The 144179-nt window shown below is 39.2% G+C and overlaps 3 protein-coding genes across 4 annotated transcripts; all 3 read left to right on the top strand.

The window, feature by feature from the left end:
* Positions 1-9315: 9315 nt before the first annotated feature.
* Positions 9316-10110, top strand: LOC127577963 (P2Y purinoceptor 1-like). The gene has a single exon (XM_052029670.1). It carries the CDS (start codon positions 9316-9318, stop codon positions 10108-10110), a length of 795 nt encoding a protein of 264 aa, XP_051885630.1.
* A 9430-nt stretch (positions 10111-19540) lies between these two features.
* LOC127577699 (transmembrane 7 superfamily member 3-like) lies at positions 19541-48981 on the top strand. 2 transcript variants are annotated; one of them, XM_052029150.1, is made up of 13 exons: positions 19557-19686; positions 24092-24246; positions 26263-26410; positions 29080-29200; positions 30099-30270; positions 35354-35531; positions 36509-36601; positions 37297-37377; positions 38419-38571; positions 40779-40876; positions 41921-42083; positions 42480-42664; positions 48858-48981. In XM_052029150.1, exons 1-12 carry the CDS (start codon positions 19566-19568, stop codon positions 42647-42649), a joined length of 1653 nt encoding a protein of 550 aa, XP_051885110.1. In that variant the 5' UTR covers positions 19557-19565; the 3' UTR covers positions 42650-42664; positions 48858-48981. The 2 variants fall into 2 exon arrangements, with proteins under 2 accessions (XP_051885109.1, XP_051885110.1); XM_052029149.1 differs by lacking the exon at positions 48858-48981 and having other exon boundaries at positions 19541-19686; positions 42480-45820.
* Positions 48982-53374: 4393 nt separating this feature from the next.
* On the top strand, positions 53375-94047 carry LOC127577736 (vesicular glutamate transporter 2). The gene is made up of 12 exons (XM_052029245.1): positions 53375-53460; positions 55142-55394; positions 55808-55926; positions 69134-69248; positions 69857-69944; positions 70052-70138; positions 73808-73950; positions 75807-75956; positions 77796-77928; positions 86836-86946; positions 89049-89176; positions 93161-94047. Exons 1-12 carry the CDS (start codon positions 53375-53377, stop codon positions 93488-93490), a joined length of 1743 nt encoding a protein of 580 aa, XP_051885205.1. The 3' UTR covers positions 93491-94047.
* The last annotated feature ends 50132 nt before the right edge of the window (positions 94048-144179 follow it).

A 144179-nucleotide genomic window follows, 5' to 3' on the forward strand; every position in this document is an offset into this window, starting at 1 on the left:
AAGAAAAAGACAATCAGAGACAAGTCCATGGTCGTGCAAGAAGTGCTCCATTGTGTTCCATTCCTGAGGTAGGATTCATTCAAGAACCTGATGATTGCAGGAATCTGGTGGTGTGGGACTTCTGGCTTCTGTACCTCCTGCCTGACAGTAGTGGCGAGAAGAGGACATGACAGGAATGGTTGGGATCTTTGATAGATGCCACCTTCTTGAGGCAGCACCTCGTGTAGATGCTGGTATTGCTGGTCGTAATCCTAATTCCTTTCCATAATTGCACCCGTCCTTTTCATCAGCACTAAGTGTCTGCCTTCCCTGTCGGTTCTTAATTGCCATATCTGGTAATCTGATGTTTACTCCCTCCTCAGACATCTAACTCTTATACTGACCCCTATCACAGCGATACATTTATAAATAGTACAATTACAACAACACAAGAGTTAATTTGGATCTGATCCGAACAAAATGCCCACACTGGGCTCTCTGCATTCCTGTTCTCCTGCCAATTTCACTGATTGGCCACTGGACCATCCGAAGTCCAAGCAGTAAAAGACATGCTCGCCATGTACTTTCTTTCTGGATTTTGTCCAATTCCTATAGGCGTAGTTTAATTAAAGCAGTTGAATATGTAATTATCATAAATAACCATTTTAATCATGGTATCATTCTGAAATCTACTTAAAAATAATAAAATTATTTACCAGTTATATTATGGGATATTAGCTAGCTTATTGGTAAATTAAAACAGAAATCACTTTTAATTGCTTTTAAAATGTATATTTTTGTATCCTGGAGCACAGAAAAAGAATTTGATTTTTATAAATCATTATCCTCACAATTATTAATATTAGCTTTAAAGATGAGCGCCAATAACACCATCATTATTTTGACTGCAAAATCTCTTTATCCCTAACCTAATTAATTTTACTAAATATTCATCAGAATTAATCTGATAAAGATTGGTTCATGGGCAGTAATTTATACCAAATTAGATAACTGTAAACCTTTGGCATTTGATGAAAGCAACAATTTACCACTAAAAGTGTCATGTTTTAAAATAAATAGCATAATATATTCATAATTGTTGATTCTACAACATAACTCAGAAGCAATGTGCCTCACTTTAACTTAATAAGGTACAGTAACAGAATGATTGTGTTTCTGGATAAGAAATCCTGAGACTTGAATTATGGTCCAGTGACATAATCAACCCCCATCATTGCAGCTGCAGTATTTATATTCTGTTGGTCAAATATATCTGGAATGAAAAGCAAGTTTTAGTAATAACAGCCATGAAACAATTACACTGAAGTTTCAAAAAATGGTTGATGTATTACTGCTCTTTAGAGAAGGAGATTTAGTGGCCTGGTCTCAGTTGGCTGGTATGTGACTCCAGGCTCTCACCGATTTGGTTAACATGAAACTGCAAAATGGTCAAGGATGTCTGGGGATGGACAACAAGTGCTAGTGATGCCCATACCCCATGAATGAATTAAAAAAATATTCATAGCAATACAGATAATGGTGTCTTGCATAATGCATTATATACTGGAAATATCAAGAAATATTTTACACTAATACTCCTGACTTTAGTACTTTCAATATTAGTAAGATAATGCAAGCAAATGAAAATTAAAAGGTTAACTAATTTTTTTCTTTTCATTTTGAACACAACTAGAATCTATACTTGGAAAACCTGTGACAAAATATCTAAGTTCTTTATTTTCCATCAGTGCAATACTTACCCTCTCTCATTAAAACTACCATTTTTTTTAGGTTATTTATCGACTGCATTACATTTTGTGCTGTCGGAGACTGTGCAGCTTTCCTCTTGATGTTGCTTGACAGATTACTATCCATTCCCTATTTAATTGCAGGGTAATGTTTTGGTGGAGAAAAGCATTTTTCAGTTGCAGCCAATTGTGATGGCATTGTTAGCTACAACACCAGCTAGCTCGAATGTTATCTTCGATAACTAACATTCTTATCGTAGAGTAAAATTTTGTCTGCTGGCTCCAAGAATGCAAGGTGAAATTAATTTTCTTTTCTGGGTCTAAACTCCTAACACTAGTTTCGTCTGGTCATTCTGCTGACTTTTGCCATTGTATAGCTATCCGGTTGGACCCAGGGGTGCTGATCCATCTCTTGAGTAAATGTTACATTGCTCTGCCCATTTTGTAATGATTTAACAGTCTAGTGGGCCTCATCATTACAGTGGAAGGCAGCCTTCCCACATGAGGCCTAAATTCAGTTGGAATCGTTAAGGGAGGAAATGTGTTGGGACTAGATTGCAAACATCTTAACACATACATCATGAGCCTGCATTTTAATCTCTGCCCTTCCCCCACCTTCATTTAATCTTCCCACTGCCAACCTTACCTATCTAACTACAACCTTCCAACCAGCTAAAGGAGTCATAATCAACCTCGGGATTCCACCGGTGTGGTGGCTTAATGTTCCATAATTAAGGCTTATCTTTGCTGTTACTTGATATGATTGTTGCATCAAGATATATTCATTGAATTTAAGCATTGAAAGCTGTTCCAAAGGAGGTATCAGGGTGCAAATATATTTCCAGGTCACAAAACCAACATCAAAAAATATCTAGCAATATGGGAGTTTAAGCATAGAAATACAGCAGTTAATTTATATTAAAGGTTCTTCAGAGTACATCTCTCTCTGAAGGTCACTAAATTATGAATTAATACTTGTATAAAAAAGGACATCAGTCGGTACTTGTCATAGACGGCAATGCATAAAAGGATTGAAATAACCTCATTGTCATTGAAGCAAAGCTACAGTGAATTAAAAACATAATTTCAACTCTAGGATGTATTAAATCTCTGAAGCATGTTATATTCTGCATTGTTGTTCAAGTGGACATGAAGGCAGAATCATTGTGAATCACTGTGCTCCATTTTAATACCAATGCTGAAGGTCATGAAAGGCTGCACTTCCATGTCACGTCATCGTGAAATTTAAAGACTTAAGGTTGATTCACTTGTAGTGTTCTTGCAATCCATTTCATATTCACAGCAGATGCAGGTTTCTGTAAGAAGACAAGTAGTCAATGAATGATATCTCCACTGGAAGCAGCTTGCTATCAAATTAACAATGGGATAGATCTTACTGGCAAGGGCCCGCTACCTGCAATCACCAGCGGTAGTCAATCCATGCCCAAAATTACCTGGTCAGGAAGCAGAGGACTTATCTTGCTGGTCTGAAGTGTCCTGAAACCAGCAGCAAGGACTTCATCAGTCCATTGGAGAAACTCTGTCCCTGAAATGCCTCTGAAATCTTTGATGTCTGGGAAAGATCTCCTCACAGCATTGCCACCTGTCAAAGATGTACAGAACTTTAAATATTTCTGAACATATCTTTTAAAGTTAAAAGAAATAATAAAAAAAACTTTTAAATTAAAATCTATGTACAGTATGAAGCTTGAATACTTAACACCAATAAATAATTTCAAAAGTTAAACCAAATTGTCATAATTGTTTTGAAAGTGAACTAATCTTCCCCTATTCCTGTGTTTCCTGCAACCCTACAGATACCAATTAAACTAATAGAGAGGCTAATGCAAGTTATAGAGTCATACAGCATGAAAACAGGCCCTTCAGCCCAAATCCTCCATGCCAACCAAGGCACCCATCTAAATGTCCCATTTGCCCATGTTTGGCCCATATCCCTCTAAATCTTTCCTATTCATATACCCCAAGTGTCTTTTAAATGTTGCTAATGTACCTGCCTCAACCACATCCTCTGGAAGCTCATTCCATATATAGACCACCCTCTAGGTGAAAAATTTGCCCCTCAGGTTCCCATTAAACCTATTCCCTCTAGTTCTTGTTTCCCTAACCCTGGAAAGAAGACTGTGTGCATTCACCCTATCTATGCCCATCGTAATTTTATACTCCTTATTCTCCTACGCTCCAATGAAAATGTCTCAACCTGCTCAACCTCTCTCCATAACTCAGTCCCTTGAGTCCTGGCAACACCCTGGTAAACCTCCTCGGCACTCTACCATGCCAGGTCTAATTTGGCACAAGAACCAAGCGTTGGGGAATCTCAGCAAAATTGAATTCCCAGAGGTGGAGTGTATTGAAACATATGGCACCTAATACCAGTCAGTAAGTTCAGGGTATCTGCTTTTGACTATTCAGGTATGGAACTCCTGAAATTGCTGCCATTTAAATGGCAAATGCTGGCAGTTGCAAAATCAAAGCCATTATGTCTTCTATTGCAATACCACTCACTGAAGAAAACTGGAAATGAACCTGTCAATCTTTTATTTGATAACTAAAGCATCTATAAAAGTAATTTATGGTTATCTAGTGTTTTCATGACCTTAAAGTGCTCTTCAGCCATGATATACTTATTAGCTGCAGTCATTGTTGTGATGCAGTAAGAATTATCATGCAGATAGGCAGAAAAATAAAACAAGAAAGTGGAATTGCAATTGCTTAGTAAAGAATAAAAATTGTTTAAGTTCACAAGAGTCAAATTGTCTGCACAAAATGTATTTCTTACACAGTCCCAGAAGCTGCAAGCCTTTGGAGAATACAGACATTGTTTGTTATATATTCATTGAAGGGATTTGGGCTTCGTGGTCTTTGCCAGCATTTAATTGCCCATCCCTTGTTGCCCTTGAGAAGGTACTGATGAACTTAATACAATGTTTCTACAAATTGAGTCAATATCCTTTCAATCTAACTTTTAAGTGTCTCTGAACTTGAATGTTGAAATGGTGATTACTGGTACTAATAAGGTGTTTATGTCAAAAGAGAATTTCATGTCATACGCATTAAACGATAATTTTCTCCATTTTAACATAACCTCTGGCGGGTCAGATTAGTAATAATGGGTGGGCGGCGAGGATTTCCTTGCTGTAAATTGTTAAATTTCTCAGTGATCAACAGAGTAATTTAAATGAGGGTTTCCTTGGTCTGTTTGTTTGCATGTGTGATGGAGCAGATATTGGTATAAATCCGTGTTAAACGTGATGAAGTTGCTGGAATACTGAAAAACATAGTGCTGGCTATAAAACAGCTGGTTGACTTCTATTCTTCAAAGGCAGCCTGAGAAAAAAACAAGTAAAGAAGTTTGGATTATTCTGTTGAGACACATGTAACTTCAATGATCATCTCATTAATTGTTTTATTATAATTTTTAAGAAAATGTTATGATAGGATTACTTGCACTAAGCTGGTTAATACCATACGCTGACACATATGGTATTAACCCAGAGATGTAGAAACTAGACCTTGTTTGTCTTTGGCTTCTAAGCCATTCTTAAAGGATCAAAAGTGAGTGTCAACAGATTTTTGTATATTCTGGAAGGAGATGGCGACAGCAGTAGCAGTAATCCCATTCCTATGAATTCAGAGCAGTGACAAAATATGTTAAGTGACCCTACCTGAGGTGACACACCATACACCCTTCCTTTCTTGGAGGATCACTTGAACAACCTCAGTAAATGACACACCATACACCCTTCCTTTCTTGGAGGATCACTTGAACAACCTCAGTAAATCATGATTTAATATGAGATTATGTGCAATGGTTACCCAGTTCTCCAAAAGTTTTCTCCTCCAAATTAATAGGCTGATATACTCATCTTATATACTTTCAGGTGTGCCTTGACACAGCCAATAGCTATCCCAAGATTTACTTCACCTCCTTGGCTGAATTAATGCACAATGATAAATCGAGATAGTTTGTCAGAATCAATGGAACGTCATAACCTTTAAACTTTTAATATCCCTTGAGAATATGGTCACAGTAGTTATGTAGAGTCACTTTGCCTTTATTTTAGCACATAGTGAGTTTATGGAGTTAATACCTGCTTCTGTTTAGTGACAGCGCAGCCAGACTATCACCCAGGCAACCCTATGAACTATTTCAGAGACAATATTTTCCACCCCCATCCAAAGTGGGCAATGTCCATGCATTTTTACTTTTACTTCTTTATCCACAGACTCACAATACTAAATGGAGACACAGACAAAAACTAATTTTCCAGTCAGTTTTGATTGTTTGATAACATATTTGTGTTTTCTATCTCATATATTGAAAATTGGAAGTAATCAAGAATCTGAAATTAAATTTTGGATGTAATTGTATCAGGAAATTTTTTCCCAGTTTTAAGATTTTGGAATTGTTAATTTAAGTGGAGATTTCCTCACAGTGACAAGGAAAATTATAAATTAAGAAGTTAATATCTTTAGGGTTTCTAACAAAGCCACAATAGATTCTTATAAACTGGTGATCTAGACCACATGAAATTGATGGAATAGCATCCAATCCATTATTTTTTAAGAATTTAAGAACTTATCTGCAGACATCAGTTGACAAAGCATCACGATGATTTGAACCTGGCCTTGCTTTTCAACAGCTTGGTTTAATCAATTGTGAGTTGTTGGTTATCTTCTGATTGCTTAAGAAGGGGAAATATGAAGGCTATCTCCAAAGTAATTGCAAGAGCTTCTTACTCAGAGATAAAACCAACAAGCCTTGGAATCAATTCTATCTGAAACTGGAATTGATGAAGATAAATGTTTTGTGAATTCAGGAAGGTTTAAGGGGATAATCAAATCTTCAACAAGAGAGAGAAAAGTACATTTTAGTAGTTTGTTGTGTTGTAAGGAAAGAAGTTTTTAGTTAGGGGAAACAATATCTGTCAATTCAGCTATCAAGAATTGGGGCAATTTAAAAATGATAAGTTTCACTTGGGCACAATTTATTGGGTTATTTCTGCAGAAAAAGAATTCCTCTAAAACAAAGAAATAAAATGTGTTTGTAACTTAGAATGTGCAAATATTTGATTTCTGTGCTAATATTATGATGGGTAAAGTTCTTCCAAGGCCTCTGAGAATTCAGAAGAATTAGGAATCACAGTGTAATTGAAGATGTATGATATAACCAAAAAATGGCACTACCTAAAGTGAAGATTTTAAAATTATTTTCATGGTTAGATTGTAATAAATTACCTAGAAACTAATCACCAAAAATGTATTATTCTGCCATTAATGCACAGTGCAGTTAAAACAAGAGAATTGTGGTTAATACTTAGGTTTTTCTTGGAGATATTTGTTTCTCTACCGGTGGACTTTTTAATAAAATGCATTTATTAACCTGTTCACCATCTGAAACAAATTGTTTGAGTCAAAGGAAAGATGAAAGTTCCTCTGTTGCTCTTTCAGCAACTGTGGGACCTAATGGCCACCAATCCTGTCCCTCCCACCTTCTTATCTCAGACCACCAGATCAGTGGAGAGCAGAAAGATGCACCAGGCTGCCATGCACAACCTCCTGCCAAGCATCCTGGGGAGTCTAACTGGCAGGAGCAAGCTTACAGAAGTGGAAGCTTGCTCCTGCAAACTGACATTTCAGTCCCAGGGGATTATCACCTCGCCCCATACCTGTCCCGAGGTTACACCATGGAGCTTGTGGATGCAAATGCAACAGCTCTGCTTTAGAAATTGTTAGCCAGAATTTCACATTTGCATTTGGAATCAAGATGCCTATCAATAGCATTTTCTTGATCCAGTTAGGATTGGATTTGAACCTGGTCATCCTTGGTGAATGCACCAATTAATCTGGCCTACTTCACACTAATTTCTGTTGACGAAGTTTATTTCCTTTGTTTATGTTCTTACGAGCAGTATCAATGTTTGCCAAGGGAGATGTCATGAAAGTCGACGAGGTAGCTATTTAGATAAAGAAAGAATTATTGCCGCGGATCACATAGCTAGGTTACCTGGTGAAAAAGCATTAAACAGCTAAAAGCCTCCTGACTGTTTCCAGAGTAATTGAGAGCGCCTGGGATTCGAAGCTCCTCACTTGGAATAAGAGCAACATTGGATTATGACTGTCGCAAATGTGGAGGTGAGCGTAGTGCACTTTTCAAATGTGAGTTTGAGTGAGATTGATATATGTTCCACTTTTTTGGTCAAATGAGATGAGAAGTGTTGTGTTAGCGATGGTCTTAATTCCCAAGAGTCAAATGCCATTCTTCACAATCACTCCGCAGCTTTCTAGAGAACCAACAATTCTTTAATTGGAGGTGCAACAACTGGTAACTTGTAATGACATTTTACTGAGGCATTAACTTCTCAAAAGTTTATTTGTAAAGGTCAAATAATATAAACACAGAGATACTTAATCCTGACAAAAATGTGATTTTATTTTTCATATTCAAGTGCGAGAAATTGATAATAGATGTAAGTTATCGAGTGCAATGAAGCTGAAATTAGGGTTCTGGATACCGCTAAAAGCAGGGTCGCCTTATAGAATGCCTCTCGTTCACCAATTAGTGGGTACAACTCGATTAGGGCATTGGAATATCGGGAAAGTTTTATCCTCCTTTGGCCAATGAATGGGTGGGCTATAAAAATGAGTCTGTGATATTAAAGTATTGCCAGTTTATAGGAATAAATCCAAAACACGAAAGGACTAGTCTGCCAATCCATCACCTTCCACTCGCAAATTATTGACCTTTATTTTTTACGCTTCTTAAGTTATCTGTTTCCTGCACCCTATCTCGAAAATCCCAAGAAATTGAAAGACGAGTGTTCCCTGAATCTTTGCAGAGTGCATCATTAATCTTCAAATTTGAGTAAATACCGAACGGAAAATATCAAGGGTTTGTTTTATAGTATCTTTTTTTCTGCATGTATGTACACATGTTTCAGACTGTAAATTTTGAAACCAACTAATGCCAGCGCCACTGATCAAGTGTAACGGCATTCCACAGATTCGGGCACACAAGGAGATGTTGGGCTGCATGTTAGCTTTACAAGAAAGCACAGTGAGTTATTATTGATATTGCTGTTGTATTATATTTTGCAACATAGAATTTTAGCCATCTTCCACCCCAAACTGAAGGTTCCAAGGTGATTGTTTAATGGATTGTGTATCCTTTAGCATTTGTCCATCATTGTAAACGTTGCATGTATGCTTATTATCACACTGCTGATTCTAGGATTCCACATGTTCTTATAGTGAATACAGCTCTACAAATACTCCATTAACTGTGAAGTCTCTGCGATATAGTGAGGTGGTGAAAAGCTATAGATAAATGCAAGGCCTTTTTGGGGAGTCGTGATTTCAATCTACCAATCCTCTCTTCCAGGGGTTGAAATCTGTTTTCTGCTCTTTGGATCAGGACCCAGCACTGTTCTTCATTCAGATTTACGTGGTCCCAGTGACGTTTCTGCTGGTTTTAGTCATTGGTCTGACATTGAACTGCCTGGTCCTGTTGGTTATGATCCGCCAGACCAGACCTTGGAACCGCAGCACCTTGTTTCTCTGCAACCTGACGATGGCCGACACCACGTGGATGCTGACCCTCCCCTTCCTCATTCACTACCACTTTGCCAGGCTACAATGGGTTTTCGGCAGTGTCATTTGCAAGATCGTGAGGTGCATGTACCATGCTTGCTTCTACTCCAGCATCTACTTTGTGACTTGCATCAGCCTGGACCGCTACCTAGCCATAGTCCATCCTTTGCAATCATTCTTCTTGCTGAACATGCGGCAGTCCTTGTACGTGTGTGTGGGGATCTGGGTGCTGGCCATGGTAGTCAGTGTCCCCTCCGCCCTCATGACTTTAATCATCCCTTGCTCAGGCAACCAATCTGTTTGCACCCTCTACATCTTCTCCTACGACCCTGGCAAGTCATTGCCCTACTCAGCAATTAGCACAGTGACTGGCTTCCTCCTGCCCTTCATGGCCATCTGCTACTGCTACTGGAACTGCACCAAAGAGCTCAAAAAGCATAACTTGCAATGTACCCAAAAAAAGAAGAAGCTCTTCCGGCTGATGTATTCCGTCCTGATCATTTTTAGTCTCATGTACCTGCCCTACCACCTCATGAGGAATATCTGCATCACCATGAGAGCCATCCGGAGTAATCAGACCTGGCTGATTTACAGCTCAGATGCAGGCTTCTCAGTCGAGATGGCCATCTGCAGCTTAAACACCTGCGTCAATCCTTTCTTTTATTTTGTAACAAATGGCAACGCCAAGAATTCTCTAAGAAAAACTCTTTCCATTTGTTGCGGGGAAACCAAACGACAGGTTAGGCTCAAAGTGGCTCCAATCCACCCAGTCTAGAGGATTTGGTATCCAAGGTGTTTTTACACACCTTATATCACACATTAATCATTTGTCACCATGGAGTCCAAGCCCTTCACAAAATTTGTGGTACAATGTGATCATAAAGATGTTTGCATACTTTCCAAATGGCACTGTTGACTTACCTTGAGTACTTTCCATTGCAAATAAATATTTAACAGCTCTCAAGCAGCTTAAAATATCATTGCTCTTAATTAAACTTTTCCTTCTAAATAACCAGGTTTTCTTTTTATATAATTGATCCTCCAGTGATTTTATTCTAGTTGAAATAATTGCACAAGAAGATACATTTTTTTTGGATTAGAATGTTGCTTTCAGTCACTAGGATGTCTGCAAAAAGACAGTTTGGAACAACCCTTTGAGATCTATCTATTAGAATCTCTCTATAATTTACTAAAATCTATGCAGCCACACACATCTTTTCTACAAAGTTTTGTTTTTTGTCATAATCTCATGATCTCCACATATCCTGTCTGATTCTGTTCTCCTATCTCCTCTGAAGATGAAAGCCAGACGTCAACTATCCAGCCAGCTCTGACATTCATGCTCTGATTTGCATGTCAGCTTCAATTACTAGGTTTGATTCCATATTATTTAAATACTACTACCAAACACCATTGAACTTTTCATTTGACTTTGGCATGGTGGGATTAGGGGTAAAGGGCTCTGACCCATGTAGGAAATCCTGAAAACAAATTCCACTTGAGAAAGTTCTTCTATACTCAAGCAATACATGTAATCCTTTCTCATAATTTCAAAATGTTACAGCCCTCATATTATTTTGGTGAACACAATAACTGTGGATGGGGTCTAACCAGAGCTTCATGCAATAGCTGCAAGACTTCTACCTCTTTGTGATCCGGTTCCTTCATATAAAAAATAATCTTCTATTGGTCTTTTTAGTTTTTTTTAATCTCTAGTGTCTAGTGATTATCCTGATCGTTTCTGCACCACATCTAAGGTCCTATAGGTTCTACCTGTGGAGCTTGCCCATCCAAGCATTTACAGTGGTATTGGGCTGTTGGAAAAAGGGAGTTTGTAGGAGGCTTTTCCCACCTTTGTGGATAATTCTATTACCTAACTTAGTGTTATCATCAAACCCAGATATAAGGTTCTCCCTTTCTTAATCAAAGTATTGATAAACACAGTGGAAAAACTGAGGCAAATAATTTTAACATGGATAATGTCATATTTTATATATATTAGTACTGAATCCAACCACAATGATAACACCACAATCTATCAATAAATGAAGTAAAACAGAAGAAGATTTGTCTGTAGTGCTTCATAAATCATTGAAATTATCACTTAATTTATTTGTAATAATTGGAAAATTATATAAAATAAGTAAATCCATTGTGAAGTTTGAGATTTTACAGATAATCCTAAAAGTTGGGGTGAGACCAGTTTTGTTCACAATACTTGTGAAAAGACAAAGAAACGTGTGAGAAGGTTTGAGGAAAGACAGCAGAAACATAAGCAGAATTTAAATTGATGGAATATGAAGAGAGCTCAAACAAGCAAAGTCAGTTATCTGTGCTAAAAAGGGCGGTACATAAGAGATACATAATTCAAGTGTTTAAAATTAGGTGGTTGAAGAGGCACTTCACAAAGAAAGAAATTGGAAATATAGTGAGTTAGCTCTTATTGGATTGCGGTACAATTCTGTCAAAATGCAAAAACACAGAAATAGTAATGCTGAGGAAAATGCATCCCTTGAAAAGTAATTGTTCTTCATGTCCAAATACTCATTCAGAATACTGAGTGGGCACCTCTCATAGCAAAATGCCAACCGTATAATATTCCCAACCGTATAATATTCGCATATTAATTCTTAACTAATCAACATAAGTTAACTGATTAATGAGAAAGTGAAGAATGCATTTCTAACGCAAAATAATTATTTAGTCCTCAGGGATGTGAAATTAATCTTTGCTAGTAGTTCAAGATGTATTCATTACAAATTGGTAACTGATCTTGTACTGTACCAGATTATCATTTGCATTGAAATTAATAGTGCAAACAAAAATGGTGTAAAATAGGGTGACAATTTGCAATGAGCATATTTAGTGCAATGGATGGAAACCAAATTCAATCCCCAACCCCACCCCACTGCATCCAAGACTTTGCTTGGTATTTAATAGTTTAGGTGAAAGAACAAATTTCAGGAATTAATCAAAAAGCAAAGTGATGATAATACATTGTTAAGTCATATCGGGAAAGAATATTTTTATGTGACGTGTAAGTGGCCACATTGTTGGTGTTCCAACCCATGAATGCCATCAATGCTTCAAAATGCCTTTTGGCATTCCACAAGGTACTGCTAGATTGGATTATGTCACCAATAACTCTGTACAGAAAAATGACATATAATGTAATTGATATGGTTGTCTCTGATACATAACTACAATATTTCATTTGAAAATTAACATTGTCACTTGCTTTCACTGAAACAAGAAATATTGAATTTCTACAAGAATTAATACACAAATATACAGAATTACAAACTAATGAGTCATAGACATACAGCATGGAAACAGAAACTTCATCTCGCTGCACCCATGCCATCAAGTACTATCTAGTCTAATCCCTTGTCTTTTCTCACACTCTGATCTTTATACCCTGACCCTGATTCTCCTACACTCATCGACATTATGGGCAATTTACAGCAATCGACCTATCAAATATTTAACAGATGGAAAGAAACTGCTATATTCACAGTCATTGCAGGAGAAAATAAAATGTCCAATTACAGCTAAAAATTTGAGAACTTCATCTAGAAGACTGGAGGACTGTGAATGTTGTCACCGGGATACTGCCTGGTGCTGTAGTTAAAAAGAGAGATTGGATAGGCTAGGTTTATTCTCAATGGAATATAGGAAGCTGGAGAGTGACCGTATAGAGGTTTATAAAAGTATAAGGAGCAAAGGTGGGACAGATAGTCAAGTTTTTTTCATCAGGGAAGGGAGTCTAGAACTAGATGGCACAGATTTAAGGGCACAGAAATTACAGGCCAGTGAGCCTTACATCAGTGGTAGTGAAGTTGTTGGAGAAGATTCTGAGGGACAGGATTTATGTTCACCTGGAAAGGCAGGGGCAGATTAGGAGGAGTTTGCACAGTTTTGTGCATGGAAATGGTGCCTCACATATCTGGCTAAGTTTTTTCAGGACGTAACCAAGAAAATTAATGAAGGCAGTGCTAGGGACATGGTTTACGTGGACTTCAGTAAAGCTTTTGACAAGGCAGGCTGGTCCAGAAGGTTAAGGCAGAAGGCATCCAAAACGTGTTTGAAAACCGGATCCAAAATTGGCTAGTGATGGGAGACAGACGGTAGTGGTGGATGGGTGTTTTTCTGACTGGAAGTCGGTAACAAGTGGTGTACCACAGGGATTAGTGGTGGGGCCTTTGTTTGTAAGATATATATATATATGTATATAAATGATTTGGAAGAGAATGCAGGTGGTCTGATTCGTAAGTTTGCAGATGACACAACAATTTTTGGAGTCTTCGATAGCAAAGACAGTTGTCTAAGGATACAGCAGGACATTGATCAGAGGGTGGTGATTATCTGGAACAAGCTGGCAAAAGAGGTGGTAGAGGCAGATACAATTACAACATTTAAAAAGGCATTTAGACTGGTACTCAGACGGGAAAGGTACAGAGGGATACAGGCATAATACAGGCAAGTGGGATTAGCTCAAATAGGCATCATGGTTGGCATTGACAAAGGCGAAAGGGCCCATTTCTGTGCTGCATGATTCTCTGACGCTATGAAGATCTAATGAAGAATGCTTTATTATTTACAAAAGCTTTTGGTGTCGTAAACACTGTGGCTAACTCTCACTATACACACTTAAAGATCATCATCCAGTTTAACACCAGATGGCACTGTGTTACTGACCAATATTGCCAATTATTCTAGTCTAGCCACATTACTGAAATAGAACATTTGGCCCTTATCACACTGTTGGCCATGAGAGATACTGTATTGCCAACTGACTGCAATGTTTTCCAAATTACAACAGTTGCTATGCTTCAAAATTCCTTCATTAAATACTTGTAATATCAGTAATGGTTACCAAGTTATGACAGTTTTCTGAAGAATGACTGAACAATTTAGGCAAACTCAACTGGGTTCATACTGGCCTATGACTAAATTTCAGTTAGTTACTGCCTCCTTGTTGCTATTTTGCCTGTGCCATTCCCTAAAGTTTGAAATAAAGTAAGAAGCTTTCAACTTAGATTTTGACGAAATTCTGTTGGGACAATAATTCATGAATCACGTGAGTATTTTAATTTTATGATAAAAATAATCAACTGAGATCACGAAAATCACCGTGGGACAGATTAAAAACATATACTAATGATGCCATGTTAAATGTTCAATGTAATATGGTACAAAATGGCAGAAGTGTGCAACAGCAAAAAAATGGAAGTAACAGCTGCAATTTCTTTTGGGAAATGTTGGCTAGGCTAAGGTTGAGGATAAAAAATATTTTCATTGTTCAAGAGTTTGTAATGCAAATAATGGTCAAGTTAAATATCGCAATCACAGTGATTACCTACTTGTCCACAAGGCATACAAACATGCCTTCTGCAATAAATTTCAGATATCAGTGAGATTAGAAATAAAATTACTCACAAACTACTTTCACAGTTAAAAGCCCCAGAAAATTTATGCATGGTATTTGAACATGTGCTTATGGTTTTAATGACCAACTAACCCATAAGTACTGCTTAATTTCTAGGATGTAAAAAAAAAGGGTTTAGGTTATCAGTTTTTGAGAATTCTTCAGCGTGATTAAATGCTAAACCTGCTTCATGAAATCAATGTTGTTGGATACCAAACACTTACATCAACCCTGGTTCGATCCTAACGCAGGTGGTGTCTGTGTAGAGTTTGCAATATTCTACCTGTATCCGTGTGGGTTTCCTCCCCAATATGCTCTAGTTCCATCCTACAACTCAAACATAGCTGGTAGTTTAAATGGCAACTGTAAATTATTTCTGGCAAAAAGAATCAAAGGGGAGTGGTTGAGAATAAGAAAGAGAATAGGTTACAGGGAAATAAGAAATGGAATGGGAAGAAGTGGCTTGCTCTGCTGGGAGCTGGCATGGACTCACAAGGCTGAATAGCCTCTATCTGTCCTGTAATAAGAAAGTAATCGCTGCTGTCTGACTGATGTCAGAAAATGAGAAGCTTGCACCAAAATAGCCACTAAGTTTTTGTTGCTTCCTTTGAGGTCAGCAATGAGTGCTGGCAACCTTTAGTTACTAACTCAATGTTCCAAATAATGATGAGTTGGTTGAAATGTGGAGCGGGGCAAATCAAAGGAGCACAAAAAAGACCTCCCCTTAAAGGATCAATGGTGCTTGCATTTTTTTTTCTCAGAGTGGGAGTTACTTATTTTTTCAAAAGAAATTGAATTTTAATATTAGACAATCAAAACAGGAAAAATAAAATTTTGTCATGAAAATTATGCTCAGGTAGTTCCATGCCACGAATTACATTTAAAAAATGGTACCCCTTACTTTAACAATTATCAAAGAGGTCAGACTATAAATAGTTGTTTGTTCATCAGAGTTGACAGAGTTTAATTAAAAAGTAAATATTTAATAGGTGGCATTCATTGATGAAATATACACTTTTCAAAGACAGTTTGGTTACCTCATCGTAAGTCAGCATTAACTGTTTGCTGATCGTAAACTTGCAGATAAAGATGCAGTCTGTTGAATAGATTAAATGCTTTACCCTTGTTTCTGAAATTTACACAACCTTGGCTCCGTGGGAGGTATGGATAAACTGGTTACTGTGCCTTGCTCTGGGAGTCATTGTTAGCCTTCAGCTATAACAAAATGACAAACATCTCCTTCAGAATCTTCCATTTTACAAAAACCTTCTATGCCTACTGGAGATAAAAACATTCACCCCTTCATAACTTATATGAACTTAAATCAAACCAACAACTTAAGTCTGAGGATTTGAATGTGAAAACATCATTTTATATACTGTTAATGCACAAATGTCGACTTGATTATACCAACCAATCTGAGTGAAAGCCATGCAAGGTGAGTCTGGATCTTTATGTGCCAGTCATCTCTCACATCCATGATGGTAGCTCTGATGTCCGTCAACTCAATTAAGCATCGGTACCCAGATAAGTTTTATCACTTGTTTATTCCCTAGGAAATCCATCTTATTTGACAGGGGTGGGGTGATAAGGTAGGCTCATGAAAAAACATCCCTGAAGCTGTGTGATTGAAGGGCCTGGCTTGTTTTCTATTCCTGAAAAAGATATGCTATGTCTCTATAAGCCTTCATCAGTTAATTAGACATACATCTCTTTCCTTGAATTCAAGCTGACCACTGACTCTAATCATATCAAATTTAATTAACTATTAGTAATTAAGTTATGATGGAAATTGGATTAAAGTTGTGTTTGAATAGTTGGCCTCTAACCTACTTCTAGTTTGCCAGTGGACTTCAGCTCATTCATTTGGAGCCTGTCATTTCTAATAATACCAGACTCTACTAGAGCTCTTGGCAGGGTTTCAGCTGATTAATAGGATCCCACATGAGCCATTTATTTCTCTGTCATAGGTAATTTAATATTTAATAAACTACTGGTGACAATATACAGCTAACTCATTACAATCCTTTCCAGGTTAGTGGAAACTTCTTGTGTTCTATGATTTGCAAGGCTTTGTCAAAATAAATTGGCATTTTGTTCTCTGAATAATCTGCTTAGCCTGCTTATTAATCCAAATGGACCTTTTGACAGGTATTCTTGCATTAACTCCCTTGCAATGTTCTAGGTATCAAGGCTCCTGTGACAAAAGCCTTGATTTTGGTTTCTATTAGCAAATGTACCGTTATCCTGTAACCAAGGTTCTGAAGGAATCACACCTTTGGATTTACTGAACGTAGATTTAAGAGCCTTAAAATGCAAAGGCAACACAACATACCAGTCCTTTCCACAAGAAAATATATAATCATCAAAGAATAAAAGACTCAGCAAATCCAATATCATCAGTGGATAAGGAATCTATATTCAAATTGATGAATTTTATCAAGAATTTAAAAGGAGACTCATCATTGTGTAATTAGCAGGTCCCATCTGTCTTTAGAATGATGTTTGGAAAGCAATCAAATGTACTCATAGAGTATCTAAAGCTTCACCACTCCTGATGGAAACCGGGTGAAATCTCCATTTGATGAATACAACAGAGCAGCAGAAGGAAAGGTAACCTCCACAGTATTGTTAGGTAGTAGTGAAAAAACAATCGGTTGTACAAGTGCACTAGTAGTCTTTCCTAAACCTATTCAGAGGGTCCACCCAGTCTACTTGTATTCTTGACAACAACAAACTGTTGCTTTTATATGGTTTCATTGGTTTTATGAAGCATCCAAAAGTTAGCTGTCAACCAAAGGTTAACTCAAATTCACAAAAGTAAATTTTAGGACTAGTTATAGAACCATGGAGTAATACAGCATAGAAGCAGGCCTTTCGGCCTAACGTCCACGCCGACCAAGGTGCCCAATTGAGCTAGTCCCATTTGCCCACATTTAGTCCATATCCTTGTAAACCTTTCCTATCCATATACTTATTGAAATATCTCTGAAATGTCATTATTGTACCTGCCTCAACTACTTTCTCTGGCAGCTTGTTCCATATACGCACCACCCCTGCGTGATGAAGTTGTCCCTCAGGTCCCTTTTAAATCTTTACCCTCTCACCTTAAACCTGTGCCCTCTAGTTTCTGGTTCCCTTTCTCTGGGAATAAAACTGTGTGCATTCACCCTATCTATGCTCGTCGTGATTTTATACACTTCTATAAGGTCACCCCTCAGTCTCCTATGTTCCAAGGAATCAAGTCTTACCCTGCCCAACCTCTCCCGATAACTCGGGCCCTCAAGTGCTGGCAACATTCTCGTAAACCTAGTGGTCCAAAGCTTGATTAAAGAGGAAGATATTAAAGAACATCCTGAAGTTGAGAGAAAGAGAAGTGAAGCTGAGGTGATCTTTCTTCCCATAAGCAACCATTCTGTGGCTGCATGCCTAACAACTTTTGAACTTGGGTCTTCACATTGTGAAGCACCCCGTGCTTAAGTGTCAAGATGACACTAGGAGGCTGCATGCCAAGTGCTGGAAGATGGGATTAATACAGGTGGGTGCCCACTGGTCAGTGTGGATGTGGTGGGCTGAATGGCCTGCTTCCATACTGTATGACTCTATGACTCTAAACGCAGTCTGCCCTTTCAACCCTTTCTTTCCCACAAAAAGGCACCCAAACAACCCTTCCAGCTGAAGCAGTAAGTCACTTGCACTTCCTCCGATTTAGTGTATTGCATTGTGTTCAAGATGTAGTCTCCTGTACATTGGAGAAACTAAAGCAGAACGGCTGATTGCTTTGCAAAACATTTCCATTCAGACTGCAAAAAGAACAGCTCTTAGCCACCTGGCCTCTGCATTCCATAATTTCCTTTCTTTATCTACTTCCATCTCCTTTAAGAACCTCCTTAAATGTCACCTATCTTCCAGTAAACTTTAATAGTTATCTTATTCTTTTGTCCAGTACTTTGGGTACATCTCTACTATCAGCATTCTATTTTTCCATACAGTATATGAAGACAAGTTCTTATCGTTGTTATCACTGTTTGCCTTAATTCAGTGGTCACACTTTGAGTCAGAAGATCTTGAGTTAAACCAGTATTCTCCCAAGAAAATATGGGGGGAAAATAGTCTGGAAATTTTCTCTCCAAACTCCGCAGCTGATCACCAGCATCAAGTTCTCTTCCCTCAGAGAGAAAACGAACTGCACCTCAAACTTACTTCATTGGGTGTAAAAGTTATTGGGAGATCCCAAGTTTGTGGAAAGCGGTAAACAAACGCAACCCCTTTGTTTTGTATTTTTGCCGAGTAGTTTAGAAGACAGCGTTCTGTTCAACTTCCAGTTTTGATATTAAATGAGCGTCTTGCGCTCGTACCGCGGCCCGATTCTCCTCTATTCTCCCCTGTTTGTCTTGTTAGCTGCAACCACAGACATTTATTTCCCGATGTTCCAAATGAACAAATAGGTGGCGAGGTTAACACAGACTAACAGAACCAGGAATCTGGACTGTAATGAATGCAACGAGGAAGGAAATAATTATGCACGTTCAGACGAGCGTTAAGATTGATTTCATTTGATACCTGTCATTGCAATAAATTGGAAATAATTTCCTTTGGCAGCAATAATAAAGTCACCAGTAGGAAAGATGCAAAAAGATACATCTGCAAAAATATTTATATGCAAATTACAGAAGTAACCTCCCGTGAAAATCGATCAGACATGCAGATTTCAGGATGTGACGTTTGTTAGGGTGTAGGCATTAGCCAATGGGAACTGTAGGGACTGTTTGATTGACAGGAGGGCGGCTGGGAAGTGGACGATGTGGAAGCCTTGTGTGGTTGTGTGGCTGTTTGTTCTGAGTGTTGCCCTGTTCCCCCGGAGTCGCTGCTCTGGACTTCTGGCGGCGGATGCCCGGAGTCTGGATCGGGCTGCGGTTATAGGTGAGCTTATTGCAGGCTACACCTGGGAGGATTGCAGTCATTTCTGGGCAGCTCTTCCGCTTTGGCTGATACTGAGCCTTCTCCTGACCTCCAATCGGAACAGCTGCGAGAATGTGTGATGCAGTTTCAATTCAAGCCAAAAGTTAATGCATGCCTTCTAAACTTTATCTTTAACTCGAGTAACGTAGACAGGTTGCAAACTTTATTAACCTGATGGATTTTGAACTTCTGGCATTTCTTCTGCTTATTTGCACTTGACTTTTATTTAACACTTTTGGAATAAAAAGGTGTTACTGATTCGGAACGAAACATCGTGCCCAAGTGCATGCGAGGCGAGCAAGTATCTAAGTGCGTGTTTCTGTTGGAATACAAGAAATTCTGTCAAATTGCGCCAGGCTGTTTCCGCTGTTTGTGTCGTCACTGGTGATAAACATTAGTCAAGCTGTGCGAGGGCCGAGGAATTTTAAACGTAATTTGTCAAATGCAAATTTCAGATTTTGCAGTTTTAACGCTCATTTGTGAACCATTGCGACTGAAACTGTACTTGCCTATGAAAACTAGCCATGTAGCCCCCTTACTCTCTCCACACCCCAAATGTTCTCACTCTCTCACACAGTTCCAATTGATTACTGATTGTTGGGTTTTGCATAAGTGCATGGGCATAACGAACTAGTTTTTGTATATTAAACACTTAGTTGACTGAGAAAATATTTAGTTGACTGAAAATCATAACTGAAATGCCAACAATGATGCACTTGGTAGTGCTTTTGAATCTGAGTCAATGTGATGGGTTCAAGTCCCACTCTCAGCTTGAGTTCAGAATTCTGGGTTGATGCTCCCAGTGTCTCAGTTCAATACTTGGGGAATTCTGCATTATTGATGTTCCATTTTTTGTTTGGGGTGTAAATAATTGTAGTGTATTGTTCTCACCCCACCCCAGCCCCTTTCTTTTTACTGGTGCTAGAATGGATGTGACAAAGTTCTATTGTGAAGCTGCATGATTGAGAGAGTTTGACCGAGTTGGGATTTACAGTCAACTCTTAGCCACATAAATGATAGAAAAACAGAGGGCTATATGGGAAAGAAGGGTTCGATAGATATTAGAGCAGGATAAAATGTCAGCACAACATCGTGGGCTGAATGGCCTGTACTGTGCTGTAATGTTCTAATGTGCATTCTGTACTTCCTATGCTGGTTCTGGATGGTGGCCATAGTTATTCTCTTGTGACTCTGCTGCTTCTGAACCTATCATCTTACACTGTTATTTTCTAGTGCCTTCAGGAGGGTCTCATTTAACCAGGCTCTAATCCAACTAAAGTCCTGGAGAATCCTCACAAACAGACTAATGCACCTCATCAGAGGAATACAGGGGTCTGCAGATGCCAGAATATGGAGTAACAAGCAGTCCGCTGGAGGAACTCAGCGGGTTGAGCAGCATCTGTGGGAGGAAAGTTCTGATGCAGGGTTTCTACCAGAAGCATCGACAATTCCCTCCCTCCCTCCCTCCCTCCCTCCCTCCCTCCAGCTCTGCCCCCCCCCCCCAGCTCTGCCCCCCCCCCATGCTGCTCATCACATGGCCATCTCTTTAATTTGATCAATCGCGGGTGGGTTTACATGGCCTGCACTTGCTCTAGTGTGGGTACGGTCTCTTGCCCTGTTTCTGTGTTCACTATCACTTCATCATTCTGGTATCAATTATGTGCTTGTTTATTTCCAATGGCTCTCAGAACAAGTGTTTCCAGTTTACCCAAGCAATTTAAGGTTTTCCTGCAAGGGCTAGTATTTCAGCCAATGTAAGTAGCTTTATAAGCTTAACATTAGTTGCCTTCATTTCTGTATTTATGAAATCTAATTCAATATTCTAAATGCTTTCTTGGAGATGACTCAAGTATTGCAGAAGAGCAGGACAATTGTCCCGTGTTCTGGCTTGCCCTTTGTTCATTGCATCTGTTAATAATGCTCTGGGACTTTGTGAACAGGTTTGTATAAATACACTTCTATTAAATGGTTTAGTGTAATTCTTTTTTGTTGACTAGCCACTTTTAAATTTTAAGTTACCAGGCACTCGTATTTTAAAAGAAAATAACTTTTTTATTTAGGTAAACCCAACTTGCTCCTTTGCATCGTGCATATGGGAGAGGAGAAACTGTTTTAAGTTTGCCTGAAGAAGAGCACAACAGTCAGTGTTGGACCGACTGCTTGCTCAAATTTTGTGCTGCTTGAGCCTGTGACCTCTTGATTCTTGTATAAGTGCTATCAATGAGCCTGTTGGCATTGTAACATTGGCTTCAGATAGTCAGCCCGTCTGTTGCATCCAGTTTTATGAATGTAATGCCCTTAAACATTGCATTCAACAATAACAACTCCCATCTCGGCAGCCTCTTTGAATGTAGCAGCATCACAGAGTGCTTTGCACAAACAAAAATTGCCAAGCACAGTAAGGAAATGGTGCATGTGCCCAGAAGCTTGGCCAGAGAGAAGTTTCAAAGGAGGACGTGGGTGGAAAGTTTAATAGAGGGAGTTCCAGAGCTTTGGATCTTGGGTGTTGAAAGAACCTCGATGAAGCAATTGAAATTTGAGAATGAGCATGATGGGTGGCTTGTAGAGCTACTGGGCTGGAGGAGCAAAGCCAGTCATGGATTTGAAAATAATGATAGGAATTTTGAAATTAAAGTACATCTTATTCAGGAGCCTGTGTAGAATAGCCAGTAAGGAAAGCATGTTAGTGAAAATTGAAGGGAGTCAAGTATCAGTCCTTGGGAGGCACTAGGGATGAAGTGCAATCTCAAAAATGAGTCATGGGCAATCCTCTGGTTCAATGCCTTGGATCTGTGTTAACTTGCCTCAAATATTAAAATAATATTTGAGTTTAATTTTTCGTGTGTGTATTTCAGTAGAAATGTTTAAAAGATTAAGTATATTCTCAGTGTGTTTCTTGGAGTATAGTTTTCTGTTTTGATTTTATTAAGACTGAGGAGTTGAGTAATTGCCATATTTTACAAATTCAAAATGCCAGATGTTTCTGAATTAATTTGCTGCGTAGAAGTTAGGATTCAATGTTATTCATTCCCTACTCTTCTAACTGACATTGGTTTGGTTTCTTTTGTGCAATATTTATTTAATTCTCAAAGCTATCTCATGCCCAAACTTTGATAATCAGCTCATAACTAATGTTTTGATGAATTTGGTTTCTTGAAAGACTTGCACGGAATTTCCTGCTGTTGGTAATGTGCAAGATTTAGTTGTTACTTGTTTTAATATACGAGTAAATAATGTATTAGTGATACCTACACAATTAACCACTTTTGTCTCTAGTCCTTTTATGATCCTATCCATCTGTTTTCTGAGAGTGAAATTAAAACTTTATTAAATTCAAGGTATTTATGTTAATCGCTCATCACACAATGTACATTTTTATTAATAGTAATCCCTACCCACATAGGCTACAACAATAGAAAATCAACAAAAAAAAATCTCCAGGTGCCCGAAAGCTGAAATAAAATCAGAAAATGATAGAAAAACTCAGCAGCTCAGGCAGCAACAAAATGAGAAATAGAGATAATATTTATCAGAATTCTGATAAATGGTTCTTCAACCTGGAAATGTTGATCTGCTTCTCTTGCCTTAGACTACAACAACCTTTTATTTGACACTGCTAGAATTAAAATCTATTTGGCTGACTATTGCATTGCCAGTCTGTGTTGTGCTGTAAGGTCTCATTAATTCAAATCTTCCTTTCCTCCCCACTAACTATGCAATTATTTTGAGATCAGGGTATGTTTACCATATGACACATTCTTTGTGGTTCTGCTGCAATTTAATGTCAAGCTTTAACAAGAAGTGAAATGACAGCCTGTGCTTGTTGAGACATTTCTGCTGATAAGGAAGTTTTATTTTAAACGAGTAAGTTAAATAATTTTCTCCCATATTTCAGGCAACTTGTGCCAAAAGTTTGAAGAAAGCACAGGTGGTTGTATTCACAGATCCCTTTTAAGACATAATTGAAAGCAAGGAATAAAGGATAACATCTGCTGCATTCTGTTATTGTAGAAATTACCTTCAGCATATCAAATATGCAAGTGTAACTAAATTGTGTATGTGTTTTAACAACATAATTGCTCCATCACAGTTTCAGGTAGTAAAATATTTTACTTGCTGGCTTTCAGATTGGAACTGGATCAACTCTTGAAACAAATTGTATTTCAGGCTGTGGGAAAGAAATCAGAGAATGGAACTGACTCGTTTCCAAAATGTTGCCACAGGCTCAGTGGGTCAAATGGTGGCCTCCTGTTCAATAATAACTGAGCTTTAGATTTGTACTTGTTTGTGGCTGGTGTATATCTTGAGAAAATGTTGCACTTAAGTAGCATTGATTATGCTTTTGCTTCTAATTCTCTCACTGTAGGTAACATTAAAATCCCTCTTTTGGTGCCCGTTTCTGTTCTTTTGGAGCCTAATGAAAGTAAACGAGTTGTCATTACAAACATTAGTCACCAAGCTTCCTCTGTGGTTACCCAAGTATACTCGCACATGCAAAACGTGACAGTCTCGCTCTCTAGGGTAAGTGAAAGGCTGAGTTAAGTATTTTTAAATTGGCTTCCTCATCTGTACTTGTCTTTTTGATCTCAAACCTATGCGAATAATCAGAGATGGCACAAAGAACCACACTTCTTTTTGATTTTTGTTATCTTTTAGTTGCTATTAATGAAATAAAAACATGTATTCTGCTGTTTAACACTTAAAGGATATCTGTGAGGCACTTAACACCTTATTTAAAAAAAAGATACCTGATACTGTTTATTGAAATTTTTGATTTCACAATTGGATCTTGTTTTTTCTTGTGTCCAATATTCACTTGACTGTTGAAGAAAAGTAATCAGAGCTTATTTTTGTAATAAGTATTTAAAAAATGTGAATTCCACATTGTGACTTAATGCAAAATAGCCAACTGATAAAGCAGAACACTACTACAATGATGAGTGGTATTTTGTAAGACAGTTTGGAAATGTGCCCACAATGCATCAATGTAATTAAAAAAAATATATTTTTGATATCTTCGTATATTGCAAGTAAGGAGACTTTGCCAACTTTATAAAGAAACTAAACTTCAAGTAGAAGTTTGAACCATTGTTATAGGCCTGAGTTCAGGTATACTTTGAAACAGAATGGAATTCGAAACAAATGCTCAACTAGTGCATTGCTTAGCTGCAGGTTTTTGAGATTGTTATCCGGGTTCACTGGCGAGAGAGAGTTTGAATTTCAGGGTTTTTAAATTAAACAACTAACTGTGGTAGGAAGATATTTTGGTTGCTGGAAGTGCTGATCAGGGTGGGCAGAATTGTGGAGAGAGAATGTTAACATTTCATGCCAGTGACTAGTGGAGTGGGTCAGTGTTGGGACCACAGCTTTTCACTTTATACATTAATGATCTGGATGAAGGAATGAATGGCATTGTGGCTGAGTTTGCAGACGATACAAAGATGGGTGGAGGGACAGTGTTAGAGGGAGGAAGTCTGCAGAAGGACTTGGACGGGTTGGGAGAGTGGACAAAGAAGTGGCAGATAGAATACAGCATAGGGAAGTGTGGGGTTATGCTCTTTGGTAGGAAGAATAAAGGTGTTGACTATTTTCTAAATGGAGAGACAATTGTGAAATCTGAGGTGCAAAGGGACTTAAGGAGTCCTAATTCAGGATTCCCTCAAGGTTAACTTACAGGTTGAGTCGGTAGTAAGGGGAAAAAAAAATGCAATGTTAACATTCGTTTCAAGAGGACTAGAATATAAAAGTAAGGATACTGATGAGGCTTCACAAGGTGTTGGTCAGACCACATTTGGAATATTGAGAGCAACTTTGGGCCCTGTATCTAAGGAAAGATGTCTTCCTATATCACAAGGAAATCTTCAGAAGGCCTTTGACAAGGTGCCACACACAGCCCTGGAGAGGATCCAGAAGGGGTTCACAAGAATGATTCTGTGCATAAAAGGCTTAATATGAGGAGCGTTTGATGGCTCTGGGCCTGTACATGATGGAGTTCAGAAGGATGATGGGGGTGGAATATCTATTTGAAACCTACCAAATAATGTCAGACCTGGACAGAGTGGATGTGGAGAAGAAGTTCACATCAGTAGGAGTCTAGAACCTAAGGGCACAGCCTCAGAATAAAGGGATGTCCCCTTAAAACTGAGATGAGGAGGAATTTCTTCAGCCAGAGGGTGGTGAATCTGTGGAATTCATTCCCACAGAGGACTGTGAAGGCCAAGTCATTGGGTGTATTTAAGGCAAAGATAAGATCTTGCTTTAAGGGGTTAAAGTTTATGGGGGGGGGTGGTGGGGAAGGCAGGAGAATGGGTTTGGGAAAAAAAACATCAGCCATGATTGAATGGTGAAGCACACTTGAGTGGGCCAAATGGCTTAATTCTGCTCCTGCTTATGGTCTTATGGAAATATGAATGTGATTAGATCAAAGTGGTAGTTAGCCATTATGTAGTTCCAATCCCACTTTAACCTTTGGGCACTTGTGGGCAGACTTGCAATTTCAGTGATGTAGAAATTGACTTATTTCCTGGTGTGCCTCAGTTCTTTTCTGTAGACTCGTCTTATACCAGCTCAAGTGCTGGTGTGGTTCTAATATTGCAGCCGGCTGCTGAAAAGGCAAAATTCTACATCAAAGCTGGGGCGGAGGAGGTGTCGGTAACTCTGTTTGCTCTGCCCTACACTTCCCAAGGTAAATAAACTCTGGTAATGCTTCAATGCATATTGGTAAGTAATGCAAGGAGTTTGCATATTACGCAGAAAATAAGAATCTAAGCATGAGCAGATTTGTTAAACTTTCCATTTGAACAGGGAACATGACAGGTGACTTAATAGTCATCTTCAAACTGTGATACATTTTGACAGAATGTACACCAGAAAGTGTAGGGGTGGGGGACAAAATCAAAGGTCATCAATATTGGATAGTCGCTGAGAGACCAAATGGGAAAAGCAGAAGCAGTTTCATGACCCAGTGTGAGAATGCGGAATTCCATGGCACTGATGTGGTTGAGGAAAATATTGTAGTTGCAGAAGCTAGATCACTAAAAGAGAATGGAGACGAATTTGATGATAGACAGGCTGAGACACTACAGGAGCACAAAGGTTGATAAAGTAGTCAATCCATATGTTCTCTTTAAAAAATATAGTTCAAAGCCCTTCAGGCTTTCACCTAAGGTTTTGGACTCTCATTAAGTTTAATCTACATTTCTGTTGTATTGAGTTGTTTTTGAGCAAATCTTGGCTAGTTTAGAATGTAGATACTATATTAGAACTGTGCTAAAATAGCCTTCAACAAATTTACTAACTTGTTTTTACTAGCTCTAAATTTGATTTGCAAGAAATAATATATGGAGAAATTCAACCACTATTTCAACATAAAAGATAGGACCTATAATTGAAATTTGGAAGATTACCTATAGCCTCCCTAGAGTAATCTAGACTTCGCATCTCCTGCTCTTGAGGATATTGAGTCATGCCTTAGACCTTGTGGGCTGTAAATCCTTCTGTGAACAGACTCCCATGTCCAATACTTCCACACTTGAATGTTTCTATTTTTCTTCATTCTTACCTTTCCCACTCTGAGCTTGAGCTCATCCAAGATGCTTCTGCTTGTACCCCATTTTGCCCTGTGTACTCTTTACCTCTCCGCTCACCAGTTGACTTGTGGTCTGACAAAGCTTTGCGTTAGAACATCATTAGTGTTCAAATCTTTCCACACTTGGTCTTCCACACCCACACTGTAATCTCCTCCATTAAAATCTAATTCTTTTGCATCTCTGATTTTCATTATCCTGTTTTTTGGCTGTCATGCCTTTAGCTACCTAGGCTCTGTGCCCTCAAAACCTCACTAAATCCTTCTGCAACACTTGTCTCTTGACACTTCTTTGAAGATGCACCTTTAGAATTCCCCGTTTGAACAATGTTTAGTTTGCCTCTCTTAACCCCTCTGTGGCTGGTGTCAGTTTTGTCTGCTGGTGTCCTCTGTTTTGGAGCGGTATACTAAATCAAGGCATTGTGTAGGTTGCTGGTGTTGAGGCAGTTCCTTTTTATATTGATCCATAGGAATGAAGCCAATAAATCAGGCATAATGAGCAGCAAATTCTTAATCAGTGTAAGCAAGGAAAATCAAAGCACCAAATGTGCTTACAATTAGTTTTGCAGCCCATGCTATACAGTGTGAAAGTCTTGGCAATCCTTGTTTTTCCTCTTTCAATCCTTTCATCTTCCTCCACCTTCTCTCCATCCTTTTCCGACATTACACCTCATTTACCTGTAATTAGTGGTGGAATGCTCAGTTTTCCCACTCACACTCTTAACCTTTTTGCTCCGTGACTTCCCATTCCACATCCTAAAATCTTTAAAATTTCCCTCCTTAAACATGCATTCAGTCACCTTTAACTCCCCTAATGCCTTGGAAATTTACTTCATTTCAAGTTAGGAAAAATAAATAAGGTTTATTTTGGCATAAACTTAGTGAATCTAATTACTCAAATCTAGTGATATGAAACTTGTTTTATGACATCAAATGGAGATGCTTAGGGAGACCTTTGCATTGTACTCTGCAATGAAATTGGCCATGGGTTTGCTCAAAGTTACTGGTTTTTGAAAGTAGGGGAACAAAAACGACAGATAAAATTAAGCCTCAGAGCATCAAACTGGCAGTAGTGAACGCAGGCCCGTCTATCCTGAAAACAGCATCCCCTCCGTTAACTCTGTTTACACTTCCCACTGCCTCGGGAAAGCAGCCAATCTAATTGAGGACCCCTCCCAACCTGGTCATTTTCTCTCCTTCCCTCTCCCTTCGGGCAGAAGATACAAAGGCTTGAAAACATGCACCACCAGGCTCAAGGACAGCTTCTGTCCCACAGTTATAAGACTCATGAAGGGACCTCTTGTACGATAAGGATGAACTCTTGATCTCTCAGTCTACCTCATCATGGCCCTTGCACTTTGTCTACCTGCAGTGCACTTTCTCTGCAACCCTAACATTATATTCTGCATTTTGTTTTTTTTTTCCTTTTGTATCAGTTCATTATACTTATGGAATGATCTGACTGGGTGGCATACAAATTAAAGCTTTTCACTATCTCGGTACATGTGATAACAATAAACAAATTGCCAATCAGCACTTCAGCTTTTTGTTCCATTCTCTTGACTGAAGCTGATCAAAAGGAGAATTGTTTGGGATATACAACAGGTGCATGCACAATACCTGCCTCATTGCTTATTTTTCATCTTTGTTGCAATTCACTTTCACCATGAACTTTTAGGAATCGACTTCCAACTATAATCATGTTTTATAAGGAGAATATCAGTTGAACATTTGAATCAATTGATCACATTTCCCTCCAATACTCTCAGATCCAGTACCCGGTGCCTGCAACCTAGAGTTTGTCTTGGAAAATGACCCAAACTTGCACTTGATGTTCAATGTGTATGAAACTACTGTATCGTTTGCGCCAGCTAACCTGGGCACAAGTAGGTAAGCCAGAGAGTTATTAACTAATGTAGATGTCTTTTTGATTGTCATCTTAGTTTAGTGACTTTCAGTTAATATTCTCTTCAGGGGATCTCTAGTTTCACTGAAATTTTGTTGTCTTGCATCTTATCAAGGATTGCTCTTATTCATAATTGTGGTATTGTGCTTTAAAACTATGCAAATGTGCTACTGAAAAATGTCTATTGACTTGCAAAACCTCAATTTTTAGTGCTCTGGGCTTTAAGAAAGAAACGTTGTCACATTGTATAACCTTCAGAGCTGCATTGGTTTGTTGTATTGGTAACTTTATCTTTTGGTAAATTGATTCCAGAGGATATGAGTGCCACTGACAAGGCCAGCTTTACTGTCCATCCTTGGCTGCTTTTGAGAAAAGGGTGAAGAGCTGCCTTGGGCTACTGCCAATTCACTCAAGATACCACCCGACCATGCCCCCCCCCCCCCCCCCCCCCCCCCGCCCCCAAAATGTTATCAGTAGAAGGTTCCAGGATTTGTTTGAGCATCAGTGGTGGAACAGTGGTAGGTATCCAGGTCGGGATAGTGTACGACTTGAGAGGAAGCCTTGAGCTTATGGGTGACCTGTAGCCCCACTGGTTGAGGCCTCCTGGCTGGTGGAGTTTGTGGTTTAATGCACTTATTGCCTGTTTTCCTTTCGATGTAGTGCATATTAAAGATATAATTGCTGAGATAAAGTGCTCTAGTTTACAACCTCCAAGAAAGAGAGAACAGTGGAAAATACGTTTGGTCTGTATGTTGACATTTTTAAAGCTTAAACTGTTTTGAATGGTTAAGTTTTTTCCTTCTGCATGAAAACATAGTTTTGAGAGAGAATCAGGTGATATGTTCAATGAAATGTACATACTGCTTGCTTTGTTTTGTTTAGAGGGTTGCTGCCCCCTGTTTGTGATGTTGGGACAGATGCTCACACTAGGTGGAGGTTGACCTACGATCTTTACCAATATTTTCTACCTGAGAATGACCTGACCGTGGCAAGTCTATTAACTGGAATGAGGAAAATGTCATCTGTACAAAGCATAGAAAATAATGGAATGAAGGTAACAAAGTGTATTGTTGACATGTGATGATGTAAGCCTTGGGTGAACCTCTTTGTAACATAATTACTGAAGGAGAATTTTTCCTCCTTTTTAGATGTAATAATTTCAATGAGATATTCAACCCATGTCACTTTGGATTCTTGACTAATTTTGAGCTGCAAGATATGGACTTCAGTTCTTCAATGAAACCAGAGAGCTTAGAGTATTACAGAGAAGTACAAAGTCAGTACTTAAATAAAGCTCGATTACTATATTTTCTGACATAAGAAGAAATAACTCAGTCCTTAATTGTCCAGGAAGTACTCGTGCCAGCAGATTCTGAGGATGTATTAGGTGCTGTTTGCTTTGAATTAAACTTCTCCTTGGGGCACTCAGTAAGTTAAATGGTTTTTCATGCATTTAATCATGATTAAATTTCCAAGGTAGTTATCCACTAAAGTTTAAAATATGATTGTACTGGTTTTTCTTAGTAATCTGGACTAAAGTTCAATGCAATATTCAATAACTTTTCTTTTATGGTAAGAGGCCAGTGTGACTCTTCCTAATTGGTTTGCCATTGTCTTCAATGGAGCCTCATCTAATGATTAATGAGCATTCCTATCCTTTGTACTACATTTGTGGATCCTCCTTCAAAAAAATACAAAGAGCCACAGAAAGGCTTATTTAGAATCTGGTGGCAAGGTAAGATACCAGCAGTCAGCACCAAGAATTTGATTAATTCAGATATTTTCTAAGCAATCAATGCACAAAGCTTTATAAAGGAATTGATTTCAATGGTTACACATTGGCCATGTTCTGATGATGTGTCAATGCCTCAGTAAAATTTCCAGATAATAAATCCTCATTTATAGTGAAATTATTTCAGGATGTTTGAGTTATACATTGGGATTCATTGATAAATGGTCATAAAAGCTTTGAGAGGACCTGAATGGTGCATTAATGTCTTTGAACAAAAGATTCAGGTTATAAAAATGTAAGTTTTCTGCCCTATGGTTACAAGCAGCAAGTCTATTTAGAAAACTGCATTCCATTTCTTGCCTCAGGCTATACTTTATGGCATAAGAAAAAGTGTGACAAAGATGTTCCAACAAAGTTTTAAATAAAATCAAAGTTAAGGCAAAGTCTTGCATTTTGTGACCAAGTACAGGTTGCAACTCTCTAGTCGGGTACCCTTTTGGACCTGACTGGTGCCGAACCACTTAAGTTGTCCCTAGTCATCTTCCTCTGAGCAGCAGAACTGTTCTATTTAAGTATGGACACTTCCCAGGTCACAAGGGCACCAAGAACTGTCTGTAACCCAGCGTTTCCAGGAATGTCAGCTGAGAAAGCAAAGGTTACACTAGTAGGTTAATTAGCCACAGATCTTAGTTAATTTTAGATCTCAGAATTAGTTAATTAGTATAAAGCTGTACAACACATTCAAAACATGCCAGACTACATGTGCTGCTGGACCAGAGAATGCTGGACTATAGTGTTTCAACCTGTGCTGGCTGCTCCAGAAACTACTAAATTTTCTTTGAGATATTATTGAGGGCATTACAAAGCCAGTATTACCAGTCAAATTATTTTTTAATATAATCTTTCACACATGGGTGATATTGACATATCTTGGCCTGTTCCACCTGATTGCTCAATGTCCACTTCTTGCAGGGTTTAATTGTTGGATCTATGATTGGGTTTTTTTTCATTTAGTTGTTTCACGCTAGCCTTACTCCCAAGAACTTGAAAGTCCAGGTCTGATGCATCAAATGGCCAGAGCAAGGTGTGAGATTTTAATCACTCTGTGGGGATGATGTCAAAGATGGGTTGGAGACTTGTATCCATTTATGTTCTGTGTACGTGGCTGCATTGTGCCAACTACATGGTGGCACAATATTTGAAAGAACTGTGAACCAAAATAGCAGTATGGTCTTGAGTGTTTCTTCAAGTTCCCTACATGTTTAATGTAAATTATGATCTTGCGATTATTATAATTATACTTGCAGTTGGTTTTGAGCTAACAGAACTTCAGTTGTATTTTGTTTCATACATAATTAATTAAAAACAATTGTAGCAGAATATACAAAAGCAATGATAAATGGTATTTTAGAATTTGAAGCTAACCTCACTTTTAAGCTACTCTTTAAAAGCTGGGTGGAGAATAGTCTATCTCGTTTTAAATCACTAATCTGGAATGTTTTGTAATATTTGCACATTGTTCTAATTTTGGCAACAACACAATTTTACTTAAAATCCTATTTTAAAGCTCAGATGCAAATTTGATGTGCAGTGAATAAACCTGGAATTAAGTGTGATTGTTTAAGACTAAAACTTAAAACATACAACGTTTTTATAAATGTGTAGATGGAAAGTTATTTGAAAGAATTAGTTATTGGGCCTGACCTTTTGACCTGAAGCCAACACTTTTATACCTGGTGCTGTCTGTTTGTGTGCAGAAGTCCCAGTTTCCAGCTTTGTCAGGAGTCTATGTAGATAGTGCCACATCCATACTGTTGTCTGGCTTTGATGCTGTGTCAATGCTATCCTTTTATTGGAATCATTGAATAATTGCGAATGCATTTTGATATGTGCAGTCTACTTGGACTGTGAAACCTGCTCCCAGTTAAATCTGTCACGAGTACAGCAATCCCCATTCAATAGGATGGGAGAAATTGACTGTTGGGAAGAAGCTAAGCAGTTGCTTTTTGCTAGTTTTGTTTCAAGGATTCTGTTTGTGCGAAATAATATTTTTTAATTTCAAATGTTAATGTAAGCGGTACTGAGAACCGGTGGGGGGGCGGGGGGGTGGAGGAGGTTGGTAGATATGGAGAAGTGTGTTGCAATTCCTACTGGTTCAAAATGCTGCTTTCTTGCTGCTTGGAAGCTTTTCTTGCCTTTTAGAATAGAATTCCTCTGTTCACTATTCATGATAATAGTTATCATGAATATCATGAATGATAGCTCTTAAACATTGCCATCATATCTGCTTCTACCACCTCCCTGAGCTAGTGTGTTCCAAGCACATACCACTGTGTTTAAAAACAAAAACTTGCCTCACAAATCTCCTTTTAAACTTTCCCCCTCTCACCTTAAATCTATACCCTCTAGTATTTGACATTTCCACCCTGGGAGAAAGACTTTGTCTATCTACCCTATCTATGCCTCTCATAATTCCATCAGGTTGCCCCTCAGCATCTGATACCCCAGAAAAACAATCCAAGTTTGTCTAACTTCTCCTTGTGCAGGTCCTCCACAGGTTACAAATGCCAGACTTGTGTATAGCCCGTATGTATGAACAAACATTTGGGAGACAAGTGAGATGGATTTGCTGGCTGCTACGGGCATCTTCTGCCAAATGGGAACTCTGTTTGTGGCAATATCTGAATGGTTGAGTTAAATGCCCTGGTTTAACTATGCATTACCTGTGGTTGACCCATGTTTTTATTTAAATATATTGCCGGGCAGCCACACTGCAAACTTGCAAATTGTTTGGGTTACGAACAGTTCTTGGGAATGGAACCCTGTCGTGACCTGTAGTTAATGTGCTCCAATCCAGGCAACGTCCTGCTGAACCTCTTCTGCATCATCTTCAAAGCTTCCATGTGCTTTCCCATAATGTGACAACCAGAACTGCACACAATGTTCCAAATGTGGCCAAACCAAGGTTTTGTAGAGCTGTGACTTAACTTGCCCACTTTTATACTCGACTGATGAAGGCAAGCATGCTATACGCCTTCTTTACCATCCTATCCACTTGTGTTGCCACTTTCAGGGAGCTATGGCCTTGCACCCCACGATCCTTCTGTACCTCGGTGCTTCTAAGAGTCCTGCCGTTTACTGTAAACTTTCCTCTGCATTTGACCTCCCAAAGTGCATCACCGCACATGTCCAGATTAACTCCTTCTGCCATTTCTCCACCCAAATTTCCAACTGAACTATATCCTGCTGTATCCTTTGACAACTTTCCTCACTATCCACAACTTCACCACTTTTCCTGTCATCTGCAAACTTATCAGACCACCTGCATTTTTTTAACCAAATCATTAATGTAATTTACAAATAAGAGGTCCCAGCAAAGATCATTGTGGAACACTACTAGTCACAGGCCTCCAGTTAGAAAAACACCCCTCTACCATTACCCTTTGTCTTCTATGACCAAGTCAATTTTGGATCCAATTTACTAACTCACCATGAATCCTGTGAGCCTTGACCTTCTAAATCTTATGTCTGCTGATTTGGGACTGTTGTATCTTCTAAATGCAGTTTGCTCTCATTCTGCTTGGTCTGCCTAATTTAAAAAGAAATTGAAAATTCCTTCCAGTTTTATCCAGGATGAGTAAGCACTCATTTCTATCTTTGACATGTTTCCTGTCAAACAAGTTTCTAATTGTGAGAGAGTACAAACATTGCATATCGCCAAAGGCAAGTCATACCCCTCGATAATTAATCAGGCCATTCCAGAAGTATTATAGGATATTTTAAAAATTCATAAACCCAACCTGCTTAATTTTTTGTTTTTAATAAAACAGTGCACAATAATAATGCAAATTCAAGAAAAAAATCTTTCTGTTGCATCTTTCCAAAAGGCATATGAAGTTAGTTCATGTGATTTAAAAAAGTTTTTTAGTTATTTCCATCAATATTTTCTATCTGACAGAGTAGGGATGAATTTCCCTCTTGTGCAATTTGCAATAAGAAAGATCTCACTTCCTGTCAGGAATGATCCAGAATGCCTGGATTTCCTTGTTTGGATATCTTTCGTGCCAGAATCTGACCTGGCCAGTGAGATGGAAATGGCTTCATTGATTGCTGCAGAGCTAGTGGCCTCCTTTGGGCTGTCACTGGCTGTTATTTTTTACCCTCCTGCTCTTCTGATCCAGAGCTGCTTTGTATTTGTATTGGTGTCTGGGGATATTACCCATGTTGGTAGTGTCACTGCTTACACATAACACCAGCTTCTGTTCACAGATCCTAGAACTGCAAATGGAGTAAAAGAATGAATGAGCCTTTCTCCGACCCCCAATATAAGGTCCATTGAGAATGTATTTTAGTCTTGTAGCTTGGCATACTTTTAGACTAAGTGTACATTCTCTTTCAATCATAGATCACTACAATAAGCTCATCTCAGCAGACCAGACTCTATGGAAATTCATATGTTGGCATTGGAGTGATATACAATGTTATTGTTAGAGACCCTCTTTTAAAGACCTCTGCGGCTTATGTCCCTGTGTCCACGTACACCTGTAACTTGTCCGCCAAAGGATCCAAATGTAAGGATTCAGGTAAGTAAAACATAACTTCTTCAACATTCAACTTCAAGTAATTTGAAATTTCCGAATTAAAATATTTCTATTTTGTGACCGACGCATATCTAAAAATGAGAGTTGGGGATGGATTGTCTGCTTATCCATCCACTCGACACAAAGGAATAAAAGAATGTGTGTAAGATTCAGGCAATGTATTTTTTTTTACCCCTTGGGTAACCTTGAAGGTAACTCGGAAGATATTCTAGTTGCTCCACATTGCTTGCAACCTTCATTATGTATATTTTTTTTTAAAGGCAGACTGATCACGGATGGAATTTTCTTTTCCATTCTTCCTTTCCTCCCTTTTTATTCATGCTGCCCTGGGGAAAGATATGTAATTTCAATCAGTGGAAATCATGAACATTCTGACCAATACACAGCCACCATTTATGGGCAATAGATTTAAGGTTTTAAAAATGGCAGGCAACAAAATTTCCTGACTTCTATCCCTTACATATTTAATAAGTAAAATTAGATGTTACAAGCAAATGGATTCTAATTGAAACAGGAAACCTGGCTAACTTGTAACAGGTTTTTAGATAATGGAGAAGGGGGTTGTTTGTAACTCAAGTACAAATTCTTTATCAGAATTTTTTTTCATTCTAGAAGTCAAATAAGAGTTCTTGTTTGGTGACATGTATGTGTGGAGTTTGCACATTCTCTAACTGCTTGTGTTTTCCCCCAGGTGCTCCGGTTAGTTGCAAATTTCAAAGACGTGCTTGTAGGGTAATTGGCCAGTGTGAATTGCCCCTGGTGCAGGGGGAGTTACAGGGCATGTGAGAGAAAATGGGTTACAAGGAAATTAATGGGGGAATGGGATTGATATGTAAGGACTTGAAGGAGACAGCCATTTGGCCCATGTTATGAGAAGTGATTCTGGTTATTCCTCACATTAAGATTTCATTAGACTTTAAAAATACTATCCAAAACAACATTAATTTTTTGTTTTGCAGATGAAACATTCATCTACATACAGGTACTGTGCACAGTACTTGGAATCTATGGTTTGTTGCTCTGCTTAGTTGGGCATAGAATCTTTGAAGCAGGTAAAGTCTTAAAATATTTGTAATGGGATTTCATTTTTGTAATGTGTGTAAACATCTTACTGTTCATTCTTTTCCCCTTCTGAAAATTTTATTGATGGTTAATTGTAGTAAGTTTTGGGACATTGTCCTCTTTTCAATACACTGAAAAGGATACTCTGTTTCTAGTGATAACTTGATACAGATGACCCCTATGTTATGGCTGTTTCAGTTACAGAAATTCATCCTTGCAGAATTAATAAATCACCACCCATAAATTTGAAATACAGATTAAAATTCACCCATGGAATTTATGTCGGGAGGGAGGAAATGTAAATAAATCAGCACATTTATTCTTTTAAATTCTTGTTTCTTGACGCATGGATGACGTGGGTTCACATTACGGACAACCGTGATATGGGCCATTTTCTTAGAACCCAGCCACACCTGTAACATGGGGGTCACCTGTATATCCAATCAGACTTAAAAATGAAATAAATGTAGACATAAGATGGACAAGTGTTAGTGATACACACTTCTATTAGCGTCAGAAGAGAATAAAATAACGGCTTGTACACTTAAGTCTTTGTCTGACGTGTCTGATGACTGACTGGATATATATTGCCAATGCTTGCAGATCACGTTATTACAATTGTCTTCAGTGGCTAAGGATGAATTTCTAAACCAGGCTAACTTGTATTTTCAATTTTTGTTTGTAGAATTTCTCTTCTTTGGATTCTTGATCTTTGCATTCATAAGCTTTGTTGTGGTAACACGATTCTCTTCACTTGACTTCATCAGTAAGTGTTGATTAAGAAACCATATACAGCAATGCCATTCGTTTCAATTTGTCCAACCAAACACTTGACAACAGTTGTGCTACTTCAGGATTTCATCAATTATTTCATTTCCACCTCCAATCTGAGCTCCTGTAATTGCAGTTGGTTTCTCCAGTAAGATTTAAATTGCATTGTATATCATGGGAGATGGTAAGAATTTTTTTCATCTGACCAAGGGGATGCTATATGTGTCTCAAAGTGTAACAAAAATACCAATGAACTGAACCTGCTGGCAGTAATGTTAATATTAAGCATGGAGATGGTTTATTCTGCGAATGGATATTTCCTTTTAGAATTTACTCTGCATTGATGTGATATAAATTTCTGTCACGCATTGAGGAGGTAATAAGCTTTCCAGAAAACATTTAACAAAAAATGGGCTCTGATTCTACCATATCTCCAACTCTCTCTTCATAACTTCATGTTCACGTTTTCACAACTCTACTGCAGAATCTCTGCATCAATCCAGCTTTTCATTATAATGAGCATGTCTGACCTGAAAACTAACACCGTCATTGATGCTCATTACGAAGCGCACATTTGTGAAGAGCATTATTTTCTTAAATATACATATTATTTCATCATGCCCCGTTTAACCATTTCGAACGCCAGAATTTGCAGGGGATTCAGTTTGGTGTTTTTTGATGTACGTACCAGTAGCCGTTTGGAGTTCAACATCTCTGCAAGCTGCTACAAAAGTGGCTAAAGTGCATGTGCATAATGAGCTATCATTCATCTAAGTTTACTTTAACTTTTGGCTGACTAGGCTCAAAGGTCTCTTTCATATCTAATGATTCTGATTCTAATCGGAAGCACAGTAATATTCAATTTATACCATCTTGAAAGAGCTTTTGCAGCTGAGTTTGTATAAAATACACCATTGGATATCAGTTGATACTGCAGTAAAGCTGTAAAAGATGTTCGTAAAAGCTCCTTGTGCACCTCAGATGTTTTTCATGAAAACATTAAGACCTCCTCAAAAGCCACTGTATTCTTTTGCAGGACGGTTTGCCATTTTGGTAGGCACAGGGCTGTTTGGCGGTTTGACAATGACTCTCATGAGGTGGAGGTTTGGTCGTCCTGTCATCTGTGTGGCATGTGCGGGATTGGTGCTGGGATTTTTGGTGGCAGCAATAATTTTCTTCACTCCACTTGGTAAGTCAAAGGAGAATAATCTATATAACATGTGCGCAGTTCTGGTTGCCCAACTATAGGAAGGAAGTCATTAGGCTGGAAAGGGTGCAGAAAAGATTCATGAGGATGTTTCTGGGACAGGTGGGCTTGAGTCATAAGGAGAGGCTGGATAAGCTAGGGCTATTTTCCATGAGGCTGAGGGGTGAACTTGTAGAGGTTTATAAAGTCATGAGGGGTATGGATAGGGTGAACAGTCAGTCTTTTTTTTTCACCAGGGTAAGGGGGTCTAAAGCTAGAGAGCATAGATTGAAGGTATGAGGGGAAAGATCTAAAAGGGATCTGAGGGTCCTCTTTTTTTCCACACAGAGGGTGTTGGGTATTGGAACGATCTTTCAGGGGAAGGGGTAGAAGTGGGTACAATTACAATGTTTAAAAGGCATTTTGAGAGGTACAAGGATAGGTAAGGTTGAGAGGGATGTGGGTCAAGTGGGGCTAGCTCAGGTAGACAACTTAGTCGGCATGGACGAGTTGGGCTGAAGAGCCTGTATCCTTGCTGTATAATTCTGACTCTACAATTAGTTTGGTTGAATTAATTGTATCCACTTTCATCCATGTCCTGGTAATGTTTTCACTTTAAAAGAACGAAGCACTCAAGGGGCAGTACTTTTCGATTCTCAAGTCGGAGTTCCTTTATTTCCATTTCTTCCATCTTTCCTGTCGACTTAGCTGGGGTTGGGTTGTTGGAACAAGTGTTTGACTGGGGGAATTTAAGACTAGGAGATGGGATTGTTTTCAATGGGCAGTCAGTAGGATTTGCTATATCTTGGTTATGTCAGCTTTTCTTTCTTACAACATATAAAGATGCCATTCAGCTTATTGAGTCTATGCTGGCTCTCAGAGGATTCCTATCTATCCCATTCTCCACTTTTTTTTTCCTCTGCAACCTATTTTCTCCCAATGCCCAAGAACTTCACCCTGGTTCTCCTACCACCCACCCTCACAAGGGGTAATTTGCAGTAATCGCTCTACCAATCGGCACATCTTTTGGGATGTGGGAGGAAACTGGAGCACCTGGTGAACCCAGGAGTTCATTGGGAGAATGTACAAACAACACACAGACAACGCCTGAGGTCAGGATTGTAGCTGCCCACGTGCTTATTCCTTGCTTTTGAATAGCTAGTCACAATATTTCAAGATTCTTTGCAGTACCTTTCCTCTCCATTTCTAGTATGATGTTTTGTTTGTGTGCAGGACAAGGAACAGTGTATCTCAATCAGCAGAGTGGAAGATTCCTCACTGAGACATGCTGAGTCTGATCCAGGCAGTAAAAATCAAATATTTAATTACATGCAATTTCATGTGCAGGAAGTGAAATAAAAAAGAAAAATTAAGATTGGGACAAATCAAAGACAGTAAAATTTCAAAGTCATTTTGATTCTTTAAAATCTTCAATAATTAATTTCTGAAGGAGTTCATAAAATTAAACTTTTAATGAGCCAACAATCTTTGAGCATGCAAGACCTATAATGAATATTTCTACTAGAAGAAAAATGGGGTTGGACCTGATTTGCATCAGCCCTCCCACTTTCCAGCATGCAAATCCAGCAGATTGGTACTGTACCTTCACACTTTTCATCGGTTTTACTGCTAAATCACTTGGTAGTGTTCCAGAGCTCATGAGAGAGCAGGGTAATTTGATGACGTCTAGATTTCATCATAAACTATGCACTAGAGGTTGCTGTAAATTTGGTGCATGGTAAGTCATCACTGGTGGCCTCTAATAATCCTCATGCAAGATTTGGCCCATAAGGCTTTGATCAGCTACCTGTGGCAAATGGAAAATCTGTCTTTGCAAGTCAATCAGCAATTTGTTTCTCCAGACTTCCTAAATTTTCTTGTGGGTATGTGGCCTTACAATAAAACTTCTCATTGAGTAGGATTTTAGCTTATTCATACACAGGATGTGGGCATCATGACTAAGGCCAATGTTCATCCTTGCCTACCTGTGAATTAAAACAGCTTACAAACCCATTTTCGAGCACATGTAAGAATCAATGATATTGCTATGAATCTGAAGTCATGTAAGAGGGAGCGAGTAACGATCGAATATGTCTTTGCTAAAGGATGTTAATGTGTATGTGACAAAACAGCGCAATTTGGTGCACCAAACAGTTGTGTTAAGGTGGCTTTGCTGTTGATGTCTAAATTTGTCTCTTTATCCCAAACAGCAAATTTCAGTTTATTCCATAATGACCTCAACTTCTGGATGGTATATGCCTTTATAACACTGGTCATCCCCACAGTTCTGCTTCCATTTGTGAAAACGGTAAGTAGCTGTGCTTTTTAAAAAAAAAAACATTTAATGGGCAGGTTATATATGCAGTGGTAATGAAAAATATACACTGTAAAGTAAGCAGCTTAACAACATTCAAATATTGTCGTTAAGTGTTTAGAAGTTTATAAAAAGTTTACAAACACTGAAAGCTTATAAAATTGTGAAGCATTGATCAGGTAGCCAGCCAAAATCTTTTTCCTGGGGTAGAAATGTCAAATAACTAGAGGGCATAGCTTTAAATTGAGAGGGGGAAAGTTTAAAGGGGATGTGTGGAGCAAGTTTTTTTTAAACGCAATGAGTGGTTAGTGTCTGGAACGTGTTGCCAGGGTTGATGGTGGAAGCGGATACAATAGTAATGTTCAGAAAGCTTTTTGATAGGCACATGAATATGGAGGGATATAGACCATGTGCAGGTAGAAGGGATCAGTGTAATTTGGCATTGTGCTTGGCACAGATAGCACCACAAAGTGCTCTATCAAAGATCTGTATGCATTCAAGTGCTTTTGTTGTTAAGGTACTTGTATTGATTAGTTTGAGTTTGTGCAGCTGGTGCATGCATTCGCAAAACAGCTCGTGCTCACTTAAAGCTATACAGCACAGAAACAAGCCCTTCGGCCTACAGAGTCGGTGGCCATCAGCACCCATTACACGAATCCTAATTTATTCTCCCACTCGCTCGTACACTGAGTAATTTGCAGTGCTCAGTTAACCTACCAACCCACAAGTCTTTGGGACTGGGAGGAAATCCTTGTGGTCATGGAGAATATTCACACTCCACATAGAGCAGTGAAGATCAGGATTTAACCCACGTAACTGGAACTGTGAGGCACTTACTCTACTAGCTGTGCCACTCTGCCACCCTAAACTTGTGTTGTCTGAAACCAGGGTGGTTTCTGCACGCCTGAACTTCGTGTATATGGTGGTGATGTCCCCAAGTAATCATTGAGTTCAACAATAGAGGGAACCAAGGCTGCATTTTGTAGAATATGTATTAAATATCTGGCTTTTAATTGTGCATGAATTTTGTTTTAATAGCTAAACATCATCACTTGTGCATTGGTTGGCTCGTATGCTGTGATTGTTGCAGTTGGTGTTTACATCTATAGCAGTCTAACTTACATAATTCTAAATGTCATCAAGAGAGCAATACATCCAGATTTTGCAAAGGTCGAGAGCTATGCTCCTTTTCAGAGTACAGGTAAGTGTATTAGTTCAGTGAAGTCTTTTAAGAGGTGAGGAACAAATTTGTGGTTCTGTTTGTGTATTTGTTATCACGGACACGTCAGCTCATAAGCTGGGAGTAGCAAATTAGATCACTCAGTTAGTGAAGCTGTTTTCTATTTGTCAAATTCTGCTTGTGGGCTAAATGAAGAAAAGATGGCAGTAATCTCCAGCAGTTTAGATTCTGGGAATGTTGGTAACCTCCACTGTAACTTGTAAAACTGGGCAGTTTGCTTCATTCTGTACTTGAATGGAAGTGGGATGCAATATTATGTTTTTAATGAGATGCATTATTTCTTCAGATCATTTCTGGGGCTAAAGCCCCTTGATTTTTGTTAAACGGATCATAATATTTTAATTCTTTCTCCTCCAGATTACATTTTGACATCTGTATGGGTGTTCTTGTTCATTAATGGCACAATACTGCAGTTTATTTTGGCAAGAAATAGATTAGCTTTCCCACCTTGTCCGTACCAAAAATGGAAGAGGAGAAATGCAGTAATCGGAGAACGAACGCCTCTGTTGCATCCTCCTGAAATATGACCACGTGAAGCTTTGGTGTGTATGTTTTTTGCTTCATTTCTACATTGTTAATCACACGGTGCGGAATTCTGTACAAACTACTCTTCAAAATGGAGAAGAATGTTGTGTTTAATCCTTCAGGATAGTTTATGGAATCTCTTTTGGAGGACTTTGTGAAAATAAGCAAATTTTAAAATTCCCATTTGGATTGAATATTCCTGTTATCCATATTTGCGAATATTGTTAGTGGTGAAAGTAAATGACTTGCATTCATGAAACAATTATTGTATATCTTTTTAATGAGACTGATAGCCTGTCTAGTCAGGCTGTATAAAATAGGTAGCTTGGTATCTTGCATGATATATAGTGGATCTAAATTGAATGTGACATGTTATAAGTGGGGGAGAAATTTTTAGCTTCTCATCTGTTCTCCCTGCTGTAAATGGAAATAATATTTATGATCTTTCCCACAATACTGAGACTAAGTTTGCTGAGTTTAGTTTTAAGAGGTTCTTCCTCACTTCCTCCTTGTATGTGGAGGATTAGAAAGGTTGGCGAATAACTGAAAAGCAGTGTATCTGAACAATGTTTATAAGTCTAGCATTTCACTTAAAATTAGCACTTTAAATATATTAAATACTTTCATGTCATGACTTTTTAAACAAAATTGTAACTTTAGAATAATTGTGTTGAATGTTGTTCAACTTCTTGTGTAGTTTGCACCTAAAATGTACAGCTGCTCACTACTTAGGATCTTTTACACATTATCACAATTATTATTTCACACTATAGTTTCAGTAGAAAGTTTCTGATTCAGTTTTGTGTAATTCAATGACATTTCAGTTTGGTGAGCAGTTCATTGTTCAGCCTCAAAGTTAATGGATCTGGTTTGGAAGCATAGTGCAGGTGTACTTGGTCATCGTCCAAGGACACAGAGCCAATTATTTCTCTTGTGCTTTCCATTGTGTTTGAGGGATCTAGAGATTACCCAGTCTAATTTTGCACATGGCTCTTAAAACAGGAAAGTGCTAATCCCTGTTTTTTGCCGCCCCCCCCCCCCCCCCCCCCCATTATTGTGGACTGGAATTTTGACCCAGAACTCAGCCCTAGCCCTAGTGTGAATCCCAATGTTGTAAACTGATTTCCCAGCATACTTTTTTTTAATATCTTGATGCATCAAGTTTTTTTTGTGTTTTTTAGTGTTTTGCCAAATTATTAGAGTTCAGTTTTTTTTTGTGTGGCTTAGAATGTGAAATACTATTTCTAGTTTGTGGGGGGAATCGACAAACTAACAAAGCAAGAAATCAGAATTCAGGTCCTGATCTTCATCAGATGACACATTCGGTTTGTCTCATATCCTCCCCTTTTTGATTTCACACCCCCAACCCTGCTATCCCAAGGATCACATGGGATTTGTTGTTAACATAATGCAAAGTACCTGAAGTCCAAGACTGGCACCTGTCATCTCTCTGGGACTTTGTTAATTTGCAGTTTCATTTATTTTGTCTGCATGGACCACTCAATACTATAATAAGCATGAATGAGTGATTTTTTTTTTCCCCTCTTCTCTCAAGAAGATTACGAAATGTGCAAATGAATTCCTTTACCTGTAAAGATAATTATTTTCAGAACTCTTGTTACTGGATGACATCATAAAAGACGAAGTCGCAAGTTCTGCTTGGAGGAACGTAAAATAGGGATAAGACATTCAGCCCTTTAAACTTGATTTGCCAGTTGCACAGATGATTCACGTCACAGTACTATGGTTATATACCTTAATGTTTATCAATACCTTCACCCAATGCTACATTTTTGCCGAAATTTTAATTGCTTCTGTAAGACATTGCATTCATTTTCGAACAGGAAAACAGTTCTTGTGAATCAAGGTCCAAACTTGCTCCTTGTAATATGATCCTCAGTGATCTATGGAAAAATGCACTATTTTATTCATATCTGATTAACTTTGTAAATCACGACAAATACTGTAGAAATGATGTAAACTCTTAGTCTATTTCTCACTTTATTTGATTCTTCGCAACAATAGCAGCACCGTAGTTTAGCCAGGAAGTTACTGGATAATGACAACATCACTGCTAAGGGTAATGACAAGTTGTTTTATAAGGAAATCAAAATTGAGATAACATGTGGAAGAATCATTGAATCAACTTGCACTAACATTGGCATTGCAGTCTCTCCCATGTGCCTATTTTTTTTTAAATAATCTGTTGTAAAATAATGGAGGTTATTTGCGAGTGTTTTGTTTTTTGCAGTGGAAGAATATTTCTGTACCAATGTTACTGAGCTTTGACTATTTGAAACATTATCATTGACAAAATTAATGTGCAATATATCAAGAAATACTAATCCAATGGATTCAGTTCAATAGATTAAAATTGAAATTTACATGGTTTGTCTCAAATCCATGTGGAGTTGCAGCCTCACCATGCGAGATGTCCCATGGTCATTGTTCCATGATAGCATTCTCTGTGAACTGGGTAATGTACACATGCCCATCCGTTTTCTCAGAGTTTGCACTTTAGGATTTAGAGCCTAATTCCATTGTAATTCTCTAAATGGTCATGGTTTGGAGGGGGTTGGGTGGGGGGAGGGGTGTGTGAAAGAACTGGAAATGTTAGAACTTTGGAAGTATGTGGATCAGTTAAGCATATGAGATGAGAAAACATTGCTGAGGTGATACATATAAATGAGGGTTCTTTTCACTTGTCTGTAATTTGCACCATTTTCTGATTAACACATTTCTGAAAAATTGTTTCCTATTAGCTATATCCATATTATGGTGCAATGTTTAGCAGTTGATAACACGCATAAATTGAAGCGTTAACATCTATGTAAAAGGGGCTCAAGCTGAGTTTTATTTAGTGTATATGGTATAGCACAGTTTGGATCTTTAACACTGTAACAGTTTTTGAACATTAAACTGATTTTTTTTCTAATGAACGTATTCTTAAACTTTTGCACTGTCCAGAAAGCTCAGTGTAGAACTTCATTTGGTAGCCAAACAGGTGTACATGTTTATGTCTGTTTGTATGCTATTAATTTTGCCAAATGACCAATAGACTTTATGTAAAGAGAAACTTGTGATCGTAAAACACCAGAAGGATTTTGCTAATCTTTAAATTGTATATACTGTAGTTTATTTTCAAATTAAAGCTTCAATCATTGCTGATTTCCTCTTAATTGATTCATTTGACTAACAGTTTATGCAGAAACTAATTAATCTTTTTGTGTAGGGCTAGACTTTGTAAGCAAAGAATATTATTATGTATGCTGCAAAATTAGGTGAAATGGCATGCTCTAATTTGTAGAACTCCTGAGCTTGTTGGTTGATTTGTGCATCTCTACCATTTACTTTGCAGAAGCTTTCAGTGCTATTAGATTTGCAAATTAACTGCCCTTTGATCTTGTCCCAAGAATTTGAGTCTCGTCATAGTGCAAGTACTGTTTAAACAATGTAATAATTGTTGACCACTAATAGACCTTTTGCCCAGCAAGTACAAATTAACTCTAGTTTCTTCTCCCTATGACTTACTAAAGTTTTAAGTGCCATTTTGTGTTTTAATGTGTGTGTATGTGAGAAATGCAAAAGTTGAAGAGTGTAGGAAGATGCCTACTAATGGCAACTGATGCCAGATCCCCTAGTTTGGCAACTATTGGTGTCTATGCATCAACACATGGTAAGTATAATATATGAATGGAATGGATTCTGTTAAGTATGGAAAAATAAGACCATCTGGTCCATTGTTTCCTCTCCACAAACCGTGGTGCCCTTTCTTTTGCCGCCTCCTCTCTTCCCCCTGCCCCCCCCCCCCCAACAATTGGTAGGGGGAAAAAATGTCCTTGGTCATTTTAGAAAACTCTCTGGCAAATTTCCTGTCTCCTGTTAGTTAACCATGATTTATCATTTGGATTTGGAGCAGGAGTAGGCCACTTGATCCCTTGAGCCTGTACAGTCATTCAACGTGATTGTAACCTCATCACAGGAGGCAAGAATAATCCCCTCAAATAACTCAATGCCCTTGGAGTAGATAGCAGCAAAGCAAAATACTTAATATAATTTAAATCTACTAATGTGGCATATTGTTGCAAAATTCTTCACTGCCTATTAAATAATCTCTCCAGGTGGATTGTATATTCATAATAAAAACATGAAAATAGTAATTACCTAAAAAACCTCTGACAATGACCATCCCTAACAAGAGAAAATTGAACCATCTTGCCTGGGTCAGTGCACCCTGCCTGCCACACAGTATTATCTTGGGCTGGGAGTTGCTTCTGTACCATTCCTACAGGAGCAGGTTAAAGGCTATGTATTCTGGGAAGTGCTTCCTGACTCACTAAAGGTGTGCTTTGTAGATGGTGAGAAATCAGGCATGTAAAGGAGTACTCTCCACTTCCTTGGGTAAGTGTAGATCCAAAAACACTCAAGAAGCTCTTCATCAAGGGGAAAAAACAGCCAACTTGATTGAATCCTCATCCATCCTATTAAATAATCACTCCATCACTACTAGCAAGCCATGGTTATGTGAATCAGCTACAAACCATGCACTAGAGCATCTTGTCAAAACCTTGTTAAAATGCCTCTTAAACTTGCTTTTTTTTAAACCATGGTGTAAAAACTATACCCTGCCAGTTCCCCTCTAATTCACAAGTCATCCATACTCTGAAATGTTTCATAGCTACACAGACGAAGTTTCATTTTCATAGAAGAAAGAAATAAATCTTTGTTCCCTGATTTGTGCTTTGGGGGGCGGGCGGTGGAGAGGAGAAAAACTATCTTGATTATCGTTGAGTGTAGATACACACTCATTCAGAACTGCTTTAGTTTTCTCGCATTCCCTATAATTGTGTGCTCCATATAAACATCAGAATTCCTTGTTTCAAAGGCAGAGACTAGTAAACATGCAACGTGGACAACAGCAAACAAAATAGATAGAATACCAAAGAATAGTTGCTAAGAAATTGGATTTGATTAGTGTTTTTTCCAGAAATCCAAACTGAATTTTATCAGGAGTAAATCACATTGGTGATCATTGTTGGGTGCAATCTCAACCATCGCAAAATCGGATTCCATGTGTTTAGGTTGTGATTTATTTTCGTTCACCTGCCATGTTCCTACCATCAAATGTACACCTAATCACACACATGGTCATGCATATTTCAAATCAAATTGGAGCTTGGTGATTCAGAAAATGATCGTCATTGAACACTGACGGAAACATAAGTTTACTGTTTATTTTCCAAACGTGACAACGTCATTTTGTCACAACTCAAAAGGGCTACTCTACTGACATCAGGACAGATCACAGGGCAACTCCAAAACTGACTGTGGGTTCCTGAAATACCTCTCAAAGACCAAAGAAGGTGCTAAAACACAGTGCTTGTTACAGCTAAGGCATTCATTCAACAAGAGCATCCATGGTGACTCTGGTGACATTGCTCCATTGATGGAGGCTTCCTGGTAGATGGCAACTCCAGGGAGGGGTGGGGCCAGTGAGCAGGAAGCACAAGAACTCCACCTGGGAAGACCCTATGGACAGTCTTCATGCATGATCTCCTGGGTGAGTAATATCCTAGCAGGCTCAGGTTTCTGAAAGCTGTAGCAACAGATATTAGAAATTTTATGGGATGATCCATACAGAGAACAGTTCAGATACATGATAATTCTCTTTCTGGCCTCGGGATTTTTCTGGGTGGCCATTACATACCTCAGTCATGTTTCTCACTTTGTGGCTGACTGACATTAGAGAGGCCAGCTGGGTTCTGTAGTCATGGAAGAACATGACTACATGATGGCTAGGACTTGCTTCCTTGGAGCACAGAAGAATGAAGGGAGATCTTGGAGGTTTACAAACTTGGGTATAGATAAGGGGGGAAAACCTGCATGTATTCACCCTAAGGTCGGGTGAGACTAGAACTAGAGGATATAGGTTTGGGATGAAAGGTGAAATATGAGGGGGAATTTCTTCAATGGAAGGGCGGTGCTAGTGTGGAACTAGCTGCCCGTGGAAGCAGTAGATGCCGGTTCAATTGTAACATTTGGGAAGTTTGGATAGGTACGTGGATGGGAGGGGCTTGAAGGGATGTGGTCCAGGTGCAGGTAGATGGGACTAGGCAGAAGATCAGGTCAGCATAGACTAGATGGCCGAAGGGTCTGTTTCTATGCTGGAGTACTCTATGACTATAACGAACTTATTTGCTTTGATTTCAGTGATGGGAAGCCAGCAATGCGAACAAGTTCCTGAAAGTGCAGAAAACCAGTGACTACAGTCGGGTTCCTGCAAGGACAGGCCTGAGTAACCCAGATCTTGTAATTAGTACAACACGTAGGCAGTCGTGAATCCTCAGAAGAATTACAGTGCCATGTGTCCTGGAAGCTCCCACGATTCTTTTTGTCTTTCACAAGTCTGGCATTTTCAGTGGTCAATGGTACCCTGAGAGATGAGTCTTGAGGACAAGAGCTACACTCTACCTTGGTGGCGTTAGACCTGAGCGCACTCCCACTACTTCAGATGGGCATTGATACAATGACTGGAATGTAGGTATGAAGATGGCCTGGGAAATGAGGCTCTGGTGTCTTCATCAGTCTTGTAATACGCAGCAGTATTTGCATTGCAGAGTGCGTTGAGGAGATTCGCCAGGATGTTGGCTGGATTGGAGGACTTCAGTCATTGGCGGTGGTGGGTGGGAGAGATTAGATAGATCGGGTTTATTTTACCTGGAGCGAAGGAGACAAAAAGGTGACCTGTTTTAAAATCTTTTTCCCATGGCATGGGTGTCAAAAGCAAGAGGCCATAGATTTAAGGTGAGTGGAAGAAGTAAGATAGGTAAGGATATGGGCCTAATGCAGGCAAATAGGATTAGTGTAGGTGGGCAAAACGGTTGACATGGCTGTGTTGGGCTGAACGGCCCACTTCTGCTCTGTACGACTCTATAACTTCATGCTAGTGGGTTGCATTATGTAACTTGGCAGCCTGATTGAGGAGGGGCAGCAAGGACACCTGGAGCCTGAATGTCACAAAGCACGCGGAACTGGCAGGGCAAGAAGTATGGAGGGTAACGAAGTCTCCGAGGTGTTGGTCCTTCTCACCGGGAAGAGCTTTATCTCCCAGCGGCGTAGAGCAGATAGAAAATGTCCAAAGAGGATTCACAAAATCCTATATATGGGTAACGAGGCATTTCTTATCAATTGTGTGCGCAATCATAGTGAACTGTGACACTCTCCACGCTCCGATCATTACCACCGCTACGTGCACCGATCACAGCGATTTCTACTCCAATTCCTTGTACTGTTTGACATAATATCTCCGTTGATGAATGGTATCTTGCAAAATGTTTGTGAAAGAATTCCATCAGTGCCACAGCTGCCATATTATTCTGGCAATGAATGAGTTGTACCCCAAATACCTTCGTGGTGAAGCCAAAACAGTTCACATAACAGTTCAAAACTTATCAACATAATTGCAGTAAAAGTGTTAAGGAGCACACCTGACAGATTTCATTTAGCTTCTGCCTGAGAGCTGGTTTGAACCTCTGTCTCTGTGCCGATAACGAGAAGGATCCTCATCTTCACGGGGTGGGGAAATTGCGTTTGAGAAAGTCGCCTCTCACTCAGGAGTTTCCCTCTTGTCCCTTGCTAACTTGCACCGTGTGGAGGAGATGATTCGCCTTTTCATTATGCGGCATTCGGCACCCTTAACCATGTGTGGTGGCCAATGGTAAGGTGAGGAGGTGGGAAAAATGTGAATTGAGTCACAGTATGTAAGTAAGGATTTGTGTGCGTATGTCCTCATGTTGAGTGCATCTCTGAGAGCAGGTGTTCTACTGGAGTGCAACTCACCTTCAGACACCTTGTGATGTCATGGAACATATTACAATATTACTCCATTGAGTATAGATTCTCACTCCTCGAAGAGACACTCCAGTCATCTTCTGTCAGACTCTTGTGATGCCCCAGACAGACATTCCATTCCCTCTCGCAGGGCATATCTCATCGATGAGCACTTCAGTGTCCTTCTCTGTAAATCAGACCTCCCTCTCCCTCTCTCCTTCCCTCTTCCCTCCCACCACCTCCTTAACCTTCCGTGGCAGCCATAATGTGTCTTGCTCCTGACTGGATGCAGTCGGGAGGGTTCCTGTGGGGGATACCGCCCTTCTCTCATTGGTGTATGGCACTCTAGCGGCAGGTATATTACAGGTTACATTTGTCCCACTGGGATCCACGCAGTTTTCGTTTTGGACTTCTCCTCAGTATAAAACACGCCAATGCATTTGTACACGAATCATTGACCACTTGCATGATTTTTTTCCGAGGGAGACCAGAATTGTTTCTGGAGTCATTTGCAACCGTGTTTTAGCACACCACAAAGGAGCAATTCAACTTTCAGGCAAGGGTTTTAGACTAGTTTGCCTATCTGACTTTTCAGGGCTGCACAGTGAGAGTTAATATGGTTAGATGACATAAATTGGCATGTGAGGGAATGGTAAAATATTGCATTTCGTGCACCAGTTTTCACATCAACTAATAACGATTTAAAATCCAATCCACACAGAACATGAATCATTTTACTATTTGTCAATGTTGTACGTTAAATATGTAACCAGTGTCAATCAACTTCTAAGTGACTCTGTCCTTGTAGACTATCATAAACATAATAATAACACGAGGAATAGGAGCAGGTGTGTGTCATTTGCTCCCAATCATGAAGATTGCCGTAGAACTTCTTCAGCAGTTTCATTTTTCTACTTTATCCTCGTCATCCTTGATTTCTTTAACGCCCCAAAATCCAGTGATTTTATTCTAAGTGACAGCGTGCCACCAAATTGGCAAAGCATCCGAAAACTCTCAAGAATTGCAGAGAACAGAAACAGCGCCATAGGAATGTTTCCCTGGGGTTGTAATTAACATATAGGACGATTCATAGGGCCTTGAATCCTCTGACCCGTGATGCATTTTAAGTACTTGTATGAGTTGTTCAAATATGCTTCTGTTCTGCAGCATAATCTTCACCTCCTCTTAGTTATTTCTCTTGTTCCAGACTACTATTGGAATGTTTTCGGGTTTTAAAACTTGAAACTATTGTTGCGCTTGAGGTTTGGTCAACACCTTGAGTTGCGTGTACTCCATTTTTAATAGGTTTAGGGATATTTTTCAAATATATTTTGCCTTCAGCCAATTGTGTAGAATATTCAATTTTCTTTGAGATATATGATGCAATACAGAAGATATTAGCTAAAACAATTGGCAAACTTGATTATAGATCGTACAATATCGTACATTAAGTAGGAATTAAATATAACGTGTATTTAGGAATCACAGCATTTCTGGTAAGAATTTATGAAATAAGGGATGACATGACAGTGATTGTAAAGCTATATCTTTGACGGATAAAGACTAAATATCCAAAATGCGCTTATGAAAAGCACCGTGTAATCCATTCTCACCTACCTAATGCCAAAAACGAAACAATATCGAAATGTGATGGGGTGTTCCCCTCAAACAAAACCTGCTAAAAACAAACCTGATGGTTTACACCTATGGTGAGTCTGAACAGTGTCAGGACAAACCACCAGGCGGAGACGTGGGCCACAAGAAATTAGCCCTAAATCAACCGCTGTTAATTTGGTGCAGCAACTTGTTCAGTCCCACGGTAGCTTTTAAAGAATTCTCATGTTTTACTTAAATAAGGAATATGATGCAAAATAACACTTCTGTAAAAGTAAAATTGAGGTGAAATCTTAAGTTATTTTTAATTTGATATGACAAGGCAAAGAACAATTTTGAAAATGTGCAAACTATTTCATTTAAAGAAAGCGAATTGTTAGATCCACTGTGAATATATATACTGCAATGCGTAAGGGTGATCTTTTTGCAAATGTAGGAACTTGCTTTTTTCCCCCAATTATATGTAAGGACAGAGAAGCCGCGAACGAGTGGTGTTGCTTAGATGTGCATTCAACAAATTAAAGGGGTGGGTGCCTACATCCATTCAAGGCTAAGTATGAATGTCGGGGATTAGAATGACGTCAGGGTGGGGAGAACATGCGGGAATTGAGAGAAAACTTGTCAATTTTTAATAAACTCCAATCTCCGCGAGGCAACGACACAGCCAGGGAACCTGCGGTGAGATGATCGAACCTTTGATGCCGTTTCCATAGCATCCACAGCCCAAGTAAGCGCTTGGTGACGGTGAGGGATTTGCTCTAATCCGGTCAAATCCCAGAGAAAGTTGGCGATAGAACCAACACCCCCCTGTTCTAACGCAATTCAGTTACGCGCTGCCACTGTCCAAGGTGCTGAATACGCCATCAGCCAGTTTCCCAATGCAAAGTACTCTAACGATCGATTGCGCCAGGTAGCTTTGTTTCGTCTCTGCATGCGACTGAAAAGTCGTGCATATTCATATACTTTATTAACCTTGATCTACAGGCTACATCCGTGGATTATTTCTTTTTAAGCATCAACAGTGCATTTCTGAAGCTGGATCCCCTAAACATCATGGCTGTTTCTGAATCTTCAGTGGCTGGACACGGGCAACCAAATAAGACTGCCTCATTTCCTCTTTGAACTTCGAATCACAGCAGCATATCGGTTCTTATGTGCCAGTCGTACGCTCCTCTGTAGCTTGAGAGCACTTGATCGTTTCACCACGTTAATTCTAATGAACTGTCATTATCTCTAGAATGACACTTTCATAAGAGTTTCTGCCTGATCACTTTCAGGAGGGTATGGATACTGTTAAGGAACGGGTCTTTGCTCCTGGCAAAGAGGGGCTGAAAAATTTTGCCGGGAAATCTCTTGGTCACCTGTACAGGTAAGACTTCTAAAATATTTGTCAGTCTGCGAATCAATATATGCATTAAAGAACATCCCTTAAATACCTCTGAATCGTAGTTGGGAAAAATATTAAAATAAAACATAGATTAAAACACGATTACTGCGGAATGATCACAATTCTTCTGTTGACTTAATGTATGCTACATAATGTTTGTGCATGATGTTCTATCACCCAACATTCTCTTGTTACCCCTTTCCCCAATACTTACCTGTATATCTGTCTTTGCTGATAACACTCAGAGCGGAGTATGTTAAACATGGCTGCTAACAATATCCCCTTAAGTGTCAGCTACAATAGTCCGAAATATTTTTAGAATAAAGGATTAAGAGACCTTTGAGTTTTGCCATGGTCTGCAAAATCTACTTATTGCACTATGGTGCTGTTCCACAGCTGTCTTGTGTAATCTCCACCTTTGGAATCAGCCATGAAACATGTAAATAATTAATATCAGAAGGGATGTCTGTTTCTACCTTTGGTGGCTCTGCATTATCCAAAGCGCTGCATACATATCGATCTGTTTAATAATATATACACCATCGTGCCTTTCAATCAAAACAACAATCACGCGAGGCCGCGCCCCCCCCCCCCCCCAACCTCCACCACCACCAACAACTATAATTTTGATGTGGACCTTTGCGGTGTAATTTGTCAAAGCTTTTTTCTTAAAATTTGATCAGTCTATTTACACAATTATTCGTAGAGACGCAAATATTTTGATGTTTAAAAATAGTGCTTAGATAGCATGCGTCTAAAATACATCTGTCCTAACCTAGAGCCTTCTTGGCCTACTCATCAATGTATTTGCTTCATATGCTTACATTTGAACAATAGCTACTTTCACTTGTTTTTACATAGAGGACGTAACAAAACATACACATTTGATTGCATTTTAGCTAATTAATGTTTTTTTTGACATATCCGTGCACTATTAGTTGCAACCACTCCTGCTTGTTGCAATTAAACAGAGCAACAGCATTGGTACCTAAGAAATCCAAGTTTTCAGTTGTTTCTCCTGCGTTTTGATATTTCCATATAAATTCAATCTCAGCAAATATTGCAAAATATTTCAGACTTCCACTATCTGCGTTTTTATTTATTTTCACTAAATATCATTTGTATACTAGTATTATTAAAATGAAGCAATACACATTTTTTCCCAGATTATATTTGTAGACAATGAATTTCGTTTCTATTTTAACGAAGATTTGTCATGCAAAAAACACTCATCCTAGACTGAAATCAGGCGTTTAATTAAAGAAAAAAAATGCCCGCAAATTCCATATGTTTAGGGTTAGACATCATTTTAGGTGAACATATGTACTTTTAAAAAAAACCTGATAATTACAGGAAGTACTTGTTCTTATTTATAAATAATTATGTTCTAGGTTCACATTCCTTTCAATATTAAACTGATACTCTGTGGTGGTCGGCAAGGGTTTTATTTATCAGATTCATGTAACATATGAAACGAATACTTAGCAAAGGTAAAGTAATTTATGTAGAACTGTCTTATACGATTGTATCCAGGCGACCAATTTCAAAACACAAAAAAAGACGTTTCTGACGTTACGAAAAGTCCATGCCGATGGATGGAAGCAATCCTAAAGAAATTAAAAGAATGTTTCTGTGGAATAAATGTGATTCTTGTCTGATGCAGAGTCTTAGAAAAGAGGCAGCAACATGGGGAAAATATCGAGCTGACCGAGGATGGAAAGGTGCAGAATGTCCGCCCCAAGAAACCGCCTCTCTGCGATTGCACCTGTTTCGGGTTACCTCGCAGGTACATCATCGCCATCATGAGTGGTCTGGGCTTCTGTATCTCCTTCGGGATCAGGTGTAACCTTGGTGTGGCCATCGTGGATATGGTCAACAACAGTACTATACACCACGGGAATACAATCATTAAGAAGGTGAGAAGTGCACGCCCACAGGCTGGATTCCAAGCATTCCGCTGATTTCTGCTTAATCCCAGAACATCGAAATACACATTTTATGTAAAATTCATTTGGATGATTGCCTCATTGTATATATAGAAGATGATATCATTCCTTTGTCCCGCTCCCCCTTTGTAAACCACATCAATCTACGTTAAATTTAGAATGGATCTCGGCTCAACTGAGAGATCCTCTCCCCGTTTCCCCCTTCGTTGCCCGTTTAATGTAAAAAGAACAATTCCTTTCAAATTGACCTCTAGTGTTAAAACACATATCCGATCATTTTGAATTGTACATGCCTGCCTTGACATATCTAAACAATTCATTCCCGTTTTGTTAACGTATAACCTGACTTGCATTTCCCTCCGTTCTTTCTCTTTTTCCACAAGAAAGCGACATTTAACTGGGATCCCGAGACTGTGGGAATGATCCACGGGTCCTTTTTCTGGGGGTATATCGTCACTCAGATTCCCGGAGGTTACATAGCATCTAGATTGGCAGCAAACAGGTAAAATAACTTGGGAAATAGATAAATTGACTGACAGCCTGATACGGAGACTGTAATACCAAAATCGGGAATTAGCAACTGCGGATGGTCGCATTATATATTCGGTTTTTACTTGAAAAATGCTTTTATTTTACCAATGATCCAGTATGTAAATTGATCATTTTGATTTCAAAGCAGGCAGTTGAACAAAAATAATTGAACGGCAATTGCATTAAGTTTAAAAGCTATTGAATGGAGGAAATGCTGGTATACTAAATGGGATTCCACAATTGCATCACACGCCCGGAGTTGCGCACTGTCCGGAATCCTGTCTTAATGAGTCCTATCTTTTCAATAAAGGTCGAATATGCCTTTTTCAATCGTTGAACTTGACTTATTGACTCTGCCCGTGGTCTTCGATGTTTAGACCATCAGGGCACCTAAAAATCTATTGAGATCTGACCACTTTAGTTCGCTTTTAATCTATCCACACTAATTTTAAAAAAGATGTTGCAATCAAATAGTTGAATAATATAACAAATCGTAAAGCACGGTTATATATGCTGCGAAAATCAGATTAATTTTAATTTCCCTTTCAAAATTATATTCTTCTTTTTGTTTGCTTTCATAACAGATGCAATGTTTTAAGCAGCACTTTTTTTCCCTTTGCAATTTTAAGTCCAGGGCCGATTTACGTTTCTTTATTGCAGTTTGGTTGAACAGATAATGCAGGGACGTGAAAGGCAACTCAGGATGTTGTTCGAGATATAGAAGCGAGTTGGGTAGCAGGTTGTGGACGACCCGTTTCCATGGAGTCTGTTAATATTTCGGTACTCAGGGGGTTTCATCCAACCTGTTAATTGGATCCCCTGAGCTTTAGACCTAGTTCATCTTAATCCGAGTCACGCACTCCCGTCTAATTCAGCCATGCAGTAGGACGCGATCCCACTTTCAAAACTAACAATATGTTCAATCCGGTTTCAAACGTCTCGGCCGTGTGTGCAATATTTTATACACCTCAGCTGCAGAGGAACGTGTTTGGTGTAGCTACTGCAGTGAGCGAGATGATTTGCGTAACACTGCGACAAGATCGACCCTTGTCAAGCGGATTGCTAAAAGTTGCAATGACCACAAGAGTCCCTCTTTCATTCAGGATCGGACAATGCTGAAGTGTTTACATGAGAGATGTATTTCATTCGAATAATTCGTATTAAATAATTTAATCCGCCACCGCAATAAAATGTAAAGTGTTAGGGAACAGAAGCAGGATTCCTAATCCGCATTGTCTGGCGTGCAGACTACTTAAACAGTGCAGTATACCGTGTTTACAGGTTTATGTGATAACAACACATTGCGTGCGAACTGCGAGGTTACAGCACAGAGACAAGAATATCAGAATTCTACGTGGAAAACTGTTGGGGAAAAATAGATCTAAAACGCGCGAATGTTCGTGTTAATTAACTACAGAACATATTTGGATATATCTGTTAAAGCACAGGCCTCGCGTAAACCCCAACCACCTTACAAGGCAAACGATACATCCCAGTATTATTTAAATATATTCCTAGTGGAATGTGGAGGTGGTCTTTTAGCATTGCAATCTACAACCAATTATCTAATTTTGCATTTCCACTAGATTGTCTCACACTGATGCAGCCGGTTTCACTTTCAGAATAAATCTCTTTATTTTTTCAACCAGTCAGCAAAAGGCCAGCATTTACTGTCCGTCCCAATAACGCTCGAGACACAAGCGTGTGTATGTCTATTTGACACGTCCTTTCAAACTTTACTGGTCGTTTCTAAATACTCCATGTGTCAGGAAAAGGGTTCTCCGGACAAGAGCTCATTGAGGTGTAGTAAGCATTTGAGATATCAACCGGGAAGTTTAAAAGATGTAGACTTGTGTGGTGGAATAATCCTATAAAAAAAAGCCAAATCTCGGGATTTTTTTTTCATTTCATGGAAAATAACACAAAACATTGCTCGATGTTGCATTGTCTGAAATTGTGAAAAAAAAGTAAATTCACGATTCCATTTTAACAGGGCTAAGGCTTGGAAGAATAATCACAGCCTAACATAATAGCTAAAATTGTTTATTTAAAGCGGTAAAGGTGCTGATTTATCGTTTCTCTCGATTTGAGTAGATCGGTTGCACGATATTTGACTATTTGTTCTGACCCCCAATGGAGTTCATTAAAATATGTCCGCTGAGATGCAAAAGTCGCCCTGAGTTATATCGATAAACAATAGCTTTTCAGTGACAGTTTCTTTTGGTGGTCATGGCGATTAAAACCGGCAACTTTTTATAAAAGCCACCTAAGGCTTTTTGTCTCGATTTCCAGTCTCTTGTTAGCTAAAACGTTTGTATGACAGTGTGGAGAACCATCCTCTTAGTTACTTAGATGAAAACTACACGTTAGGGCAGCAGCATCGTTAAAGATTCGCCCTACTCGCTCTCCCTGGGCACAATTCTGAGCTTGAGTTTACAGTTTATTATCCGCAATGGCCACTTGGCAATTGTAGATTAAATGCACCTTCTGCTTGCCCCAAGTAGCTTTGGTGCAGCGTTCCTACAATCATTGGAGACAGAAAATGTATCTTAATAAATGGTATCAAATCTATTGACATCACCATGAATATGCGCACAACCACCGTTTTTCGATGCTCCCACTGCCACCTATATTTTGTTTTCTGGCTACAGTTATAGTTAAGCCGAGGACTTTCATAAAAGACAAAATACGGGTATATGTTTCACCTTGTTCGGACACTTATTGAGAAATTCCATAAAAAGCAGAATGTTTAAATCATCGGCTGTAGCCTATGGCGGCATGCTTATCCGAACTTTTATTGGGACACTATAGTTTCATTAGTCTGTTCTTTTAAAAAAAACAGTAGTGGACTATTTCTACTAAATATTAGTTAACTTTATTTTTACTCGTTATTTCGGATCTAAACCACAACGGCAAAACACAAAAATATGATTGCATTAAAGATGCACATAAATTGAATCTTATGTAACAGCTGTTAGAAAAATATCCTTTAAATTTCCGAATATTAAGGTTACAGCTCCACATATTTAGATTTGCAGCAGTTTCCTTTCATCATTCGTGGCCTTGGCTCTGTGAATTGTGACCATCTGCCAACCCACACTGCCTTCCAGTACCGGTTGTGTGGTTATGCGACAACATGAATCAGAAAACGCAGACTAACTTAGCGTGAGTTTGTTTCCGAGAATATTATTGCAATGTAAGAAGGGGGTCCGTTTTGACAGGCAACGTTCATCTCATTTTATGCTCTTTCTTGGCTAATTAAAATACGGGAAATGAGCAATATTTCCCAAGGGATAAACCATTTAAGCGTCGAGATCATTCACTGAAATGTAAAGATTTCAAATTGTACCAAATGCAATACTCTTTAGAAATTCCTACAAATCAGTTACTTGTGTATATCAACAACATACCAAAATATCACTTGTACAAATACATTCGTTCATAAATCTTAACAAACCTGCTTCTCTATCTTCCCCTGTGAAGATTAAAATAACTTTGTGATTAACTTTAAAAGTCAACTTTCTCTCTTGTATTTCAATGCAATGCCCATATTTGAATACACAGTTTTTTCCCCTGACATTATCAATGACACATTGCCTCGTTATCCAATCAAAACCTTCCAATAAACCCTTTCAGTTTTACAAATGAGATCAAAGGTGAATCTCACTTCCGGTTCTGACATCGTAGAAGTGAGCATAGGCACATCAGCAATGGAGATGGTTGTTCTTGTTGGGCTCGAGGAAAATTCCAGTCAGATTTTCACCCTCTACAATACTCATAATGTCCTTGCATGAAATCTTTTGCGACCTAGAGAAGAGGAACTATCCGCTTTGCGTCCGAGGAAGCACCTAGGAGTCTCCGCAATGCATGCAAAACACCCGGCAAAAGTACCTTTAATCGGGTGGATAAATAGACTGAAAGAACTAATTAACGTGCCCCGAAGATCGATCTGAAGGGGCATTGAATTGGTTTAGTTTAAGATAAGGAACTAAAATAATTCCACCAGATTAAATTCAAAACTCAAAAAATCCTCCGTGAGAAATAGCTCAATGTGTGAAAGAATAATCTGAAAATATATATTTTTATAAAAAAAATAGATATTATAGGACAATTGTATTAATTACATGGAATATAATTACTAATTGATGGTCAGTAGCTGGCTGTAATCTAATTTTAATGTTTTAAGTGACAGCAAAAACCAAAAAGCACAATTGACTTAGTCATTAATGTCACCTGAATTCTGGAATAACATTTTTATTTGAAAATCAATCTTGTGTTTCCTTTTGTTTTTTCTCCTTAAAAACATAGTGGGCAGGTTTTGTTTTTGCTTCATTTGATTTTCAGGGTGGATATTCCAGTGTGCATACTCCACTAGTTGATGAATGATGAGATCCAAACTTTAGATATTGATAAAATGTGTATAATCTCTGAAAATAACAACCCTATAAATTGGCTACCATGCACAATGCATGAGAAAATTGAAGACAGTAGCAAAAATGTGTTGCCTGTTAATGAGTCATTTGAAAATGTAACTGAGTCTAATTTCTCCTTTAACAGTTTCATGAAATGAAACTTCAGTGGGATGTGTATTAAAAACACATCATTCTGTTCAAATAGTTAAAAAGCCAACATGCTGATATAAATGATTTTTTAAAAATCTTCAGTTCAACACTTTCAGAAGAAATGCATTTTAACTATAAAGGTTTGGTTAAAAAAAAATCCCATGTGCCGACCCACTTCCATCCCAGGTGGTTTAATTAGATGAAAACCAGGCCCCCTTAGTTACTGTAAAATGAGAGCATCACAATTACATTCATCTATTTGGTAAAACTAGAATATTTATGAAATAAAACTAACAAGCTCATACACCAACCATCCTTCTTCACCGTTCGTGGGGCAGTAAAATTAGTAAACAACTTAATGGTTTTGATTCAGAAGAAATAATTTTTGTAAACATAAACAAAATTTACTGGGAAAAACATTTTTAAAAATACATGTTAATGTAGATAACAATTGGCTAAGATTTTCCTACAATGAGCATGTAGAAAAGGTAGGGTAAATGACAAATATTTAATTGATTTTCCTTTATTATTAACTTCATGAAGTCACCTTTATAAGTAACTACTAATACTTATGGTGGACTGGAAGCATATTTTTACAAGTAGTCGTACTGTTGGTGCACAGTTGCTCTGAGGAAATAGGTAGTGCAATTATATCAATTAAGTATCATAGTGGTTAAGTTAATAGACTAATATACAGAGGCCTGAATTGTTCATCCAGAGACCAAGGTAGCTGGTGAATTTAAATTCAACTATACAAATAGATATGGAATCAAAAGCTAATATCAGTACAGGTAACCATCAAATTACAGTAATGTTTTGTTTGCCAGGTATATATGCATCTAGACTTCTCATGCATCTGGCAATATAAATAAGAATATCAAGCAATAAGATGTTTTGTTTTTTTTAATGAAAATAAGCTCAAACAGTGAATTTTATGCAAAATAAGTGTGAAAAGACATTTTTAGTTTATTTACATTTATACAGGAGGGCAGTGCAGTTGTAGGCTGATTAGCAGCAACATCCCCTTTGAAGCTTTGGCACTTCATGTGATGGTGAGTACAGTCATTCATTTGATTTGCTTTTGCTGTATTTTGCACTAACACGTTGAGCCTTAAAACATAGAAACTTTTTGCTTTATTTTACATTAATAGGTTCAGCCTTAAAGCCTAGAATTACTGTATAAAGAATTGTTAAAAGCTATGCAGATGACATACAGTTTGGCAATCTATTTATTTATGCCTGGAATGCTTGTATGTGTTGTACTGTATTTTTTTAAGCAATTCTCATGTAACTGGCACATTCATGCAACTGGCAACTGTCCCCCACCCCCACCCCATTCCCCATGGATGCCAGATGACTGAGAGTACACTGCACAATGTTGTTGAAAATTTAAGAAAAACACTGAAGATGTTGGAAATCTGCAATAAAAACAGAAAATGCTGGAAATCTTCTGGAGTAAATGTTTCAGGCCAAAGAATTGGTTTTGATGAATGTCTCTGACCTGAAACATTAACTCTGGTTCTCTTGCCAAGATGCTGTCTGACCTATGGAGTGTTTCTGGCATTTTCTGTTTTTCTTCAAACTACTATGAAACTCCAGACCTACCAATGTTGTTGACCCTTAAGTACCCTCTGAATGGCCAGGCAAACCATTCAGTTCATCAGTAACTAGAAATGAACAATAAATGCTGGTCTAGCCAATAACATCCATGTTCCGTAAAACAATAAATAAAAAATAAATAAATAGGTGATTTAAAAAAAAGCTTTAAAAAATGCTTTTACCAATTTCATTTTGGAAACTTCAAGTCTTGTGTTAAGAAACAACAAAGCACTGAAATTAGATCCATCAATAAATATGAATGTGTATTATACTTACGTTGATGCATTAAACCATTTAGGATATATTTGCCATCACCATTATAGCAGTAGGAAGAAATTTCAGATAACATTGAATAGTTATTATCCCACCATTTAATTTCAGGCATTGTGTACCTTTCCAAGTCTTCCCTGCCAAATACACCCAGTTACAAACACGTGAAGGAGACATTTATACTCTAATAAGTGTGTGTAGATGCACATACAAAGCAAATGCTTGCATTTATAAGTAGTTTTAAGTAATTAATGTAAAATTAATTTCTAAGTGGCTGAGCTACATTTTAAATATTAGAAACATATTTTAGTTTACTTCTTTATTTTGATCCTGCAGTTCTATCCAGAAGGCAGTCAAAAGCTCTTCATAAATGTTGTCAATTTCTATGTTATTTTCTTCCCAACTGAGAGGTTTTCTTTTCTTATCCATCTCTGTTTTGCTGACCATAAAATTAAGTTATTGATGTAAACATTAAGTTCGCATTCTCATATAATTATTTCTCCTAACATCTCTGGTAAATTTATTTTGATTATTGCTGAAGCCTGTCTTAGCCCAAGGATAACCAATCTAAGTATTTCCAGCCAACTTGATAAAATTAACTTTAGAAATCATTAACTTCAGAATATTTTTGTTGACAAATTATGAAACAATAGCTGAGACAATTTTGAGACAGGAAAGGAGACATGCATGTTGGATGGAAAATGTTGTTTTGAAGGAAATAATTCTTTTCTGTGTCGTTGATCACAATATTACCAAGGTGCCATAATAAATCAGCCATTGAAGCGAACATGGGAATTGGTCTATTAAAAAATGTGTATTATCAAACTGTAGAGAAAGTCATGTTTTAAAAGGAAAACCAAGGTTACATATCTACCCAGGGGAAATGTAGCCATATTGTGTGTCTCATTGTATGACTATTGCTTGGAGACATTTAGCACATCTGGGTTTAGTTTAATACTATAAAACATCTATGTCAAATGTAACTGTTTACAATTACTGCAGACGTTATTTAAGTTTTTTGGTGTATCATGGCCCAGAACCTGGTTTCTAACTCTGTGTTAACATTTATACTGTAAGGAAACAATAGTACATTAATATATTTTATTATATCCTTGCTTACTAAGGTCATTTAGTATTTAATACCTCAACTTTTGACATCCTGTTCACTTATACTATTAGCCTACAATTCTTGATATCTGTTCCATGTTTATCCTTTCTTCTTTCCTGTGCTTTTAGGTATTTATCACTAAGTAGGAATTTGTCTGACTATCTGCTTCACATCTTCTTTTAAACAGCTCCAGATTTAAATTAAATCTGCACCAACTTCCATCTTTGAATCATTCTCTCATAGACAACTATGAGAAATTCCTTAGATCATTTCTTCCAACTTAATATCATCAGAATCAGTACACATTTAATGTCATTCAGAAGGAGAATGAGGATAGGATGAAAACGAACTGAATTAGTTCAATCTATATTTATTTTATCAGAAACTTTAATAAAATGAACAGTTATGTATATGTACCAAAACATTAAATCATAGAGATGTTGACTTTTCCTCAGTTCTGAATTTGACTAATCCCTTTCCATTCTATAATGTGCAATCAATCTTCATCCACTTTTAACATGTACTGAACAACCCTCAAACAGGGAAAAACTCTTTCTGTTAATACTCTTTATTTTGGATGAAGATGATTGGAACAAATGTAGAGTATTACTGTTTTCTATTGCATTGTTCAATTGCTTAATCCTTTTTGGATAATATAATGACGAAAGAAATCTTTTCGGACCAAAGAAGTGTTTTGTAATTGTGAGAACAAATCTTGTGTAGTCCGGCAACATCATATCAATTCCTGGGGTATTATAATTTTCAAACATCATTTATCAGTTTCACTGTTTTATGTAGCGATATAGTATGGAATGGTCCTAAGATTGGATTCCTGTTATGCCATGTATTTTCTTACATGTGGGCAGTATTGCAATGAAAAGTGAGAGGTCTAAGGTACTATCATTAAAGAGATACATTGGAAAAGCAATGATTTATGGCTTTCTTACACAGGGTACAGAGAATCTGTTGATTGATTCCCTTTATAAAATGTAATGAAATTACGTGCCAGATCCAAAAATTACATTAGTGCCTGTTTCTATATTATGTTGTTTTATATTTATCTGTGTTTTATACAGATTTCTTAATGCTTGCCCTACTTAAAGGTTTAAAAGTGCTCAGTATAATTAAAGTACTATGAACTGTGAAATATGAACTTTCCGAATTGTATAATTAAGAACATTATGGTACATTGTTCTAGATTATTGTACATTGAACATTGTACAATTAAGAACAAATTCACATGCAATTTCAATTTAGTAAAATATCGACATGTATTCAAATTATTTTATCAAATAATTTCTGTGTACTTTACTCAGAAGTGAGTATCATTTGAACAAATTGGGTGTTAAATGAATATGCTGAATAGATGTATTATACAAAGTACTGGTTATGGAAAACCAAGCAATTCAAATGAGTTTTACCAAAGCATCCTTCCCTCTCCTCATACCTTTACTTTGTTATCACCCCCAGAATCGATGTCCATCTTTCTTGAACTCTAGATTTGAGTCTCTTAAGTGGGTTCCTGCTTCAGAATAAATAGTTCTAATCAAAGTCACAAATCAAAGTGGCTGTGACGAAAGTAAACTATTCCTTGTTTTCTCTCCTCAACCAGTCTGTAACCTTCAATTTAGACACCTTACCAATGCCTCTTCACCTTCATTAAGTTGGGCAAACTTGTATAGTTCTATTCTTGTTGAACAAGTCAACAGAATTACCAGCAATGGCTTTTCTTCCTGGTCCTCTTTGGTCCCCTTGGTGTCACTTTTTCTCCCAATCCAAGTGGATATCCTTTTTCTCATCTGCATACTTCCCATTGGCAATATCATCTGAAAATGCAGTATCTGTCTTTGTCTGTCTGCTGATAACACCCAACTCAAAATCATCACTATTTCTCTCAATCCCTCCATTCTTCCTGACTTTCCATGTGTCAAACATCCAGTGCTGGATGAGCAAAAATTCCCATCAATATTGGGAAGATCAAGCTGAAGTTTTGTCCTGTAGCCATCAACTTTTGGAGACTGAAACAGACATCACAGCCTCAGTATCATGTTAGATCTTGAAATTCTTCACATATTCATACCATTGCCAGGACTAGTGATTTCTACCATGACATAACTCGACATAACTCATCTACTGTCAAACCCACAACTTTGTCTTTGTTATCTCTAGATCCGACGACTCCAATTTACACCTGGCTGGACTCCCAAGTTCTCTTCTCTGTAAAACAAGGTCATCCAAAACCCTGCTAACCATGTTTTAACTTGCACCCTCCAGTTCATTCTTTTGCTTGCTGAATCCATTTACAGTCCAGACATCTGCAGTAACCTTCACCGCTGTTGAGACTCTGCTTCTATTTTCGAGGAAGAGAGTTCCAAAGACTCATGATTCTCTGAGAGAGAGAGAGAGAGAAGATAAAATCTCTTATTTCTGGTTCAATCTCAAAAAAATGTTCATCTTGGAACGTTTTACTCTGTTAGAGGAACAATATAAATTCAAGTTTTTGTTATGTGTCAGAATGATCTTTGCAATCTAGTGAGTGAGTAAGCATTTCCAGAGCTGACTAGAAGGACAGTATAACTCTGCTCCATCTCTTGGATTCGCTTTCAAACAAGAGCCGATCTCAAACCACAGTTGTTCTACAATGAGTTATAGATATAGCAATGAAGCTATAATTCAATTGTGATTGGTTTAAAAGCTCCTCAATTTGAAGAAATATGGGACATTAGGTATAAACTGTCATTCATAGTAAGGTTGGTGACCTTGGGGCCGTGGGTTACAATTGCAGAGACAATAATATCCTGGCATGTAGTTGCAAATAATACAATGCGACGAAAGTGTGTAACAATCTGCCCAGATTGAACTGTCTTTCCTGTATAGTGGTGTTGAATTACCAGTGCACCTTGACACGGCCCTAGGTGATGTCAACCATTCAACAATGCGTCCAGGAGATCTCCGTGTTAACGTACCTTTACTTTTATTTAGTGCACAATTCATGTTTGTATATAATGTGATTTATCGTTTTAAAATAATATTTACACATTGTTATTTTAAGTTAAGTCTTCCGTGATAAATGATCTTACCATTCTGGTATCTCAGTGATATTACATAGGATCAGTTTGGACGGTTCTGTTTTCTAGCATGCAATTTTACTAAGTCCCGTTGGGGTTGAAATGTATTTGCAAACCATCGAGATGCCGCCACAATGGTCTTGTTCCTTTTCTTGTTCCTTGCCGCAGAGTCGAGGCTCGGGGTAACGCACAGTCCCATATCATCAATGAATCTAAGCCGTATTTGTATTCATTAAATATTTAGGCACTGGTGTGAAGATTTACAATGCATTGACTACTGCAAAGTATTTGCATATTTATTGGAAATTTCAAAACATCATCAGTCACTGAGATTGGACTGTGTATTTATGAAATACAATGCAACATATGCTTACAGGATATATATTGATGCGTTGTAAAAGAGGTTGAATTAAAGATATTCATACTGAGTATTAGGATCTATACTGCAGTTTTGGTTTCTCTAGTATTCTCGTTTGACGTGGCTGTCTGGACTTAAGAGAGAAGAAAGAAATGGTTATCATTTCCCGTGGATACAATGGTCTGCGTTCCGTTGCGTTATTTATCCTTTACTCGGAAGTCGGTTGTTGTAATTTAGCGAAGGAGACTATCTTGGGAGCCGTTTATCCAACTTAAAGCACAAAGGAACCGAAGCTCTTTCTGTGCTCATTCGTTCATCTTATCCGCTTTCTTTCTCTCTGCCTTCATGTTCACAGTGCGGCTGGTCTCAAGGGTACCAATAGTAGGAGCGTAATACTTGCGGGGGCAGTCTTGGCAGGTTAACACGCTTGTAATTTATCCCGAAGGACTTGTCCTCTCTGCGGTATTCGTTGGCTTGATGTGGGCAGCAGCAGTACCGGGCAGTGATCGAACTTGAATTGCTTAAACTCCTATTTTAATTAAAAATGCCTGCTTAGTATCCAGATAATACGGCCATATTAAATGCATAACCGTTAACATTGAAATAAAACATGCGCCTCTTGACTAAATTTCATAGCATTTAGTCCAAACCTTAAATAAGAAATGCAGCGTGAGATTTGCCACAAGGCATTCAGCAACCTGTCTGTTCAATCTCTCTCGCCACATCAAATTTGGCTTTTTCTTCCTCAGACAAGAAGGGCTGACCTAACGATTCAACGCAATTTTGGCCGCAAATAGTTCCCATGGTTATACATATTCCTTCCAGAAAAAAATGAATATTGTAATTCATGTAGTTTATCCAGAAGCAATGCGGAATATACTTTGATACTGGAATTGTATCTTGGTGTTGAGGATCTTCTGGTCTGGCATGTTTTAGAATTCACTGTTGAGTCGCAGTGCTAATTGTACAAATAAAGCCTTCATCAAGTGTAATTTTCGTTTTGCACATTAACTGCCGATTAGCAGGAATTAGAGTCGCTTGCTAAACGAGTTACGATAGGCCAGTAACTAGAGACCCTGTAAAGTTCGCCTTTTATTGATTCCATACATAAGGTCCGTAAGCTTTTGGTTTCGTCCGGATTCTGCATTTTCAGTTGTGAGGAAAAAAATCCTGTTGCACAGATTAAACACAAGTTTTTGTAGCCTGCACTTGGGGGTTTTAATATGGTCATACCATATGTTGCAAAGTCAGTCAATTTATATGCATGTTGATGAAATTATTTTTACAATTCAAATAGTGCATTCCGAGATTTTATTTCTGTCGGGGTGGAATAAAGCAGTCGCCGACAAGCTCAGCTGATCCGAATGGTTGGGTTAAACCAGGATGAGCTAGGCGCAGAACTGGGAGGGTTTGATGTTTTCAGAGACACTGCTTTAATTGATTGTAGGCTCACCGTAGTGATCCGACCATTGAGTACAATTGTAACCTAAATCGTCCACCAGTCCTAACAAAACACTCAAACGGAATTAATAAAACCAAGCCAATCAAATGCAATGCGTATTTGCTGTTACTGTAGTGTTCATTATTATGATGGTATTATTCATTGTTATGACCGATATTGTGATAGATACTGGTTACTGTGATATGTATTAATGGAACAGTAATCCAGGTATTGATGTGAGTATCAGTGTAAGGATTATTTACTCGATTTTCGCCATTAATGTCGTAGTGTTAAAATTGCGGTGAAAGAAAGGGATAATACACTGATAAGAGGATTTGATAATCGAGGTTAAATTCCTTGGCATAATTACGTTACTTTTCTAAGAGTATGTCAATCGCGTGGGTGGTTGAAACAGTCTAAGACGTTACGTTGTAAAATAAATTGTAAAAACTGGAACAAAAGAATCATCTCTTTCACGGAAAGAGTTTTGAGGCAAGGTTTAAAGGGTTTGTTCGTATCACACCGATTGCTGAGGAAATTTGGTACCAGGATTTTAAGGTTTTCCCCAAATTAATATTTGGAAATCACAGTCAAATTTTGAATATTAACCGAGAAAAAGACCCAATGCATCTATTAAAATCCAAATAATTACTGGGAATATTTATTGTGAAAGAAATTAGACTCAACCGAGGGACATAACCCGAGACACCAACATTAAAAAAGAGACCTAATGAGAATATGTATGATGAGATTTCTTCGGCTCTTTTTCCAGAGTATTTGGCGCTGCCATCTTCCTCACCTCCTCCCTAAATATGCTCATCCCATCTGCAGCTAAAGTCCACTATGGTTTCGTGATATTCGTCAGGATTCTGCAGGGCTTGGTGGAGGTATGTTCGACCCTCTTGGGATGACAAAGAAACGGCGATTCATTCACAAAAGCCCACAAGGACCTTGTAACCCGCTGTAGATAGCTCCAAAATACCTCTTTTGTCATAAAGCTTACACTTCATCCATTACCGTTTTAAAACGGATGTAAGTTTCGCTCCCCAAATGGTTTTCCATTTTTGCAATGTGGTGACTGACCACATTTCAATTCAAGTTAATCTTTGTTAATTTTATTAAACATGTACAGCAATTCCACCCTATTAAGTTTAACTTTGAATTGGAATCATTGCATATTACAATTGTTATGTTTCTTAATTGATCATCTGTAGTCTTAATTTCATATATTTGAATTCCTACCAAGATTCAATTGGTTGTTATGGTCTTTATGTAGGAATCTGTGTATTCACATGCTTATTTTTTACATCGAAAAGGAAATATAAATATTATATCCAGACTGCAAGAAATGTTCTCAGCTCTGGAAATAATCCAGTACTAATTTCGCCATTGTGTCTGCATCAATAGTAAAATATAGTGTCTGTATTGATTTTTTTAAAAACGTAGATGCTAATTAACACTTTCCTGAACAGCTTGGTATGATATGTGTTTGCAGGGAGTCACATACCCAGCCTGTCATGGCATATGGAGTAAATGGGCACCACCACTGGAGAGAAGCAGACTTGCAACCACCTCATTTTGTGGTAATTAGCATTTTGTTTGCCCTGTAAATTTTTTTTTAATGTTGTTGAATTTCATCCTTTCAATGAGATCTTAATTTTGGATTGATTTCATACTGATCTTGTTGCAGGTTCTTATGCTGGAGCTGTTATTGCTATGCCTTTAGCTGGGATTCTTGTGCAATACATTGGATGGCCTTCTGTGTTTTATGTGTATGGTAAGTTCTTTATTGTAGTCCTGCACTATTCCTTGAATGCATATTGTCCAATAAGTACAAGTTTAAAGCACGTTTGTTTTATTTTTATTAAAAGAGCAGATTGATTTACTTTTGTATATTTATTAATGTCTGGATTTGTAATATCAATACACACATTTCTGGGGTAAAAAGTGCTGATAACTTACAAAATAATGTAAGTCATTACAAAGTTCCCATGCCATTTAAAAATCTAGGAAGCTATTTAAAAAAATAATGGTTCTATTTTAATTCTTGTCAGTGAGATAAAAATGTTAAAGGCGTAATAGATCTTTTTCTTTCTAACTGGAAGCATAGAGAGTGAAAGGAAGGATATTATGTCAAATGTTTATAAACCTCTGGTCAGATTTTAGCTTGAGGACTTTGACAGAAATTCATCTTGCATAAATCATTCTGGCTTTCTATTATACGCTTCATCTAATGTTCAGTTCTATTGAAATTAAAAACTGAGTATTAAATGAGGAATAGGGCAGACAACCAAAATGATACTGTTTATATTGTGCTGCTGTTTAAGTCAATTTTCCACCCTAAGTTTGCAGTCCTAGTCACCATACAAACAAAAAATGAACTGTTGCAGGAACTCAGAGGCTCAGATAGTGTCTGCGGAGGGAAACGGGCAGTCAAGACCCTTCATCTGAGTTCTTCCAGCATCTCCTTTCTCTGCTCCAGGTTCCAGCATCTGCAGTCTCTTGTGTCTCCACTGTACTTTATGAATTATGTCGAAACCTTAGAGATGGGGCAAAAAGTCTTTCCAGATCAATGGAGATCTGTACTTACTTGGAGAAGCTTGAACAAGAGGAGATTTAATAAAGGTGCTAAAATTATAAGGGGATTTTTTGAATGACACATGGGAAAATTATTTCTGCTATTGGGCAGTGACCAGAGAGCACAGATTTAGGATCATTATGGAAAGAATCAGAGAGGTGGTGAAGTGAGGTGATGTTTTTTAATACAACAGGTTCTTGTGACTAAGAATGCACTGCCTGAAATGGTGAGGATGGCCACAGATTCAAAAGATAACTTTCATAATGGAAGTAGCAGCACTGTTGTGCAGCTAGTAGAATTGCTACCTCACAGTGTCAATGAATCAAGTTCAGTCCTGACTTCTTGTGCTGACTGTGTGCAGTTTGTACGCTCTCCCTCTGACTATGTGGGTTTCCTCTGAGTGCTCTGGTTTCCTCCCACATCCCAAAGACATGCGGGTCTCTGTGTAAATGGGCCAATGTAAATTGCCCTAGTCTGTAGGTAAGTGGGAGAATCTGGGGAGAGTTGATGGGAATGTGCAGAGAATAAAATGGTTTTAATGTAATTGTGTGCTTAATGATTTGCGTGAACTCTGTGCTATATGGCTCTATGACTATTTTTTTCTCAATATGTATAACTAGAGTTTCACAGGGTAAGAGTTGGGGAGAGGGACTGGTTGGAAAGCTGTTTCAAAGAAGTGGCACAGACATACAGTAATGGGCCAAATGATTTTTTCTGCACTGTAAAGTTCTGAGGCATTTTTTGGTAAATATAGTATTAAATTTATTTTTTTAAACTCGACGGGAAGTTCAATCTTTCTTCATAAAATTGCTGATAAGAAAAACTATTAAAGTATTATTGTCATGGAATGTTGCAGATTTAAAATAAAATTAAATGATATTGCATTACTTTTAATATATGTTGGCAGTTGGTGAAGTTCCTTCCAAGAATGTGTATCTGGAATGCTTCTCTGAGATGTTGCAAATGTTGGTTAGGCATTCCCTAATGCACTTCATTTGTTAAAAAACAGTTCTGATGACTGCTTATGGATTCAAGAGCAACATCTGAATGGTACAGAACAACAAAATTAGACTTGGATCATGCTTGATCCAGTCCTTACCTCGAGTACACCACTCTACAACATTCCCAAGATTGCACATACCTTTTGCACAGTGCTGCTCTTTTGCCTTCAAGGTCTTGCTATCACGGCCATCCTGCAAACTGCAACCAGGCCTCAGTTGGTGACTCTGAGGGCCAACCCCCAACCACCCTGATGGTTTTTGACAAGGCCTGTTCAGTTGTTTCTAAAATGACTCTGGCAATGAGATTCATAGAAACACTGTTATATTTAAGTATTTTAAAGACACAAAATAGAAAAAAATAAACATAATTAATATAAATTAAAAACAATAACATCAAATTCAAAATCTTAGCTGGTGTGAAGCTGAGAGTCTGACCACTCAGCTCAGGATGATCTGGAACTGTCTCTGGTTCATTGATGGCAGGAACTTCACCAACCACCAATATATATTAAAGATAATGCAATAATATTTAATCTTAAAGGAAAATCTACAACATTTCATGACAATAATACCCTATTTTTTTAACCAATGATATTATGAAGAAAGATTGAACTTCCCATCAAGTTTAAAAATAAATGTAATGCTCTGTTTACCAAACAGTGCCTCAGAACCTTACAGCACAGAGGAAATCATTAGGCCCATTATGCCTATGTTAGTTCTTTGAAAGAGCTTTCCAAGCAGTCCCTCTCCCCAACCCTTTCCCTGTGAAATTTTATTTTTATTCTTTTCAATATGTGTAACTAGAGTCATACAGCACAGAGACAGCCTCTAGTATATTCCGTAATTTCACTCTGCACTGCGCAGGCACGGAGATATGGAACACACCAACCTACAGGGAATATCTGTTCTCTTCCAAGCTACTGGCAAAAGGAGAGTACCTCATAGAATTACGTTGTTATTAAACATAACTTTAAAAAGGGGTATTTAATTCCAAATAAGGATAATTTTAGATGGAATAAGTGATAGTTCAGTGACAGCTATATGATACGCTAATAGGTTCAACTTCATAAAAAGACAAGAAACTGTAAATTGGAAAGTAAGAATATACAACTGTAGCTAAGCACATAAAGCTGAGGTACTAAAGTCTTCCAAAGTATTGGTTAACAATAATTGACCAATTGCATATTATAGCCCATTTGAAAAGTTACAGACTAATTATAAGGGAAAATGAAATTTATTCCTTTGAAATATATAATCTTAGATAGGAAACCCAGTAATGAGATTGGTGAAAAATTTTAGCTATCTCTTGGTCAAATCATAATTTCTCACACTGGTATCTACTAAAAATATTTAATACAAAAATAATATCCTAAATAAGCTAATGACAGAAAAATTCTGAGGAACAGGTGAAAGTGCATGGCAGTTCTGTCACCCATGTCAGTTTTTCAGGCAAGAAACTTCATCAGGATCTTGGCTCTGTTCTCACAAATGTTTTCACTTGACATTGTCAGTATTCTGAATATTTGCCCTCCTACTAATTCGACATGAATGAAGATTAAATCTACCCTCAAAATGTTAAACTCGTGTACCCCATACATAAATCATTTGCCTGGCAATGGAGATCTAACGTGTTCTTTTTTTTCAAACTTCTAGCATTCTTATGCATTTGTTTTCTTTTTTAAAATATGCTGATTAATAATTGAATATGTTTTAATAATTGTTTTTATAATATGTTTTTAAAATTAATAACATGTTAAATAATTAGTAATTGCTCTGTTGTAGAACAATAGAATTTTGTATTACAGAAACCAGCAACTGATCCTGCTTTTTTTTTCATATGCTGCTTCCTTCAATGTTCTTGGACAAGGGTCTTTTGGAATCTTCTGGTATATGTTTTGGATCCTGGTATCCTATGAAAGTCCTGCAGCACATCCAACTATCACGGATGAGGAGCGCACCTACATTGAAGAGAGCATTGGTGAAAGTGCCAACCTAATTGGAGGAATAGATGTACGGTCATTTCCATCTGTACTTTATTTTAGATGTGTTTCAGTTAACTAAAGGCAAATATAGCTCTATGTGATATTATTTAAGCACATTCCTGGAGCTCTTTTCATACATAACAGCATTTATTGAGCTTTGTATATGGGTATTTTATGTCTATTTTGCATTTTTTAGATTAAACATATGGAGAAATTTATCTCTACTGTTTAATTGTGGGCACAGGGCTCTGGATTTGCATACTAAAATATACATGCAGGGGTCTGTTCTAATATATGTGCACCGTGTTTCTTTGCATAACTGCCTATTCATGCTCTTAACATGCACAAAAATTCTGTGTACGCTTTCTTTGCTCACACGGTTTAACATGCATACTGATGTGAAGACATACCTTAAGATGTGCTTGAGTTCTGTCCATACATATGATAACACAAACATTGAGCTTTATATTTGCATATATAAAAATCCACAGAATTTTATTATTCCATTGGTAAATATATGTCCTGAGTTCTGCTCATAATTCAACAAATATTCCACCTGTTGGCAATGCACTTATCATTTGTCGTTCAATTTTTTAAGAAGAATAAAATCTTGCTTTTCTGGCTGCCCTTTTCAAAGTTTAGAAACATAAAACTGGTGCAATAGATTTCTTGGACATTTTTTATTAACATATACATAATATAGATTGATAGATGTTCCTTTTTAAGAAAATGATGCCTGTTGATTTGCTCAAAGTGTATTCACGTTCAGGATAAGATGTGAGACATATTATTGGTATTCATTTGCAATCATTATAAACCTGAAACTGCCATATCGTAACACAAGATATGCAAAAATTTCATGTCTATTAGCCTAAATATGGAAAGTAAAACTTTAAACGTTATTCGAGCAAAATGAAATGTACTCGAAGATACAGTTATGAGCTTACTTGAAGCCAGCAATTACAAAGTTAAAACTTCATGACTGTTGCTATAGTTACTTGTATTAAAATGCATTGTTGCAGGACATAGAATCTATGGAAAGACATTTTATATCCCAATATAAATTTTATTTATCAATGTTGGTTACTTATTATCATACAGTAATGTTTCTGTACAGCAAAGAAAAAGTAGCCAGGATATAATTGATGCAATACTATTACTGTGCATTACGATCTGAGAGTCCGAGGGGGTTATATTATCAATTGTTATTCAATGAGCATATGATCAAAATCAAACTTTAGTTACATCTTCAGGCATATGAAAATAACTCCTCTAAATAGTAAAATATTCCATTTATTGTTTAATTGGGTAATAGTGTATCATTATAAAAATGAAAAATTGTAGCCTTGGACTGAAATATGACAATGGAGTGCTTTTCCTTAAGTTCTGATTCTTTGTGTAGGGGACTTGACGAAAAGCATATGATTAGGCACCAAAGAGGGATGAGATCCTTCCCAAAGTAACTTGAAAATATTAGTTAATCTACAACTGAGCTACTACCATTTTCATCAGTTTTTCAGTTGATAAATCTATGCTGTAGAGCAAGGTAGCTGGTTAATAAATAATTATGTTCTAAGTCTTTTTAAAAAATACTAAATCATTGGGTAAATTGGTAGCTGATCATTTGACAGCTTCATTGGCCAAAGTATATTCATTATTTTCCTTTACCAAAAAAAAATCATTTGCTTAATCTGTAGACTATTTGCACATAATAGTTCATTAGTTTTTGAATGTGGGCTGATTTTTCTCCTGGACCATAGTCTGATTTAATTTTCTGATTTTAATGCTTTCAGCTTACAAATGTGCTTGATGCAACAAATTAACCAGCGCACACTGTCATTTAACAACAACTACATCATAATTGGTTCTGCCCTTTAATTTTAGAAATTCAAGACACCATGGCGAAAGTTCTTTACCTCTCTGCCAGTCTATGCAATAATTGTGGCAAACTTCTGTAGAAGCTGGACTTTCTACTTGCTGCTGATTAGCCAACCTGCCTACTTTGAAGAAGTATTTGGATTTGAAATCAGCAAGGTAATTTTCATTGCAAATAACATAGCTTATAACAGGACAGGCAATTTGCCCAGTTGACATTTCCAATGTGGAAAATGCCACATGGTAGATTTCTCCTCAGGAACACTAAAAATTGGTGATATCTTGGCATCCAAAAATTCTATATCTTTTGGGGGAAAGTAACTTAAGGGCTGTTTCTCAACACATGGTATTCTCCTCTTAGGCTTAGATAGAATTGTCTTCATGAAACAATTCCAACCCTATAGATTCTCAGCCAAGGTATTCTATGGTAGGTGCTCGTATCTTGGTGCTAAAATATATCCCATCTTCCTAAATCCATGCAGGCCATTGACAAAGGAAGGATTTCACCATGAGTCCACCCCAAAAACATGTCAACTTGGGTCAGTAGTCCGAATCAGAAAGGGAGGGGTGTGGGCTTCAGATTTCACTCCGGGGATTTGATAATTCCGTACTGAGGAACACTTTGCAGTACTGTGGGGGTGTTGTACTGTATTCTCTTGAAGCTACAGATTCATTTGAGTTTTATTAGCCCAAGTATGTTTATTATTTTGTTTTACTAAAAAAGAAAATCCTTTGCTTAATTTTTAAGACTATTTGTACATGTGGGTTACTCTGTGGATTTAAATCTTTACATGCTATTGTCTAAAGAGTGTTTATTTCCTTGTGTTCTGACCAACAATTGCCCTTTAAAGTCATTAAAATAAGACTTGTTAGGATGGAGATTTTGAAATCTTCTGTTGCAACTACATTGATATTGGAAGAATTGCTCTGGAGATACAAAGTAACTGAGCAGATATTCCAGATTATTATCTGACCATCATCTTGTTGCTATTTTGGAATTTTGCTGTTTGTAATTTGGCTGCTCTGTGATCCCACAACATCAGTGGCTGCACTTCAAATGTACCTAATTTACTATGAAATGGCCTGGGATTTACAGAGGCTATAAAAGACAGACTGCATATCAATGCAACCTTTTTGTTTATCTACAATACTTTAATTACCCTGCCTCTTAAAAACAAAATAGACAGGGTTGGGTGGGGAGGGGATGTGGAGTGATTACTGAGGCAGACAGAACCAAATTACCATGTTGAACTAGAATACTAAAACAGAAAATCCTGGCTAAAGTGAATGGCAGAGTTCCTCCTATTAATTTCATGTCTTTTTGGAATACCTCAAATCCATTTTAAAAGATCTCCATTCATTTTTGATCTGATGTCAAACTTGCATACTAAACACAATGGATCAGAAAATGCCGACAGCACTATAGAGAACCACTCGCTAGTGGCAGTGTGCATGTTAGCGGCACAGAGGTTCTTTCTTCTCAATTGTAACTTGTCCTGTTGGTCGTGCTCCACAGCCCTGCTATTAGCAACACCTAACCCAGACAAAGAAAGCATAATGTCTCTAGTCTCACCCTATCAACGATATACCCTCTGTCCTATCCATCCCCCCATCTTCTCTGCAACTGTAAACTAACTTGTTTTCTCTCTTTCCCAGTTCTTGATTAAATGTCTTAGACATGAAACATTTTTCAACAGATCACAGATACCACCAGATCTGCTAAGCGTTTACAGCATTTTAAGTTTTTATTTCAGATTTCCAGCATCTGCAGGTTTTTTGATTTCCAAGTGGTTTGAGGAAATTCTTTTAGGTCCATTCATCTGATAGAAGCTTGTTGTTATTTTTGGCTTTTTTTGGATTTCCCAGCTGATAGTGTTTCCACATTTACCTTTTTAAAGAGAATTTTGAGTAAATTAATTCTAGTAATGAATGTCTTTCACTGCCCAAGTACAAATCATTTCCCTTATTCTCTTTAACTATTCAATTTTATTATTTCAGGTTGGTATGCTATCGGCTTTGCCCCATCTTGTCATGACAATTATAGTTCCTATTGGTGGGCAGATTGCGGACTACCTCAGAAGTAAGAGGATACTTTCAACTACAATGGTCAGAAAGATAATGAATTGTGGAGGTACACTATTTTACTTTTCATAGCAATACTTAAATATTTCTACATATGTTCTCTTCAAGATAGACTTACAATACAATAATGTATTGATATAGTCATGAAAATATGAGTGATTTATAATTCTTGATACTCTTTAACAGGTTATTGTTTTGGAATCTATTGCATTCCTTATGAGTTTAAGAAAATGTAGTGAGAAGATACATTCCTATGGATTATTCAACCATTGGATAAATTATTTTTGATTGTGTGTTGTTTTGATACAGCTTGTGAGATGCTTCTATAATTACTTAAAGTAACAGTCATGATCATGTTGTCATCTTAAATGGTCTCAGCCCACTGTATTTGAGACAGTTTGATGGAAATGACATACAATTTATAACTTCATACCCTATGAAATAATAATTTTATAATGATCCAATAGAAGCCAAACATACTAAATGCTTTAAGGCCCAAAGTTATTGCACAATTATAAGTATGAGAACGGTGTTGAAGGTGGGTGGCACAGCTGGTAGAGTGACCGCCTCGCAGCACCAGAGATCCAGGTTCAATATCGACCTCGGGTGCTGCCTGTGTGGAGTTTGCGCATTCTTCCCGTTTCTTCCAGGTGCTCTGGTGTCCTCCTATATCCCAAAAACATCCAGATTGAAAGGTTAATTAGCCACTGTAAATCACCTCTGGTGTGTAAGTGGGTGGTAGAATCTGGGAGGCAGGATGAGAATGTAGGGAGCATTAAAAATGGGATAAATATTGGATAAGTGCAATTGGATGGTTGTTTCCATGACTAAAACATTGTGGTTTAATTGTTTTACTTCTCTTAAGAATAAGTTTCAGCATGGACACTCTAATTCCTGTTCAGCGATGATAAATATTGTCACCTCTGGCCAGGGGGTGGGAGGTGGTGGTAAGCTGTGCCTGCTAAATACAGTTAGTGCCTACTACAGTGAAAATCAAAAAAAGCTGCAGATATGGGAAATCTGAAATAAAAACAGAAAATGCTGGAAACACTCAGCAGGTCAGACAGTATCTATGGAAAGTGAAACAGGGTTAACATTTCTGCTCAAGACCCTTCATCAAATACTAGTGCTTATTTTTGCTGGTTATGCACTACCTGTTCTGTTATTTAATAAGCTGTATGGTGTAGGAGCCAGCCCAAGCTTTACATTTGCCTCACAAGGGATGGATGTGGTCATACTTACCTTTTGTGCTTTCCTGATCCTCATTGTTCTGCCAACTTATGGGAGGATACTTAGTTGCCTGTGAGTGGCAGCAAATATATTCCCTCTCAAAGATGCCCACAAACATTTAGAACAGCTGAAAAACATTAAATCATTAAAAATCATTTAGAAGCATACTTAACATGTAAATGAATTAAAATATTATTGATACTTAAAGGCAATTAAAAACACACTCTTACTTACTATTTTAGTGAATGGGATCACACTAGGTGCATCAGCTAGCTTAAAACAGAGGGGCCAGATACAAAGTGCATCCTGATGCACAACTCAGTACCTTACAGAATGCCCCTGGACTCCCTGCTGAATCCAGTAGAGGAACAGAAGCCTGATCTGTTGCCATCTGACCTTCAGCAATGTTCTGGGCATCTGTGCTGCACTGCACTATTGCTCTAGTCTAGAACTTGTACACAGTAGATTGCTAGCAGTTCTCTGCAAAACTCCTGGGAATCTACCAATGTGATCTAGTAATTACTCTTTAGATGATGTTCCTAGAATGGCTGAATTGTCGGTGTTGTGTGAAAGTGTGGTTGTATGATGAAGAGTGAGTTGTCAGTATGCGAGGATGCAGTGAAGCATATAACCGTTCTGTCCAGTTCCTAATCATTTGAGATTGTTGATAAATGGGTAAAGGAGATGTGGTGCATGGACCAGCGATTGAGGCTGGTGATGTTTGTATAAAGGTATGGCTTTTGAAGATGCCCTCACTGACCTTGACTCTGCATGGGAGGTCTTTACTCTTCTTCAGGCATAATCTCATCAAAGACAGTCCTGCAGGCTTGACTCCTGTTAATCAGCCCCAGACTACTCCATAAGACATAGGAGCAGAATTAGGCCATTTGGCCCATCGAGTCTGCTCCACCATTCAATCATGGCTGATTTATTTTTCCCTCTTAACCCCATTCTCCTGCCTTCTCCCCGTAACCTTTGACACCTTTATTAATCAAGAACCTATCAATCTCTAAGTATACCCAATGACTTGGCCTCCACAGCTGTATGTGGCAACGAAGTCCACAGATTCACCACCCTCTGGCTAAAGAAATTCATCTCTGCATCTAAAAGGACAAACTTCTATTCTGAGGCTGTGCCTTCTAGACCTAGTCTTTCCCTGCAACTGGAAACATCCTTTCCACGTCCACTCTATCCAGGCCTTTCAATATACGGTAGGTTTCAGTGAGATCCCCCCTTCATCCTTCTAAACTCCAGTGAGTACAGGCCCAGAGCCATCAAGTGCTCCTCATGTGTTAACCCTTTCATTCCCAGGATCATTTTTGTAAACCTCCTCTGGACCCTCTCCAATGCCAGCACATCCTTCTTCAGATATGGGGCTCAAAACTGCTTACAACACTCCAAATGTGGTCTGACCAATGCTTTATAGAGCCCCAGTAATTGCATCCTTGCTTTCATATTCTAGTCCAATCAGAAAAGGTCCCCTTTATTCCCACTCTTTGCCTTCTGCCAATCAGCCAATCTTCTATCCATGCTAGTACCTTTCCTGTAATACCATGGGTTCCTGTCTTGTTTAGCAGCCTCATGTGCGGCATCTTGTCAAAGGCCTTCTGAAAATCCTTTGTCTACCCTGCCTGTTACTTCCTCAAAGAATTCCAACATACTTGTCAGGCAAGATTTCCCCTTAAGGGAACCATGCTGACTTTGGTCTATCTTGTCATGTGCTTCCAAGTACCCCGAAACCTCATCCTTAATAATGGACTCTAGCATCTTACCAACCATTGAAGTCAGACCAATTTCTGTCTTATGCCTCCCTCCCTTCTTAAAGAGTGGAGTGACATTTGCAATTTTCCATTTCTCCAGAACCATTCCCTAATCTAGTGATTATTGAAGGATCACTACTAATGCCTCCGCAATTTCTTTAGTTAGCTCTTTCAGAACCCTGTGGGGCAGTCCATCTGGTCCAGGTGACTTATCTACCTTCCGACCTTTCAGCTGCCCAAGCACCTTCTCCTTAGTAATAGCGACTACACTCACTTCTGCCCCCTGACTCTCCTGAATTTCTGGCATGTTACTTCCACAGTGAAGACTGATGCAAAATACTTATTCAGTTCGTCCACCATTTCTTTGTTCCCCATTGCTACCTCTCCAGCATCATTTTCCAGGGGTCCAATGCCCATTCTTGCCTCTCTTTTACTCTTTATATATCTGAGAATGCTTTTGGTATCCTCTTTTATATTATTGGCTAGCTTATCTTTATATTTCATCTTTTCTCCCCTTACTGCTTTTTTTAGTTGCCTTCTGTTGGTTTTTAAAAGTTTCCCAATCCTCTAGCTTCCCACTAAATTTTTGCAATATCGTATGCCCTCTCTTTTGCTTTTATGCTGTCTTTGACTTCCCTTGTCAGCCACAGTTGCTTCATCCTCCCTTTAGAATGCTTCTTCTTTGGGATGAAGTGATCCTGCATCTTCCAAATTACTCCCAACTCCTGCCATTGCTGCTCTACCGTCATCCCTGCTAGGATTCCCTTTCAATCAACTTTTGCCAGCTCATCTCTCATGCCTCTGTAGTTACCTTTACTCAACAGTAATACTGATACTTCTGATTTTAGCTTCTCCCTCTCAAACTGCAGGGTGAATTCTGTCATATTATGATCACTGCCTCCTAAGGGTTCCTTTACCTTCAGCTCCCTAAATCAAAGCTGGTTCACAGCATAACACCAAATTCGGAATTGCCTTTTCCCTAGTGGGCTTGACCACAAACTGCTCTAAAAAGCCATCTCTTAGGCATTCTACAAATTCCTTCTCTTGGGATCCAGTACTAACCTGATTTTCCCAATCTACCTGCATATTGAAATACCCCATGACCACCGTAATTGCCCTTTTTAAATGCCTTTTCTATCGCCTGTTGTAATTTGTACCCCATGTCACGGCTACTCTTCGGAGGCCCGTATACAACTCCCATCGGGGTCTGTTTACCCTTGCGGTTTCTTAACTCTATCCACAAGGATTCTACGTCTTCTGATCCTATGTCATTTCTTGTGAGGGATTTGATTTCATTTTTTACCAACAGAGCCACCCCACCCCCTCTGCCCACCTGCCTGTCTTTTCGATAGGATGTGTATACTAGGATGTTTAGCTCCCAGCTGTGATCTTCTTTCAGCCACGACTCTGTGACGCCCACAACGTCATACCTGCCAATTTCTAACTGCGCTATCAGCTCATCTACCTTATTTCATATACATTGTGCATTCAAATATAACACCTTCAGTCCTGTATTCACCACCCTTCTTCTCAAATTTGTCTCCATGTTGCCTGAAGTTAAATTCTTATCCCTTTCTAAACTTTCTGTCTTATTCTTTATTCTGGAGACTTCAGAGTGGAGAGGCTTTTGGCATTCTCCTTCCCTTTTACTTTATCCATACTTTTCCAATCTGTTGAACCGACCCTCCCTGCTATTTAGTTTAAAGCCCTATCCATAGCCTTAGTTATGCAATTTACCAGGACCTTGGTCTCAGCATGTTTCCAATGGAGTCTGTTCCATTAGAAAAGTTCCCTCTTTCCCCAATACTGATGCCAATGTCCCACGAATTCAAACCCACTTCTCCCACACCAATCATTGATCCATGTATTTAACTCTCTGATCTTTTTGACCACGTGCCAATTTGCATGTGGCTCAGGTAGAAATCCAGAGATTATTACCTTTTTGGTTCAACTTTTTAATTTAGTCCCTAGCTGCTCAAATTCCTTCAGCAGAACCTCTTTTTCCCTGTTCTATCTATGTCATTGGTTTCTACATGGGCCGTGACAACTGGATTTTTCTCCTCCCATTCCAAATTCCTCTGCAGGTCAGATGAGATGTCCCGAACCTGGATACCAGATCTTTGCGACAGAGAATTATGTCTATTTCCCTGACTATACCATCCTTAATTACAACTACATTTCTCTTCTCTCCCTCCTCTTGAATGGCTCCTTGAACCACGGCTCCGTTGCTCATCCTTCCTACAGCCCCGACTCTCATCCGCACAGGGTGCAAGAATCTCAGACCTGTTGGGTAAGCTCAAGGGCTGAGGTCCTCCCGCACTACCTCTTTGATCCCCCTACCTGCCCCACTCACAGTCATACCCTTTTGTCCCTGACCACAGATCAAATTTGAAGCAGTTAATCTGATGGGTGTGACTGCCTCCTGAAACGCAGCGTTCAGGTAACTCTCCCCCTTCCTGATGTGTCGCAGTGTTTGAAGCTCAGGTTCCAGGTCATCAACTTTGAGCCTGAGTTCCCTGAGCAACTAACACTTGCTGTGGATGTGGTCACCAGGAACCACAAAGAGGTCCACCAGCTCCCACATCATGCAGCTACAACACATCACCTGATCCTGCATCCCTACTTTATTTAATTAGTTGTAATTTGGTGTCTTTTATTTAACTACTATAAAAAAAAACTTACCTGTTCTTACCTGCTACTCACCTGTGCCTCCTCACTGAAGCCTCTTGGGACAAAGCCTCAGATTCCCACTCCTACACTGGCTCACTCACACAATGGCCACTCCACTTTACCCTATCTTCCTTTTATTGGCTTCTCCTTACCCTACCTGTGATATATGTCTGGGGTGCTTCAAATGTGGAGATAGGTCACCCCATCCTTCTTCTAGTGAATGGCCTGAATATCATTGTGATCCATCTCTCCTGTGACTGGATACAAGCAGCATGAATTTGTACACTGTCAAATCAAAAAGACCTGAGTTAATCACACATTCCAATTTCCCCTCTGTGCATTTCCTGACACTATCCCACTGTTGTCATTAACATTTACTTGCGGAAGTCTGGGAGTCCAGATGGATACCCTCTGAAGTTTGTAGCCTCCTGCAATGGAGAGTTGACAGCCCATCAATGCCTCATTTGGAAGGGGGAATGGATACTGCAAAGCAGTGGGGAGGAAGGTGACTTCACCATTGGGTTGGAAGAGTGGTGCTCTGCATGACCATGTCCTGTACTTTATAATCTGTAAAAAACTTAGTGGGAAGCTGTCAGTAAGTTGAACTGCAAATGTAATTCCTTTGCCACTGGCTGCAATATGACCTCAAGGATTGTATTTTTAATCAATTAGTATTGTCCATGATACTATATCTACTTAATTTGCTGCTTGATAATGGAAAGTTGGTGATGCTTGAAGGAAATGTTGTGGCATTTAAATCCTTTCCCCTCATTCCAAAAGTCAATCATAGTACTTTCAGTTTAGTTGTTTTGCCATATATACCCATAAGGACTAAGCTTTTAATCTTTTAACTAGCGAGGCCTCATTTGGAATATTGTGCGCAGTTTTAGGCCCCACATCTTAGGAAGGATGTGCTGACGTTGGAGAGGGTTCAGAGGAGATTTACGAGGATGATTCCAGGAATGAAAGGGCTTACGTATGATGAGCATTTGTCGGCTCTTGGACTGTACTCACTGGAGTACAGAAGAATGAGAGGGGACCTCATAGCCACATTTAAAATGTTGATAGGAAAGGACAGAGTAGATGTGGCTAGGCTGTTTCCCTTGGTGGGTGAGTCCAGGACCAGAGGGCACAATCTTAGAATTAGAGAGCACAGTTTCAAAACAGAGATGACGAGAAATTTCTTTAGCCAGAGGGTGGTGAATTTGTGGAACTCCTTGCCACGTACAGCAGTGGAGGCCAGATCAGTGGGGGCGTTCAAGGAAGAGCTAGATAGATATCTAAATAGTCAGGGTATCAAGGGATATGGGGGATAAGGCCGGAAATTGGGATTAGAATAGGTTTTTTTTTGTTCTCCCCATTCCCCATTTCTTTTTCCCTTTTCCTTGGAGCAGACTCGATGGGCCAAATGGCCTGCTTCTGCTCCCTTGTCATCTTGTGAACTTCCAGAAATTTCCTTGCAATTTTTTGCAATATACAACATGCTGTAATTTTGCTTCTGAGATTCACAATTATTTTCATGTAGCTTACTTGAATCAGGTATTCTGTAGTTATTTCATTATAAAAATCATAAATGCTGTCAGGAATTATTCCCCTTGCCGTACCCTAAAACTGATGTTGCCAAACACCAGTTAACAGTGAGATTGCAACAAATTACATTTGAGCAAAAGAGTCGGCAATCAGTAACTCAGCTATCTTGTGCTTAATTGTAGTCAAACAAATTATAAGAAAATGGGCTATTTGGCCTTTCAAGCGTACTCTGCCATTACATCAGATCCTGGCTCATCATTTTCCTAGCTTTTGCTTTGTAAATTTTGTATCTAGAAATCTGTTGCTCTCTTTCTCATGACCATTCTCACTGATTGAGATATCGAATTCTGAAGGTTCACAATTCCCTGCCTGAAGAAACTTCCCCATCACTTTACCGACTCCCTATTCTGAGAAAGTTCCATACTCAACAGCCAGGAGAAGCAGCTTACCATCTACCTTGTCACAGTTTTAAAGTCTGTGGATTTTTCAAGAATTTATTTCTTAGTCTTCTAAAGACAATTATGCAACAATTTCCTCATTGCTAGGAATTCATCAAGTTACCCCTGGTTACCATCCTTCTTGGGCAAGTCTATCCATTTAGGTTATGAAACCTAAAAGATACTGTGTACTCTGGGTGAGTCTGCTCTGAAATAATAATGATAATTAATCTTATTTACAACATATTTCAAAGGCTGCTATCTATCTGCTTTTGTAATTATGTGCTGTACCATCATGTTAATTTTGTGTTTCACGTTCGAGGACACCCAAGGACAAAATTTCTCCATCTCTCACATTTAAAGCAAAATTCTGCTTTTCTCTTTTCCCAGACAAAGAATATCACTTCTCATTTCTTCATATTATAATCTACCTTATTTTTCAAGTTCTTGGCCATTCAACCACACTTGTCTATAACCCTTTGCAATTTCCTCACACACCCAGTTTCCTATCTAACTCAATATTTGTGGTTAATGACTTAATTTGAAAATCTGAAATTACCACTTTATTGCATTAGCGCTTTGTGGGATTATGCTGAGCAGAAATTGCTTGACTATTTCCAATATAACATATTAATTAGTATTTAATTTATTGGAAAGCTCATTGACATATTCTAAAGAACAAGGCACCAGATGCTTCCTTCTCAAATTATTCATCTTACATATTTTTTTTTCAGGAATGATAGGTAGACCACATTTATTTTCCATTAATAGTTGCCCTGAGAAGATGGTTATGGACATTCCTCTTGAAATGCTGCAGCAATGAAGCTTGCACATGAATGTTCAGAAGTGGATCATGATGCAGCTCTGATGAAAAGAATAATGGTTCGAATCAGGATGTTGCATGATCCGTGTTGGGGACTTGCAATTAAAAGTGTTTCCATTCATTATTGCACTCGTCTTTCTTGATGATAGAGGTCAGGTGGCTGGAAACTACTATTAAATTACATTTGTTGACTAGTTTCGGTCCACCATGTATTTAGACCATAGTGCTACTATAGTATGCTTGTGATGGAAGGGATGGATGTCGATTTCAGTAACAGGAGCTGACTATTTCTTTGAGTGATGTTGTGATTGTACATGGTAAGTGCTGATATCATATCTTGGGGTAAGCTAGGTAAATGCTAGGTGACATTGATGTCATAAAAAGTAGAGGCATTATGGTGTCATGAGGTGAATCATTTGGTGCAGGGTACAATTAAATACCATAACATCAGAATTATTAATGATTCTCTTCTGGATGATAATTGCTTATATTTTATTTCCCTGAAGGTTTTGGTTTGGAGGCGACATTTCTTCTTGTTGTAGGCTACTCACATAGCAAAGGGGTTGCGATTTCATTCCTTGTCATGGCTGTTGGCTTCAGTGGCTTTGCAATATCAGGTAAGGCATATTCATTATTACAGTATACGCTTAGCCATCCAGCATCCACGGGGAATGGGGTGTGCTGGTTGCATGAGAAGTGCTCAACAAAGGCATTACTGTGCATCACATACTAGTCAGTGTTCAATGTATAAACATTGAAATAAATTGCTGATCTACCTGTCATCTCCTTACCCTTTTAAATAAGTGTTCTATACTGCAAATCTATATATTTAATGCTAGATAGTATTAATGAAAAATACAGCAAAAATAAAGCAAATGAATGTCTGTACTCACCATCAAATGAAGTGCCAAATCTTCAAAGAGGATGTTGCTGCTAATCAGCCTCTAACTGCACTGTCCTCTTGTATAAATGTAAATAAATTAAAAATGTATTTTCACACTTAATTTGCATCACACGCTGAATAAAATTCTCTGAGTAATTTATGAAATTGCTGAATATTCTTAGAAACTTTGCCACGTATGAGAAATCTGGATGCATAGATACTGGAGAGTTTACTGTATTTTGCTGATTGTCAGTCAGACTATCTCTGTATTAAGCAGCACTGTTATATTCTGGTTTTACCACGTATAGTGCTTTTCTTGAATTATTTTATTTTTATCCTTTATAATTAACTCTGTACATTCTGAATACTTTGATCTGGATTACATTGGTAAACATGATGGGTTTTGTTCAGAATCATTGGCATATAGCAATCTTAAAGAAACTAGGTCCAGGATTTCCTTAGCAATGGTGGGAGGGTCAGTGGGTGGGCAAGTGTATCTGACAGCTCAATCACATTGTGATTCCCCAGTACTTGCATTAGGTAGCCCTGCCACAGGTTCCATGAACCCAATCATTCCAATGAGTGGTGGAGGAAAAAAACCCTTTGTCTTTGTTTATTTCAGTCTGCTTTAATGATTTAAGAATTACTTGAGAGCTTTTAAAAATATTATCAATTTAATAAAATAATCTAATTATTTTTAAATGCTTCCAAATGTCAAGGCATTTTAAAAACCTTCAACTTTTACAACTAGATAAAGTGGGTCTGGGGCTTTGATGACAGCTAAAGGCTTCCAGGAGATTTTCAGAGGTGGGACTTCTTTGCTGTGCTAGTCAAGGTCTTGCCACCACTGGAATCCAGGATGCTTCAGGCCAGCCAGGTGGACTCAGCAAGCTTGTCTGTGGGCTGACAATTGACTGATTCTGGGTAATGTGCCCATGCCTGGCCCATTGTAACAGACACTAATACTTAAGTATTTTACCTACTCACAGCTTTCCTAGACCTTTATCAAAATGCTTAATAGTGCTGTGAACAGCATTTTATTTCTACGAGGAGAATATTAGTCAGTTAATAGCACCATGTATTACACTATCCTTATATGATATGATTGAATTACTGTCACCTCGACAAGAAAATCATTTCCTCAGGCATATTACTGTGACCTGATCTTCATTCATTTTTAATGAGTTTTAATGATGAGATTAAGCCAAATTGATAATCAAAATGTGTTCAATTTGGACTCAAAGGGCAAATAACATATCACTCCTAAACAGATAGCACTTTCCAGATTTGACAGATACGAGATGAAGAATAAGAGCATAATGCTTTACCTTTAGAAAAGAAGTTCAGAAGGGCAATCCAGACTATGTCAATGAGAATTGCTCCATCTTCCACAATAACTACCCTCATAGCTTCCAGTTAATTACAGGAAGCAGGTCAAATTCATTTGGAATGACAGGTGACAATAAACGTGACAATATAATTTCATTATTTCATGCTGGATTTTACCTCAAATGTCAGGTAGTAGTTTACAGTATAGTTAAATTGTTATTTGTTTGTAATTTTATATGCTAAATGTGCATGCCCGTTTATCCCAAGCTATTTTCACATAAAAGGCATTGATTGTTCAGATATTAAATATAGTAGTTAAATTTTACTGTTGTTAGACCTGTGTGTTGGTTTAAGAACCACTTTAGATTACTAATTTGCATAAGAAATTAACTCAATAGTTTTTCCTTGGGTGGAAAAGGAATCCCTTGTCCAAACCCTCAATTATTTAGCTTGCATTCCAGAAGACGTGCATTTATATTCATAATTGATTTTTCACTTCCTATTCAGGTTTCAATGTTAACCATCTGGATATAGCACCTAGATATGCCAGTATTCTCATGGGGATTTCCAATGGTGTGGGAACATTATCTGGAATGGTGTGCCCTCTGATTGTTGGTGCAATGACCAAAAACAAGGTACAGAACTGTTAAATCAACAACTGTTGAACTCCAGACAGTAGATTTCAACCTGCTTAACACACGCAATTTCAGATCAACTCTAGAAACGTGACATTTCAGTATTTTTCATTCTAATAATTCCCAGTTTTCTTTACTAATGCAGTTGCATTGCAGAATGTTTTAGTGTTTACCCACAATGGCAAATACAGTTAAAAGCTGGCCAAGTGTATTCTTCAGTAACTGTGTTACTTTAAATATTAGGCAAGAATTTGTTGTAGCAATGATTGAATGGAATCTGCCTTCATCTAGATTTGTCCCTGTGATCTTTCCCTCAAAACATTTATGGCCACAAATATGATCTGCTCCTTAGACAGTTCCTCAGGATCAGGGATGAGTTGCTTTCACTCTGGTTCTGTGGCGACTGATGAGGTCAGTATGAGAACTGCAGATTCTTCCACAGTTGGGCAGGATGGGGTGTGTGAATGGGTAGTTTGTGAGGTGGTAGCTTCCTTTTGCTGCTTTCATTGTTGCTCCAGATTCATGGACTCCGTACCACCCTGAATGCTCCTCCTCCACATTGAGTGGTCTTAGGACTGAGATTCACAGGAATCAATAGGGATGTTGCATTTTTTTAAAAAAGGAGTCTTTAAGAGCATCCTTGATTTTTTTTTTCTCCTTTGCCAACCTCATCATCCCTTCCTGTGACAGAGCTTGGAATAGAGTGTCTGTTTCAGGAGTCTGGTGTTGGGCATGTAACTGAGTGTAGTAGTGCTCCACTGTTGGGAATGTTGGCCTGAGAAAGGGTAGTGACATTAGCTTGCTTGTCCTTCCAGTGAATTCTGTTGATCATGCAGAGAGAGCATTGTTGATATCTTTCCAGTGGCATGAGGTGCCTGCTGTAGGAAATCTAAGTCTCAGAAGGGCAGGAATCACTGCTGCCCAGTGCACTGAGTTTTGTGTCTTTTCAGGCCTTGATCTTCAAACACTATTTTTTTCAGTCGGCCAAAGGCTGTGCTAACGCATTGAAGGTGATCATGAATTTCAGCATTTATCTCTACCTTCACTGAGAGGTGGCTCTCAAGATCTGACAAGTGGTCCACGTTTTCAAGGGTCTCACTATGAACCTTTGATGTCAGACAGTGAGTTTATACAGTGGGAGGAGATTGGTAGAGGACCTTGGTCTGACGGATATCGAGTACAGGACCCATCCTCTCATACTGCTTCAGTGAACAAGTCAGCAATCATTCAGAGCACAGCTTTCAAACAAGTACAGATGCAAGCCTCACCTGCAGCCCAGCCACCGAGGTTGGGGTAATGTTGGCTCTGGAGTATAGGTGCCATAGGTTAAGTAGTTTCACAATAGTTTTGTAGATTTGCTCCATTCCAACAGAAATGACAATAAGTGGAGAAAGCAATATCATATCTCCTTAAAGAGTTAGGAAAGTAAAACAGGAGAGTGAAATAAGGGAGTGCATCCCTGGTCAAATTAGATGGAGAAATTTAGATCGGAACTTTTGACTATTGGCATTTAACCATTCATTCTCACTTGAATTTGCCATACATTATCTCCCCAAGTAATGCTAAACTCCATTAATCTTGCTACAGTAAAACCCCAATAATCCACTATGATTGTTTGGAAATCCGAATGCTTTTTCCTCTGGCTCACCAGATGCTGTTTCCTGCACGCCCTCTACACTCACTGGGGCCTTAGGTCCTACAGTACCTTTAAAGTCATTGACTTCTGTTTTTTGCACTCCCTTTAAACTTAATGAGTTCTTATTATAGTACTGGTAACACCTAGACAAAAATGAATTAATAGTGTGTTGGAATAGTAATTAGAATAACATCCAGTAGTATGGAAAATCTGACAGGCCGGCACCACCGAAGTCCTGATTGTGTCAGATTCATGGAGTTTTACTGTATTATCTTGATAATAATTTTGGCACACTCTGAAGTTTAGGTGGAAATGAATTAATTTCTGCTCCCGAAAATCAAGTAGTAGAAAGAGAACAACACAAACCTTCAATTACACTTACAGTGTGCAGATGAAAAGGCACTTTGCTCTCTTCAAACCCCAGTCTCAATCTAAGAGGCAAGAGTGGACAGATGGTGGAGACCTTTGCCAAATATCCCTGTGGGTGAATCCCATGTTGAAGTTTGGGGTGTGAGAGGAGAAGATTTTTACCAAGGAGGTTAAATTTATAAAATATAACCCCAAAGGGTGATATAAAAATAGAACTTGTACTGAAGAATGGGTAGAATGGAACATTGATACAAACACTCAACTCACTGTCGGAAGAGTGTTCATAAGTTGCTAATACAATTCTGTTAATTGGGTTCTCTGCCCACAAAACTGTCAATCCAGCCCCTCTCCCAAGTGCCTCATAACCTACTCACAATCAAACTTACTCTCTAGTCAGTGATTTATTGTTTGAATTGCAACCAGCAGACTTCCCATAGTTTCTTTGGCCAAGTATCAGACTTGGTAAATTAAATACCTTTCGGCATAAACTGCCAAGAGAAATTATATATTTATTTGGGATTGTAAAATGATGACATCCTAGGTTGAATAATCATTTTACACTGCTGACCATCATTACTGAACAAAGCAAATTCCTCTCACATAAGGGCATGACATTTGAGAAATGTCAATGCATTGTTGCTTACATTTTTTTTCCTTACAAAATACTATGAGCACAATTGATGTTAACTTTTCCAATCTGCCTTCAGGGAATACACAACATGTGTTGAAAAAAATCCAGCATAGGAAAATAATCTACTTTTCCACAATTACAATTATTGAATTTATTTGAGTCATGCATACTCTTAGGCTTCAGTGTCCTTACATGAAATATGTTTCTCAATTTTGACCAAGCACTACGCCACTGAGTGATTTAGGAATTTAAAGATTTTATGCTGCACTGCTCAACATTTTCTGGTGCATGGTCAGCTGGATGCATTACTCATTAATCCCATAATATTTGTCAGTGGAATGATGTCTCAGTTTTGATATCTATTTCCGGGAACAATGTTTCTTGCATTATGGAAGTGATTTCACTTCAAAAAATTGTTTTGAGAATCCTGAAGTAAAAGTCTCATGATGCAGATGCAATCTTATCTAAAAAAATCTTAAATTGTGGAAATTTGTTTTCATTCACATTTGTGACCATTTTGCATAACAAAGCTAAAAATGTGATTGTAGAGTTCCTGAACATACTGTCTATGAAGGGGTAAAGGGAGAAAAGTATGAAGGAAAATTGGATACGTGAGAGAGAACATCTAAACCAGAATGCTTTGGAATATATTTAAACTATTTAAAAGAATTGGTAAATTCTCTCTCTCTCTCACACACACACAGTTAAACTGAATACTGACACATTTAAAAAAAATTTTGCTATCGTCTTCAATGACCTCAGCAATTGTGGGCTACATGGCTATTCCAGTCATATCAATCTGTTTGTTATAACGTTCTTTTAAGTATGAGAATTTATGAACAATGTGTTAGTGTTACAAAAAAAGGAGCAGAGCCACTGCACGAAGTTAATTTGTAACAATGCTGCCCTACTTGTGTGAATTATGGGGTTATGAACAGGAGTCACTGTACTTTCATCTTCAAACTAGAATGCAAGGAATGGAGGGATATGGCTCATGTTAAGGCAGACGGGATTAGTTCAATTTGGCATCATGTTCAGCACAGACATTGTGGGCTGAAGGGCCTATTCCTGTGCTGTACTGTTCTATGTTCTGTGTAAGGATGTTAACCTAAGGGCTCATGTGCACTCGAAGAAGAGCAGGGAGGTATTCCAGATGTCTTGTCCGATATTTTTCTCTCGATCGATATAACTAAACAAAAGAGATAATCTGCTCCTTGGTGTTTATGGGAGCTTGGTGCAAGGGTAGCTACATTTCACAGATGATTCATTAGCTTAATGCACTTTGGGATGTACTGAAGGCTTAACTGATGTACAGCTTAAACACAAGTTTGTCTGCTTCCATTTACAGAGTCAGAAAGAATGGCAGTATGTCTTTCTAATTGCGGCACTAGTGCATTATGCAGGAGTCATATTTTACGCATTATTTGCATCGGGTGAAAAGCAGCCTTGGGCAGACCCTGAGCAAACAAGTGAAGAAAAATGTGGTTTTATACACGAAGATGAACTGGCAGAAGAAACTGGGGACATTACTCAGAATTATGGCACAACAAAGTCTTATGGGGCCACCACTTGTAGCAATGGTGGCTGGCCTAATGGATGGGAAAAGAAGGAAGAGTTTGTACAAGAGGAAGTGAAAGATTCTTACTACTGTAAAGACCAAGGAGGAGACTATTCATAACAGGGAAATAAACAAAAAAGGTCTATTCGATATTTTGTATTGTGTCTAAGATTCATTGTGATTGTTTGCACAGAATACTGTGGTGTGAATGTCCACACATAAGAATGACAATTGTTAACAGTGTACAATTTAACAAAGCAGCATTTGAGTGCAATTTGTATAAAATGGTGGTGTGCATCATCTCAATCCAGGCTTTGCCATTTTTAGAAGGACTTGGGGTTTTTCAGGATCTGCTGGTTGACCGGCAAACTGCCAGGAAATTTAGCTGGGATGTCCAAAATGATTTAGCCATTCAAAAGGAGAAATTACTTGCAGTTTAACTGGGTATCCATTCAAATGAAACATAAATTCTAACTTGAGTGCTTGGACGAATGTCTAGTTATGAATTGTATTGTTGAGTTTTAGATATTAAAGTAAATCGTACATAGTTTCAGTGGATCCGAGCCAAAGTTCAATGCATATTATATGAATATTCAGATATTTGGTACAAAGAAAATCTCAATTAAAAGATTAATTAAAATCCTATATTCAAAATATGCATTTTCCTTAAATGAATACTTTTATCTGTGAAATCCCACTGAATCAATGTTTTCATCCTGGTTAGACATTTTATAAACTTGATAGCCAAAATGCACGTGTCATTATGTCCATCTTGGATGTGTAGTAAATTTACATTCAGTTTTCCACCAAACCAAACAAACTGTTATACAAGTCTCGCCATTACTATGAACAAAGTATGCAAAGGAGAAATGCCGTAGAGCACACACATTAATTACTTAAATTTATCTATTGATATTCTAGATAAGTAAATAGCTTTTATAATGGAAAAAGTCACATATTTATGATTTATCTGTACTTGAATATAATTAGTACTTAAGAGGTTATTTGTCAGATATAAAGGAGTTAAAGCTTTGCAAAATTTTCATTTACTGTACAAAAAAATCTATCATAGCCCCAGATGTAGGATCTGCATCTGAGCATTTGACCGAAAAGCAGAAAAAAGGACAGAATCACAGTCCTCATTGAAAACAAAAGGTAGCATGCCTCATCAGATTTAGGATTAGTATCACGCAATGTCATTTTGGCTAAACCCATTTCCCCTCCACATTATTAGATTCAGCAAGGACTGCAGTATTTGTGTACAAAGCAATAAATCCACATAATCAACTGCATTGTCTTGTACTATGTGCTCCACTACTGTAGTTTGATATAGCTTTTGGTTGTAGGAAATAACTATGCTGGATTCATCAGCACCTCATGTTCACTTGAGTTAAACCACACTCTAGACTAAAACTTTGCTCCACAGATGATGACAGTCCTACTCATTAATGGTACAGTTCAAGATGTATCAACCATTTGCTGCTGTACTGTGTGTTCCAGGTGGTGCAGGGGATGGGGGTTATTTCTATTTGTTGGCTATACCGTACTAGTGGATGGAGGCTGTTTTAGTGTCTGTTGTCCCAGTATACAAGTCGGGAATGGCTTCTGTTACTAATGAGGGAAACCTACTTGATCCGAAGGTATTGCCCTTGCTTTGTGCCTCAAAGTGATGTGAAATGTGGTCATGCCATTGCTGTGTACTTTGGAAAGATGTGGACTGTGTCACTTTTGTTGCTGCAAGAAGTGTTAATAAAAAGCTCTATCTATACTTTTACATAAAAGTTATGTTCTTAAAGCTCATGGTATAACACAATAATTATACAGTGTAAACATATATATTTGTCCTTGCCTTCATAGTGTAAGTTTGTCAAGAGGATCTAAGCCATGGATCTGAAAGATATTGGGCCAGATCATACTGCTCTTCAGAGCATGGCTGTGTGGAAGTTAGAAATATGCTTGAGTTCAGATGCTGGTGCATCTGAACATCAGCACCCATGGTGGACTCTCAGAGTCTTGGGATGGAGCACAAGTATCTTCAGTTGAATAGCCAGATGAACATAACAGGCCTCTCAGATTTATGCAAGGGATGGCATGGGTATGTAGCATGACCCCTATCTCTTTAAAAGGAATTGCCAGACTTAATTGAAAAGGTAAGTGCAGGTAAGTGTTTTTTTTTTAATTATTATTTTACTTAGTTTTAAGGTTTTTAATTAATTTTTAAACACAAAGCTGTTCTTCAATAATTTTACATTTTAGTTAATTTTGTTTTTATTAGCTATTTAAATAAATTTGAACAGTTAGTCAAATGCCTCTGATAATCAGAGTTGCTTAAAATCAGTTCAAAGGCTGAACATGGTCCAAGGACCAGTCCTCTGGTTCTACCGTCTGAGGCCAAATCATCAGCACTTTTGTCAGCATGATTGGACCCACAGGGCCTCATTGTAAATGAGGGAAATGCAGGCAGTGGGTCTGATTGAACAGAATCTGGCACATTAATCACTTGTGTCTGTTGATAAGGAAACATCCTTAATAAAATGGGGTACAAAAATAGATAATATTGGCAGGGGAATGCATCACCGGCTACACCTTTAGTATTTATCCTGGCCATGAGCCTCACTTTGAAGAGTTGTAGGAGATACCATTGTTCTTCATTAGTTACAGAGTGATATAGAACAGAAGTTGGCCATTTTCCCCATCAAGTCTGCATTGACCATATAGCACACAGTGCATTCACGCATTCCACAAGACAACTTTGGCCACTCTCTCACCCCTGGACTGGTCTCTCTATGGAACACCACAACACATGAAAATAGGAGCAGGAGCAGGAGCAGGCCTCCTGACCCCTGAATCCTGCCCCACCAGTCAACAGGATTATGGCTGAATTGCCACCAGTCTCGCCTCCTCTTCTGTGCCAGTTCTTTATAGCCCTGAATTCCCTGATCCTTCAAAGATGTATCTACCTTCTCCCCAAATATCTCCAATGATCGAGCCTCCACGATAGACATTCACCAGAATGTAGCGGTCAAAGTGATGGTGACATCAGAGTCAAAAGTAATACAACTTTCTTAGTGGTAAATACAACCTATTTTATCCATTTGTACTAAATGCTTCAGTCATTTTCTGTCCCCCTCACTTTCAACTCTGGTTGACACTCAACTTCCTGGTCATTGGATCATTCCAGGCAGGCACAGTAGATGGAGTCATAGAGTACAAAAGCACAGAAACAGGCTGTTCAGCCCATCTAGTCCATCCTGACCTGATTTTCTGCCTAGTCCTAGCTTCTGTCTCGTCCCATCTGATCTCCTGAGATCTCAGAGTTCTGCTCACCACAGTTTCAGTGAGGTCACCCAGCTTGTCAACTCCTCGAGGAACGATTTCAGTGAGAACTGGTGGCATCTCAGGGAATGGGATTTGCCAGTGTCGTCAGCTTTCTACAGGCTCTTGCCACCAATGGCTGCACTCATGTGATCAATAAATAATCTGGAACCTTGCAACAACAGAAAGGAGACGAGCAGGAGGATGATGTGGGGAAAGTCCCATTTGAAGAGTAGCATCTCTCAGCTGAATGGAGGAGGAAGGCATTATCTGAATTGGCTATAAGTGGCTCCTTCAAAGATGATTTTCAGAAGGAGCCTTTTAAATGTTCCCAATGTGACTTCCCCCCCCCCCCCACACAATAAAACTTAACAGCAACATAGAACACCAGTAATCAAGATGACACCTAAAATTCCCTCCCATCCTGAGCTGATCTAATTCCATTGAATATAACACAACACTGAATTATCCCCTCAACCTACATTTTAAATAGCTTGCTATATCATCTCTGTATTTTCAGATGAACAGCCCTTTGTTTAAACAATCAGTGACCTCTGCACAAAATACACTGCTCAGATCAGCTCCACTCTGAGGTATAAATATTGTTTGACTGCTGCTTAGCATTTTGGTCACAGGAGCTGAGAATAAATCACATAACAATATGTTGATCGTTCAGGCAAACAATAGGTAGAGAAATGCATTAAGTGGTAATATTTTAAGCAATGAAGTCCACTGTTCCTTGAAATATCCTCCATTACATTTCAAATGAAGTTAACAACTAACTGACCATTTCAAGGTACACAATGGGGCAGAACTGATGAAATCTCAGTGGTTAGAAGCATCACTCAGCTTGCAACAATTGGATCTGTCCCACACAAACAATAACTCTTCACTAACAATTACTTTTCCAAGGAAGTTGGATGTGGTTGTTGGCAGGGGGTCAGTTATCCCATCCAGGACATCACTACAGGAGTACCTCAGGGTGGTGTCCTAGGCCCATCTATCTTCACCTATCTTATCAATTATTTTCCTTCCATCACAAGGTCAGAAATGGGGAACTTCACAGAATTCAATGTTTTATTCCATTTGAAACTCCTCAGGAAATGAAGCAGTCTGCCCCTGTGTGCAGTAAAACCTAGGCAACATTAAGGTATGGGCTGATAAATGACTAGTAAACCTTTGTGCCACAAAAGTACCAGGCAATGATCATCTCCAACAAGGGAGAGCCTAACCACCTACCACCTACCCCTATTGAATTCACATTCAATAGCAGTACCATCACAAAGCTCCCCAGCAGCAACATCCTGGAGCTCATATACAGTAACTACTACAAGAGCAATCAGAGGCTGGATATTTTGTGGTGAATGACTCACTTCTTAACATCCCAAGTCTTTCCGCCATCCTCAAGGCACACGTCAATACTCTCTACTTGCCAGGATGAGGAAGCTCCAACAATGATCAAGAAGCACAGCCTAAATATTTCACAATCATCTGGTCTGCTGCAGTGAGCTTATAATTTTGAAGGGAAAGAATCTTCAGTGTGTAGCAACAATTATGATTTTTCCTGAGTACCTCCACACATGCTGTGCATGAGATTAGAAGCTTTCTTTAGGTGAGCCTCGCAACTATCATGATCACAGGTTTATGCTTGTTCTCACACATGGTGGAATCTTTGAGATTCATCAAGGAGTGGTTTGCAGAGGAAATTATTGTTGCTCTATCCCACGGTCTGTGCAAACCTGGAAACCTATCCTGTTGCATCTGGACGTACATGGGGTAAAGGATGGTCATATTTGCTAAATATAATAGATGGTGATTGATGATACTAATCTTCTCTGTGGTGATCTGGAAGAATCTGAAGACTGATTCAGGGTCATGGAGATATTGACAACAAAAAAGGGACTGTAACAGATGACATCAGGTCTTCCAGCTCTGGTACTGACTGTCATCCTGGCTTGCAGGGAGGAAGGGGGAGGGGGAATTCTGACTACATCACCCTCAGCCTGATACAGGTGGGAGGTGAGAGGGAGTTCGTTAAAAATTAAACAATTGGAAACCTGAATCAGCCTCCCCACCAACCTTACCGCTCTGATTTTAATGCAAATGGATGGGAATTAACGTCCTCTCCAGAGCTGGATCCCAATCTTAAATACTTTAAGAAGCTGCAGGCCTCACATTTCAGATGTGCCTTAAATTTAAATTTTCCCCGACGTTCATGAAACCATTCAAATGAACAGAGGCAGGAATGTGAACGTGAGCTGCCTACCGTAGGTAAATGTTTCTCTTGCACTGCCTGTTTGCTGGGGATGAGAGTGCTTCATTTCAGCAGTCTCCCACTCACAACACCAAGTAAACGATGACCTTCTCCCCCTCCACATGACCAGACCCTTGTAGTCAGACCTTCCTCCTGAAACCTACCCCCTCACTCCTGACCACCCTCCACCACTGATTGCCATGGTCCTTGCCTGATTTATCAAACCCACAATCCATCCACATGACGTTAAACCTGACCTATCAAGGCCATGATTAATCTATGATACCAAACCTGGATCTCTCAGGCCTGTGATCTCTCTCTTTCCCTACTCATACACCTAATGATCAGTTCCTTCCCTCTACCAACTTATCTATCCTGCCCATTCCTGGCCTCTTCTCCCAACCACAATCTTTCCCTCCTTCTCACATCGCAGCTTTTCCTAATCTTAAATTGCTTTTGAAATTGACGTAGTTCAATGGAAGACAAGGATCTTAAAACTAAACAATGAAGGCAAGAGAGGAGAATTGGCTGCAGTTGATCGGGAGAACACATTGAAAGGTATGATGGTGAATAGCTAGCGGTTAGCATTTAAAGAAACAATATATGTTGCAGAAGAAAATAACCTTTATGGCCCCAACAGAAAGAGTGATTCATTTGTGGCTCTCAAGAGAAATTAGAGCTAGCATTAACTCAAAGGAAAAGGCTTATAAAGTTGCCAGAAATAACAGTAGGCCTGAGGGTTGGGAGTACTTTAGAACTCAGCAAAGGACCAGAAAATTGATAACGAAAGGCAAGACAGAACAAGTGTAGACTGGTGGAAAACATACAAACAGAGTGCAAGAGATTTTATTGATACGGAAATATGGGAAAGACATGGCCAGTGAGGGCAAGTGTGGGGCACTTTACAAGAGAGTTGATAATGAGAAGAAAAGAGCAGAGGAATTAAACAATCACTTTGTGTGTGTATTCAGAAAAAAGACCAACAAAACCTGCTAGATATTTTAGAGAATCAACTGTCTAGTGAGAAGAGGAACTGAAGGAACTAAATATTAGTCAAAAAATAGTACCAGAGCAGCTTATGACCTTAAAAGCTGATAAATCTTGAGGACCTGAATTTATGTCCCTGAATTTTGAAAGAGGTGGTTTTAGAGATAGCATATCCTCTTGTTTTAATTTTCTGGTTCTATAGATTGAATTGTTCCCATGGAATGATGGTTAGCAAATATCACCATACTATTTAAGAAAGGAATTAGAGAGAAAGCAGTGAATTACCAACCTATTAGCCTAATGTCAATGTAGACAATTGCTGGAATCTAAAATGAAGGATGTAATAACAGAACATCTTGGATAGAATAATAGGATTGAAAAGAATCAACATGGATTAATGAGAGGGATGCCACGTTTGACTAATCTGCTGGAGTTTTTTTTGAAGATGTACATAGTAGAATAGATACGGGGAAAATCAGTGGATGTGGTGTATCTGGACTTTTGGAAGGCTTTTGATAACATCCCACACAGTAGGTAGGTCAACAAGGTTAGAGCACATGGAATGGCGGACAGATGGAGAATTGGTTATTGGATCGAAAACAAAGAGGGAAAATATTGATCCATCTTAGGTTGACAGACTGTGATGAGTGGGGTACCACAGGAATCACTTGGGCTCCAACTATTCACAATCCATATCAAAGATGTGGCTGACAGCATTGAAAGTCATATTTCCAAGTTTTCTGATGATACTGAACTAGGCGAGGTTTTGGGCACAGAGGAGGATGTAAAAAGGTTTCAGGTGGACATGGTCAAACCAAGTGTGTGGGTGAGAACATGGCAATGGAAAATAATGTGGAAAAATCTGAGGCCATCCAATTTGGTGAGCATAACAGAAAAGCGGAGTATTTTTCATATGATTGGATAATGTTGACGTTCAAAGGGAACTGGATGTGATTGTGCACGAGTCACTGAAGGGCAACATGCAGGTGTAGCAAGCAATTAGCAAACCAAATAGTACATTGGTCTTTATTATGAGGGGATTTAAACATAGGAGTAAGGAAGTCTCACTCCAGTTGTACAGAGCCTTGGTGAGACTGCACACAGTATTGTGTTTAGTTTTGGTCTCCTTACCTAAAGAAGTGTTTACTTGCCATAGAGGGAGTGCAGTGAAGATTCACTAGACTGGTTCCGGAGATGGTGGGTTTGCCACATAATAGATGAAGCAGATTGGGACTGTATTCTCTTGAGTTTTGAAGAATGAGGGAAGATGTCATTGACACTTACAAAAGTGTTTAAGGGGCTTGACAGGTTAGATGTAGGGAAAATGTTTTCTATGGCTGAGGAGTCAAGGATCAGGGTACTGTTTGAGAATAAAGGGTTAGCCACATAGAACTGAGATAAGGGTAGTGTATCTTTGGGACTCTCCACCCTGGACAGCTGTGGAGGCTCAAACATTGTGTTCATTCAAAACAGAGATCAATAGATTTCTGGTCATATTAAGAGAATCAAAAGATATAATCAGGTCAGTAAGTGAGGGAATGAGCAGGAGGGCTGATGTCAGGGAATGTACTATCAGGCAGATTGCTAATAACAGATGTGATGGGACGAATGGTTTGAAGTGTTTGTACTTTAATGCTCGGAGTATTATGGGCAAGAGTGATGAACTTAGAGCATGGATCAGTACATGGAACTGTATGTTGTGGCCATTATAGAGACTTGGTTGAGGGAGGAACAGGAATGGGTGATCAATGTACCAGGGTTTGGAGGTTTTAAGTAGGGGGGAGGGGGTAAAAGAGGGGGAAGAGTTGCAATACTAATTAGAGATAATACATCAGCTGCACTCCCAGGGACGCATAATGGAGGGCTCGGACACAGAGTCTATATGGGTAGAACTCAGGAATAGGAAGGGTGCAATCACTCTCTTGGGGGTGTACTATAGACCTCCCAATAGCCACCAGGACATTGAGGAACAGATATGCAAACAGATTAGGGAAATGTGTAAAAATTACAGACTTGTGGTCATGGGAGACTTCAACTTCCCTAATATAAATTGAGACCTTTTTAGTGCAAGCGGGTTAGATGGGGCAGAATTTGTTATGTGTATCCAGGAGGGGTTCTTAAATCAATATGTTGACTGTCCAACAGGGGGATAGGCTATTCTGGACCTGGTGTTGGGTAATGAGCCTGGCCAGGTGACTCACCTATCAATGGGTGAGCAATTGGGGAACAGTGACCACAGCTCATTAATTTTCAGGATAGCTACAGATAAGGATAGGCATGGGGCTAGTGGGAGGGCTTTAAATTGGAGTAGGGCTAATTATGAAGGCATAAGGCAGCAGCTAGCTAAAGTAAACTGGGAACATCTTTTTGCTGGCAAGTCCATGTCGAGCATGTGGAAAGTGTTTAAGGATCAAATACACAGTACAGGATAGGTATGTACCGATTAGAAGGAAGTACATGAATGGCAAAATAAGGGAACCTTGGATTTCCAGAGAAGAGCTGAACTTAGTGAAGAAGAAAAAGCACAAGTATGTAGATCTTCGGAAGTTAGGATCAGACAGATCACGTGAGGACCATAAAGAAGCTAGAAGTGAACTCATGGAAGGAATTAAGAAAGCCAGGAGGGGCCATGAAAAGTCCTTAGCAAGTAGGATTAAGGAGAATCCAAAGGCATTCTATACCTATGTCAGGAAAAAGAGGATAATGAGGGAAAAGGTAGGACCACTTAAGGATAAAGAAGGGAATCTATATTTGGATGCAGGGGAGGTTCTGAATGAGTATTTCTCTTAGTATTTACCCAGGAAGGGGACATACAGGACGCAGAAATTGGAACTGAGGGCGTAAACATGTTAGGGCATTTAGAGGTCAAGGAGGAGGTAGTGTTAGATCTCCTAAACAGTATTAAGGTGGATAAGTCCCCAGGGCTCGATGGGATATACTCCAGGTTACTGAGGGAGGAGAGAAAGGAAATTGCTGGGCCCTTGACCAGTATCTTTGCATCCTCTTTGACCATGGGTGAGGTCCCAGATGACTGGCGAGTGGCTAATGTTGTTCCTCTATTTAAGAAAGGAACAAGGAAAAATCCAGGGAACTATAGACCAGTGAGTCTCACATCAGTTATAGGGAAATTGCTGGAGAAAATTCTTCGAGATAGGATCTATGAGCATCCGGAATCCAATGGCTTGATTAGGGAAACCCAGCATGGCTTTGTGAGGGGCAAGTCGTGTCCTACTAACCTGGTTGAGTTTTTTTTTTGACAAGGTGACGAGAGAGATTGATGAAGGTAGAGCTGTGGAGGTCATCTATATGGACTTCAGTAATGCATTTGACAAGGTCCCACATAATCGGTTAATCAAGGAAGTTTGGATGCATGGGGTCAGTGGAGAATTGGCTATGTGGATCCAGGACTGGCTTGCCCGTAGAAGACAGAGGGTGGTGGTTGAAGGGACTTATTTGAGCTGGAGACCTGTGAGTAGTGGTGTTCCACAGGGACCTCTGCTGGGACCTCTGCTGTTTGTGATGTACTTAAATGACCTGGATGAGCATTTTGATGGGTGCGTTAGTAAGCTTGCAGATGATACCGAGATTGGTGGAATTATGAATAGTGTAGAAGACTGGAGACGGATACAGCGTGATAGAGATCATTTGCAGATGTGGGCAGAAAAATGGCAAATGGAGTTTAACCTGGATAAATGTGAGGTGTTGCACCTTGGTAGGACTAATGTCAAGAGGCAGTACACTCTGAAGGGCAAGACCTTTAACAGTGTTGAAGAGCAGAGGGACCTTGGGGTGCAAGTCTATGACTCATTGAATGTGGCTACACAGGTAGATAGGGTGGTTAAGGCAGCTTATGGAATGTTTGCTTTCATTAATCTAGGCACTGAGTATAGGAGTCAAGAAGCTATGATGCATCTCTATAGAACTCTGGTTAGGCCGCATTTAGAGTATTGCATGCAATTCTGGTCACCTTACTAGAAGAAGGATGTCGAGGCTTTAGAGAAGGTGCAGAGGAGGTTTACTAGGATGCTGCCTGGATTAGAGGGCATGTGCTATCAGGAGAGGCCAGACAAACTTGCGGTCTTTTCTCTGGAACAGCGGAGGCTGAGGGGTGATCTGTTGGAAGTGCATAAAATTGAGGGCCAAAGATAGGGTGGACAAGAAATATCTTTTTCCTATTAATGGAGCAATCCAATACCAGAGGGCATGCACTTAAGGTGAGAGGGGGTAGGTTCAGAAGAGACATGATGGGTACATTTTTTACTCAGAGTGGTGGATGCCTGGAATGCATTGCCTGATTGGGTTGTGGAGGCAAATTCACTGGGGGCTTTTAAGAGGCGTTTGGATGGGCACATGAATGGGAGGAAAATGGAGGGATATGGGCATTCTGTAGGTAGGAGGATTAGCTATGTCGGCACAACATCGTGGGCCGAAGGGTCTGTTCTGTACTGTTCTATGTTCTAGATATGGGGACAGTGCTGAAAAATGGCCCTGGGTCATTTCTTATGTTGTAAATTAATCTTGATAAATGGCTACTGGGAAACAGAGTTCTGAAATTTCAGTCAATTCTTGCCATAAATTTGTCAGATGCTTCACAGTTCACAATTCCTGACCATGGGTGCTGTTCCTTTGGAATACACACAATTTCCCTGTGGGCTTTTCCTAGGTCCTATGGATTCCCCCCACATCCCAAAGACATGCTGATAATTGACTGCTGTAAATTGCTCCTTAATGTAGGTAAGTGGTTAACAAAAAGCAAAGGGGAGTTGTCGGGGTATGCAAGAGGGTTGAAGGGTTATAGGGAAATGAGGGGAAACAAGACCATTGGTTTGGCTCTGGTGGAGGCCACATGGACTCAACAGGCTGAATGACCTCTTTCGATATCATGATAAATAGGTGTGTAAGGGTAGAAGAATAAATAGTGTCTTTTGACTATACTGGGGCTGATGGGGTACTTGACATTTTATTAGAGTACTATGCTTGCAGTCAACAGAGTACTGGGCTTGGAGCCAGCAGGTCTGCAGAAGACTGCTGAAACCAGACTTTGAAATAAAACAGGGTGCGAGGTCAGCCTTGAGCACACTGATAAGGGGAATCTTAATCTATGTGACACATTGATTAAATTCTTAAGCGTGTAACAACCGTAACTGAACTAGTCACGTGATATAGCTGTTGTTTTAACATATAAAATACGCTTGTAATCTTCTGTATGTTAGAGACTGGGTAACGGCGGAGATCGCTGCCCATTCTCCATGGTACCATGTATAAATAAAACCTTGGAACAAAACTCGGAGTCATCGTCTCTAATTGTAGATTAAGTTAGCGTTTCCATGACAGTAAGGCATGAGGTCAGGAAAACTTGTACTTGCATGTTTCTGCTCCCTCCCCATCACTCCATAAATAGAATCTATCCTGTCCGTATATACTGCTGTTCACAGAACTTTAGCTAAAAAAAATGCTTCAGCTACTGCAACCATTAACATGCATTCTGTTGTTTGGTTTGGCACAGATTACAGCTCTTTTAACTTTCTCTCTTGTCCTCAAACAATGGGCTTCTGAGCTGTATCCTTCTGACAAAATTTTAGCAATGATAGGGTGCGCTTTAGAGTTTATAGCCCCTTCAGGAGTATAGGAATATTAAAACTTTTTTCAAAATAGTCCTAACCTATGGAAGGGGGAACAGTTCTGAAGGCTCCATCCAGTTTCAACTGAAGAATCATTTGAGTTTGAAAATCAAAAAATAACTGCAGATGCTGAAAATCTGAAATAAAAATAGAAAATGGTGGAAAAAACTCAGCAGGTCAGGCAGTATCTGTGGAAGGAAATAGTCTTGCAAACATTGACTGTTTCTCTTTCCACAGATGCTGCCTGACCATCTGAGGTTTTCCCCCCAGCATTTGGTGCAAACATTTGAACATCATTTGAAACTAGGAACAAGAAGTGACATTAAACAGTTAATCAGATGGGTGTTATGATGAGGGCACTTTGTTTGAGGCTATATCTGAAATGGGAACTTTAGCTGCTGGAGAATTAGGAGATGTCTGCACACAAGGGTAAGAACGTGGGCTGGATTGTCCACCCTGCCACTGGCAGTTATGTCAGGGACTGCTGGCACTTGCTGATGTTCTCTACGTTAGGAAGCAGGGGACAAGCAGAGGCTCACACCTCTGCAGATCTACTGACCTTCCCATTCAGAAGATGTCAGTGCTGCTGGCTCCCCATTGTGTTCTGGCCTGTCCATACAGTGCAAACTATGTCAGAACTGGTGTCAGCACAAGGTCCTTGCTATCAGCCATCATTGGTCCAAGTTGGTGCATCTCCACAATCGTGATGACAAACAACAAAAGCATTTGTGACTTTTATTCATGGGACTGCAAGGTCAGCTAGCAATGGGCTGTCTCGAGGCTCTATAGCAGTCCAGCGGCTTGCCTATAACTTGGCTTGTTCAATGTTCTCTTGGCTGAGAATCAATCGGAATTCAAATCAACTGCAGGATTTGGGCAAAAGAACTTGCCGACATATTACAGTACTGCAGAGGTAGTGCCGCTTTGTAACAGTACTGAAAGAAATTTCTGTGGGACAATATAGTAGCCAGCGTAATCAAAGACCCCATCCATTCCAGACATTCTCTCTCCTCTCCTATCGGGCAGAAGGTACAAAAGCCTGAAAGCACATACCACCAGGCTCAAAGAGAGCTTCTATCCCACTGTTATAAGACAATTGAATGGTTTCCTAGTACGATAAGATGGACTCTTGATCCCACAATCTACTTCATTATGACCTTGCGCCTTATTGTCTACCTGCACTGCAGTTTCTCTGCAACTCTAACACTCTATTCTGCACTCTGTTATTGTTTTACCCTGTACTACCTCAATGTACCGTTGTAATGAATTGATCTGTATGAACAGTATGCAAGACAAGTTTTTCCACTGTACCTTGATACATGTGACAATAATAAATCAATTTATCAATTTTAGTCAGTCTCTTCAGTACATGGGAGGCTTTGTAATTGGCTTGTTAATAACTTCTCATTTGGTCCAGTGCTCTACCAGACCGCCAGGATAGGAGAGTGCGTATGTGTTGCAATATTCATAGAACAGCAAGCCATTCAGCTCTTCAGGCCTGCTCCTCCATTCAATATGACTGTGCTGATTATCCAAATTCAGTAGTGTTCCAGCTTCCTCTTGACATATCCCTTCAGCTCTAAGAATGAAATCTAACATTTTGAATATGTTTAATGATTTGGCTTCAACTACTTTCTTCAATAGAGAATTTCTAGAAGTTCACCACTCTCTGGGAGAAGAAGTTTCTCCTCACCTCAGTATTAAATGGCTGACCCCTTAGACAGTGACATGTGGTCCTCTACTCCCTGGCCGTCGGGGATCTACTTCCTGTATCTAGTCTGTCCAGTCCTGTTAGAGTTCTCTACATTTCTGTGAGGTTCCCTCCCATTCTTCTAAACTCCAGCAATATAAACCTAATGGACCCAGTCTCTCTACATTCGTCAAGGAATTAATCTGGTGAACCTTCTCTGCACTCCATAACAAGTATATCTTTCCTTAGAAAAGGAAAAGAACTAAGTAATAAATTAACAGTATTATTTTGTTCTGTTCTTGTAGTTTACATCCCCACGTATGTACTACACTTAACTATACAGCATGGCTTCACCCCACTGGATATATTTTTTGTTGTTTGCTGGCTCTCAGAAAATGAGAAGAGGCATCTATACCCATCTTTTGCTGAAATTGGAGTATAGGGTTAAAATGAGCAGTGCAATCATTAGTAAGCAAAAAAAACCCTCAATTTTTGAGACTCATTTTCACAATGTTAGTTAGTGACAAGTTTCAGAGGCAACATTACAATTGGAAATGCGGCTGTTATTTTGTGTACTGCTGACAATTGCCTGAAAGGGACCTCTTTCCACAAAACAATCCAAACAACAATGAGGGCTTCTAGACCAGCAATGGTTCAGTGTTGTGTTGACCAGTAAACCCAACATTTCTTCCCATTCAATGTAGGAAAATTACAAGCAGTACACATCAGGTTATTCTGATTATTCCCAGTCCTGATGAAGGGTCTTGACCTGAAAGGTCAACCGTCCATTTCCCTCCATAGATGCTGTCTGACGTGTGTGTTGCTCCAGATTTCCAACATCTGCAGTATCTTCTGTCTCTCATATTATTCTATACAAAGTTGGCACATAAAAAGAACAGGCACTGCAAAATCTAATTTCTAGATACTTTAGTTCCTATGAACACAAGCAGAGTGAGATCTGCTCCATTGACTAACTTATCACAAGCAATACCTTGGGAGTTTCACTAACATTTGATTAATAACACAAGGTGCTGACCACAAATCAAGTAGCAAAGAAGATTAGCTTAACATGAAATCACTGCCCTGGCAAGCACGCAGACCTTATTACAAATTAGCAGCAGGCCAGCTTGCTATAATTGGTTTTCCTCACTAATACATTTCTTAATAAGGTGAAAGGTCCAATGTGTTTGATGATAGACTAGAGGACCTTGGGTTAATTCTGTGTTCATACACAGCATAGAACAGCAAAACAAATGAGTAATTCTTGTTAGATCATACCTTATATTTTCTTTATATTGAGACATTAAACCAAGGCCCCATCAGGTGGATGTAAAAGATCCCAGGACACTAAATAAAATAAAAGCAAAGGAGTTAATACCAAGGACCCAATTCATACTTAGCTCTTAATCAACATCTCTAAGTAAGAAATACTGGCCTAGGATTTCTAGTGCATCCAAAGTGGTGCACCGGAATGGAGCAGAAGCAAGTGGGACAACTGTTGTAATTATCAGTGGCAAAATTCTATTGTAAACCAGGTCTTACAATAGCTGGGCATTGTGTGTTTTCATATTCAGAAACGTGCAACCCAGATTTCCTCTCTGGAGTTTGGTTTGATTGGGTTGCTGGCCAGGTAAAGTCAAAGGAGTTGGGCTGGAGCTGCTGGATATCAGAGGTTTATTGATATTCTTCCTGCAGGGTGGTAGTCAGGGGTGAGGGGGAAAAGGGGGGGGGAAAAAAAGAGGGATATGGGAATGCCCTAGCAACATAATGGGGGGGGGGGGGGGTGGTGGTGGGGCAGGGCAAGACCAGAAGTCTGTAGAAACGAGTTGCAAATTGGGGGGAATCAGAGCAACCTCATGGAGATTGTGTGTGTGTGCAGAGCAAGGTAAACAGCTCTGTTTCAAGGTTGATTTACGATAGGATGCCTTAGAAAGAATCTTGTGACTACATTGAGACTTGGAAATGGTTGGTATCATGCTTTACGCATAGAAAAATTGATTCTTGATTTCAATACCCTGGAAAAAGAAGTTGTGCACCTGAATTTCTAGGTAATTATCACATTGTTGTTTCTGGAAGTAAGCTGTGCGGACATTGTCTGCCATGTTCAACAGTGACTACATTTCAAAAAAATACTTAGTTGGCTACAAGAATGTGGTTCACCACCACCTTCTCAAGTGCAATCAGGCCGCAATAAGTTTTGGCCTAGTTGTGACTGCCCAAATCCTGAAAAATAAATAAAAGAGAAAAAAAAATAATTGAAATAAATTTTACAATAAAGCACTGGGGCAATCTGACAAACATTTAACTTCTAAATGCAGCATTGACCTGCAGGTGACATAACAACACCCAATGTTGGGTGATCTATTTATTTCACACTATTTGTATTTTCAATTAGCAATAATTTTGCATTATTTTGCACTTAAAAAAAGACATCAATATAAAATATAAAAGAAACAAAAACAAAGTGAAGAGACAAAAATGAATAGCTGGCAGTCTCCTGTGACTCAGGTATCAGTAAAAACCAAATTAAAACCAATATTACAAACCACCCTGACAGGAGCACAAGACAGAGAAACTACATCCAGAGAATTAACCTATTCCTGTTCTATTCCTAGATCCAATCTTCATTCACAGTTTCTAAAAAGCAAAGTCAGTGTCCCAGGAATTGAGATGCAAACTGGAGCCTCACCTCATACATAGCTCAGGCTTCAAGGCAAAGTGCCAAGTTAGGCCTCAATTACATCAATGGAACTTAATTTGCATATTTAAAGCAACACCTCTGCAGACTTGGGGTCGGGTTTCCCCACAATCTGCAATTTAACCCTGTGATTGGCCAATTCAGGATGTAAAAGAAACCTATTAACTTTAACTGCCCTGCATTTCTCCATCTCAAATCTTCCATCAATCGCCTGTTCCCTACCCCAGCAACACCTCTACAAACAGTCGATCTTATTCCATTTTAAGTTTTATTGCGCTATGAAATTAACTATTGGATTTCTCAAGCAATGAAAAAATTGGCCCTTTCCTTTATTTGCATAAGTATTAAAGACTGATCAACTCAGCAAAGGAAAAATCTAATTTTGATTCATTTCTTTTAGACATTTATTCATTTGGTATTGGTATTGATTTATTATTGTCACTTGTACCGAGGTGTAGTGAAAAACTTGTCTTGCATACTGTTCGTACAGATCAATTTATTACACAGTGCATTGAGGTAGTACAGGGTAAAGACAATAACAGAATACAGAGTAAAGTGTCACAGATGCAGAGAAGTGCATTGCAGGTAGACAATAAGGTGCAAGGTTATAACAAGATAGATTGTGAGGTCAAGAGTCCATCTCATCGTATAAGGGAACCATTCAATAGTTTTATCACCGTGGGATAGAAGCTGTCCTTGCACCTGGCAGTATGTGCCGTCAGTCTCCTGTACCTTCTGCCTGATGGGAGAGGAGAGAAGAGAGAATGACCCAGGTGGGTGGGGTCTTTGATTATGCTGGCTGCTTCACCAAGGCAGTGAGAGGTAGAGACAGAGTCCATGGAGGGGAGGCTGATTTCCGTGATGTGCTGGGCTGTGTCCACAACTCTCTGCAGTTTCTTGCAGTCCCGGACAGAACAGTTGCCGTACCAAGCCGTGATGCATCCAGATAGGATGTTTTCTATGGTGCATCGATAAAAGTTGGTGAGTGTCAAAGGGGACACGCTGAATATCTTTAGCCTCTTGAGGAAGCAGAGGTGCTGGTGAGCTTTCTTGTCCGTGGCATCTATGTGGTTGGACAAGGACAGGCTATTGGTCATGTTCACTCCTAGGAACTTGAAGCTCTCCACCCTCTCGACCTCAGCACCACTGATGTGGACAGGTGTATATACACCGCCCCCTTTCCTGAAGCAATGACCAGCTCTTTTGTTTTGCTGACATTGAGGGAAAGGTTGTTGTCATGACACCATGTCACTAAGCCCTCAATCTCCTTCCTGTACTCCGACTCACCATTATTTGAGATACAGCCCACTACGGTGCTATCATCTACAAACTTGTAGATGGAGTTAGAGCAGAATCTGGCCACGCAGTCATGAGTGTATAGGGAGTAGAGTAAAGGGCTGAGGACACAGCCTTGTGGGACACCAGTGTTGAGAATAATCGTGCTGGAGGTGTTGCTGCCTATCCTCACATTTGTTCATTCACTTGAGACAGCCTTTCTTACATAAGTCTTGGGATGGAAGAGTTTGAAGAGGGCATGGCCTTAGTCATTAGCATCTCTCAGGCATCAATTTTGTGTGATTGTACCTGTATCTTCTGGCTCCACCAGAATGTCTGTTTCAAATTAAGACACAAGAGACCGCAAATGCTGGAACCTGATGCAACAAACCATCTGCTGGAGGAACTCAGCAGGTCAAGCAGCATCTGTGGGAGGAAAGGAATAGTTGACATTTCGGATCAAAACCCTGCATCAGGACTGAGAGTGGAGAGGAGAGATGGCCAGTATAAAGAGGGGAAGGGGAGTGGTGAGAAAGAAGTGTGAGGTGATTGGTGGACTGAGGTGGGGTGTAAGACGACAGGCAGGTTGTGCTAGGTAGGATTTATTTCAATTACTTTTTTTCCCTCTTTTATTCATTTTTCAAGATCTGGGCAGTGAGGGCAAAGCCAGAATTTGTTACACACCCCCTTTTGCCATGAATGGGTGGTGGAGAGCCACATTCTTGAACAGCTACAATCCTTCTGGTGAAGGTACTCCCTCAGTGCTGTCAGGCAGGGTGCTCCAGGATTTAGCTCCAGTGATACTGAAGGAGCAGTGCTATATTTATGGATCAGGATGGTGTGTAACCTGGAGGGGAATCTGCAAGTGCGAGTGTATTGGTATTGGTATTGGTTTATTACTGTCACTTGTACTGAGGTACAGTGAAAAGCTTGTCTTACAAACCGATCATACAGGTCAATTCATTACACAGTGCAGTTACATTGAGTTAGTACAGAGTGCATTGACGTAGTACAGGTAAAAACAGTACCAGTACAGAGCAAAGTGTCACAGCTACAGAGAAAGTGCAGTGCAATAAGGTGCATGGTCACAACAAGGTAGATCGTGAGATCATAGTCCATCTCATTGTATAAAGGAACCATTCAATAGTCTTATCACAGTGGGGTAGAAGCTGTCCTTAAGTCTGGTGGTACGTGCCCTCAGTTCAGATGTGGTATCTAAAGTCTTTTTTCTTCTTGTTAATAGAGATTCCGAGTTTTGGAGGGGCTGTCAGAATAGTCTTTCCTTTCCTTCTGATCATAGCTTTGGCCTCTGATAAATTCTCAGCAGGAAGATTTGACGGCAATGTTACTTACTACAGACCAGCAAAAAACAGACATTAGACTCATCAGTGATATATATATATGGGGCCTAACACCCGTTTCAGGCAGCTGCCTGGGATTCTTTTCAAATGGTACTGTAAGCCACAATTCTTGGAACAAAATTGTTCACAAAAGAATCTAAATCTTTCACAGGCTACGGTAATTCTTTGCCACCACAAATATTGGCTGCTGCTAGAATGATCACCAAAGGGGCCAATTGAAGCATCTGACGGCAGATGTGTAGGATGATCAATGAACTGACAAAACTTACCCTGGAGCCAAAGCATCAAAGAAAGTGTCAATAAAATATCATTTACTTTGACACAATGCTCCACCGATGATTTGAAAACCTATTCTCAATGAAAATGTTCAGCAATTTTTTTCAACCAGCAATACAAAAAGCATCTGGTTGAACACCAGAAATAACACACAGTTGTCCTAAAGGTGCAATGGTACAGCTGGTAGAACTGATTCCTCATAAATGCCAGTGACTTGGTTCAATCCTGACCTTCAGTGCTGTCTGTGTGGAGTTTGCACGTTTTCCCCGTGACCACATGGGTTTCCCTAGAATGTTCCAGTTTCCTCCCACTTCCCAAAGGCCTGAAGGTTTGTAGGTTAATTGGCCACTGTAAGTTGTCCCTAGTGTGTAGGTGAGTGGTAGAATGTATGTGTGTGTTGGGGGGGGTGAGGGTAGGGGAAGGGATATGTAGTAGAGAAAATTGGGTGAGGGAATGGGATTGCTCTCTGAACTGAATTAACTGAATCAATTCCTTTCGTGTCACAAGGAGATGTAGAAAAGGAACAGCAAACACTTATCGGTGGCAGCTTCAGTGAAAATTTTGGCCGAGAAATTGTTCTGCACAAAGAGAGACATCTTAAGTTTGCGAAGAGCAGGGATCCAACATTCTGTGTGCTGTAAAATTCTATTATGCACCGAGGACTTGCATAACTGAGGTTGCACAAATATTTTTCCTGTGCTCATTCCACTATTGCATAATGAGTGAAGGAATTTAGAACAGCTTCAGGTTGTACGGAGTGGGGAAGGGTTCATTGTGAAGCTAGACCTATGGAGTGGTGGGTCACAATCTTAGTCAGAGGACAACCAGGTTCTTGAGCTTCAGAATGGACATTGGCTTTGGGTGTTTTTTATTACGACAAGACTAGATCAGGGCCACTACCCGCCATTGGGAGAGGTTGGGATAGCAGCATTTTACTATGGTAGAAGTTCCATTACAATACTGTAACTCTATTAGTGGGGAGGAGAAAGGTTTCAGGCTGCCTTGTGCTGAGCAACTCCAAGGGAAAGTTTAAAGGCTCTCAAGGAGTGGATTCTTGGGTTTTGTGGATGGGCAGTCTGGGATGGGGAAGATATATTTTTCCTTGAGTGCCAAGAATGTGCACACTTCACCATTAGTGACCCTTCAAAGAAAAAAACCTGTATTCATGTTGGAGGCCTGTTGTTTCTGCAGCCTTAATACTCACTGGTGGCTTATTCATGCAGAAGTTAAAGGCATTCAGGGTCTGGTTGTGGAGTTGGGAGCCTCATTATTCCCATGCTCAGGTGGGCATCTTGGTTGGCATGGACAAGTTGGGCCAAAGGGTCTGTTTCTACGCTGTATAACTCTATGACTCTATTAGCATAAGCGAATGTGGCCTGCATCTGCTATTAGCTAAGCACCTCAGTCATCTACAGGAATCAGGAGGTTAAAATCCAAAATAGAATGAAATGGTGAAAGTGTAAGCAAGGAAATCAATGGCTGACATTTAACTGCAAACCCATCAGGAAGTAAGGAAGGGCTGTGATTGATTTCCAGACGGTGTCATGTCACTGTACATTTGATACATGGGTTAGTCCCTTGCCACCCAGTCAAGTGTCTTTGGACTGAAGAACTCAGGGAGAGGAATATATATTAGCCTATCTTCTGTCCATGGGTCCAGAGGCCAAAATCTGCCCTCATCACTGGTATAAGAAAATATAAATTGCACTTACTAATCGTGAATCTCATACGTAAATTTACTGGTACAGACCTTTCAACATGAATGGTATCAGGAACTTATGGTGGCATCATGTAGTTGGGCAGAACAAGCTCGGCTCATGAAAGGGCTGAAAAATATTACCCCAGCTTTGCCAGCTGTCAAAGCTGCTAAATGCTTTGAATGCTTTAGAAGTAATGTTAAACCATCAAAAATCCAATATATTGATTATAAAAGATTAAAGATTACAAATAATTACAAAACATTTAATCACTTAATGCATTTAAGAAGACTTCTAAATGATTAAAACAAATACAATTAATTAACGTATGCAAATTAACTTATACTTACCCTTCACAGCCATTGAAGTTAAAGGGCTCACTCTTCCTGCAGCGGGTCTAACCTGGCGTGAGTTCAGAGCCCGATCAACTTTGGAACTTACACACGTGAACAGTATCAAACTGGCAGACTTTTATGAAGGGTGTGTAGGTAAATAACAGATACCACAAGTAACTGCTGGCAATTTCCTGCTAGTTTTGGCCCAGTTGGTAGCACTCTCAGCTTTGAGTTAGAAGATTGTGGCTTCAAGCACTTTACAAGTATATTGAGCACACAATCCATTTTGACATTTTACGTTAAACCAAGTCCCCATCTGAACTCATAAAGATCTTAAAACAATATTCAAAGAAGAGGATGAGGTAGAATTTTATCCTCTAGTTATATGCTAAATGCACAATGTAATATGTGCACAGTGAACCTTGCTTCTGAAATTTAATGAAACCAAATTACAGAAGCAGAGGTTAGTTAATCCATCATGCATTTTGTGTATACAACAGAGGGTAAATTTCTACCTCAGTGTCTCTTTGGTGTCTGGCCCAATGTTTATCCTCAAGCCAACGTCAAGAGACAGATTGTCTGTTCATGATCTCATTTTGTGGGAACTTGGTATTTGCTCTGGATGTATGCTATATCAGAATATTTCCTAACTGTCAAGTATGGAGGACTGGAGGAGATTTAGGGATCCTGCCACAAAAGTCACAAAAATTTAGCAGACAGTATACAAATAAATTAAAAGTCTAATAGCACGTTGTCTTTGTCTCGAGTGGCTTGGGATGCAAAGGGATTATGTTGCATTTCTGCACTTTATGATTTAACAACATTCAGAGGACCACATTCACAAAATCAGTAGAATTGTCCACCAGGATGAAGTGGATGTTCAGCGCAAGAGTTCAAACAGTTAAATAAGAAAGAACTCACATTTATGATCTGTCAGGTCTTCAGGATCTTCCAAAGTATTTTGCAGCCAGTTCTTCTGAAGTGTGGTGTTGCTGTGTAATGTGCCAATTTTCACAAAGCAAGCTTGCACAAGTTCCAATGAGATAAGCTGAATGAATGAAGGATAAAGATCAACCCAGACACTAGAATGTCACTGAGATGGAAGAAGTTTTGAAAAGCGTTTTTTTCTATTTTCAGCTTATTTCATTTGAACAGAAATATTTCCTCTGTGCCAGCTGTGAGCCACACCATCTGCCCAGTGAACTATGTAGTCCAATTCAGTCCTAACCCATTTAAAAAGTGATAGTACGAAGGAAGGGAAGGATGTGCACTAAAAAAGCATCTTATCCTGTTCTTTGTAAATAATACCTTTAAGAACTTTGAATTTTCATGTTTATTAACTGTTTTCTCCACTCAGAAGCAGGCACGGTAGTGTAGCGGTTAGCATAACGCTTTACAGCGCCAGCGACCCGGGTTCAAATCTGGCCACTGTCTGTAAGGAGTTTGTACGTTCTCCCCGTGTCTGCATGGGTTTCCTCCCACATTCCAAAGACGTACGGGTTAGGAAGTTGCGGGCATGCTATGTTGGCGCCAGAAGCATGGCGACACTTGCGGGCTGCCCCCAGAACACTAAGCAAAAAGATGTATTTCACTGTGTGTTTCGAGGTACATGTGACTAATAAAGATATCTTATCTTATCTTATCTAATTAAGGATAGACAATAAATACTGGCAGGTCCCATCAGTAAATAAATAACCAATTGTTTTCCAGACAACTTTGCAGCTACTTTGTAGATAACAGGATTCTAGAAACCTACTGATTAATTATTATGCTCCCACAAAACTGGGGCAGATAGAGTTCTATGTTGAATACTGTGGGGTTAACTGCTGTGGACCTAAGACATATCAGAATATTTTCAAACTGTCAAGAGCAGGGGTCTATGGAGGATCAAAAAGATTTAAGGTTCCAGGTACAACAATCTCTAGAAGTGAATGAATAAGTATAAAAAAAAGAATAGAATTTTGCCTTTAAGTTTAAGGTAAGAGGGGAAAGATTTAAAAGGGACCTGAGGAGCAACTTCTTCACGCAGAGGGTGGTGGGTACAGTATATGGAAAAACTGCCAGAGGAAGTGGTTGAGGCAGGCACAGTAACAACATTTAAAATACATTTGGACAGGTACACGGATAGGAAAGCTTTAAAGGGATATGGGCCAAATGCAGGCAAATGGGATTAGCTTAGATGGGCATCTTGGTTGGCATGGATGAGTTGGGCTAAAGGGCCTGTTTTCGTGTTGTATTACTCTTTGACTCTATGACTTTCTGATCAAGTACTTAGAGAGGGGTAAGTCATGTTACATTGATGTAAAAGTCTGGTCTAATACCTAGCTTACCATATTCAATCATTTTATTCAACCAAGGGATCTAGGTGCAACTGGTAAGACCAGCATTGATTGCTCTTCCTTAAATGCCCTTTAACTTAGTGACTCATTGGGCTGTTTCAGAAGGCAGTTAAACATTAACCACATTGTTCTGGGTTTCAGGTGATATCTAGCCAAGCCAGGTAAGGACAGGATATTTCAATCCCAGAAGAACATTAAGAACATTAGTGAATTAGATGGGTTATTACAACTATCCATAGTCACCATTACTATATTAGTTTTTTTACATTCTAGACTATTTAATTAACTGAATTTAAATTCCCCAGATGTTGTAATGGGATTTGAATCATATCTCCAGGCTATTAGTCCAAGCTTCCAGCATACTAATCAAGCAATTTAACTGTGGTGCCACAACACTGGAACAGCACCACACAAAGGATGTAAAAGCCCAGGAAAAGAGTTTGTTAATCATTGTGTACCTGACATCTAAGATTACTGCTGAAACAGTGGATCATGATTACACCACCAAAAACCCACAAGGCTGTAAATGGAAAAGAATCTCATAACAAAAGGTAGCAGGTCTCTTTGAACAATCCTTAAAGGAATAGACTTTAACAGTATTATTTTTGAGGATCCATCACAGAAGATCTTGATAGACTCAACTAAGATGCGACAATGGATCAGGTTTCTGAACATAATTCAGCTGAGGCTTTCTATGTTTTTTTTTGGCGTGAGGATGGTTGATGGGGCACCAACTACTTGAATGCTCTCCATGGGATGTCCTCCTCTTCTGCCTCTCCAATCCAGCTTTGGAGAAGGGGTGGGTTGGTGGGGTGAAGGATGAATGCTTGTTTTGGTGTCCTGTGGCAGTTCACCCCTTCCCATTACATTGCTTGTAACATCTCAGGTAGTTTAGAACTGCTGCTTTGGGAGCTCAAGCCATAGTGGATTATGCAAGTTAGGCTTCCAAAGATGTACAGGTTAGGAGCTGTGGGCATGCTATGTTGGTGCCAGAAATGTGGCGACACTTGTGGGCTGACCCCTGAGCATTCTACTCAAAGATGCACTTCATCGTGTGTTTCGGTGTACATGTGACTAATAAAAATATCTTATCTTATCTTTTGTGCACGACCCCCAAACTGTGTGCAGTTAGATGGGTCTTTACATTTATCCATTAACTTTATGGAACATTAGCACATGTGTCCCATTCTGTGCCATTTCAGCTTACGTTTCAGTGAATTCCTTAGCTCCCATTTCCTTGTTGCTGTTCTTTGCCTACCCCATCTACATTTACAAGAAAAAATACTATTATCCTGCTTTATTTCTGATAATTAATGATTTCCACATGGAATTCAAAGTTCCTGTGAAAAGATACTGGACAAACTGGATATGATGGATGAATTAAAACTTCACCTATTCTTGAGAAAACAATTGTCATGGAATTCTTTTATCATTGTAATTGTGGGTGCAAAGAAAGAAACATAAGATTGGGAGTAGGCCATTCAGCCCTTCAAGTCACTTCTAATATTGCTGATCTGCAATATACTTATATATACTTGGCTGTGGCCCACATCCCAGTAATCAAAAATCGTTTCAGTCATAGATTTAAAATTACCGCTGTTCTAACACCAATGACCATTTCCAGGAAACTGTTCCAGACTTCCACTACACATGAAGAAGAAATAGAAATAGGAGAGCTTTCTAACTTCAACCTTGGAAGCTCTAAATGTATATTTTAGTCCACACATTTGCTTCATGCCTCTTCTCCACACTCACTCCATCACCTCAGTCCTAGAATTCCCAACCAGTGGAAATGGTTTCTTCCTTTTCAACCAGTCAAGATACCTTGCCTTGAAATCTATGATAAAGTCACTTCTTATTTTTCTAACCTACACCAACTCCATGAAAGAGACTATGAAGGAGGCCAGATGACACATTCCTGCTTCATGCTCTCAGATCTGACCAAGGTACGGCCAGCAGGTGTAATATCCAAAGTGAATACTCAATCTCCAGCTGGCCACTTTGGAAGGAAGGAACAGACGATATTAAGTAACTGCTTCATGATACTCAGAGCCTTTCTATCTGCAGATCATTTTTCATTGAGAGCATTCTCCTGAACCCTGGGGTGCTATCCAAAGGTACAAATGGAAACTGCACAATCAACAGCATCAGAAAGCTGTCCTAACAGCAGAGGGAAGCAGAGAAGAAAAAAAGGGGATTTAAATCATCCAGTACAGAAATGAATGGAAATAATAATATCCACCTGAACTGTTGAAGGGAACGGCAAAGATATCAGCAGCTGCAGCTTGGTAATTCTTCATACGCAGCCCTATGGCAGCCCAATTGCTGTTCTCCTCTATCTGTTAAATTAATCACATTTTTTCTTTTGATCTTGATCCTTTAACCAGAATTAATAATATTTCTCTATGATTTCTAGAAGAAGAATTTACTCATATCCTGCCTCATTTCTGTTTTCTGAACATTTCTGTACAATCTTGCAAATGCTGTGAAACATTAATTGAAACTATACTTGTGATGGTAAAGAAAATATGTTGAGAGGGAGATAGTTATAAAGTCTGCAGCATGTCAGCTATACATGCTTTTGAATACACTGCTATGTAATGGATATGGAATATCACAGAGTCCTAAAGCTCACAAAAAAACCATAAGGACAGGAGCAGGAATAGACCAATTGACCCCCACCCCCCCCCCCCCCCGAGTCTGCTCTGCTATCCACTATGATCACGGCTGCTCCCATCTTTACTTAAACACCACTTTCCCACTCTGTTCTTTGCAGGTGAAATATTTGTCAATCTGCACCTTGAATATATTCAAAAATTTTGCTTGCATATCTCCCTGGGAAAGAAAAATCTAGAGATTCACAGCTCTGTGAAAGAGAAAATTCCTCATCTCTACCTTAAATAAATGACTCCTTATTCTGAAACTTTGCCCCCCAATTCTAGATACCCTCACCAGGGGTAAAAGTATCTTCTCAGTATCCTCTCTCAATCCCCCTGAGAATCTTTGGGTTTGGGTCTGTGGAGTTTAGAAGAATGAGGGGTGAGCTTAGTCAAACATGTAAGATCCTAAGGGAGGTTGCCGGGCAGAGGTTAAGATGTTTTCACCAGTGAGATAGTCACAAACAAGGGGACATAACAACAAAATAAGGGGCCAGTCATTTAAAACAGCGGTGTGTAGAAATTTCTTCTCTCAGAAGGTAGTGAATCTTTGGAATTCTCTGCCCCTGAGGGTGATGAAGGTCAGATCAATATGTATATTTAAGATAAAGATAGATAAATATTTTAAAAATTGAGGAATTATGGGGAACTAGCATAGAAGAGGAGCTGAGGCCAGTATAGATCGGCCATGATCATATTGAATGGTGGGGCAAGCTTGAGGGGCTGAGTGGCCTACTCCTGCTCCTAGTTACTTGCTCTACTCCTTAAATATTAGATCAAAACCATACATGGTAGTCCAGGTATGGTCTCACCAGTGCCCTATGAAGAAATTGGTATAAAATCAAGCAAGCTCAATGGCAAACTGCTTAACATTTCTCCTCATATATTGTACATAGAGTAAACTAAATATTTATTAAAATTTCTCTTCTTCCGTGCAAGTTCTCTAGAAAACTGTAAACACAAGATTCAATGGGTTGGATCTTGCTGGAGGAGGCCTGGTCTTCATATGGGGACATTTGCCTGGTATGGACATGGATGACCTACTTCACTGGCCCTCTGCAATCTCTAGTCCAGCAATGAAGGTCAATACTGTGTGACAACCGTATCCCTGAGATACCTTGACAAGCTTTGACAGCCTCTGTCATAAGAGTTTTCAAATGTCTATGATATTCAGAACTATTTAGTATTTCAAAATTGAAGAAACTGATCTATAAAAAATAAAAAAAAATGAGAACATAAAAATACAGCAAATTGATAACACATAAAACACTTAAAAATAATTAAATTCAGAAATTTGTTTGCTCATCTGCGGGTATCGAAATTTCATTAACGTCAATGGATTTCATATCTAATGCCTGCTCGGACATGACACAAGAACTGAAATGAAGTTCCACAATGTAAGTGACAGATTTGGATCCTTGAATTTTTCAGTGAAGGACTCACCGAAACCAAGTAATTCTGGGATTTATGTCAGTTAGAATGGTGGAATGCCAATGGTTCCATAGCACTAGCAACAGCCAGCACGGATCAGCCCCTTGTGTAATGATAATGCAGTTCTATAGATTTTCACTGATAATATCCATGAAAGTGGGCTATCTTTTCCCCATCAGGTCTTTAAAAGGGTTTATTTCTTATAAAATTGAAGCAGTATATTTAACACAGTGTCAACGCAGTGATTAAATATTTTACTCATTCTATACATGTTTGAACTATTTATTTTACGACTAGTGGCAAACCGGGAAGGAGGACAACATGGTCTTTCTCAGAGGCTTCCTTGTCAATCAACCCAGAATTTGTTTTGAAGATATGTTGGTGTGGAAGTTAGGTGAAGAGAGACTAGGATTGACTAGTATTCTCCTAAACTGAAAAGCCAGTAAGCCCTAACTATTGATGGTCACACATGAATAGGATGTGCTCTCAGTGTTGGGGATTCTACCTCTTTATGGAATTAATGACTTCAGGGTAGGAAACAAGAAGAGAAAGCTAGAGGTAAGGGCATATGGCTCATAATGTATTGGAGCTTGTGCAAGGCCAGAAAATTGCAATCTTTAGACAGATGCAAAATTATGAACGCTAAAGCATTTTACAGACCAGCAACTGCACAACATAAACCAATACTGCTACTGTCTACAATGGTAAAAAGAAATCTGCTTATTTCAGTGTGACAAAATGGGTGAAAATTTTTCATGTAATAAAACTATCATGTAAATCCTATCAACACATTTGCAAGGGTACAAAACTGTCAACACAACCAGTATATTTTTTTTCTAAATTTCATTTTTTTATGGGGATACAGTTTACCTACTTACCGCTGTCGGAAAAGGAACTAAATTTGCAAAGTAAACAAGTGTCACCAGAACATTTGGATTCATAGAGTTATTGCTGCAGAGAACTCCCCTTATATGGTAAGCTTGCAATTTTTTTGTTGATTTCTGATGAGCTTTATTCCTCCGGGATTGCCCTTGAGACAGTAAAGGTCTATTCTAGATGTCTGAGGTGAAATATAATTTGCCATTAGTTATTTCCTTTTTATGCAAAACCAAACAATACTGCTGATTTTAGATGACAACTACTGCTCATTAGGTTTTTTTGAAGCATTTTCTTTGAATGTAGAAAGAATGGTTAGAAAGCACCTCTTGTGCACTCTATTGTGAGAGGAACACTCACAGAAATGGGAATCATATCTTGCGTAGTACCCATTATTTGCAGACTTAATGGAGCAAGATTTTCATGTTCAATGGTTTGTTTGAGATTCAGCACTCAGCATCACTAAAATCAGAGCAAAAGGATTGCAAATGATGTTAGGTAATGCAGAATTTATAAACATAAGGAACTCTTCTACAAAGATGCATTAGGGTTAGGGTTAGGTTGGTTCATTTGCAAATTACAAATAAGATATTTCAGGCACAATTAATGAAGCATTACTTGAAACAAAGTAATGAACAAATAAAGTTTAACTTTGATTGCTTTAATGCATTCCTTTTATCCTTTGAAGATACATCTCAGTCCTTGGTTATATAGGTACTACATAGATAAAAGGTGACAACAGTGGCACTCACCTGTAACTGTCCTTCACATGTTAGTCTGAATAATGTGCAACAATAGGGTGTTCATTGAAGGTATTGGAGCTAAAACGAGCCCAGTCTTTACCCATCTTTCATATTCATAAGAAGTGATTGCAAAATTTCAACTGCAGTGTTGCTAGACCACAGTAGCTATTTCACTTCCATCCCTTGATGACAGTGGTTAAATGGCACAGAGTTACATCTATCAGATTTGCCATAAGATCAAGTGACGGATTTACCAATGGGAATTGGAGCTCAATGTATCCCAACCTTTTAGTTCTGATGCGATCCATAGTGACTTTTAATTTATAATTAAATCAGAATTAGTTCATATCATAATTCAGTTCATACCGTCATATTGTCTTTATAATTATATGCAGTGTGTATGCATTTTAATCTTTGGGTGCAAGATGTACAGAATTACCTCCCATTCAATTTAACTGCCTGCACATAAGGTTCACTCCACAGATTGCTTGTCATAATCTATTCCTTCAAGTTCTTCAGTCTCCATTGGTTAGAAGGTGGGTAAGAATGATTCATTTCCTTAGCACCCATATGTTGCTCAGTCTTATCCCCCATAGCTTAGCAGAAATCAAAATTTGGCACGTGAGTAAATTGCAATTCGCTCATCCTTTTGACACATGGCATGTTGTTTTAGGGATACGGTTATGTCTGACCATGAAGATCATTTTTTTCTTGTGGAATCATGACACATGGAGATAAAATCAATCTCATGTCGGCATAAAAACTTGCTAAGTAAAATTCCTATTCCCAAATATTACAAAAATGTAGCTAACATTACAAAGTGTAATTTAATTGCTTACTTTTAATGACATTATTTGGACATCATTCAAAATAACTGCTTGTTTTTGATAATAGAGCATCACTTAAAATTCTTCTCATTAGAACTAATTAAATATAAAATATCTGTTGTGAATCTGGTAGTGCTGAATATCCCAACATTTAAACCCTTCCTGAGAGATGCATTTGCTAAAATATATGTTAACATTTTATTTTTAATGTAAACTACTAACTAACATTTGTTATATTATCTGCATAGCAGATGCTGAATGCATACAAGATGAGTACAAAATCCGGTTAATTATGTTTCATGATTCCTTATTCGCTGTGAGACGAAACAAAAGTGTGAGAAGTGACTGTTCTTCATTGTAGCATATGCTTTGCTGTGGTGGAGGCACACTTTTATTGAGCTTTTATAATGAGGAATGCTTCACACAGTCAAGGTAACGGGCATACAAGATAGAGCACAATAAAACATTTGTGAATGCTAATAGATCAACATTTGGACATGCTATTCCAAAGCTACTCAATAGAGCTCATAATCGATTCCACAATGTGCTTTTGAATCCTAGATCGCATTGCTTAAAAGAATTAATTTACACCAAAATCTTTTCATTTGCAGAGAAAGACAGGATGTATTGTGAATGCTTTTAGAACCAGTGTAGGTGGTGACATCCAGTGATTAGTCATGGTGCACAAAATTGAATAAAACATAGGACACAGATTAACTCTCTACTATCCAAAGCAAAGTGTTTCATTTTACAGAGAGAAGCTTCGATTGACCAATGAAAGTACACAGCTTTAAAGAGATTATGTTTATTCAGGTATCAATTTAATTGCTTGTGTCGAAATACAATCTGACACTAATAAACAAAGTTAGACCAGTAGCAAATTATGGTAAATTAGTTTTGCTCATTGAACCTTGGTATGTGATCCTGCAACTGGCAAATATTCAAATACCCTCCTTCTTGAATTTTCCTCAGTTATGCACTGGTGCTGAAATAAGATGGAGATTAATATTACTGATTGGACAGAACTTGAGACATGGCCAACCTTTATGCAAATTTCTGTTACTTTTCAAAAGACAGGAAAAAGCCCCAATACAAAAATTTTGCAAGCATTGATAGATATCGACTTCACACACAAGTTTAAGAGAAGGCTGGACAAGCGTGCAAGGGAAAAGTGAATACAAGGTTAACCTGATGGTTTACATGAGGAAGGAAGGGAAGAAGGCATGGGTGGAACATGAATACCGGCGTAGACGGGTTGGGCCAAATGGCCAGTTACTGTATCTTATATCCTATGGATGATCTCCTCCTGACTCTTTTTTGCTCTCTCCAATCCAGTTCCCTTCTCCATTCCTTCCTTTTCCTCCTCTTTTCCTTTCCCTCTTCCTTTCCACCTTTCTCTTTTGTCTCCCTATTTCTCTCTCTGCCTATTTCTTTCTCTGCTCATCAGTACTTCTCATAATTTTATAAATCTCCATCAGTTCACCCCTCAGCCTCTGCCATTCCAGAGAAAGCAACCCAAATTTGTCAACTTCTCCTTATAGCACATGCCCTCTAATCCAGGCAGCATCCTGGTAAACCTCTTCTGCACCCTCTCCAAAACCTCCACAACCTTCCTATAATGGGGCGACCAGAATCAAATGCAATACTCCAGACGCAGCCTAACAGGAGTTTTTTCAAGCTGCAACATAATGTCCCGAATCTTGAACTCAATGTCTCGACTAATAAAGGCAAGCATGCCATACACCTTCTTTACTACCCTATCAACCTGTGCACTTTCAGGGAGTGATGGACTTGGACACCAAAATCCCTCCGTACGTCAATACTGTTAAGGGTCTTGCTATTAATAGTGTATTGTCCTTTTTCATTTGATATCCTTAAGTGCAACATCTCATATTTGGCCAGATTAAACTCCATCTGCCGTTTCTCCGCCCATATCTGCAACTGATCTATATCCCGCTGTATCCTATGGCAATCTTCTCCACTATTCACAACACCACCAACCTTTGTATCATCTGCGAGCTTACTAACCTACCCATCTACATTTCCATCCAGGTCTTTTATATAAATCACAAACAGTAGAGGTTCCAGTATGGATCCTTGAGGAACACCACTGGTCACCGATCTCCAGCCAGAATTAGTCCCATTAGCCCCTACCCTCTGTCTTCTACTCCTACCCTCCCTCACTCCCTTTTGTTACTTTCCTTTTCCTCGCTCTTCTCTTTCTTTCCCTCTATCCCTCTTCCCAAATTCCTTTTAATTACTAATGTCATCCTATTCTCAGTCTTGTCATTGTTTACTTGCTCTCCCTTTCTTTACACCCCACTTTTTACTTTGTGCTTTTACCCACCAAGCTATTTTCTCAACCCCCTGAGTCCTGTTACACCTCCCACACTCTAACCCGTGCCTTCAATATCGCAGACACTCATAATCCACAAAATCGTGGGACGCTGACTAGTCTGTGAAAAATATCAACACTGGTAGCTGTGTTAATTTTAAACCATGAGAAATATCATGAGGTATTTTTCAGTATCATGCTGTGAAAAGGAAAAAAAAAAGCTGAATCATAAAAGATTAATGAATAAACACTTTTTTTTATTTGGTGCCTCCTCCTGAGCCCATGCTGAAAATTCCATTTACAGCCCAGTGCTTAACAACATTTCTCTTTGTTGTAGTACTAAGAAACTCATACTTTATCCTGAGATGATGCCTCTTGGTTTGGAGTCTTCAGTTCCTTCAACATTCTGGATCACCTTGCTGGATCTCTCCCAGAACCTTGTATATCTCAATGAGATCACCTCTTATTCTTCCAAAATCCAGTGAATATAGACTAATCTTACTCCAACTTTCTTCACAGTCCCATCCTTTATCTCAAGACTGCTTTCCTACACTAACCCTATACCCCTGGATACCCTTAATTTCTGAACATCTATCATAGAATCATAGAGTCATACAGCATAAAAGCAGGCCCTTCAGCCCACCACACCCATGCTGACCTTTTTGATCACCTATAATAATCCCATCTCCCCACATTAGGTCTGTATCCTTCTATACCTTGCCTATTCACATGCCATTCTAAATATTTCTTAAATGAAATGATTGCATCCGATTCTACCACTTCCTCTGGTAGCAAGGTCCAGATATTAACCATTCTCCGTATAAAAATCTTTCCCCTCAAATCCCTTTAAAACTCCTTCCTCTCATCTTAAGCCTATGCCCTCTTATTTTAGATACACCTACCATGGAAGAAAAGATTCTGACTATCTTATCTATGCCTCTTATATTTTATATTCCTCAGTAAGGTCACCCCTCCACCTCCTTTACTTCAGGGAAAGCAGACCCAGCCTATCCAATCTCTTGCCATAAATAAAGTCCTTCAGTCCAGGCAACATGCTTGGATATACTCAGTGACTGAACCTCAATAGCCTGTTGGAAAGAGAATTCCAAAGATTCGCTACCCTCTTCTTGTCTCTATACTGAATGAGATTGAGACTGAGGCCCCTGGTTCCAGGCACTCTAGCCAGTGGGAAACATCAACCCTGTCCAGCTTGTAAGAATTGTATAGGTTTGATGAGATCATCTCTTATTCTTCTAAACTCAAGTGAGCATCCGTCCAGTCAGTTTAATCTCTCTTTTATCTCATGAATCAATCTAGACAACCTTTACTTCCTCTGTTGTAAGACTATCTTTCCTTTGGTTGGGAGTCCAGATCAGTACAATATTATGGATGTGATCTCCACATAAATACAGAAGGATGTCATTCCTCTGTTTTCAAAACCTTTTGCAATAAATGCCAACATACTGTTTGCCTTCTAGTTAATAACAGGTCTGTTTGATCGTCAACATCTTTCAATCTCTCACTGTTTAAAAAAAATCTGCTTTTCTATTTTTTCTACCACAAGTAGATGACCTCATAATTTTCCACACTATGTTCTATCTGCCATGTCCTCACAAATTAATTTAGTTTGCTACATCCCCCTGAAGCCTACCCACATCCTCTTGGTGATCCACACTTGCACCCAGCTTTGCATTGTCTGCACACATGGATATATTATACTTGGTTTCCCCTCATCCAAGTCATTGTAGACCTCAATCCAGGTAACATTCCAGCAGCTCCTGGGTTACATAAGGGTCCCATTCCTGAGAAACATCCGTAAACTGATTTCTCTGTAAGTCAGAAATGTCCATTTTCTGTAGTAACCCATATCATATCGCACTATATATACTTGCTATAATTCTTTAATTTCATTGAATATTCACCTTAACACTATCCATAATTAAACCAATAGAATATATACTGTACTCAGTCATTAATGAATACCATGAAACATTTTATTATTATTATAACTATCTTGAAAAATGTTTTAAAAGTATATCGGAGAATTTGCATAAAGTTGAATTTCCATAAGTCAGGTCATTCATAACCCAGGGAGCCTCTGTGTAGGATTTGCATAGCTGAAGCTCCAGCACTGATTCCTAAGGCTCCCTGCTAGCTACATCCCCCCTAACAGAATATAACCATTTATTTTTACTCTCTGCTTCCAGTCTGTTAATTAGTCCTCAGTCCATGCCAGTATATTACCACCAATCCCATGTCCCTTTTGTAAGTCAAAATGCATCACATCCACTGGTTTCTGAATCAGAATCAGAATCAGATTATCACTGACATATGATGTGAAATTTGTTGTTTTGCGGCAACAGTACAGTGCAAAGACGTAAAAATCTATAAATCACAAAAATAAATAAATAATACAAAAGAAAGGAATAATGAGGTAGCATTCATGGGTACATGAATCACTGATGGCGAAGATGAAGAAGCTCTTTCTGAATCATTGAGTATGGGTCCTCAGGCTCCTGTACCTCCTCCTGCATGTCCTGGGTGGCGAGGGTCCTTGAGGTGCGCCTGTATTGATAGTCAGTGAGGAGGAGATGTTATTACCGATCTGCACTGACTGTTGTCTCCCAATAAGGAAGTCAAGGATCCACTTACAGAGGGAGGTACAGAGGCCCCGGTTTTGAAGTTTGGTTATTAGTACTGAGGGAATGATGGTGCTGAGCTGTAATCGATAAACAGTAGGCTGACGTATGTCTTGTGGTTGTCTAGGTGCTCCAAAGCAGAGTGGAGAGCCAGTGAGGTTGCATCTGCTGCAGACCTGTTGTGGCAGTAGGTGAACTGCAGTGGGTCCAGGTCCTTGCTCAGGCAGGTGTTAATCCTAGCCATAACCTCTTGAAGCACTTCATTATGGTAGATGTGAGTGCTATCGGGTGATAGTCGTTGAGGCAACTCACTCTGCTCTTCTTAGGCACTGGAATGATTGCTGCCCTTTTGAAGCAGGTGGGAACCTCAGACCGCAGCAATGAGATGTTGAATATGTCCTTGAACACTCCAGCCAGTTAGTCGGCACAGGTTTTCAGTACCCGGCCAGGTACACCGTCAGGGCCTGACGCCTTGCAAGGGTTCACCCTCTTGAAGGACGTTTGGACATCAGCCTCTGAGACAGAGATCACAGGGTCGTCGGATGCTGTGGAGATTTGCACAGGTGTTATTCTCACTTTCAAAGCGTGCAAGGGACAATAACACTACCTATTATCTATTATCTCCCATTATCTATTCTGCAGTTACAATAACAAAAAAAACTCTCACAGATTAGTCAGATCTGATATCCCTTTCTGTTTTTCTTTGTCCAAACTTATTTTTATTTTCTAACTGTCACTTCTTCAATAATCGATCCCAGCATTGCCTCTGCTCCTAATGTCAGGCTAATTGGTTGAAGGGTCCATGTTTTATCTTTCAATTCTTTCTTAAGTAGTGGGGTTATATTTGCTTCTTTCCAATATGTAGGAACTGTTCTAAAATCTGTTGAATGTTAGAGGATGATAACCAGTGCATCCACTATCTCCATTGCCATTTCTTTCAAAACACTGGGATGCACATAGAGTCATAAAGCAATACAGCACGGATACAGGCCCTTCAGCCCAACCAGTCCGTGCCGACCACAGTGCCCACCCAGCTAGTTCCAATTTCCTATGTTTGGCCCATATCCATCCAAGCCCCTCCCCTCCATATACTGATCCAAGTGCTTCTTAGATGATACTAATCTACCTGCCTCAACCGCTTCCCCTGGCAGTTCATTCCAAATACTCACCGCCCTCTGCATGAAAAAGTTGCCCCTCAGGTCCCTTTTAAATCTTTCCCCTCTCACCCTAAACCTATGCCCCTAGTCATCCCCCTTTGGAAGCTGTTGAGGGAGGTGACCTGCCAGGGCCTAGCAGCAGTAGCCAGGTCTATGGCACTGGGACCAGTCCTGATGCTCAGAAGGGAAGGGAGGACAAGAGGAAGGCAGTAGTGTTAGGGGACTCAATAGTCAGGAAAACAGACAGGAGGTTCTGTGGCAGTGAGCATGAATCCCGGATGGTATGTTGACTCCCAGGTGCCAGGGTCCAGGATGTCACCGATCGGGTCCACAGGATTCTTGAGTGGGAGGGAGAACAGCCAGAAGTCGTGGTTCATGTTGGTACCAATGACATAGGTAGGAAGAGGGTGAGGTCCTGAAAAGTGAGTTTAGCGAGCTAGGCAGAAGGCTGAAGAACAGGACCTCAAGGGTAGCAATCTTGGGATTGCTGCCAGTGCCACGAGATAGTGAAGGTAGGAATAGGAGGAGATGGCAAATAAATGTGTGGCTGAGAAGTTAGTGCAGGAGGGAGGGTTTTAGATTTTTGGATCATTGGGATCTCTTCTGGGGAAGGTGGGACCTGTACAGAGAGGAAGGGTTACACCCAAACCTGAGGGGGGCCAATATCCTTGCGGCCAGGTTTACTAGGGGGGTTCAGGAGGGTTTAAACTAGATTGCGAGGGGGAAGGGAACCGGAGGAGTAGGTCAGAGGAAGAAGGGGATGGGGAAAAGTCAGATCTAACAGGTAGAGCGGCTTTGAGGAAGGAGAAGCAGAGTACAGGCTATAAAAGTAGTAAGGTGGATGGGCTAAAGTGCAAATGCAAGAAGCATCGGGAATAAGGGAGATGAACTGAGAGACTGGATAAGTACATGGGACTATGATATTGTGGCTATTACAGAGACATGGCTGACATCAGGGCAGGAATGGATATTGAATATTCCTGGTTTTCGGTGTTTTAAAAGGGATAGGGAGGGGGGGAGAAGAGGAGGAACGGTGGCAATACTGGTCGGGGACACTGTTACAGCTGCAGAAAGGGTAGATAATGTAGAAGGATCCTCTCTGGAGTCAGTATGTGTGGAAGTTAGGAATAAGAAAGGAGCAGTTACTCTACTGGGAGTATTCTATAGGCCACCCGGTAGCAGTAGGGATACCGAGGAGCAGATTGGGAGGCAGTTTTTGGAAAGGTGCAAAAATAACAGGGTTATTATAATGGGAAACTTCAACTTTCCAAATATTGATTGGCACCTGCTTAGTGCCAAAGGTTCAGACGGGGTGGAGTTTGTTAAGTGTGTCCAGGACAGATTCCTGACACAGTATGTTGACAGGCCGACTAGAGGGAATGCCATATTAGATCTAGTTTTAGGTAATGAACTGGGACAGGTGAGAGATCTCTCAGTGGGTGAGCATTTGTGAGACAGTGACCATTGCTCCATAACCTTTAGAATTGTCATGGACAGGGATAGGACCAAAGAGGACGGGAAGATATTTAATTGGGGAAAGGTGAATTATGAGGCTAAAGGTGAGAACTTGGGAGAGTAAATTGGGATGACATTTTTGAAGGGAAATGTACTATAGAGATGTGGTTGATGTTCAGGGATCTTTTGCAGGATGTTAGGGATAAATTTGTCCTGGTGAGGCAGAGAAGGAATGGCAGGGTGAAGGAACCGTGGGTGACGAGAGAGGTGGAACAACTAGTTAGGAAGAAGAAGGCAGCATACATAAGGTGTAAACAGCAAGGATTAGACAGGACTCGTGAGGAATATAGAGTAGCAAGGAAGGAACTTAAGAAGGGGCTGAGGAGAGCAAGAAGAGGACATGAAAAGGCTTTGGCGAGTAGGGTTAAGGAGAATCCCAAGGCTTTTTTCTCGTACGTGAAGAGTACAAGGTAAATGGCAGGATTCTGGGCAGTGTAGAGGAGCAGGGGGATCTGGGGTTCATATCCACAGATCACTGAAAGTTGCCACACAGGTGGATAGGGTAGTTAAGAAAGCTTATGGGATGTTAGCTTTCATAAGTCATGGGATCGAGTTTAAGAGCCGCGAAGTAATGATGCAGCTTTACAAAACTCTGGTTAGACCACACTTAGAGTACTGTGTCCATTTCTGGTCGCCTCATTATAGGAAGGATGTGGAGGCACTGGAAAGGGTGTAGAGGAGATTTACCAGGATGTTGCCTGGATTAGAGAGTATGGAATATGAGGAGAGACTGAGGGAGCTAGGGCTTTACTTGTTGGAGAGAAGGAGTATGGGGGAGACATGATAGAGGTATGTAAAATATTAAGAGGAATAGATAGAGTGGACAGCCAGTGCCTCTTTCCCAGGGCACCAATGCTCAAAACAAGAGGACATGGCTTTAAGGTAATGGGCGGGAAGTTCAAGGGAGATGTCAGAGGGAGGTTTTTCACCCAGAGAGTGGTTGGTGCATGGAATGCGCTGCCTGGGGTGGTGGTGGAGGCTGATACATTAGTCAAGTTCAAGAGATTGTTAGATAAGCATATGGAGGAATTTAAGATAAAGGGATATGTGGGAGGAAGGGGTTAGACAGTCTTCGGTGTGGTTTAAAGGTCAGCACAACATGGTGGGCCGAAGGGCCTGTATTGTGCTGTATTGTTCGATGGTTCTATAGTTTTGGACTCGTCTATCCTGGGGAAAAGACTGCTACCATCCACCTTATCTTCTTCTCATAATTTTAAACATTTCTATACAGTCACCTTTCATTCTCCTACGTTCCAAGGAATAAAAACCTTGCCTGGCTAACCTCTCCCTATAACTTATGCCCTCTAGTCCTGGCAAAATCCTCACTAATCTTTTCTGAACTCTTTCTAGTTTAACCATGTCTTTCCTATAATAGGGTAACCAAAAACTGTACAGAGTACTCCAAGTGCAGCCTCACCAACATCTTATACAACTGCAACATAATGTCCCAACTCCTATACTCAATGCACTGACTGATAAAGGACAGCATGCATCATCAATTCCTGAATTTTATTGGCTTTCAGTCTCATTAACTTCTCCAACACTTTTTTTCCACTAATGCTGATTTCTTTCAGTTCTCATTCTCTCCACAGCTGCACCTTTGTTTTACCTGGAAATATTCTAGTTTGTTTAATTTCTCTGCCATTTCCTTTCCCCAGTGTAATTCCTTTTGCCTTGGTCTGTATTAGGCACACATTAACATTTACTGACCTTTTCCTTTTTACATATCTATTGAATCTTTTATTGTATAATTTTCTGTTTCTCAATTTCATCTCATTTTCTGCATTCTCTGTCCTTGTAATTTCTTGGCTTCCTTTCTGAATTGTGATATTTTCCCAATCTTCAGGCTTACTGCTCTTTTCGGCACATTAGAGTCATTGGGTAATAGAATCATATAGCTTGGGAACAGGCCCTTTGGCCCACTGAGTCTGTGCTAACCATCATATTAATCCTATATTAATTTTATTTTTTATTCTTCTCACATTCTCATCACCCCTCCCCCCTAGATTCTACCACTCATCAACATACTACAATTTGCAGTGGACAATTAACCTCCCAACCCACACATCTTTGGGACAGCACCCAAGGTCAGGTCGAACTCAATCCTCTGGCACCACGAGGCAGCAGTTCCACTAGCTGTGCCACTGTGATGCCCATAAGTCTTAAAGTAGGTACTGTGGCACAATAATCAGCCATAGCACTATGTTTTTTCTTTTAATCTAATACTACCTCCTATCAAATGACTTCTCCTGTTAGATCACTTTTCCTGCTTAGCGTTTGTGCCTTAAAAGTCCTTTAAGCAGAACCACATTCCTTATACTACCTATGTCATTGATTCCTCTGTGAACTGAGACACTGGATCCCCCCAGCTGCACTCCAAGTTCTTCTCCGGCCCTGAGGAGATGCAACACAGCCTTTTGAACTTCCATTCACTGCAGCAGAGAACAGTTTTTTTTCTGATACTACCATGTTGCTTTTAAGACCCCGTGCATGAAATCTTAAATATCTCTTAATATTCTGAAGTAGATATCTTGGAAATGCAACAATTCCTGAGGCTTCTACTTCAGAATTGGTACCATAGGCTGCAATCTGAATCAGAATCAGGTTTATTATCACTGACACATTGTGAAATTTGTTGTTTTGCGGCAGCAGTACAGTGCAAGACCTAAAGACATTAAAATTACTATAAGGTACAAAAATAAATAAATAATGCAAAAGAGGAATGACGAGGTAGACATATACAAAAGAGGAATGACATATCCAAGATGTGACAGTGATAAGGTGGATGTTGTGGTTAGATTGCCCACCTTTCCTACTAGGATATATTGGCAACCGTACCCACAATTGCTCTCAGGAGACCATCTTTCCTGTGAAATCCTTAACAAATGAAACAATTCAGTAATAATTCCCCTTTTTTGCTTACTGAAGTTGGAATATTCAGAATTAACTCAAATTGAAGCAATATTGTTGTTAATTAGAACTCTTTGATTGGGACATGTTGAATTGATTGCTCATATAGGTAGTGTTTGGAAATATTATAATAAGGTTAGCATTAAATGTTGATTCATAGTACATATTAAACAAATTCATGCATTGGAAATACATGTGAAGAGCAATGAGATTTTGTTTTGTTATGATCTGAGCTTCACTGGTAAGGCCAATATTTGTTTCCCATTCCAATTTAATCTTGAAATGAATGTGCTCTGCCATTTTAGAGGGCCATTTCACTTAAGGGTCAAGCACACAGTTAATGTTTTCTGATGCTACAGGGTGAGGGATGAATTTTGGCAGAGCTCCATCCATAAAGTGCCACAAAGTGCTGTAAATCCATCCAAGTAGTAGGATGAGATCTTGGCCTAAAATCTCAATGGCTCATACAAAATTAATTTTTGATTCATATCTCCACTCCTAATTTTCATTCACCTCTTTAATTTCCAATATAATTAATATTTAATGAAAAATTAAGCAGTACGGCACTTGATTAGAAAGTGCGCAGGTCTCTGTGTGAGATTACTGCTGATGACCAACACAATTTACAGTCTCAAATGCATATAGAAAAGTTCATTAAAATTCAGGATGGATGCCTTATCCATTTTATCACCATCATTCCTTGTATGTGTCAGATTGCAGAGTAAGGTAGCAATACTAAGTGATGATCCCAGCATTCCTAAGGCATCTACTTCAGAAAATTGAGAGATAATATTTGTTCTGTTTAAGGATAGCTGTCTTTCCATTATGCATTGTCAAAAAACATTTCCCTAGCAGAAGTATCTTGTTGTAATCATAATGCATAAATCAGAAAAGTCACCTATCAGAACAGTTAGAACAACAATCCAAAACCTGCATTTGCTGGAAATCTGATATCAGAAAATGTTGGAAACACACAGCTGGTCAAGCAGCATCTGTGGAGGTCAATGGCCTTTCATCAAAACTGAGTATTACCAGCATTTTTTTTTTTATTTTCAGTTGTAATAATTTTTTTATGGAAATAAGATTACTATGCTTAGAGAGAAACAATAAGCATTCACAAATTCTGCCCAAGTCAATGTAAGAGAAAATCTAACCCTTAAATAAAAGAGTAGCCAGTTACCCCCTCACCTCTATAGTGTTACTTTTTCGATTAAGAGGATGCTAAATGATAAGCAATGAAATACTATTCAGCAGTCTATGTAGAAATGTAAAAGTGATGGCTTTTGGAAAGGTACAAGTGCTTATGAGGCAAAAAGGTACTTGTGTATCCTCACCTCTCATTAAACATCCTTTTGTATGATCATTCAGATGAAGGGACCTGCCACATTCAAATGGTCCTGATGCAGCATCATGAATTACAAATAACCCATTATTAATTTCAATCACTAACAATGAGGATGTGCTACATCAGAAATTATAAGGCATCAAATATTATAAATCATTGAGCATATGTTAAGCAGCAAGTTCTCCATTGCAAAGGAGGTAAATTAGATATTCAAACATTTCTAGGAGTTCTATTGGTATATGCTAAGTATTGAAGAAGATGAAAAGAAGGAAAGGGTTGCATTTATGAAATGTATTAGTATGTCATCAAAACACTTTAAACAAAATGTTTCACATAATTAATTACTTTTGGACTGCAGATTTCTTGTAGGGGAAATATGGCAGCAATTCTGAAACAACAATATCCCTTAAACAACAATGAGGTGAATGATCAGATAATCTTTTGATGATAAAAGTTTGAGTCTCTTATTCTTCTTTGAATAGTCCTAGCATTCCTTTGATCAGGCAGACTCATTTAATCATACTAGTTTAAATAGACAGAGAAAGGTTTCTTTGTAATATATTTCTGTCCTTTTTCCTAAAGTCTGACGAAGCACAGGATCAGAGAGAATGACAGATAGTTCTACACAATTCTACACAGTTCTACACAAGGTAGATAGATCTACCTACGGAAATCTATCAAGAGACTTCAGAAAGCTATGCCAAGAGACAATACCAACTCAAAATAGAGTCCCAGATAAGCCGTCAGTTATGGCAGGGCTTACATGCCACAACAGGCTACAAGATGAAGACAGACTGCATAGTTAAGAACAGTGCATCCCTTCCTGATGAGCTTAATGCATTCTATGTGCGTTTTGAACGGAAGGGAAGTGGATTGTCACCACCGACCCTGAAAGCCTCCAATGCAACTGGACCCGTGGTCACCGTCGAGGACGTAAGATCAGTCTTCTGGAGAGTGAACACAAGGAAAGCATCTGGCCCAGGTGGTGTCCCTGGCCATGTGCTCAGATCTTGTGCTGATCAGCTGGTGGGGGTACTTGCAGACATATTTAACCTCTCCCTGCTTCAATCTGAGGTTCCCACCTGTTTTAAGAAGACCACTATCATCCCGGTACCGAAGAAAATCAAGGTAACATGTCTTAATGACTACCAACCAGTGGCTCTGACATCCACCATCATGAAGTGCTTTGAAAGGCTGGTCATGGCACGCATCAACTCCAGCCTCCCAGACAATCTCGACCCACTGTAGTTCGCCTATCACTGAAACAGCGGACGCCATCTCGCTGGCCCTACACTCATCTCCGGAGCCTCTGGACAGTAAAGACACCTACGTTAGACTATTGTTTATTGACTACAGCTCCGCCTTCAATACTATAATTCCAAGCAAACTCATCACCACACTCCGAGACCTAGAACTCAACACCTCCCTCTGTAACTGGATCCTTGACTTTCTGACCAACAGACCTCAATCAGTGAGGATAGGCAGCAATGCCTCCAGAATGATTATTCTAAACACTGGTGCCCCACAAGGCTGCGTCCTCAGCTCTCTACTCTACTCCCTATATACTCATGACTGTGTGGCCAGATTTTGCTCTAACTCCATCTACAAGTTTGCAGATGATACCACTGTAGTTGGCCGTATCCCAAACAACGATGAGTCGGGGTGCAGGAAGGAGATAGAGAGCTTAGTGGCATGGTGTCATGACAACAACCTTTCCCTCAATGTCAACAAAACAAAAGAGCTGGTCATTGACTTCAGGAAAGGGGGCAGTGTACGTGCACCTGTCTGTGTCAACGGTGCTGAGGTCGAGAGGGTGAGAGCTTCAAGTTCCTGGGAGTGAACATCACCAATAGCCTGTCCTGGTCAAATCACATAGATGCTGTGGCCAAGAAAGTTCACCAGCGCCTCTACTTCCTCAGGAGGCTAAAGAAATTCAGTATGTCCCCTTTGGCACTCACCAACTTTTATCGATGCACCATAGAAAACATCCTATCTGGATGCATCACGGCTCGGTACGGCAACTGCTCTGCTCAGGACCGCAAAAAACTGCAGAGAGTTGTGGACACAGCCCAGCGCGTCACGGAAACCAGCCTCCCCTCCTTGGACTCTGTCTTTACCTCCCACGGCCTTGGCGAAGCAGCCAGCATAATCAAAGACCCCACCCACCTGGGTCATTCTCTCTTCTCTCCTCTTCCATCAGGTAGAAGATACAGCAGCCTGAGGGCACATACCACCAGGCTTAAGGACAGCTTCTATCCCATGGTGATAAGACTATTAAACTGTTCCCTTATATGATGAGATGGACTCTTGACCTCACAATCTACCTTGTTGTGACCTTGCACCATATTGCCTACCTGTACTGCATGTTCTCTGTAGCTGTGACACTTTACTCTGTACTGTTGTTGCTTTTACCTGTACTACCTCAATGCACTATGTACTAACTCGATGTAACTGCACTGTGTAATGAATTGACCTGTACGATCAGTATGCAAGAGAAGTTTTTCACTGTACCTCGGTACAAGTGACAATAACATACCAATACCAATACACAAAATACAGTAGCCATAATAAAGTGAAAATCTGGACCAATCTTACATTGATCCAATAATTAACATTAATAACTGAAAGTTAAAGTACGTGAAGACATAATATCTTGGACAAAAATAAACATCAGTAAAATAGTCTTTGTGTTTTGCAGATCTATTTATTGATATTTTCCATTTCTTACATCCTAGGTGAGATTACCCTGGAGAATACTCCTGGAAAATTATGAATTAATGAGCTCTTCAGATACCACTTGGGCTAAAACATTGTTATATAAATAGAGCATGTGCAAATGGGAACAATTCAATTCCTATAGTAGTGCACAAATGATTTTATGAAATGAATTCTTGTGTGTTCCAGCTTTTTCATTGCATGTTTTCATTTTACACATAATACATGAAAAAATAATTTTGTGCAAGATGTAGCATAGCGGTCGTTACTGTGGAAACAAGCAAGAATGTTGGACTAGTAATCTATTGACTTCAAATTCCAGAAGGTCTACTGGGCATTTAAATAAATCTGGAATAAAAAGCTAGGATCAGTCACAGTGATCATAAGATTACCAGTTTGCTGTAAAAATCTGTCTGGTTGACTAATGTCTTCAAAGAGAAAGGAATGTGCTGCACCTATTGATTTGTGATTCCAGCCCCATAGCAACATGATTTGTTTTTTACATGTCCTCTGAACTAATGCAGCAGACCGCTAGGTTCCAGGGTAACTATGGACAGACAAGAAATGTTAGCCTTGCCAGAGATACCCATGGCCTGTGAGGAAGTAGGTAATAGTGTGAAATGGACAATATTGAACCAGCTGCACATTATACGTATCTCCTGCTTTTTATTTCAATTGAAGCCAACCTGCTTTAAAAGTTGGCTGGATTGCCCATTCAGAGGCTCCACAGAATGACAATAAAGATGGGAAAATGTGATCAAAGGGTTCAATTCACTTGGATCAACCACACTTCTAAAACACTATGAAAAGGAAGAAATCTGTGATTGCAAAAGTAGATCCAACTTTAGTAAGAAAGTTCTGAATTTGGTGATGAATATCAATTACAATACTGACAATATTTTGTACTAGACAAACTTCTTTTGACCTCAGCTTAGGTATCAAAGCTTAGAAACTAAATCCCATGAAATCATAAAATGAATCCAAATACAAACATACTACAGTTGCTGGAAATCTGAAATAAAAGCAGTAAATGTGGGAAAAACTCAGCAGGTTAGACAGCACCTGTTGAAAGAGAAATAGGAGTATCATTCCAAATCAATGAACTTTCATTAGAACTGGGAGAAGTTAGAAATGGAAGTTGCAGAGAAAGGCAGAAGGGAATAGAGGGCAAAAGGTAAATCTCTGTGAGGGTGGAATCCAAGAGAGATAGAGTGGTACAGGTGGCAGGGGTGCTGGTTGAAGGAAGTTGGTAAATTTATGGTGACACAAGAGATTGCAGATGCTGGAATCTGGAGTAACAGATTATCTGCTGGAGGAACTCAGTGGGTTGAGCAGCATCTGTGGGGGGAAAGGAATTGTAGACATTTTGGGTTGAAACCCTGCAACTGTTTTGACCCAAAACATCGACAATTCCTTTCCCCCCACAGATGCTGCTCAACCCACTGAGTTCCTCCAGCAGATTGTTTGTTGGTAAACTTATGTGTGGAGGAGATATAAACAGGAGTAGATGAATGAAATCTGAAATACCAGAAGAGGAAAGAAAAAAAATGAAGGAAATGTGAGATACAAGACTGAAATGGCTGGTTATGTAAAATTGTTGTATTCATTGTTGAATTCTGAAGACTAAGATTTGTAAGTCGAAGATGAAGTGTTGTTCCTTAAGTATACATGGAGCTTTGTGCAGGGCAACAAAGAGAAATTGGTATGGGAGTGGGTAGAACATTAAAGTGATAGACAGCTGGAAGCTAGAGGTCACCCTTGCAGCTAAATGGAGCTGATCTGCAGAATGGTTGCCCAATCTGTGTCTGTATTTCAATTTGTAGAGGAGATCACATCATGGGTACCAAATACAGTGAGCTAAATCTGAAGAAATACAAATAAATCACTGCTTCATCTGGGAAGTCAATTCAAAAAACTGAAACTTGGAATGACATACAGGTCTTCCCCAGGTTACAGCAGGGTCCCATTCCTGTGAGCTGTCCGTCACCTGAACAGCTCTCAAGTTGGAAATACGGCCACGAACCAAGTTCCTGAGTTCCCACATGGCAGCGGATGCCTGCAGCCCTGCTACAGCCAGCAAATCCATCCCACCGGTCTCCCAAATGTTTGTTTGTATGTATGGGCTGTACATAAGTCAGGTGTTTGTAAGCTGGGGAGGACCTGTATTGTCACAGTATGCACTCCCTGTGGATTACAGGAATCCTGAATAGTATCAGTGTACTCATTTTGTAGGGACACCCAAGTGTAAATATAACTTCAGAAGAGGGGTAGGCAGTCAAGATGTATGGACACCTCAATGCCTCACTCCATTAGTCTCTCCCATCTTATAAACATCCATTCTCATATTCATGGCAGATTTCATGTCCATGCCATTCCTTGGCTGCACTTACTGTCTCAATAACAGATGAGCTCATCTGCAATAACTCCCTAAATTGTTCCTAACCCTAATTCCCCTTCTCACTCCCGACTCCTCTCCCTTCTCTGATTGCCCTGGGAAAATAATCATGCCTCCAATTCATTACAATGGCACTTTAAAAATTCCAGCTGCCTTCTCTTTATTCCTCCATTCACCGTGACATCATGCAGGTATATATGTGTTCAATAACAGCTCTGTCTTTGATCCCTTAGTCCCCATTAGGGGAATTACTTTGGTGTCTTGGTCACTCCCCCTGAAACAACTCATAGCTGAGAAATTCTTCATCGCCTACTTGAGGGGCCTGCAACAGTTTCACGCTAGTTCCTCAGCAGTGATATTCTGTTGCACACAGGCCCAAAGACTTCAAGTGCAAAGGAAAGCTCTTGTATAATGGCCTTTCCTTCAATGCCCCACTTAGCAGGCTGAAGTAGTCTGGGGGAAAGATCAAGAAATTACCAAGAGAATGAGGGGGAGTGTAGGATCTCATCGTTCGGGGGGAATTAAGGGAAGAAGCAATACTGAATATCAGGTAAAGGAATATCAAGATTCGAGGGCAATGGATTGACATATGAGGGAAGAAATATTGGAGCAGTAGCATAAATGAAGAAACATTGAGGGATAGGAAACCATGGGTAGGAACATTGAGTGAACAGATCAGAGGGAAAGGGACATGGGTACACGGACATTAAGAGATGGGACATTGAGGTTTGTGGCATCAGGGTGGGGCACATGGTGAGGTGTTGGAGGATATAGGCAGCAGGGTGGTGGTTAGAGTTACATTCGGGCTAGAGTTTAGGGTGGAGTGTCAGAGATGTTAAGATGGGATCTGAATAATGTGAGCAATGATGGAGAGGGGAATGGGTGAGAGTGAACACCAAGTAAAACTCTTACAGGGGAAATGCCCACCAGGTGATTAATCCTCAGACTCCCTTGCCAGTCATCAGGTAAGACTGATTCCCTTGAACTAGTGCAGTTAAGGCCTGTGTTTGTAGGCATGGCCTGCACCGTTTGTGGACTAGGATGCACAAGTGAGATTTGATTAAATGCAGGGTGGCTGAATCATTTTTGTCATGTGGGTATGAAAGACATTGATCTTAAAGCCAGATTTGTTTGACAACACCAGTAATCATTTCATAGCTGGCGGTGTTCCACACCATGTCACATTCCTAGTTCCAATATCCTTGCATAAGTGATGTCAAAACCTCCATGGCAAAGTGTTTGGCCTACAATATCCTCCATGTGCATGTGCAAATTTCTGAAACTGCAATGCACACACTAAGGGCAGAATTACATTTTAGATAAAAGCCATTGTGTGATCTCCAAATCTGTATCTGTCATGATCCTCTAGCTCTTCAATACTGAAAGATATCCATCTTTGCTACTTCAGCCTCTTGAATTTTAATTACGCCATCACTGGAAGCCATTAGTAGTTCTTTCTTAAAGAAGCAGAAACCCAGTTGCCAAAGTTCTTTCAGAATCCCCTCCCTAAATATTTCCAGGTTTTTATTTGTACTTTCTCTTTAAGATGTTCCTTTAAATCTGCCTCCACGTGCAAGGTTTTAGCCTTCTGCTTTAACATCTTCTTGCACAGCTCAGTATCAAACATTGTTTGATTGCTCGCTTATGAAGTCCCTTGTAACATTTTATCATGTTAAGGGTACTATGCAAACATTGTTTCTTCTTGAATGTGGAATACCCTATCCCAGAGAGCCAAGGGTGCAAAACAAATTGAAGCAGTTCGACACCAATTTGAAAAATGATGGTATTAAGGAATATAAAGAGAAAAGTGGGCAATTTAGAACAAAATTTAGAAAAAGCACTGCTAACAAAATGACCAAGAGTGTGATCAATGGCTCCTGATCCCATGAAATGAGAGGAAAAAAATAATTTGTGTAATCACATACTGTTTCCTATAAGATCAATTTTCCCAATTAAGGAACCTGTCCAATTATGTACTTGATGACATCCATTCAATATCCCCAGAGATCTTTAAATGCAAATTCTTCTCTTAGAAACCACAAGCAAGTCTCTGATAAACTAGCATCATGCCTTTAAAGGAATATCAAATAATGTTTTGCTTGAATGGCATCAGAACTCCCTGGCTCATGGAAACGCGCGTTGATATCTCACATTTTAATAGACCTATGTTCTGACTTTACAGATCCTGTGATTATAGTGAAAGAATAGCAACATCTTGTTGGCACTGCTGTTGGCTGATAAAGCTTCTACATGTCTTTTTAACTTCAAAAAGTTCTCATTTTTTATACAAACAAGAAAGGAAAAGGTCATGAAGCAGGGAGATAGTTATAGGTCACATAGCAGCCTGAGAACAAGACCTTTTAAATAATAGACTAAAAGAGGAAGAGAAAGATAAATGCTGCAGCGTTATTCCTGTCAACATTGTATTTCCTACCAATTCTTTATCAATTTGAAACAGGAATTCCCATTCCAGATTCAAATTAGCTGATGGTTAAATTAATTGACAGGAGTAAATTCATCAAGATAGAAGGGGATAAGGTACTAAAACATTGAAAAAGGAGGTTAGACTGCCAAAAATGAAACCAAAAATTTGACACATCCAGTAAATGAGAAGAATGAGTTATTGATAAAGGCCCATGACTTTTCTCCAGAACTAATTGGTCATTAACCTGAAACCTTAATTCTGTTGCCTCTCCATAATGCTGCCTCCCCTGCAGCATAATTCCAGCATTTTCTGCTATATTACACCTGTAATATTTTACATTATGATTGCACAATTCCCATTGTTGTTTCCCATACTTCCTTATGACACAGAAGGAGGTCATATGGCCCATCAACTCACAGAATAATCACATTCCCCCACTGATTTTTCCAGTAGCTCACTATCCCAATATTCCCATCAATTCGACTACCCAGTTATGTTAGGGACGAGTTACGTGGCCAACTTACCAATCTGCAGATCTTTGAGACATGGAAGGAAGCCAGAACATGGTCAAAGGAAGAACATACAAACTTCACACAGACAGGATCGGAGGTCAGGATTGAACCAGAATCACAGGAACTGTGAGGCAATGGCTCTACCAGCTGGGCCAGTGTGCCATTCTCAAGCTCTCAAGCAGCCTTGTACTTCCATCTCTGGATAACCTTCTACTCTGAGATCTTTGTATTTTCCCAAATCTGAATTCTTACATGCCTGCTATTCCTATGGCCCACATTGATGGGCATGTTTAGAGCTATCTAGGCTCAAATTTCAGGAATTATGTCCCTATGCTTTTATACCTTTCTACCTTGGATGGCACAATGGCACAGCTAGTAGAGCCACTGCCTCACAGATCCAGTGACCTTGGTTCATGTCCTGGCCTCCTGTGGCATCAGTGTGAATTTTCTATATTCTCCCTGTAACTGCATGGGTTTTC

This window comes from Pristis pectinata, chromosome 14 (genome assembly GCF_009764475.1).
Source record: "Pristis pectinata isolate sPriPec2 chromosome 14, sPriPec2.1.pri, whole genome shotgun sequence".
Classification (NCBI taxonomy): domain Eukaryota; kingdom Metazoa; phylum Chordata; class Chondrichthyes; order Rhinopristiformes; family Pristidae; genus Pristis; species Pristis pectinata.

Coding starts and splice junctions, on each gene's coding strand:
- LOC127577699 (XM_052029149.1), top strand. CDS start 19,566: ATGTGGAAGCCTTGTGTGGTTGTGTGGCTGTTTGTTCTGAGTGTTGCC. Junction 24,247..26,262: donor TGACAGTCTCGCTCTCTAGG/GTAAGTGAAAGG, acceptor GGTGTGCCTCAG/TTCTTTTCTGTAGACTCGTC. Junction 29,201..30,098: donor GCTAACCTGGGCACAAGTAG/GTAAGCCAGAGA, acceptor TGTTTTGTTTAG/AGGGTTGCTGCCCCCTGTTT.
- LOC127577736 (XM_052029245.1), top strand. CDS start 53,375: ATGGATACTGTTAAGGAACGGGTCTTTGCTCCTGGCAAAGAGGGGCTG. Junction 53,461..55,141: donor TCTCTTGGTCACCTGTACAG/GTAAGACTTCTA, acceptor TGTCTGATGCAG/AGTCTTAGAAAAGAGGCAGC. Junction 70,139..73,807: donor TTCTGTGTTTTATGTGTATG/GTAAGTTCTTTA, acceptor TTCTTGGACAAG/GGTCTTTTGGAATCTTCTGG.
- LOC127577963 (XM_052029670.1), top strand. CDS start 9,316: ATGGCCGACACCACGTGGATGCTGACCCTCCCCTTCCTCATTCACTAC.